Raw genomic sequence first — 144,179 nt, 5'->3', positions numbered from 1 at the left:
CACAATTCACAAACACAGAAAATAATTTTTTTTTAGGTTTGGACTGGAGTGTACTTTCGGGGGTTACAGCACCCTTAACGGTCAAGCCAGCCGGCCCTTTACTTATGACACAGGCGCACGCTTGGCACTACTTTGTTGATGCACGTGCGGCTACTGCGCACACAATTCACAAACACAGAAAATAATTTTTTTTTTGGTTTGGACTGGAGTGTACTTTCGGGGGTTACAGCACCCTTAACGGTCAAGCCAGCCGGCCCTTTACTTATGACACAGGCGCACGCTTGGCACTACTTTGTTGATGCACGTGCGGCTACTGCGCACACAATTCACAAACACAGAAAATAATTTTTTTTTTGGTTTGGACTGGAGTGTACTTTCGGGGGTTACAGCACCCTTAACGGTCAAGCCAGCCGGCCCTTTACTTATGACACAGGCGAACGCTTGACACTACTTTGTTGATGCACGTGCGGCTACTGCGCACACAATTCACAAACACAGAAAATAATTTTTTTTTGGTTTGGACTGGAGTGTACTTTCAGGGGTTACAGCACCCTTTAACGGTCAAGCCAGCCGGCCCTTTACTTATGACACAGGCGCACGCTTGGCACTACTTTGTTGATGCACGTGCGGCTACTGCGCACACAATTCACAAACACAGAAAATAATTTTTTTTTGGTTTGGACTGGAGTGTACTTTCGGGGGTTACAGCACCCTTTAACGGTCAAGCCAGCCGGCCCTTTACTTATGACACAGGGGCACTCTTGGCACTACTTTGTTGATGCACGTGCGGCTACTGCGCACACAATTCACAAACACAGAAAATAATTTTTTTTTAGGTTTGGACTGGAGTGTACTTTCGGGGGTTACAGCACCCTTAACGGTCAAGCCAGCCGGCCCTTTACTTATGACACAGGCGCACGCTTGGCACTACTTTGTTGATGCACGTGCGGCTACTGCGCACACAATTCACAAACACAGAAAATAATTTTTTTTTGGTTTGGACTGGAGTGTACTTTCGGGGGTTACAGCACCCTTTAACGGTCAAGCCAGCCGGCCCTTTACTTATGACACAGGCGCACGCTTGGCACTACTTTGTTGATGCACGTGCGGCTACTGCGCACACAATTCACAAACACAGAAAATAATTTTTTTTTAGGTTTGGACTGGAGTGTACTTTCGGGGGTTACAGCACCCTTAACGGTCAAGCCAGCCGGCCCTTTACTTATGACACAGGCGCACGCTTGGCACTACTTTGTTGATGCACGTGCGGCTACTGCGCACACAATTCACAAACACAGAAAATAATTTTTTTTTTGGTTTGGACTGGAGTGTACTTTCGGGGGTTACAGCACCCTTAACGGTCAAGCCAGCCGGCCCTTTACTTATGACACAGGCGCACGCTTGGCACTACTTTGTTGATGCACGTGCGGCTACTGCGCACACAATTCACAAACACAGAAAATATATTATTTTTTTAGCACTTGGGGGGAGCACCCCTGATGGACAGAGCACCCCCTGGACAACACTACAGCACCCCTTTAGGACTGGGACACTGCACAGGACTTTGGAACTGACTGCACAACACAGTCCAGCCAGCCCCTATGGACTTTGAAGTAGTGGACACAGCCCCTATTAACAACAGCAGCACAGCACAACACAGCCAGCCCCTATGGACTTTGAAGTAGTGGACAACAGCAGCACTACACTACACTACACTACACAGCACTAACTCCCACCCTCCCTCTTCACTGTCCACAGCCGAGTGAGAAAATGGCGCCGACGCGGGTACCTTATATAGGATCCAAAACCCGCGAGACTCGGAAGGCGGGATGATGACGTTTTGCCTCGATGTCAGATCCGAGTCAGGCGGGAAAAGTCGAGCCTGACTCGGATCGGACTCGGATCGGGGGGGCTCGGGGGGGTTCGGATTTCAGAAATCCGAACCCGCTCACCCCTAACATTTACTAGAACTTAAAAACCAAATCAAAAATTGTCCGTTAGTTAATGTGTGATTTAGCCCCAGAAACACAACATCGATGTTGATCGATTTTTATTTATTTAAAATCGATTAAAATAAACCTTTAGTAAATATACGCTTTAGAGTCATAGCTTGTTCAATGTGATTTAACAATGCCGCCTAATAGCAAATTCTCATGTGTACGAGGCCAGGGGCATTTCTAGAGAGGAGGGGGCCGGTGTGCAGGCTCCGACACGGGCCCCCTCCTGTCCGCCCGGCAGCGCACTGAGCTGTGTGCGGCCAGCGCTGGAGTTATAGACTCTGGGCACTAGAGTGTGCCCAGAGTCTATAGTGTCTGCACAGGTAACTGGGAAAATGGCCGTGGTGGCCCTTTTCCCTGTACTGCGCATGCGCAAATGACGGGAAAATGGCCGCCGCGGCCATTTTCCAGCTGTTTTACAGTGCCGGACGCCCGAGCCGACATGGGACTCCGGACAGGTAAGTCTTATTATGGGTGCAGGGTGTGCGGTGCGGGGCCCCCTGGACCCAGTGGCCCGTGTTCCCCGCACACCCTGCACCCATTATAGATACGCCCATGTACGAGGCCTTAGGGACCACACTATAACGATATCAGACATTTTCTTTTCATGCTAATGCTTCCCGATTGTGCTTGTACAGTGTCTCAGTGTCGATCATGGACGCATGCACACAGAAGATTATTGTGCCGGGCATTCCTGGGTAGTGACTGGGTAGTGGCTATTAAAATGCACGGAGATGGACCGCCTTATGGGCGTGACATGGGAGTGTCTCAGGAACGTCGCCGAAGTGGTTGCTCAATCGATCACAATGGAGGCCAATACCCAGACGGAAAATCTGCACCAAGCATATGGCTGGTGCAAGTCCTGGTGGTGCGACTGATGATGGCGTCTAAAGACACGCCAGGTGGTATTACAGCATCGAAAGCTGCTCAAAGTGGGCATCTCAGTCCTTGTATACTCATATGCATAGATGTACGTCGGGGGAAGGGCTGATACTAGCCTAAAGTAACAGACGTGACTATGGCCAAAGACGATAAAAGCAGTCCCGGGGTGCCACCTCCTGGGCTAAACGCCAACACCTTGCTGTACTTATGAACCAGCGGCGATTCCATTTAGGTTGGAGGTGTAAAGCACGCCAAGCTTTACACTGACTGCGGGTGCCATGTTCAATTTTCACCTCCAACCCGCCCCAGGTTTTTGTCACTATATATATATATATATATATATATATATATATATATATATATATACATAGTTACATACACGAGGGTAACAAGGCCTCTCACATGTGTAATGTTCTCTATTCCATTCTAATTCCCTGCCAGGCAAGATCAGATGGAATCTGATGGAACCCCCCCCTTCTCCGCTGCCTAAACCTAAGTCCCCCGGTGGGGTGCCTAACCCTAACCTCCCCCCTTCCCCTAGCCTAACCCTAACCTCCTAGGCTAGGGGGGTGCCTAACCTTAAATCCTCCCAGGAACCCTAAACCTAACCCCCCCCCCCCAGCAGCTATCCGCACTTGGCGCCCGGCGTCCCTTTCATCAGGATGCCGGGTGTCGGGCTCCCGGCGTATGTCTAATGTCAGGCGTCAGCATATCGACGCCTGTCATTAGACCCCTGCCGGGATATGACAGTCGGGAAGCCAGCTGTCGGGATTAGGTTCCCCTCACGGCCATTAGATTGCGCCTCATATCAGTCATATTGTCCCATCATCAGCTGTAAGATGGCGGGGCTGGCAGAATCATGGTCAAACACTGAGGTGCGTAGTGTGATGAGATTTATGCATCTAAAGGGCACATCAGCAGCTGAAATTCATCGCCAACTTGTCGAGCTGTACGGTGATGGCGTCATGTTACGGAAACAGGCCTGAGTTTGGTGCATTGCCTTTGATAGCGCAGTGTAATGACCATGAGGGGGAGCAGTGGTTTAACATGGGAATGACCTGCAGTGTAAACGTTGCGATCCGGGTCAGGATGACTTGGAGCGCGCCGCAAACAGTGACGCTTGGAGATGACATCATCTCCAAGCGTCCACTTCCACGCCGGAAAAGCCGGGTCACTGCAGACACGGCTCCATTGTGAACGGGGCCGACTCGGGAATATCCTGGGTCGACGCCTGTCGGAAGGTATGCTGAACTAATCCCTTTCAGACTGTGGCGCCTGACCCAGGATATTCCCAAGTCGGTGCCATTAACGCCGGAGCAGGGTCTGCACTGTCCCAGCTCTTCCGGCGTTGCATCGTCATGTCGTCTCCAAGCGCCACTGAAGCCGGCCAGTTGGGCAGCATGTGTCATCGTGACCCGGATCGCGCTGTTTACACTGTAGGGTGGCATGGGAACGACCCGTGGCCAACCCTGCAAACTACCCACGTTGGATCCATTTACACAGGCGAAAATTCCGGGTTGATGTGCATCAACCCAGAATTTTTAGGTCAGAGTAAAAGGTGTGTATTAGTGGATAGAGATAAAGTACCAACCAATCAGCTCCTAACTGTCACTTTACAGGCTGTGTTTGAAAAATGACAGTTAGGACCTAGCTGGTTGGTACTTTATCTCTCTCCAAGCTTTGCTAAAGCTCCCCTAAAGTACCAACCAATCAGATTCTAACTGCCATTTTATAGGCTGTGTTTGAAAAATGACAGTTAGGAGCTGATTGGTTGGTACTTTAACTCTCTCCACTTTATCTCTCTCCAAGCTTTGATCCCAGAAATAGTAGAAGTTGCCCAAAGCAACCAATCATCTCCTCACTGTCACTTTACAGGCTGCGTTTGAAAAATGACAGTTAGGAGCTGATTGGTTGGTACTTTATCTCCGTCCACTTAATTTCTCTCCAGGGTTTAGTCCATAGGTCCCAATATTAGTTACAGCGGATGCTAGGTGTATGATGAAGGAGCTGTTTGACGGAGCTGGGCAGCATTTGGGAAGAGCTGGGATAACAATAGAGCCCTGATTCTGTGGTGGGTGCAGAGGCGGCCGTGGCTGCGTCATTTGCTGCAGTCGTATCGGTGTCTATAAGCTAACGTGCATCCAATTTCCAAACAACTAAGCCGCCCACTTGCAGCACCTTAGGGCGAGTGGATTTTTGTCACTGTGTGTAGTCAGACCCACCATCGAAACGTGCACTGGCCCTATAGCAGGTGCAGACCCTCCGTCTCAGCATGGCGCCCTGTTTGAGCAGCTGCGTGCCTATGACCACAGCCGCTTTCACCCAAAACGCCCGCGCCGGCTTTGCCACCCCTAAATTCATAGACCTTGCGCCCGATTGTGCGCTGCGTCCCTGTGCGCAGGCAATTGGAACGCACGCGCGGTGCAACTCGGATGCAAACATCGTTCATTTGCGTGCGATATCGACACTGTTTCCACCTCTGAATCAGTCCCTAGGTGGGAAGGAAATGAAATGCTGTATACAGGAGACGCTGTGCGTACAGAAGGAACGGGACTAGGTGAGCGAAGGACGAGAGTCAGGACAGTAAACGAGGAGGTGAATCAGGGACAAGTTACGCATTGATGAAGGAAGGAAGAGAGATGAGATAAAACAGAGGTTGTAGAAGGACAGTCGGGTAAGCTAAGATCACTGACAGCAGATGCAGGTTTCTATAATGTATGCTGGGTATAAGATATAAGCACTGCAATGCTAACAGTCAGTTTCAATGATTTCTGTACATCCCGATTGATAGGAGACTATGGGGGTCATTCAGACCCGCTCGCGAGCAGCAGTACGCTCGCAAGCGGGTCGACGTTCCCCACTGCGCATGCGCACGACAGAGGGAGCTCCGTCGTGCGCATGCGCGAGACCTGGGGAGCGACGGGCTTTCCATTGCTCCGGGTCTCGCACCAAAGGGGGTGTGCTGTCGATGTTGATTGACTGCACGCCCCCTTTGGTGGATGTGCCGGGGACGTGCCTGCCAGACGGAGGCGCCTACCGTCTGAAGCCGGCCCCACTGACATCACTAGTGTGATGTCAGTGGGAGTGATTTTGGCTCTGATAGAGCCAAAATCACTCCAGGGCTTGTGGCAGGGAGACCCTACCGCAGGGTCTCCGTCACAAGTCCGATGGTCGCGATGGTCAAGACCATCGCGACCATCTTTTTTGCCGCTCGCATATGCTGTGGGTGGTCACCCACAGCTATACGAGCGGCCAGGAGGCCGCTCCGTTTTCATGGAGGAGGGCCCTGATTCAGAGCGAGCGCTCTGGTCAGAGCGTTCAGCTCTGAATCAGGCCCTATGGCAGCTCTCCCAAAACAGGGTAGAATTTGGGAGGTGTCACAGAACATCTTTTTTGAGTGCCCAGGGTTCAGGCATACTAGGAGACGGGTTGGGTACGGGATGACGGCGGTCAAAATCCCGACACTGGCATTCCGACAGGGTTAGGATACCGACACCTGTCGGTAGGTATCCTGACCCTTCCCCTACCCCTAACCTTCCCTCACCGCACCCTGAACTTAATCTCCCCCCACTATGGTGGTCAGGGGCGTTTATAGAGAGGAGGGGGCCCGTGTGCAGTCTCCGACATGGGCCCCCTCCTCTCCGCCTGGCGGCCGGCAGGGCACTAGAGTGTGCCCAGAGTCTATAGTGTATGCACAGGTCACCGGGAAAATGGCCGCGGTGGCCATTTTCCCTGTACTGCGCATGCGCAAACGACGGGAATATGGCCGCTGCGGCCATTTTTCAGTCGTTTTACGGTCCCGGACCCCCGCGCTGACGTGGGACTCCGGAGAGGTAAGTAATATTATTGGTGCAGGGTGTGCGGTGCGGGGCCCCCCTGGACCCAGGGGCCCGTGTTCCCCGCACACCCTTCACCCATTATAGATACGCCCCTGATGGTGGTAGTACACTGTACACAAAGAGTATTTATTAATATAAGTCACTGTCTTAAATAAGAAATTATATTGTACTGTACAATGTCCTATGAGCTGGTGAATCACTGATTTATTCATTGCACCTTAGAATGAAAAGGATTTTCATTGCACTATGGCCCTGATTCAGAGCCGGACGCTCTGACCAGAGCGCTCGCTCTGAATCAGGGCCCTCCTCCATTAATATTGAGCGTCCTCCTGGACGCTCGTATAGCTGTGGGTCACCACCCACAGCATATACGAGCGTGCAAAAAGATGGTCGCGATGGTCTTGACCATCGCGACCATCGGAATTGCGAGGGAAACCCTGCAGTTGGGTTTCCCAGCCGCAAGGCCAGGAGTGATTTTGGCTCTATCAGAGCCAAAATCACTCCCACTGACATCACTAGTGATGTCAGTGGGGCCGGCTTCAGACGGTAGGCGTTCCCATCGACATCAACATCAACATCGACAGCACGCCCCCTTTGGTGCGAGACCCGGAGCAATGGAAAGTCCTTCGCTCGCCGGGTCTCGCGCATGCGCACGACGGAGCTCCCTCCGTCGTGTGCATGCGCAGTGGGGACCATCGACCCACTTGCGAGCGTACTGCCGCTCGCGAGTGGGTCTGAATGACCCCCTATATGTGTTGAGCACAGGTGCCACATAAGTGTGTCAGAAATGAATCCTGCATCGTCCTGGATGAATTGCTATTTCTATTTTACTAAAATGATAATTAATTTGAGAGATGTAAAAGGCTCTGCAGGCTGTATAACAATAAACACTTTGGAACCTCTCCAGCCCATGATGTCATCCTCACCGATAAGGTGGATGTGAGATTACTGTCCGTGTTACGTCTACTGGAGCTGTGTGAGAAAATATAATAAGATGGGAAAAAATATATTTATATATTTTTTTTTAGTGTTATTTCTTGTTTGGAACTTATCCACACGGAGGATGACTTATAATTAAAGTGTACAGTGGCAGAACTACCGCAGTTCCTGGCAGCCCGTTATTATATATAAAGCACTAATCCACAGCACTCACCATACCTAGATTTGGGGTGCAACATGGTATGTGGCCACACTGTTAGAAATCACAGAATTATAACATGGAAATAGCTATAACATTAGTGTTAAACTCATGGTATCCTATCTGGTTTATAGCTCACAGCAACTTTGCTGTTATACGTGAGACAGTCACCTAGCACACAGGTTCTCAAACTCGGTCCTCAGGACCCCAGACAGTGCATGTTTTCCAGGTCTCCTTACAGAATCACAAGTGAAATAATTAGTTCCACCAGTGGAACTTTTAAAATGTGTCAGTGAGTAATGAATACACCTGTGTACCTGCTGGGTGACCTGGAAAATGTGACCTGTGTGGGGTCCTGAGGACCGAGTTTGAGAACCACTAACCTAGCACACCTGTTGCAAAGCACCTAGGTAAACAGCTGACACAAGTTAGATTAAACAAGTTAAAAGGGTGCATGAGAAAATGTGTTCACAAAATGTCGCGCGGGGAGGGGGTGGCGATTGCAGGGGGTAGCAGCGGCCGGTCAGCGCATGTGCGGGCACCTTGTCACTGTAAAAATACAGTGATACGACTGCAGAGAGAATTCGCAGGAACAGAGCTTTATCGTAAGCTCTGTCCCTGCAAGGGATTTTTAATAAATTCCTGCGATATCGCAATGCGAATTCAGTCGGTAATATCACACTACAATCTGTATTTTAATGGGGACTGTAGTAAATAGAGGGGTCGATTCAGACCCAGACGCTAAGCTGCGCTCTCTCGCAGCCAAAAGGGGCCGGGTATGCAAATTCCGCGATCGCACTGTCTGGTGTAAGGACGCCCTCAATGTCTTAGAGAGCGACGGCAGAGCGAAGGCACGCCAGTCTAAAGACGCCCACTTTTCTTTCTTAGTACACGTCATCTCCAGGAAGTGTCTGATTTATCAGAACCATCGAGAGCCATCGGAGCTGCTCGCAGCCCATGAGGTCGACCCTACCCCACCGCAAGCACTGCGATCACTGCAGGCTGAAATACAACCAAGTGACGTGTACAATGACGCCTCCACGCTAATTATGCACACCCATAAAATGCCGTTTAGACGCCAAGACACGCCCGCGTTCGTAGCACCACTCCCCCATTCACAAGCACCCGGCGCTATCTGTCACTCAAAGTAACGCTCAGACTTTGTGTTAAGAGCGCATGATTCCCGTTCGCAATGACTGGTTCGCACATGCACATATTGACGCATACGCATGCACAGACGGGCGACTATCGGCCATAGTGTGCGTTCGCGGCTTTGCGTCCGGGGCTGAATCGGACCCAGAGCCCTCGATGCTATAATATATATGTTTGTGACAATTCCTACACTGTTTTATTTATGTAAGTAATGGAAAGTGAAAGCAATGCATTGATCGTAGCCGTTTGTAAATGAGAATTCTTCTGTATTGTGCTCAGCACTGATAAGAACAGGTCACATCAGGAGTACAGGAATTATTAGGACTAGTGTCCCCAAATAAGAAAAGAGGGCCTAATTCAGACTCGCTCGCGAGCACTGAGCGCTCGCAAGCGGGTCGATGTTAGCCCAGTGCGCAGGCGCACGACGGAGGCGGCTCCGTCATGCGCATGCGCGAGACCCAGATAGCGACGGGCAAGCCGTCGCTATGGGTCTCGCTACAAAGGGGGCGTGCTGTCGATGGTGAGTGACAGCACGCCCCCCTTGGTGGGCGTGCCGGGGCGTAGCTGCCCAGACGGAGGCGCCACCTCCTTCGCCTATTTCGGAGGCGAAAACTTTTCGCCCTATTCAATTCCAAGCCACGCAAAAACGGCAAGCGGCGAATGCGGAACAGGCGGACAGTACTGTCAGAAGTGGGGAAGTCAGTCTGTACCCCAAAAGATGATGCACTAACATAGGGAACCAATGTAGATGTGTACTGATAGCCCTAATAAAAGTGTTTGGGGTACTTACGTTGTTTAAATAGCTTCTTATTAGCGTCTAGGTAAAAGTGGTGACGAATGGCATAAAGCCGTATTTTTTGGTGAAAATAAGTAGTCCAGACAAATTTGGGGTACTTGAAAATGGGTACAAGCATATTTAAATGTTTGTAAAGTGCCCTTTTAAAAAAAGTTAAAAACGCGCCTGCGGCATGCACCTGCAATCCTAAAAACCCCTGACCCATCCTTGCAGACCCCCAAGAAGTCTATTTCGTTAGTTTTTATGCTTGTCCCCCCACTTTTTACTTTTTCACCCCAACAATGAAAGTACTTTTTGGGGGTGTTCCTAGGTGGTTGTTTTTTTGCTAGTTTTGTCCTTTGGGGGACTGTGCCAAGGGTTCTGGGTCATTTCCCCACATTTGCACCCCAAAATAAAGATTTTGTACTTCTTTTCTCCTGCGAATCATAGGCGAATCTTTTTCTCCTATTACATTGCATTGAGTTTCCGCGTAGGTGAATTCTGGCTGGAATTGAATTTGGAGATAAGTTCCGACCAGGCGAAAAGCGGCAATAGGCGAAACTTTTTTGCCGATTACGGCTTTTCGCCTCTAATTGAATACGGCCCTAAGCTTCATCTTACACTGCACCTTACAAAGAATATTTCACTATTTACGTCCACCCCTGCCGCAGTGGCGCTTACAGCTTATGCACAATTATGGAAAGGCATATAGCATAACTTTTCAGAGCTTAGGGCCTGATTCAGACCCGCTCGTGAGTGCATGGTGCTCGCAAGCGGGTCGATGGTTGGCCAGTGCACACGCACTGCATGCGCAAAGCGCGTGCGTGAGCCCCGGAGCGAGTGAGAACTTCACTCGCTCCGGGGCTCGCTACAAAATGGGGCGGCTGTCGATGTTGATCGACAGCTCGGCCCGTTGTGTAGGCGGGGAGGGGGGGTGGCTGAACAAACTGAGGCGTTCCCGAAGGAACGCCTGCCGTGTGTGGGCGGCCTTACTGACATCATTCGTGATGTCAGTAGTGAACCTCCGGCTCTATTAGATATCAGTAATAGACACACAGGGTGGCGGCAGCACTACTCAAAAAAATACGTTCACACTGAGTCCCGGCCAAATCGGGAGGCTCCCGATTTGGCCGGGAGCCTCCCGATTTTCGGGTCCCGCTCCCGGCCCCCCGGAAAGGCAGGCAAGCCTCCCGGTTGTCTCACACCCTCCCCACCTCCCCCCTGAAAAAAAACAGAAATCCCCGCAGCGGGGGGCCTGGTGACGCGATTCGCGCAGAATCGCGTCATCGTGGCCCCGCCCCCTGCTTCATAATGCCGGAAAATCACGGCATTGTGAAGAGGGGGCGGAGTCACGATTACGCGATCGTGCCAGTGTGACCCAAAATGGCCGCTCCGCCCCCAATGGCCGGCCCCGCCCCCCGTTATTAGCCGACAATCAGCTCCCTCCCGGAAGGCTGGAGCTGATTGTTGGCAAGTATGCACTGAGTTAGATCACCACTATACTTTCACTTCAATGTTTCACTGCAGAGACTTTCGTCAGCAAGCATACAAATATCATAAAATAACTTACCTATATACTCTAAGCAACGCCACAAGTGCAGCGTCCACCGTCCATCTGAGTCGGCGTCTGACGACATTGCATTGCACGGCATAGCGGGCGTGAGGTTTGACGCGGCACTCACTATGGAAACAGGGTAAACATGACAATCTATTACAGTGAGAATAACCGTCACCAAAAAAAAATGAATACAATACAGCACGGACCTAGGCAGCGTGGATCAGCCCAAACAGGGACAATTGGGCACATAGCAAACAAATATGGAATGAAAAAAATGTTAACATAGGCAACATAGAAAATGAAACAGCCTATACTAATGAACACAGGCCTGAGATACAAAAGATTAAACAGACACAGAGGGAAGGGATCTAGACTATATACAGGGATACATAGGATATACTGTATTAGTCAAAACAGGATAGTGACAGGGTCTCATTTAGACCCTGCGGCTGTATGGTATTAAGGCTATGTATCCACCGCGCCTCAACTTAAAGTAATCTTTTACATCTATCGCCTCCCCTCAATTTACAGTATATTGTATCAGGGTTACCCAACCTCCCAATTCGGCCGGGAGCCTCCCGAAAATCGGTTGCCGTTCTCAGCCCCCCGGAAAGGCAGGCAAGCCTCCCGGCTGCCGCTAGCCCATCCTTCCCCATGAGACCATGGCCCTTTTTCAGGTGTGCTATACAGGGCCGTAGAGAGCCTGGCCGAGCCCGGGTAAAGGAGGGGGCGTGGCTAATTGTGGGAGGCGTGGCCACGCCCCCTTGGAAACCCCACCCCAAATTCCAACTTTTTCAGCGCCACTGCGTGCTGGGGAGGGGGGCGCTGTAAGCCCCCCAGTCCGGTGCTAAGCAGGGAGGGGGGCACGATCAGTGTGATCGCTCCCCCCCACAGCCATAGGGGACTGCTCCGGCTGCTGCAGTAGCCGAGAGCAGTCTCACACAGCAGCCCAGCACAAGCTGTGTGCTGAGCTGCTGTGAGGGAGGGGGGTGGGGCGACGCCGGGCCCCTCTAGCAAGCCCGGGGCCCAGGTAAACGGCACCCGCTCCCCCCCTCACGGCGCCTATGGCACTATCTAAAAAATGAAGGGAGGTGCCAATGCTCTCTCTGGCACAGGGCACAAAAAAGTCTAGTTACGGCTCTGCCTCTCCACAAACAGTGGCATCACAAGGGTGTCACCCGCCAAGGAGTGACACCAAGGTGCAGACTCCCCCTCACTGACAGGAGCCGGGTGTTGCACTGTGACACTAAGTGTAGCACTCTGCTCCTGTCACTGAGGGAGGCGGCCAGCACTGCACACAGGGACCTCCTGCACTTCCCCCCTCAAGAAAAACGCATGGGGGTTCGGGCCACGTGACCACACCCCCTTCGTGCATGACCACACCCCTTCAGCATGACTACACTCCTCCCCACACCGGGTGCCACCGCCAGTGTCAAAGTACCCCCCGGCAATACCACACCGGCCAGTTCAGATACACTCGCCACCTATTGGCAGAGATGAGCATTACACACCATCCAGCAGTCCCTGCGATTACTGTATGATGACTGTGGATTGAGGAAGTGAAGGTTAGTAAAATAATACAAATACTGAATTTATCTTCGCCAACTGCATCCATAATTAAATAGTTGTTTTGTGATACTTTAAGTTCACATATAAAATATTCCCATATATTGATATTTTTTATGAATTTACTAAGTAGCTATCCAGGACATGTTAGATAGGGGCCTATTCATCATCGGCGGGGCCCCTGTTTTGAAGTGTTCACCTCGCCACGGGGGATACATAACACTCTAGCTATTCATCATTGCTCCGTTGCGGGGACAGCTGCTGACGTTACACATGCACAAAACCGACAGGGAGTCAGTGAGGAGGTGGGATCTGCTGGGATCCCCCTTCGCATTCCCAGAACTACTTCCCATAGGAAGGAGCAGGGCTGCGAGAACAAGCGCCATCTGAACAAGCGCCATTTGTTCTTGCAGGCAAACTCCATCAAATTTAAGTTTTCAGAGTTTGCTGAATATCAGGTGGTCCTATCGGTCTCCTGATTATGAATGGCCCGGTACCTAAAATATGCAAAAACTAGCGTTCATGTGTAACGGGCATTTAGTGATGATGAATAGGCCCCATAATGAGAGGTGACTCACAAGATATTTTTATTCTTGGCATAAATGAGCAATCATTGTAATAACATGGTTGCCGACATGCTGGCTGTCCCTTTCCTGGAAGGAGCAGCCAGATCGTCAGGACAGGGGGGCGTGGCCGGCACAAGGGGGCATGGCCGTAGAGATGACCGCCATTTGTGGGAGGGGCCAAGCGATCACATAATTTTGGCTCCGCCCCCGCTACACAATGCCGATAGTACAGACATTGTTATGCAAGGGGCGGGGCCAAAATGAAACAGAGTGAATTGTGTCACCGCCTCCCTGGGACGGGGGGCTGTGGCCGCCAGGAGGCATGCCTGCCTTTCCAGGGGGCTGGGAGCGACACATGATTTTTTACCGATTCAGTGCAAGTCGCGTCATCGGCTGCCCACTTCAATCGGGAAGTGGGTGGCCGGGGTTGGGGTGGCATGCGGCCTCCGGGAGACTTACCCGGTCTTTTGGGTGTCCGGGAATGCCGCCTGATATTCAGGAGCCTCCCGCACGTTCCGGGTGTGTAGGCCGGACGGAACACGATTGGGGCATGCCCAGAGTCAATGTTCTACCCAGCAGACAAGGACATGACATCCCTGAGATGTGCTCATTACCCAGACAGAGAGAGAGAGAGAGAGAGAGAGAGAGAGAGAGAGAGAGAGAGAGAGAGAATATGACAGCATATCTAGAATATGCATCCTGCTGTAACTTTAGGAAGATGCCTTTGGGTGTCTCTGCTGTGCCTCCTAGCAATGCATTCTCCAAATTCTCAGTCCTATGGAAATATGTGCTCAGAGCTAAAAGATTTACAAGTCCTCCAGATGGTGGCCACAGGTAGGAACGCCCAATGAAAATCTTTAATTAACAAGAGAAAATATAATAATAAAAATGTCATCAATTTGGTCCCTATTTATCAAAACACTGAGCAGAGTGTGATTATGTTTATTGTGGCAAAAAACACTTAAACATGATAATGAGTGCAGTGGCCCTGATTCAGAGCCGGACGCTCTGACAGAGCGCTCGCTCTGAATGAGGGCCGGGCATAGCTGTGGGTGGTCAAGACCATCGCGACCATCGGGCTTGCAACGAGACCCTTGTGGTAGGGTCTCGTTGCCGCAAGCCCCAGAGAGATTTCGGCTCTAACAGAGCCGAAATCTCTCCCACTGACATCACTCGTGATGTCAGTGGGGCCGCCCCCAAATGGAGGCGTTCACATGGGAACGCCTCCGTTTGGACAGCCACTCCCCTGGCCCGCCCACCAAAGGGGGCGTGCTGTCACTCAACATCGACAACCCTCCCCCTTTGGTACGAGACCCGGAGCGCCGGATTGCCCGTCGCTATCTGGGCCTCGTGCATGCGCACGACGGAGCCGGCTCCATCATGAGCATGCGCTCTGGGCCACCATCGACCCGGTTGCGTGCGCTCAGCGCTTGCGACCGGGTCTGAATCAGGCCCAGTGCTCACGGGCTCCTGGCTGCAGAGGGGGCACAGTGCACGCCCTGCACCCGTAGCCTATACGCTTATCGCATTACTGTCGCTGCTCTATTCACTGGGAGAATTACATAGGTAACATTTCTCCGAAGATCTGTTAATGCACAGTAGAAATATGGTGTCAGCGCCATTTTCCCTGAGAACTGCACATGCTCAGTAGACTCACACGGCACGGGATCGGTATGATCCTAACCATAACCCTCCCTTAGGGGTGCCTAACCCTAACCTCTCCCCCCAGTGCTTAACCCTAATCCCCCCTCTAAGTGCCCAAACCTAACCTGGGGTGGTCTCCCGGGCGGGTGCCTAACCCTAACCTCCCCCCCGGGGTGCCTAACCCTAACCCCCCCTTCCCCTAGCCTAACCTTCCGGGGTGGTGCCTAACCCTAATGGTGGGTACACACAAGACGATATGCTCCCTGAGCGATATCGTGTAGTGTTGTCCCCGGCAGGCTGTGCTCAATGTCGTTCATGACATTGAGCACAGCCGCTGAACGATATCATTAATGATATCGTTCAGCGCCGGGCTCTCTCCCCCATTCCCTGACATGCAGCAACCTGACGACATCGTCAGGTTGGCCTGCATGTCAGCCCGATGAACGATGATGAAGAAACAACCCGCGGGAACGCACGTCGTCGTCATCGTTCATCTTTTTGGTGTTAAAAATGGACGATAAAGTGGACGACTGAACGATAACGATATCGTTCAGTCGTCCACTTTATCGCCCAGTGTGTACGCACCATTAGTCCCCCCCGGGAGCCCCTAACCTAACCTTCCCCCCCATGCGGCAGTCCGCGCCCGGCTTACCTTCACTCGTTAAGCCGGGTGTCGAGCTCCCGGTGTAGGTAAAATGACAGGCGTCGGAATTTTGACGTCTGTCATTTAACCCTTGCCAGGATTAGACAGTTGGGAAGCCAGCGGTCGGGATTCCGTCCGTCAGGCTCCCCGACTGCTTCCCCACAGCATTTATTGAGGCAATTCAGCTATAAAATGTGACTAGGACAGCTGAGCAATTCTCATGTAAGACGAGTTCTGTTTACTATATTTCTGGCATTGGATGAAATCTCTTTTATACTGGATTGTAAATTGTACAACATGAAGATCAATTACATACAAAACGTTGCAGAAGATGAATAAAAAAGAAAATATTATAACATTTAATGTGTGTGAGCAGGGTGTCAGTATATCTGTGTGTGAGCAGGGTGTCAGTATATATGTGTGTGGGAGCAGGGTATCAGTATATATGTGTGTGGGAGCAGGGTGTCAGTATATCTATGTGTGAGCAGGGTGTCAGTATATCTGTGTGTGAGAAGGGTGTCAGTATATCTGTGTGTGAGCAGGGTGTCAGTATATCTGTGAGTGTGAGCAGGGTGTCAGTATATATGTGTGTGGGAGCAGGGTGTCAGTATTTATGTGTGTGGGAGCAGGATGTCAGTATATCTGTGTGTGGGAGCAGGGTGTCAGTGTATCTGTGTGTGTGAGCAGAGTGTCAGTATATCTGTGTGTTTGGGAGCAGGTTGTCAGTATATATGTGTGGAAGCAGGGTGTCAGTATATATGTGTGGGAGCAGGGTGTCAGTATATATGTGTGTGGGAGAAGGGTGTCAGTATATATCTGTGTGTGAGCAGGGTGTCAGTGTATCTGTGTGTGAGCAGGGTGTCAGCATATCTGTGTGTGAGCAGGGTGTCAGTGTATCTGTGTGTGAGCAGGGTGTCAGTGTATCTGTGTGTGAGCAGAGTGTCAGTGTATATGTGTGTGGGAGCAGGGTGTCAGTATATATGTGTGGGAGCAGGGTGTCAGTATATATGTGTGTGTGGGAGCAGGGTGTCAGTATATCTGTGTGGGAGCAGGGTGTCAGTGTATATGTGTGTGAGCAGGGTGTCAGTATATCTGTGTGGGAGCAGTGTGTCAATATATATATGTGTGTGGCAGCAGGGTGTCAGTATATCTCTGTGTGGGAGCAGGGTGTCAGTATATCTGTGTGTGGGAGCAGGGCGTCAGTATTTATGTGTGTGGGAGCAGAGTGTCAGTATATCTGTGTGTGTGGGAGCAGGGTGTCAGTATATATGTGTGGGAGCAGGGTGTCAGTATATATGTGTGTGGGAGCAGGGTGTCAGTATATGTGTGTGGGAGCAGGGTGTCAGTATATATGTGTGTGGGAGCAGGGTGTCAGTATATCTGTGTGTGGGAGCAGGGTGTCAGTATATATGTGTGTGGGAGCAGGGTGTCAGTATATATGTGTGGGAGCAGGGTGTCAGTATATCTGTGTGTGGGAGCAGGGTGTTAGTATATATGTGTGGGAGCAGGGTGTCAGTATATCTGTGTGTGGGAGCAGGGTGTCAGTATATATATGTGTGTGAGCAGGGTGTCAGTATATCTGTGTGTGAGCAGGGTGTCAGTATATCTGTGAGTATGAGCAGGGTGTCAGTATATATGTGTGTGGGAGCAGGGTGTCAGTATTTATGTGTGTGGGAGCAGGATGTCAGTATATCTGTGTGTGAGCAGAGTGTCAGTGTATATGTGTGTGGGAGCAGGGTGTCAATATATATATGTGTGTGGCAGCAGGGTGTCAGTATATCTCTGTGTGGGAGCAGGGTGTCAGTATATCTGTGTGTGGGAGCAGGGCGTCAGTATTTATGTGTGTGGGAGCAGAGTGTCAGTATATCTGTGTGTGTGGGAGCAGGGTGTCAGTATATATGTGTGGGAGCAGGGTGTCAGTATATATGTGTGTGGGAGCAGGGTGTCAGTATATATGTGTGTGGGAGCAGGGTGTCAGTATATCTGTGTGTGGGAGCAGGGTGTCAGTATATCTGTGTGTGGGAGCAGGGTGTCAGTATATATGTGTGTGGGAGCAGGGTGTCAGTATATATGTGTGTGGGAGCAGGGTGTCAGTATATATGTGTGGGAGCAGGGTGTCTGTATATCTGTGTGTGGGAGCAGGGTGTTAGTATATATGTGTGGGAGCAGGGTGTCAGTATATCTGTGTGAGGGAGCAGGGTGTCAGTATATATATGTGTGGGAGCAGGGTGTCAGTATTTATGTGTGTGGGAGCAGGGTGTCAGTATATATGTGTGGGAGCAGGGTGTCAGTATATATGTGTGTGGGAGCAGGGTGTCAGTATATATGTGTGTGGGAGCAGGGTGTCAGTGTATAGGGAGGAGGGTGTCAGTATATATGTGTGGGGGAGCAGGGTGTCAGTATATATGTGTGTGGGAGCAGGGTGTCAGTATATCTGTGTGTGTGGGAGCAGGGTATCAGTATATATGTGTGGGAGCAGGGTGTCAGTATATATGTGTGTGTGGGAGCAGGGTGTCAGTATATCTGTGTGTGTGGGAGCAGGGTGTCAGTATATATGTGTGGGAGCAGGGTGTCAGTATATATGTGTGGGAGCAGGGTGTCAGTATATATGTGTGTGGGAGCAGGGTGTCAGTATATCTGTGTATGTGGGAGCAGGGTGTCAGTAAATATGTGTGTGGGAGCAGGGTGTCAGTATATATATGTGTGGGAGCAGGGTGTCAGTATATATGTGTGTGGGAGCAGGGTGTTAGTATATATGTCTGGGAGCAGGGTGTCAGTGTATATGTGTGTGAGCAGTGTGTCAGTATATGTGTGTGGGAGCAGGGTGTCAGTATATCTGTTTGTGGGAACAGGGTGTCAGTATTTATGTGTGTGGGAGCAGGGTGTCAGTATATATGTGTGTGAGAGCAGGGTGTCAGTATATATATATATGTGTGGGAGCAGGGTGTCAGTATATATGTGTGTGGGAGCAGGGTGTCAGTATATATGTGTGTGGGAGCAGGGTGTCAGTTTATATGTGTGTGGGAACAGGGTGTCAGTATTTATGTGTGTGGGAGCAGGGTGTCAGTTTATATGTGTGTGGGAACAGGGTGTCAGTATTTATGTGTGTGGGAGCAGGGTGTCAGTATATATGTGTGTGGGAGCAGGGTGTCAGTATATATGTGTGTGGGAGCAGGGTGTCAGTATTTATGTGTGTGGGAGCAGGTGTCAGTATATATGTGTGTGGGAGCAGGGTGTCAGTATTTATGTGTGTGGGAGCAGGGTGTCAGTATATCTGTGTGTGGGAGCAGGGTGTCAGTATTTATGTGTGTGGGAGCAGGGTGTCAGTATTTATGTGTGTGGGAGCAGGGTGTCAGTATATATGTGTGTGGGAGCAGGGTGTCAGTATATATGTGTGTGGGAGCAGGGTGTCAGTGCTCCTCTATGTGTGTGGAGCAGGGTGTCAGTATTTATGTGTGTGGGAGCAGGGTGTCAGTGCTCCTCTATGTATGTGGAGCAGGGTGTCAGTATTTATGTGTGTGGGAGCAGGGTGTCAGTATATATGTGTGAGGGAGCAGGGTGTCAGTATATATATGTGTGGGAGCAGGGTGTCAGTATTTATGTGTGTGGGAGCAGGGTGTCAGTATATATGTGTGGGAGCAGGGTGTCAGTATATATGTGTGTGGGAGCAGGGTGTCAGTATATATGTGTGTGGGAGCAGGGTGTCAGTGTATAGGGAGGAGGGTGTCAGTATATATGTGTGGGGGAGCAGGGTGTCAGTATATATGTGTGTGGGAGCAGGGTGTCAGTATATCTGTGTGTGTGGGAGCAGGGTATCAGTATATATGTGTGGGAGCAGTGTGTCAGTATATCTGTGTGTGGGAGCAGGGTGTCAGTATATGTGTGTGGGAGCAGGGTGTCAGTATATCTGTTTGTGGGAACAGGGTGTCAGTATTTATGTGTGTGGGAGCAGGGTGTCAGTATATATGTGTGTGAGAGCAGGGTGTCAGTATATATATATATGTGTGGGAGCAGGGTGTCAGTATATATGTGTGTGGGAGCAGGGTGTCAGTATATATGTGTGTGGGAGCAGGGTGTCAGTTTATATGTGTGTGGGAACAGGGTGTCAGTATTTATGTGTGTGGGAGCAGGGTGTCAGTTTATATGTGTGTGGGAACAGGGTGTCAGTATTTATGTGTGTGGGAGCAGGGTGTCAGTATATATGTGTGTGGGAGCAGGGTGTCAGTATATATGTGTGTGGGAGCAGGGTGTCAGTATTTATGTGTGTGGGAGCAGGTGTCAGTATATATGTGTGTGGGAGCAGGGTGTCAGTATTTATGTGTGTGGGAGCAGGGTGTCAGTATATCTGTGTGTGGGAGCAGGGTGTCAGTATTTATGTGTGTGGGAGCAGGGTGTCAGTATATATGTGTGTGGGAGCAGGGTGTCAGTATATATGTGTGTGGGAGCAGGGTGTCAGTGCTCCTCTATGTGTGTGGAGCAGGGTGTCAGTATTTATGTGTGTGGGAGCAGGGTGTCAGTGCTCCTCTATGTATGTGGAGCAGGGTGTCAGTATTTATGTGTGTGGGAGCAGGGTGTCAGTATATATGTGTGAGGGAGCAGGGTGTCAGTATATATATGTGTGGGAGCAGGGTGTCAGTATTTATGTGTGTGGGAGCAGGGTGTCAGTATATATGTGTGGGAGCAGGGTGTCAGTATATATGTGTGTGGGAGCAGGGTGTCAGTATATATGTGTGTGGGAGCAGGGTGTCAGTGTATAGGGAGGAGGGTGTCAGTATATATGTGTGGGGGAGCAGGGTGTCAGTATATATGTGTGTGGGAGCAGGGTGTCAGTATATCTGTGTGTGTGGGAGCAGGGTATCAGTATATATGTGTGGGAGCAGGGTGTCAGTATATCTGTGTGTGTGGGAGCAGGGTGTCAGTATATATGTGTGTGGGAGCAGGGTGTCAGTATATCTGTGTATGTGGGAGCAGGGTGTCAGTAAATATGTGTGTGGGAGCAGGGTGTCAGTATATATATGTGTGGGAGCAGGGTGTCAGTATATATGTGTGTGGGAGCAGGGTGTTAGTATATATGTCTGGGAGCAGGGTGTCAGTGTATATGTGTGTGAGCAGTGTGTCAGTATATCTGTGTGTGGGAGCAGGGTGTCAGTATATGTGTGTGGGAGCAGGGTGTCAGTATATCTGTTTGTGGGAACAGGGTGTCAGTATTTATGTGTGTGGGAGCAGGGTGTCAGTATATATGTGTGTGAGAGCAGGGTGTCAGTATATATATATATATGTGTGGGAGCAGGGTGTCAGTATATATGTGTGTGGGAGCAGGGTGTCAGTATATATGTGTGTGGGAGCAGGGTGTCAGTATATGTGTGTGGGAGCAGGGTGTCAGTATATCTGTGTGTGGGAGCAGGGTGTCAGTATTTATGTGTGTGGGAGCAGGGTGTCAGTATATATGTGTGTGGGAGCAGGGTGTCAGTTTATATGTGTGTGGGAACAGGGTGTCAGTATTTATGTGTGTGGGAGCAGGGTGTCAGTATATCTGTGTGTGGGAGCAGGGTGTCAGTATATCTGTGTGTGGGAGCAGGGTGTCAGTATATATATGTGTGGGAGCAGGGTGTCAGTATATATATATGTGTGTAGGAGCAGGGTGTCAGTGTATCTGTGTGGGAGCAGGGTGTCAGTGTATATGTGTGTGGGAGCTGGGTGTCAGTATATATGTGTGTGGGAGCAGGGTGTCAGTATATATATATGTGTGTAGGAGCAGGGTGTCAGTATATATATATGTGTGTAGGAGCAGGGTGTCAGTATATATGTGTGGGAGCAGGGTGTCAGTATATATGTGTGTGGGAGCAGGGTGTCAGTATATATGTGTGTGGGAGTAGGGTGTCAGTATATATGTGTGTGGGAGCAGGGTGTCAGTATTTATGTGTGTGGGAGCAGGGTGTCAGTATATCTGTGTGTGGGAGCAGGGTGTCAGTATATATGTGTGTGGGAGCAGGGTGTCAGTATATATGTGTGTGGGAGCAGGGTGTCAGTATTTATGTGTGTGGGAGCAGGGTGTCAGTATATATGTGTGTGGGAGCAGGGTGTCAGTATATATGTGTGTGGGAGCAGGGTGTCAGTATATATGTGTGTGGGAGCAGGGTGTCAGTGCTCCTCTATGTGTGTGGAGCAGGGTGTCAGTATTTATGTGTGTGGGAGCAGGGTCTCAGTGCTCCTCTATGTGTGTGGGAGCAGGGTGTCAGTATATATGTGTGTGGGAGCAGGGTGTCAGTATATATGTGTGTGGGAGCAGGGTGTCAGTGCTCCTCTATGTGTGTGGGAGCAGGGTGTCAGTATATATATGTGTGTGGGAGCAGGGTGTCAGTATATATGTGTTAGGGAGCAGGGTGTCAGTATATATGTGTGTGTGGGAGCAGGGTGTCAGTATATATGTGTGTGGGAGCAGGGTTTCAGTATATATTTGTGTGGGTGCAGGGTGTCAGTGCTCCTCTATGTGTGTGGGAGCAGGGTGTCAGTATATATATATGTGTGTGGGAGCAGGGTGTCAGTATATATGTGTGTGTGGGAGCAGGGTGTCAGTATTTATGTGTGTGGGAGCAGGGTGTCAGTGCTCCTCTATGTGTGTGGAGCAGGGTGTCAGTATTTATGTGTGTGGGAGCAGGGTGTCAGTGCTCCTCTATGTGTGTGGAGCAGGGTGTCAGTATTTATGTGTGTGGGAGCAGGGTGTCAGTGCTCCTCTATGTGTGTGGAGCAGGGTGTCAGTATTTATGTGTGTGGGAGCAGGGTGTCAGTGCTCCTCTATGTGTGTGGGAGCAGGGTGTCAGTATATATATGTGTGTGGGAGCAGGGTGTCAGTATATATGTGTGTGTGGGAGCAGAGTGTCAGTATATCTGTGTGTGTAGGAGCAGGGTGTCAGTATTTATGTGTGTGGGAGCAGGGTGTCAGTATATATGTATGTGGGAGCAGGGTGTCAGTATATATGTGTGTGGGAGCAGGGTGTCAGTGCTCCTCTATGTGTGTGGGAGCAGGGTGTCAGCGTTCCTCTATGTGTGTGGGAGCAGGGTGTCAGTATATATATGTGTGTGGGAGCAGGGTGTCAGTATATATGTGTGTGTGGGAGCAGGGTGTCAGTATATATGTGTGTGTGGGAGCAGGGTGTTAGTGTATATGTGTGTGGGAACAGGGTGTCAGTATATATGTGTGTAGGAGCAGGGTGTCAGTATATATATGTGTGTGGGAGCAGGGTGTCAGTATATATATATGTGTGGGAGCAGGGTGTCAGTATTTATGTGTGTGGGAGCAGGGTGTCAGTATATATGTGTGTGGGAGCAGGGTGTCAGTATATATGTGTGTGGGAGCAGGGTGTCAGTATATATGTGTGTGGGAGCAGGGTGTCAGTGCTCCTCTATGTGTGTGGAGCAGGGTGTCAGTATTTATGTGTGTGGCAGCAGGGTCTCAGTGCTCCTCTATGTGTGTGGGAGCAGGGTGTCAGTATATATGTGTGTGGGAGCAGGGTGTCAGTATATATGTGTGTGGGAGCAGGGTGTCAGTGCTCCTCTATGTGTGTGGGAGCAGTGTGTCAGTATATATATGTGTGTGGGAGCAGGGTGTCAGTATATATGTGTTAGGGAGCAGGGTGTCAGTATATATGTGTGTGTGGGAGCAGGGTGTCAGTATATATGTGTGTGGGAGCAGGGTTTCAGTATATATTTGTGTGGGTGCAGGGTGTCAGTGCTCCTCTATGTGTGTGGGAGCAGGGTGTCAGTATATATATATGTGTGTGGGAGCAGGGTGTCAGTATATATGTGTGTGTGGGAGCAGGGTGTCAGTATTTATGTGTGTGGGAGCAGGGTGTCAGTGCTCCTCTATGTGTGTGGAGCAGGGTGTCAGTATTTATGTGTGTGGGAGCAGGGTGTCAGTGCTCCTCTATGTGTGTGGAGCAGGGTGTCAGTATTTATGTGTGTGGGAGCAGGGTGTCAGTGCTCCTCTATGTGTGTGGAGCAGGGTGTCAGTATTTATGTGTGTGGGAGCAGGGTGTCAGTGCTCCTCTATGTGTGTGGGAGCAGGGTGTCAGTATATATATGTGTGTGGGAGCAGGGTGTCAGTATATATGTGTGTGTGGGAGCAGAGTGTCAGTATATCTGTGTGTGTAGGAGCAGGGTGTCAGTATTTATGTGTGTGGGAGCAGGGTGTCAGTATATATGTATGTGGGAGCAGGGTGTCAGTATATATGTGTGCGGGAGCAGGGTGTCAGTGCTCCTCTATGTGTGTGGGAGCAGGGTGTCAGCGCTCCTCTATGTGTGTGGGAGCAGGGTGTCAGTATATATATGTGTGTGGGAGCAGGGTGTCAGTATATATGTGTGTGTGGGAGCAGGGTGTTAGTGTATATGTGTGTGGGAACAGGGTGTCAGTATATATGTGTGTAGGAGCAGGGTGTCAGTATATATATGTGTGTGGGAGCAGGGTGTCAGTATATATATATGTGTGGGAGCAGGGTGTCAGTATATATACAGTCAGGTCCATAAATATTGGGACATTGACCGAATTTTCAGATTTTGGCCTCTATTCACCACCACAATGGTTTTGAAATGAAATAAACAAGATGTGCTTTAACTGCAGACTTTCCGATTTAATTTGAGGCTAATTACATCCAAATCGGGTGAACGGTGTAGGAATTACAACTGTTTCAATATGTGCCTCCCACTTTTTAAGGGGCCAAAAGTAATGGGACTATCAACTCAAAAGCTATTTCATGGACAGGTGTGGGCTATTCCCTCGTTATTTCATTATCAATTAAGCAGGTAAATGGTCTGGAGTTGATTCTAGGTGTGACATTTGCATTTGGAATCAGTTGATGTCAACTCTCAATATGAGATCCAAAGAGCTGTCACTGTCAGTAAAGCAAGCCATCATTAGGCTGAAAAATCAAAACAAACCCATCAGAGAGATCGCAAAAACATTAGGTGTGGCCAAATCAACTGTTTGGAACATTCTTAAAAAGAAAGAATGCACCAGAGAGCTCAGCAACACCAAAAGACCCGGAAGACCACGGAAAACAACTGTGGTGGATGACAAAAGAATTATTTCCCTGGTGAAGAAAAACCCCTTCACAACAGTTGGCCAAATCAAGAACACTCTCCAGGAGGTAGATGTATATGTGTCAAAGTCAACAATCAAGAGAAGACTTCACAAGAGTGAATATAGAGGGTTCACCACAAGATGCAAACCATTGGTGAGCCACAAAAACAGGAAGACCAGATTAGAGTTTGCCAAACAACATCTAAAAAAGCCATTACAGTTCTGGAACAACATCCTATTGACAGATGAGACAAAGATCAACTTGTACCAGAGTGATGGGAAGAGAAGAGAAGGAAAGGAACTGCTCATGATCCAAAACATACCACCTCATCAGTGAAGCATGGTGGTGGTAGTGTCATGGCGTGGGCATGTATGGCTGCCAATTGAACTGGTTCCCTTGTATTTATTGTTGATGTGACTGCTGACAAAAGCAGCAGAATTAATTCTGAAGTGTTTCGGGCAATATTATATGCTCATATTCAGTCAAATGCTTCAGAACTCATTGGACAGCGCTTCACTGTGCAGATGGACAATGACCCGAAGCATACTACAAAAGCAACCAAAGAGTTTTTTAAGGCTGAAAAGTGGAATGTTATGCAATGGCCAAGTCAATCCCCTGACCTGAATCCGAATGAGCATGCATTTCACTTGATGAAGACAAAACTGAAGGGAAAATGCCCCAAGAACAAGCAGGAACTGAAGACATTTGCAGTAGAGGCCTGGCAGAGCATCACCAGGGATGAAACCCAGCACCTGGTGATGTCTATGCGTTCCAGACTTCAGGCTGTAATTGCCTGCAAAGGATTTGCAAAAAAGTATTAAAAAGTGAAAGTTAGATTTAGGATTGTTTAGTTTGTCCCATTACTTTTGGCCCCTTAAAAAGTGGGAGGCACATATAGAAACTGTTGTAATTCCTACACCGTTCTCCTGATTTGGATGTAATTACCCTCAAATTAAATCTGAAAGTCTGCAGTTAAATCACATCTTTTTTGTTTCATTTCAAAGCCATTGTGGTGGTGAATAGAGGACAAAATATGAAAATTCTGTCAATGTCCCAATATTTATGGACCTGACTGTATATGTGTGGGAGCAGGGTGTCAGTATATATGTGTGTGGGAGCAGGGTGTAAGTATATATATGTGTGGGAGCAGGGTGTAAGTGTATATATGTGTGGGAGCAGGGTGTCAGTATATATGTGTGGGAGCAGGGTGTCAGTATATATGTGTGTAGGAGCAGGGTGTCAGTATTTATGTGTGTGGGAGCAGGGTGTCAGTATATATGTGTGGGAGCAGGGTGTCAGTATATATATATGTGGGAGCAGGGTGTCAGTATATATGTGTGGTAGCAGGGTGTCAGTATTTATGTGTGTGGGAGCAGGGTGTCAGTATTTATGTGTGTGGGAGCAGGGTGTCAGTATATATGTGTGTGTGAGCAGGGTGTCAGTATTTATGTGTGTGGGAGCAGGGTGTCAGTATTTATGTGTGTGGGAGCAGGGTGTCAGTATTTATGTGTGTGGGAGCAGGGTGTCAGTATATATGTGTGTGGGAGCAGGGTGTCAGTAAATATGTGTGTGGGAGCAGGGTGTCAGTTTATATGTGTGTGGGAACAGGGTGTCAGTATATATATGTGTGTGGGAGCAGGGTGTCAGTATATATGTGTGTGGGAGCAGGGTGTCAGTATATATGTGTGTAGGAGCAGGGTGTCAGTATTTATATGTGTGCGAGCAGGGTGTCAGTATATATATATGTGGGAGCAGGGTGTCAGTATATATGTGTGGTAGCAAGGTGTCAGTATATATATGTGTGTGGGAGCAGGGTGTCAGTATATATGTGTGTGGGAGCAGGGTGTCAGTATATATGTGTGAGGGAGCAGGGTGTCAGTATTTATATGTGTGGGAGCAGGGTGTCAGTATTTATATGTGTGGGAGCAGGGTGTCAGTATATATATATGTGGGAGCAGGGTGTCAGTATATATGTGTGGTAGCAGGGTGTCAGTATATATATATGTGTGTGGGAGCAGGGTGTCAGTATATATGTGTGGGAGCAGGGTGTCAGTATATATGTGTGGGAGCAGGGTGTCAGTATATATATGTGTGTGGGAGCAGGGTGTCAGTATATATATGTGTGTGGGAGCAGGGTGTCAGTATATATGTGTGTGGGAGCAGGGTGTCAGTAATTATATGTGTGGGAGCAGGGTATCAGTGCTCCTCTATGTGTGTGGGAGTAGGGTGTCAGTATATATGTGTTAGGGAGGAGGGTGTCAGTATATATGTGTGTGGGAGCAGGGTGTCAGTATATATGTGTGTGGGAGCAGGGTGTCAGTATATATGTGTGGGAGCAGGGTGTCAGTATTTATATGTGTGGGAGCAGGGTGTCAGTATATATATATGTGGGAGCAGGGTGTCAGTATATATGTGTGGTAGCAGGGTGTCAGTATATATATGTGTGTGGGAGCAGGGTGTCAGTATATATGTGTGTGGGAGCAGGGTGTCAGTATATATGTGTGTAGGAGCAGGGTGTCAGTATTTATATGTGTGGGAGCAGGGTGTCAGTATTTATATGTGTAGGAGCAGGGTGTCAGTGTATATATATGTGGGAGCAGGGTGTCAGTATATATATATATATGTGGGAGCAGGGTGTCAGTATATATGTGTGGTAGCAGGGTGTCAGTATATATGTGTGTGGGAGGAGGGTGTCAGTATATATGTGTGTGGGAGCAGGGTGTCAGTATATATGTGTGGGAGCAGGGTGTCAGTATTTATATGTGTGGGAGCAGGGTGTCAGTATATATATATGTGGGAGCAGGGTGTCAGTATATATGTGTGGTAGCAGGGTGTCAGTATATATATGTGTGTGGGAGCAGGGTGTCAGTATATATGTGTGGGAGCAGGGTGTCAGTATATATGTGTGGGAGCAGGGTGTCAGTATATATATGTGTGTGGGAGCAGGGTGTCAGTATATATGTGTGTGGGAGCAGGATGTCAGTATATATATGTGTGTGGGAGCAGGGTGTCAGTATATATGTGTGTGGGAGCAGGGTGTCAGTATATATATGTGTGTGGGAGCAGGGTGTCAGTATATATATGTGTGTGGTAGCAGGGTGTCAGTATATCTGTGTGTGGGAGCAGGGTGTCAGTATATATGTATGTGGGAGCAGGGTGTCAGTATATATGTGTGTGGGAGCAGGGTGTCAGTATATATGTGTGTGGGAGCAGGGTGTCAGTATATATATGTGGGAGCAGGGTGTCAGTATTTATGTGTGTGGGAGCAGGGTGTCAGTATATATGTGTGTGGGAGCAGGGTGTCAGTATATATGTGTGTGTGGGAGCAGGGTGTCAGTATTTATGTGTGTGGGAGCAGGGTGTCAGTAATTATATGTGTGGGAGCAGGGTGTCAGTATTTATGTGTGTGGGAGCAGGGTGTCAGTATTTATGTGTGTGGGAGCAGGGTGTCAGTAATTATATGTGTGGGAGCAGGGTGTCAGTATTTATGTGTGTGGGAGCAGGGTGTCAGTATATATGTGTGTGGGAGCAGGGTGTCAGTATTTATGTGTGTGGGAGCAGGGTGTCAGTATATATGTGTGTGGGAGCAGGGTGTCAGTATATATATGTGTGTGGGAGCAGGGTGTCAGTATATATGTGTGTAGGAGCAGGGTGTCAGTATTTAGGTGTGTGGGAGCAGGGTATCAGTGCTCCTCTATGTGTGTGGGAGTAGGGTGTCAGTATATATGTGTGTAGGAGCAGGGTGTCAGTAATTATATGTGTGGGAGCAGGGTATCAGTGCTCCTCTATGTGTGTGGGAGCAGGGTGTCAGTATATATGTATGGGAGCAGGATGTCAGTAATTATATGTGTGGGAGCAGGGTGTCAGTATATATATGTGTGGGAGCAGGGTGTCAGTATATATGCGTGTGGGAGCAGGGTGTCAGCATATATGTGTGTGGGAGCAGGGTGTCAGTATTTATATGTGTGGGAGCAGGGTGTCAGTATATCTGTGTGGGAGCAGGATGTCAGTAATTATATGTGTGGGAGCAGGGTGTCAGTATATATATGTGTGGGAGCAGGGTGTCAGTATATATGTGTGTGGGAGCAGGGTGTCAGCATATATGTGTGTGGGAGCAGGATGTCAGTAATTATATGTGTGGGAGCAGGGTGTCAGTATATATATGTGTGGGAGCAGGGTGTCAGTATATATGTGTGTGGGAGCAGGGTGTCAGTATTTATATGTGTGGGAGCAGGGTGTCAGTATTTATATGTGTAGGAGCAGGGTGTCAGTGTATATATATGTGGGAGCAGGGTGTCAGTATATATATATATATGTGGGAGCAGGGTGTCAGTATATATGTGTGGTAGCAGGGTGTCAGTATATATGTGTGTGGGAGGAGGGTGTCAGTATATATGTGTGTGGGAGCAGGGGATCAGTATATATGTGTGGGAGCAGGGTGTCAGTATTTATATGTGTGGGAGCAGGGTGTCAGTATATATATATGTGGGAGCAGGGTGTCAGTATATATGTGTGGTAGCAGGGTGTCAGTATATATATGTGTGTGGGAGCAGGGTGTCAGTATATATGTGTGGGAGCAGGGTGTCAGTATATATGTGTGGGAGCAGGGTGTCAGTATATATATATGTGTGTGGGAGCAGGGTGTCAGTATATCTGTGTGTGGGAGCAGGGTGTCAGTATATATGTATGTGGGAGCAGGGTGTCAGTATATATGTGTGTGGGAGCAGGGTGTCAGTATATATGTGTGTGGGAGCAGGGTGTCAGTATATATATGTGGGAGCAGGGTGTCAGTATTTATGTGTGTGGGAGCAGGGTGTCAGTATATATGTGTGTGGGAGCAGGGTGTCAGTATATATGTGTGTGTGGGAGCAGGGTGTCAGTATTTATGTGTGTGGGAGCAGGGTGTCAGTAATTATATGTGTGGGAGCAGGGTGTCAGTATTTATGTGTGTGGGAGCAGGGTGTCAGTATTTATGTGTGTGGGAGCAGGGTGTCAGTAATTATATGTGTGGGAGCAGGGTATCAGTGCTCCTCTATGTGTGTGGGAGTAGGGTGTCAGTATATATGTGTGTAGGAGCAGGGTGTCAGTAATTATATGTGTGGGAGCAGGGTATCAGTGCTCCTCTATGTGTGTGGGAGCAGGGTGTCAGTAATTATATGTGTGGGAGCAGGGTGTCAGTATATATATGTGTGGGAGCAGGGTGTCAGTATATATGTGTGTGGGAGCAGGGTGTCAGCATATATGTGTGTGGGAGCAGGGTGTCAGTATTTATATGTGTGGGAGCAGGGTGTCAGTATATCTGTGTGGGAGCAGGATGTCAGTAATTATATGTGTGGGAGCAGGGTGTCAGTATATATATGTGTGGGAGCAGGGTGTCAGTATATATGTGTGTGGGAGCAGGGTGTCAGCATATATGTGTGTGGGAGCAGGATGTCAGTAATTATATGTGTGGGAGCAGGGTGTCAGTATATATATGTGTGGGAGCAGGGTGTCAGTATATATGTGTGTGGGAGCAGGGTGTCAGTATTTATGTGTGTGGGAGCAGGGTGTCAGTGCTCCTCTATGTGTGTAGGAGCAGATATTACCTATACCTCCCGCCTTACAAGGCCAGCTCTGACAATGCTGGATTCCGCCAGCAGCAGGACAAGGTTTTCTAGCTGTGTAATGTACTACAATAATTTCCTATTTTCTCCATCACTGAGCACAGTATGAAGAATTCGGCTTATAGATAGATCTTGCTGCCGGGGCTGCAGAAAAACAAAACCATTTTCTCTCCTCCCGCACAAGTTAGGATGCAGACACCACCCGCCATCCTCACAGCCCCCCCTATAGTTCTACATCAGCCAACGCCATAACCCTTCATCTATATTTTCCCTCATTATTTGCAGCAGGGTCAAGTCCAGACTACTGGGCCTTAGACATAGAGGAGTCAGCACACTGATTGGACTGTTTATTACTCCCAGTGTTTATTGTCTTTCATAAAATATTAGATCCAACAATGTACATAAATGAGTCTCCCAGGTTTATTTCTGAATATTCTTATCTGTGATTATATGTCACATACATACCTACTGCTGCCATCCGCATTCTGGCACAGGAGAACCTAATTTTTGCCCTCTCAAATAAATTATTATGTGTTGAGTTAAATTGTTTTATGTTTAAATATTATAAATTAAATATTACAAATTCCACAATAAATGGAAAAATAAAAACTCTGGAAATGTAAATCTAGTTTAGTTGTGTTGCAGGTGCCGGAGAGTCCGAGATAGATAGATAGATATGAGATAGATAGATATTAGATAGATAGATATGAGATAGATAGATAGATAGATAGATATGAGATAGATAGATAGATAGATAGATAGATAGATAGATAGATAGATAGATAGATAGATAGATATGAAATAGATAGATATGAGATAGCTAGATAGATATGAGATAAATAGATAGATATGAGATAGATAGAAAGATATATAGATAGATATGAAATAGATAGATAGGTATATAGATAGATATGAGATAAATAGATATATATGAAATAGATAGATAGATATGAGACAGATATGAAATAGATAGATATTAGATAGATAGATAGATAGATAGATAGATATGAGAGAGAGAGAGAGATAGAGAGATAGATAGATAGATAGATAGATAGATAGATATGAGATAGATAGACAGATAGATATGAGATAAATAGATAGATATGAGATAGATAGAAAGATATATAGATAGATATGAAATAGATAAATAGATAGATAGATATGAGATAGATAGATAGATAGATAGATATGAAATAGATAGATAGATAGATATGCGATAGATAGATAGATAGATAGATAGATAGATAGATAGATATATGATATAGATAGATAGATAGATATGAGATAGATAGATAGATAGATAGATATGAGATAGACAGCTAGATAGATATGAGATAAATAGATATATATGAGATAGATAGTAGAAAGATATATAGATAGATATGAAATAGATAGATAAATAGATAGATAGATATGAGAGAGATAGATATTAGATAGATATGAGATAGATAGATAGTGTGACACAGTTAGGTTAGGGGTTCCCTCTCCTGGGTAGAGGACTCCTTTCTTACACACACCAACAGCAGCAGGGAAGCAGCACACCAGTCTGGATGCGAGTACAAGCTGGTCGGCGCCAGTGTTTATTGTACAATGTCAGAAATAACATAAAGAAAACATAAACATAAATCCTAGCCCTGTCGGGGCACTAACTTCACAGGTGGTTCCCTCACTACCAGAACCTGGCAGGGCCTAATGCCCTCACCAGCAACAAAGGCACAGCACAACACTCACAGTTAGGTTTTCAAGTGTCTCTGAGCAAACTCCCTGCCTGCTCTCCCAGGTGAGACACTCAGCCCTAAACACACTAGGCTTATATTGGCCACTCTCAGGTGGAAACCCTAACAAGCCTGTTACCAGGCTGCAAGGCCCAAAACCTGGAGTGGCCGTGGGTGGAGCCCTCCCTCTCCTCTCACCCACAACCCCCAGGTCCCAAACCGGCTTTTCAAAAAGCCGAGACTCAAGCCTGCTACACTGCAGACTTTCTCCTGGGGGTTTAAAACACATAAGGCAGGAATCTGGGACAAATGTACCTGCCACAGACCACTTTACCTGTGATCCTATCACATATCCCCCCCCTTTGTTTCGACCTGTGGGCCGGAACAACTGAAGCCCCCAAACAATGAACGCGTGACAACGCCTCTGCATTGGCCAGCTGGCTTCCTGGCCTGTGTTCCACTGAAAATGTAAAGATTGTAACGCCAAGAACCATCTCGTAATTCTCGCACTACTGTCCTTATTTTCGGACATCCACTTGAAAGGGGCATGGTCAGTGATCAATTTGAACTTTCTTCCAACCAAGTAGTACCTGAGAGCCTGTAACGCCCACTTTATGGGCAACGCCTCCTTCTCCACTGTGGCATCGGGTAGGCATCGAATTTTGAAACACTGTTCAACTTTTGGAAGTCATTGCAGAAATGCACACTCCCGTCGGGCTTTGGAATCAACACAATGGGACTTGACCATTCACTATGTGATTCTTCAATAACCCCTAACTCTAGCATATTTTTAATTTCTTTCGACACCGATTCTCTTTGTGCTACTGGTAACCTATAGGGCTTTAGATTAACTTTAACCCCTGGGTCAGTGATGATGTCATGTTTAACGACCGAGGTTTTCCCAGGTACGTCAGAGAACAGCACCCTATTTCTGATCAGAAACTCCTTGACCTCTTGTTGTTGAATTGCCGACAGGGTTTTTGCCACTGTCACTTCGGGAACTAAGGGCCCTGGATTTACTGGAGGGGCTCGGACGGCCGACAGTACCGTTCTATCTTTCCAGGGCTTTAACAGATTTATATGGTATATCTGTTCCGGCTTTCTTTTCCCCGGCTGGTAAACTTTGTAATTGACCTGTCCCACTCTTTCTAAGATTTCAAAGGGCCCTTGCCATTTAGCCAAAAGTTTATTTTCCACAGTGGGAACCAACACTAACACTCTGTCCCCAGGAGCAAAGCTGCGTAACCGAGCATTGCGGTTGTATACCCTCTGCTGTGCCTGTTGAGCCTGTTCCAGGTGCTCTCTCACTATCGGCACCTCTATAATAGGCAATGGAACTAGTGGACCCTTAAAATGTGGTCTGGGAGCATGATACTGACACTCAGGGCAGGATGCGCAAAAGTCAGATACCTCTTTATGAAGCCCGGGCCAGAAAAACCTCTGCATTATTCGCTCAGTGGTTTTCTCTACCCCTAGATGGCCTGCCGTTATATGACCATGGGCCAGATCCAACACTGTTCTTCTGTAGGCTTTGGGAACTATTAGTTGTTCCACAACATCTTCCCCCTTCTTAGTCACCTGATATAACAAATCCTGACACATTGCCATGTGGGGATAGGACAAAGGACTATCAGGGTCTATGGGTTTACCATCAACTACTTTTACATTCTCCCTGGCTTTTACCAAAGTAGGGTCATTCAACTGCTCCACGGCAAAGACCTCTCTTCTGACCTCTAAATCAGGCAGACGATCCACTGGCCCAACAACACTTCCCACCTCAGTGGGAGGCACATCAGTTGGCGGGCCACCGTCACGCTCCGCATTCTCTAGTTCGCCAATCATAGTAGAAAAAGGGAATAACTCTGACTCAGAAAAACTCCCTCCTCCACTACATCAACAACCTTCTCAAATGGATCGGGGTTGTTCACTTCTGGAACAAAACGGCTTTCCCACAACTTCCAGAAGTGAGCAAAGTCTCTCCCCAATATTGCATCGCACATCAGTCCATGCACCAAACCCACAGAAACTATAGCCGAACCACATGGTGTCTCGATGTTCACCTCAGCAGTAACATAATATCGAGTATCCCCATGTATGCAGGTCACACCAACAGTTTTCCCCTTATGCCTCAAGGGGTTCACCAGCTCAGCTTTCATAAGTGTCACCAAGCTACCAGAGTCTAACAGTGCCTCTACTCGGTTGCCATCTACAGTGAGTACACACATGTGCTTATCAGTCTCAGCCTGCCGGACAGTCGTACAGGCTATCTGTGCAAAGAAAGACGCCCTGCGGTAGACATGAGCAGTATCACATTGCATAGGTTCAGTTGTAAGTGAACAATTAGCGGCAATATGGCCGAAGTCACCACACCGGAAACACTGAGTCATATTAATGTCTAGTCGTTTACGGGGCAAGAACCTTCCTGGCCTGGCAGGCCTGTCTCCAGGTTCTACACCCTCAGTCTTAGGTACATTCCACCGCCCAGCACCCTTCTCCCCTGGAACAGTCTTACCAGTGTCTGTGGGAGTTCGCCGGTGCGCCATCGGGGCTCGGTGGGGCATACTCATCAGCTCCTCAGCCGCCACGTACCTCTCCACCAGCTCGACCAACTGGTCCGCGGACTTAGGGTCTGCATGACTCACCCACTTGCGCAGAGTCACAGGTAATGATTGCAGGTACCGGTCCATCATGACCCTTTCCACGATCTGTGGTCCCGTCAGCGTCTCGGGCTGTAGCCATTTTGAGGACAGATGGACGAGGTCATGCATCTGTGAACGTGGAGGCTTGTCCATATGGAACTCCCAGTGGTGGACCCGTTGGGCACGTACAAAGGTGGTGACTCCCAAGCGAGTTAGGATCTCCTGTTTTAGTTTTTTATAGTCCTTGGCATCAGCCAGGCATAAGTCGAAATATGCTTTTTGTGGCTCCCCAGACAAAAAAGGTGCCACCAGACTTGCCCACTGCTCCTTGGGCCAACTCTCCCTTTCGGCCATTCTTTCAAATGCGGCGAGATAGGCCTCCACATCATCGCCCGAAGTCATCTTTTGGAGGAAGTGACTGGCTCGTACGGAGTGAGTGGTGGTGGGAGGACCAGTATTAACATCTCTGGGCCGGGCGACCAGGTGCTGTACCACCTCTTTTATGGCCTGGCTGTTTTCCGCTAAGGCCTGGCGGGTTTCCTCGATGGTGACCTGTTGTTGCCTCTGGGCTGTCTCCAAGGCCAACAGTTGCACCCTGGTGGATTCCTGCTGAGCCCTGGTAGATTCCTGCTGAGCCCTGGTAGATTCCTGCTGAAGTTTGTTCGTCTCCTGCTGAGCTCCTGTAGCTTCCTGCTGAGCTGCTGAAGCTTGGAGCAAGGCCTTAATAATTTGCTCCATTTTGTCCTGGGGGGTAGGTTGGAAGCTGAACCTTTCCTCTCTGAGCATTGGCTGACGCCTCCTCTATGGGACTCCAAGGACACAGTGTTATTTCCACACTCACAAATTGGGTGTCTGTCCCTTTAATTTTTAAAGGGAAAGTATTCCTCTCGCTGCAACTTCAGTGTGTGTGGGTGCCTGCATTCTCCACCATATTGTGACACAGTCAGATTAGGGGTTCCCTCACCTGGGTAGAAAGACTCCTTTCTTACACACACCAACAGCAGTAGGGAAGCAGCACACCAGTCTGGATGCGAGTACAAGCTGGTCTGCGCCAGTCTTTATTGTACAATGTCAGAAATAACATAAAGAAAACATAAACATAAATCCTAGCCCTGTCAGGGCACTAACTTCACAGGTGGTTCCCTCACTACCAGAACCTGGCAGGGCCTAATGCCCTCACCAGCAACAAAGGCACAGCACAACACTCACAGTTAGGTTTTCAAGTGTCTCTGAGCAAACTCCCTGCCTGCTCTCCCAGGTGAGACACTCAGCCCTAAACACACTAGGCTTATATTGGCCACTCTCAGGTAGAAACCCTAACAAGCCTGTTACCAGGCTGCAAGGCCCAAAACCTGGAGCGGCCGTGGGTGGAGCCCTCCCTCTCCTCTCACCCACAACCCCCAGGTCCCAAACCGGCTTTTCAAAAAGCCGAGACTCAAGCCTGCTACACTGCAGACTTTCTCCTGGGGGTTTAAAACACATAAGACAGGAATCTGGGACAAATGTACCTGCCACAGACCACTTTACCAGTGATCCTATCACAATAGCTAGATAGATATGAGATAAATAGATAGATATGAGATAGATAGTAATTAGGTAGAACTCCATGCGAGTTCTAAACCTAATTATCTCCATCAAATTTTTAGGTTTAATGAATAGGCTCCATATAGATAGATATGAAATAGATAAATAGATAGATATATATGAGATAGATAGATAGATAGATAGATAGATAGATAGATAGATAGATATGAGATAGATCGATAGATAGATATCACCTGATTTGGATGTAATTACCCTCAAATTAAATCTGAAAGTCTGCAGTTAAAGCACATCTTGTTTGTTTCATTTCAAAGCCATTGTGGTGGTGAATAGAGGCCAAAATATGAAAATTCTGTCAATGTCCCAATATTTATGCACCTGACTGTATATATATATATACACCAATCTTTCAATCTCTGTCTGTGTGCGTATGCATGCTGTGCAGAATGTGCAGTCTGCATGGTACGGTGCATGTGCAGTTTACAGATATCCGCTATATCGTCTGCATTTGGACTTGCGTCCGACGCGGGATCAGGCACTATATAATTTGCAGTTACGATTTCAAGTTGTGAATCGTTAAAGCAAACATACAGCGCGTAATCATTAAAAACAAGATGCATTGGAATCACCAAGGGAAAAAGGACCAGGACTGTGGGGCCTATTCATTAAACCTAAAAATTCTCTAGAGATAATTAGGTTTAGAACACGCATGGAGTTCTACCTAATTATGTGGGGCCTATTCATCATAACTAAACTTTCCCTGGAGGTAATTAGGTTTAGAACTCGCATGGAGTTTTACCTAATTACCGGAGGATTCATCATTCCTCCTCCCTATAACTATCTATTCCGAAAAGCTGTCATTTTTGCGATGACAGCTTTTTCAGGAAATAGATAGTTTTCCCTGTCTACACTAACTTACCGCAGCTGGAATCCGTGTTGCGCATGCGCTGTTACATCTGTAAAACACCAGCGCATGCACAGCACTGCCTACACCTGCGGTAAGTTTGTGTCCCCCCTCCGCTCACCTGCCCCCCGTTCATCACTTACCTGCCCGCGCAGCAGCCTCCGGCTCTGTCCTGCTGGTCTGTCATGTGTTCTCCCAGCAGCACACAGTACTGTTTAGAAAAAAAAAATACTTATTTTTTCTAAACTTTATTGTGTTCTTCTGGTAGAACACAATGTCAGCATAGCAGACGGAGCCGGAGGACGCACCAGAGCGCCGGAGGGAGACGTCGGGGGACCTGCACAGCTGTAAGCAGGTAAGTGTTACCTGCTATTCGCCACCTCACAGTGGTGGATAGTAACTACATCAAATTTGATGAATACCACAATTTCCATATCCCCATCCTAATGTACTAATGTATGGGGAGTGTGGAAATTAACGCAGGGGGACTTAGCAAGGAGATATCAGTGTTATCTCCTGTGCTAAGTATCTTCACGAATACTAAAATAACGTTAATTAAGGAAAATGTCGTTAAAAACGTTATTTTAGTGTTGATGAATAGGCCCCACAGTGACCAATTCTAGCACAATTATAGCACGTAGTTTATAAAAATATCTCCTGTGCACAGGAGGGGATAGGCTCGCACAGGTGCAACCCACGGGGATAGTGGCAAAAAGCCAAGGGACATCAGGTAATTGCTGCAGGAGAAGGCTAATGATTAGGGGAGGGGAAGCACGGCTTATTATTGGGACACGATCGGGAAGACAGAAATTGTAACGTGACAAATAGAAAAGCCAGAATGCAGACACATGTGCACACTTATGAGCATATTTTATTTATCAATATAATTTTTACTAAAATATTGTGAAAACTGGAGTTTTCAATTTTCACACCCTTTTCACATTATTTTAGTTCCACCCTGAGGGGCCTATTCATTAAACCTAAAAATTCTCTGGAGATAATTAGCTTTAGAACTCGCATGGAGTTTTACCTAATTATAGGTGGAATTCATCATTCCACCTCTCCATAAGTATCTATTCCGAAAAGCTGTCATTTTTGCGATGACAGCTTTTCGGGAAATAGATACTTTTCCTGCCTACACTACATTATCGCATCTGGAAACAGTGCTGCGCATGCGCTGTTACATCTGTAAAACCAGCGCATTCGCAGCACTGCCTACAGATGCGTTAAGTTTGTGTACCCCCCCGACCCCCCTCCGCTCACCTCCCCCCCCCGACTTACCTGTCCGCGCAGCAGCCTCCGGCTCCGTCCTGCTGGTCTGTCATGTGGTTTCCCAGCAGACCACATGACAGATTAGAAAAAAAAAAAAACTTTTTTTTTTTTTGTCTAAACTTTCTTGTGCTCTGCTGGGGAGCACACATGGATACAGGTAAGTTTCACCTGCTATTCGCCACCTCACAGTGGCGAATAGTAACTGCATCAAATTCTGAAAATTGATAATTTTCCGAATTTGATGAATACCATAATTTCCACATCCCCATACTAATATACATCTCTGATCTCATCTCCCTTCACGCTCCTCTCCGCCCTCTTCGCTCAACTAATGCACGCCGCCTTTCATGCCAGCTGATTACTTCCTCCCACTCCCGCCTCCAAGATTTTGCCCGCACTGCTCCCCACCTCTGGAACTCTCTCCCACTCCGCATCAGACTCTCCACCTGTTTGCAATCCTTCAAACGGGCTCTCAAGACCCACTACTTCATCAAAGCCTTCCAGCTATCATTCTAACTCCTTGCTACATGCTCATTCGTCCCCATCTACCCCATCTGTGTCAACCCAGTTTGTCTTCCCCCACCTTTTTAGAATGTAAGCTCTCACGAGCAGGGCCATCTACCCTCTTGTGCTTCTCCTTACTATAGTGTCATTTACTTCTTACTCACCACTAGGGCACCTAACACTTGGTTGCTTATGCTCTGTTGCTTATCTGGGTGATATGGTCACTAATGTAGCAATATATATTATCCATGTCCTGTATTGTATTGTTCTGTAAGTCACTTGTATACAATTTGTTTTTGTACTTTGTAAGGCGCTGCGGAACACTTTTGGCGCCATATAAATAAATGCTAATAATAATAATAATAATAATAATAATAATGTACTAATGTATGGGGAGTGTGGAAATTAACGCAGGGGAACTTAGCAAGGAGAATACCAAAATAACGTTATTTAAGGAAAATGTCCTTAAAAACGTTATTTTAGTGTTGATGAATAGGCCCCTCAATGTACTAAATAGCAATTGTAAGAGAATTCGTAAAATTCTCCTCCAAGCCCTAATTGTCACATTTTTGCAGTAAGCAGATAGCATTTCCTATAATTGTAATGGAAAATGTGATCTGCTCAGACTTACTAAAGTTGAATAAAAAAATAAATAAATAACAAAGAGGTAGAGCCTTGTGATAATAACATCACCTGGAGGTGGCGTTATTAGGGCTTTCCCCCTTTTCACCAACTCCTTTTACAGGAGCCGGCGCCTGTAATCAGCCTTGCGTGTCTAACTAGATCACAGGCTGATCACAGTGCAAAAAAAAAAAAAATACTATTCAAAATGAAAAAAATAAAAACCGAACTAAGCACCTACCTGCACCCAGGAACCAGCGATCGGGTGAGCTCCATTGTGATTCCTGCTCTGTGACCCCGGCATATCAGTTTACAGCACACATCAGATGACCAGAATCACAGAGCAGGAGCCTGGAGATCAGATGACTGGATTACCGATCACCAAGGTAAGTGTAAGCAGGGGGGAGAGGGTACTGGTCGGAGAGGATTCAGACCCGGTCGCTAGGAGGCGATCGCTCGTAGCTGGCCGATTTCCGCATTCCGCGCATGCGTATGCATCGCAGTGCTCATGCGCGAACCAGTGCGAGAGATCGGGATGCGTTCGCAGAGTGAGTGACAGAAGTCATTTGCGGGTGGTGACAGGGGCTGGCCCATTATAAACGGGGGAGTGGAGGTGCGAACGCAGGCGTGCCTGAGCGTCTCAACGCCGTTTCAGAGGCGTGCATAATTAAGAGACAGTGCCATTGAACTAGTCACCTGGCTGATTTTTACACTAAAGTGCTCTCAGTGCTTGTGGTAGGGTATGGTCTGCGATCGCATCCGATGGTACCCGATGTAACGATGGTTGCATACACTTCCTGGAGATGACGTGCGCAAGTGGGCGTCTTAAGAGAGGCTAGTGGGCGTCTGCATACACAAAGCGATCGCATGCCAAGACATAGTGGGCGTGCTAATGCCTTGCAGTGCGATCGCCTGCCTTGCTGTGGGTTGGCCGGATTTGCATACGCTGGGTGCAAGCGTACGCATCTAGCGAGCAGGTCTGAATCGAGCCCGGTGAGCCCAGCTTCCTGCCTCAGTGCTCTGCCCTCTGACAACAATTCTGAACCAAATAAGTGGTCAGGAGGAATTCTCCATAGCAACAGCAAAGAGGTGCTGCAGCAACTGCACACATCATGACTCCTTGCGAATCTTTCATCATCTCTTCCAAAAAATATCTGTCAACCCTGGTGCTGCAAACCCCTTGTCCTGCTCCCACTAATCTCACCACCATGACCCTTCCTTTGATCTGCCACCTGCAACTCACTGCCTCTGGTCACCTCTGTCACCAAACAGACATAACTCCTTGTGACTCCTTCATCATCTCTTCTGAAAAAATATCTGTGTCAGCCCTGGTGTTGGCACCATACTCAAATGCCACGATGCGTTGTGCTCCTGCAATGATCACCAGTGTAAATCCCATCACCTTACCTTAACCCCAGCTAACGGCTATTTCAACATGAGGATTTGATTGATGCAGAAAACCTTCCTATGGCTGTCAGATCTCCTATACGGCCTCTGAGGTACACGTGGAGGACTTAAGGGGCCCATACCTTGCCAGTTAATTGGGGCACATGCAAAAAGCCCCCATTTGTTACCTGTGTAATAGATATTGGTTTGTTTCTATGTGGTGACGTGTTATGTGAATAAACTGAAACTATTTGAAAGTTCTACACAATTTGAAAATGGTTCATCTTGCATTTGGACTGCAGATTATTCACAAAGATAAAGAACAACACGTTGTCACGACCTGGCCCTTGAGGTTTCCAGTCAGGGGACTGGGAGTCGGGGTGACTAGGTGGGGAGGCAGCAGGAGACAAGGAGGAAGTACGACTTCCTCATCGGCTAATTCTGGGTGTTGATGAGACCTGACCAGAGACGCGGTGTCAAACTCATTGGTGGTTTTCACCAGTGACCACTCCAATTGGGATATGGGTTTGGTTGCGCCCAATGAGCAGGTCGCGGCCCCCTGATCAGGGACCCAGGAATTAGCAACTGACAGGGAGATAAGAAAGACCACTGAGTGGCTGGAGATGATCAATGGTGAATATCGGTAATCACCGATGTAGAAAAATACCGAACATCGCAGGAGAATATTGGTAATGACTGATGTTGAAAATCACAGGATAGTATTGGTAGTGACTGATGTTGAATATCACAGGAGAGTATTGGTAGTGACTGATGTTGAATATCACAGGAGAGTATTGATAGTGACTGATGTTGAATATCACATTAGAGTATTGGTAGTGACTGATGTTGAATATCACAGGAGAGTATTGGTAGTGACTGATGTTGAATATCACAGAAGAATATTGGTAGTGACTGATGTTGAACATCACAGAAGAATATTGGTAGTGACTGATGTTGAACATCACAGGAAAATATTGGCAGTGACTGATGTTGAACATCACAGTAGAGTATTGGTAGTGACTGATGTTGAATATCACAGTAGAGTATTGGTAGTGACTGATGTTGAATATCACAGGAGAGTATTGGTAGTGACTGATGTTGAACATCACAGGAGAGTATTGGTAGTGACTGATATTGAATATCACAGTAGAGTATTGGTAGTGACTGATGTTGAACATCACAGGAGAGTATTGGTAGTGACTGATGTTGAACATCACAGTAGAGTATTGGTAGTGACTGATGTTGAACATCACAGGAGAGTATTGGTAGTGACTGATGTTGAATATCACAGTAGAGTATTGGTAGTGACTGATGTTGAATATCACAGGAGAGTATTGGTAGTGACTGATGTTGAACATGACAGGAGAGTATTGGTAGTGACTGATGTTGAACATCACAGTAGAGTATTGGTAGTGACTGATGTTGAATATCACAGGAGAGTATTGGTAGTGACTGATGTTGAACATCACAGGAAAATATTGGCAGTGACTGATGTTGAACATCACAGTAGAGTATTGGTAGTGACTGATGTTGAATATCACAGTAGAGTATTGGTAGTGACTGATGTTGAATATCACAGGAGAGTATTGGTAGTGACTGATGTTGAACATCACAGGAGAGTATTGGTAGTGACTGATGTTGAATATCACAGGAGAGTATTGGTAGTGACTGATGTTGAACATCACAGGAGAGTATTGGTAGTGACTGATGTTGAACATCACAGTAGAGTATTGGTAGTGACGGATGTTGAACATCACAGGAGAGTATTGGTAGTGACTGATGTTGAATATCACAGTAGAGTATTGGTAGTGACTGATGTTGAACATCACAGGAGAGTATTGGTAGTGACTGATGTTGAACATCACAGGAAAATATTGGCAGTGACTGATGTTGAACATCACAGTAGAGTATTGGTAGTGACTGATGTTGAATATCACAGTAGAGTATTGGTAGTGACTGATGTTGAATATCACAGGAGAGTATTGGTAGTGACTGATGTTGAACATCACAAGAGAGTATTGGTAGTGACTGATGTTGAATATCACAGTAGAGTATTGGTAGTGACTGATGTTGAACATCACAGGAGAGTATTGGTAGTGACTGATGTTGAACATCACAGTAGAGTATTGGTAGTGACTGATGTTGAACATCACAGGAGAGTATTGGTAGTGACTGATGTTGAATATCACAGGAGAGTATTGGTAGTGACTGATGTTGATCATCACAGTAGAGTATTGGTAGTGACTGATGTTGAATATCACAGGAGAGTATTGGTAGTGACTGATGTTGAATATCACAGGAGAGTATTGGTAGTGACTGATGTTGAACATCACAGGAGAGTATTGGTAGTGACTGATGTTGAACATCACAGAAGAATATTGGTAGTGACTGATGTTGAACATCACAGAAGAATATTGGTAGTGACTGATGTTGAATATCACTGAAGAGTATCACAGAGGGCCTGATTCAGCAAGGAACGCAAAGGAGAGAACGCACGCACTCGGCCAATGTTTTTGCACTTCGTGTGCGCGAACTAGCCAGTGCGATCGGGTTATGGTACGCAGACTACACGCAGCGTGTACGCAGACCCCTCCGATATTGATTGACAGGAAGTGCCGTTTGTGGGTGGGGACGGGGTGTGGTCAGGCGAACGCAAGCGTTATAACGCTGTTATAGGGGCGTGCATAATTAAGGCAGTGTGGCGGCAAACGCAGCCATACCATAAGCTGTACACAGGAAGCGGGCAAAATCCTGCGGTAGGTCAGGTCAACCACTATTATGCTAATTCGTCCGATGGTTTTCGATGTTACCGATGTTTACGCTATATTGCGTACTGATCAGGCGGTGAGTAGAGGGATATGGGAGGCTTAATATGGGGCTGGGCGTCTGCATCTTGTGCTGCGGTCTCCGTGGGTGTGAATTGATTAGCATATTGTCGCAGCGGACGGGTGCGTGTGTCTGCTAGCGTGCGTTCCTTGCTGAATCAAGCCCAGAGATTGGTGAAGCGCACTGAGGATACAACAGTGTGGAGCCTGGAATGGCGATTCAAAGCTAGCAGCTACTGGAGAAGAGAAGTTGTTCAGGTGACTTTCTGTTTATACCCTGCTTTATACCCTTAGGTAGCTGTTCATTGGAGGAGAGTGTCAGCTGACAGCTGGCAACACTACCATTGGTGGAGGATCTGGTCAGGTGAGAAGACAACATGGCTGTGCCCATGACCGCCGCCGCGGGAACTCTGATATGGAGGATTACGTGGAAGTCAATAGGGCCCTGGTGATAATACTCAGCATGTCACCCTCCGCCGCACCTGGCGTCTGAAGGCACGGCTAGTCAGGGGAAGCCGACGTCGCGGTGAGTAACGGCCTATCCCAGGCTGAATCCTGACACAAGTTATTAATTGAGGCTTGAAGTGCATGTATTTCTTAGCTGCGTGGAAAGATCACACATCGGATCTTAAGGGAAGTGATTTAAGCAATTTTATTTTTCTCTGCGCCCGCCATAGGGTTGGTGCGATTTTCAAAGGTGTGACCAATGGTTGCGTATAAAGATGCACCAATCGGCATTACATCGTGCACGGGCGCTAAAAATGGACATCTCGGTCCTTGCACATTTGGTCGCACGGATGTACACAAGAGGAGGAGTTTATTATATGCCATTTGCATAAACTCGCAGAAGGGCGCCCGCCAATACACGCTGAGCGTGTGGGACAGAATCAGGCCAGACACACTCTTTTTTGGCTGTTTAGTTACTGGAGATGGTCACTGGGAATCAGTGGCGTAACTAGGGCAGGGCGAGCGGGGTGCGTGCCCTGGGCGCCGTTGGACCGGCGGCGCGGGGGGGCGCCGCCGGCCACGGTCCGGCCCGTCCTAGTTAGCCAGTGTAGCGCCGACCACAATGAGTGCGGTCAGCGCTACACATTTACACAGGACCGGCGCTAGGCTTCCAGCGCCGGTCCTGTGCTGCACGCCTGAGCCCGTTCCCTCCCCCTGAGCGCTTGCCCAATAGCGCCAGGAGGCGCCACAGCTCAGGCTGTGCATAACACACGCATCGCTGCCAGTGCTGGCGGCGATGCGTGTGCTAAACAGCAGCCAATGAGAGTCAGATAGACTCTCATTGACTGCTGCAGCACCCACTGCAAGAGCCCGACTTCCGTCCGGCTCCTGCAGTGGGTAATGGGACTGACGTCATGACGTCTGTCCCATAATGCTGAGCGCGCCAGCCCGGGCGGGAGCGGCGTCGCGAGCAGGACCAGGATCAGAGATTCAGGTAAGTATATTTATATATATATATATATATATATATATATAATTTTTTTTTAACATATCTGCACCACGGGGGAGGGGGGTGGCTACTACTGGGGGGACCTCTACTGGGGGAGGGGTGGCTACTTCTGGGGGGACCTCTACTGGGGGAGGGGTGGCTACTACTGGGGGGACCTCTACTGGGGGAGGGGTGGCTACTACTGGGGGCGCCATTGGGAGGACCTACTCTACTGGGGACTACTACTTGGGGGGGAACTACCACTGGGGGCATTATAAAAGGGGCCTACTACTAGAGGCACTGCACTCGGGGGACCACTACTGGGGGCAATAATAGGAAGGGCCACTACAGGGGGCACTGGATAGGGGGGATCACTACAGGGTGCCTGCATAAGGGGGCCACTACTGGGGAAACTGCATGAGAGGGGGGGGGGACTACTGCTGGGGGCACTATATAAAGGGCACTGCATAGGGGGGGGGGCTACTACTGGGGGCACCATATAAAGGGCACTGCATAAGGGGATACCGCTACTGGGCGCACTGCATTGTGGGGACTGCTACTGGGGGCACTGCATAAGGGGGAACACTACGTGGGGCACTGCATTTGGGGGGCCACTACTGGGGGTACTGAGTAAGGGGAACTAATTGGGGGCAGTATAAGGGGGACCACTACTGGGGATACTGTATAAGGGGCACTACTATGGGCCTGCATAAGAGGGACCACAACTGCATACTGGGGGTACTGTATAAGGGGTACTACTGGGGTTAAGGTGCATATGGATAGGAATGTTCAGCGTGAAAATAAAGGGGTGTGTCATGTTGATACGCCCCATTTTTAAGTGACCACGCCCATTTTTTCCCGCACGCGGGAGGGGAGGGGCGGCGGCTCCCTTTTCAAATTTGCCCTGGCTCCAAATACCCTAGTTACGCCACTGCTGGGAATCTAGCACTGCAGCCATAACCAAGACAGGTGCAGTCATCTGGTTTCCCTGTCTTAGTCATATTCTCCAACATCAGGCTTCCATCAGAAACTATACCAAGGTTTTCCTTCACTAACAAACATATGATGGACATAGCAGTGTCTATAGTGTATACTATATACAGCTATGGGCCTGATTCATTACGGAACGCTCTTGTGATTGCAATTGCGATTACGCACGCAGGTCTGCTGTGAAAATATGCTAATGACTGCAATCACAAAGCCAGTACAGAGATGCCCAAAGCCAGCAGAGAGACGCCGACTACCGCTTTCGCACATCCGTAATACCGTGCAGTCCTGCGTATACATCAGGAACATCGTGTAACATCGGCCCTTCGCGCACAATGACAACAGGTCTGACCTTTCTCAGAAACGGCTGACCTCGTCGCACATGACATTCAAGCTGCGTATGGCTAATTTATGCACGCCCCTGCAACGGCGTTCAAACGGAAAGGCGTTTCTCCAACCACTCCCCTACCACCACACCCAAACACTGATGTCCCGTCGCTCCATCTGCGGTGGCTTTGTGTCTGCGTGAGCGATCGCAATGCTAACTTGAGCACGCGCACTGCGGTGCACATGCATGCACAGAACGCAACAATCAGCCGTCTGCCTACGCTATCGCACTAGCGATCCATGCTGAATCAGGCCCTGTATTACACATGGCCAGCTGCTCAGACCCAGCTATCCTTTCGGAAAATTGACAATTGACTGGCAATAAATTCCAGCATAATAAGAATTCCGAATCTACTATATGCTCAAATTAATAATATATACAGAATTAAATCGCCAAATAAGAAATAGTAAAGCGCTGAGCATGGATAATAGTAATGATGGCTGGCCAGTGCCTAACTTCATCTCAAAATATAATGAAGGCCACATGGGCATTAGTGGAGGGAGATCAAGTACCAACCAATCAGCTCCTAACTGTCATTTTTGAAACACAGCCTGTAAAGTGACAGTTAGGAGCTAATTGGTTATCTCTCTCTCTTTCTCCACTTTATCTCTCTCTCAGGGGCCTATTCATCATAACTAAAAATTCTCTGGAGGTAATTAGGTTTAGAACTTGCATGGAGTTCTACCTAATTACCGAAGGAATTCATCATTCCTCCTCTCCATAATTATCTGTTCCGATGAGCTTCATTTTTGCGATGACAGCTTTTTGGGAAATAGATAGTTTTCCCTGTCTACTCTAACTTACCGCAACTGTAATCAGTGCTTCAACAATCGCCGTTCCATTCACAAAAGCAGCGAATGCGCAGTACAGATTACACCTGCGATAATTCTGTGTCCACCCCATCCCCCTCTCCCCCCTTCTCTTACCTGGCTGGCTGTAGCCTCGGATCCCGACCTCCCGCCCGGCCCTGGTCTGCAGCAGACAGCACGGACAGGCAGAGGGGACTGAAGATTTAAATTTTTTTTTAAACTTTAATTTGTTCTCACAGCCACAATGCTGGGAGAACACAGAGCAGCAGCCGGAGCCTAGGAAGGGACCAGAGCGATGGAGGGAGCGGAGGAGGACCTGCCCAGCTGACAGCAGGTAAGTGTAACCCACTATACGCCAAATGAGAGTGGCGGATAGTAACACCATCAAATTCCGAAAACACATAATTGTCAGAATTTGATGAATAGCCTAATTTCCATATCCCTGTACTAATGTACTAATGTATGGGGAGTGTGGAAATTAACGCAGGTGGACTTAGCAAGGAGATATCAGTGATATCTCCTGTGTTAAGTGTCTTCATGAATACTAAAATAATGGTAATTAAGGAAAATGTCCTTAAAACCGTTAGTTTAGTGTTGACGAATAGGCCCCCAAGGCTTGATACACCTCTCCCATGTGTGAATATTGTTCTTACCCGAAGAATCCAATATTATTATTTTTTTTTTCATAAAACACAGAAAGGGAGATGTAACAAGACTTGGAGAAAGAAAAGAAGTTGCCCCAAGCAACCAATCCGCTTGTAACTCTCATTTCAGAGATTATGGGGTCTATTTACTAAGCAGTGATAGAAGAAAAGTGATAAGAAAGTGATAAGGTGCCAGCTAATCAGCTCCCAATTGTCATTTTTCAAACACAGCCTGTGAGATGACAGTTGGGAGCTGATTGGCTGGCACCTTATCACTTTTCACTCTGGGGGTCATTCAGACCCGCTCGCGAGCGTAGGACGCTCGCAAGCGGGTCGATGGTGCCCTACTGCGCATGACGGAGGGAGCTCCGTCGTGCGCATGCGCGAGACCCGGCAAGCACCAAAGGGGGCGTGCTGTCGATGTTGATTGACAGCACGCCCCCTTTGGTGGGCGTGCCGGGGGCGTGGCTGCCAGACGGAGGCGTTCCTATGGGAACGCCTACCGTCTGAAGCCGGCCCCACTGACATCAGTAGTGATGTCAGTGGGAGTAATTTTGGCTCTGATAGAGCCAAAATCACTCCAGGGCTTGCGGCAGTGAGACCCTACCGCAGGGTCTCCGTCGCAAGCCCGATGGTCGCGATGGTCTTGACCAGCGCGACCATCATCATGGACGCTCGCTATAGCTGTGGGTGGTCACCCACAGCTATGCGAGTGTCCAAGAGGCCGCTCCATTTTCATGTAGGAGGGCCCTGATTCAGAGCGAGCGTTCTCGTCAGAGCGTCCGGCTCTGAATCAGGCCCACTGTCTCCTAACACTGCTTAGTAAATAGACCCCTGAGCCAGATAAATGATGGTTAGGATCTGATTGGCTGTGTTGGGAAACTTCACCATTTTATCTATCTCCTAGGCTTGATAAATCTCCCCCTATGGCTGTGGTACCTTTTGATTAATTGAGCTGGCACTGAAACTGCAGCTGAGCGGAGTCCTCAGCGGTAGGAGAACAATGAGATTTACATTCTTCCTGAGATTTAATCAGAGAGTTTGTCCCTGACAAGGTGTTCTTGTTGCATTTACCATACAGTATACTTTATTAGGCTTGGCGTATTGCATCTCATTGTTTGACCATGGTATTTCCCTGGGACTCTTGTAAACCGATAAAAGGAATTACAACAGTATAATTAACATACAGTGATTTATTCTTCTATTCTCCTATTACTTCGACAAGAGCCACTTGCTCAACACGTGTTGTGAGGATTGTGTGCGAGCCCGGATTTCACAATGAGAACATGTAGACTAATGCTGGCCATACACGGGACAATCAATCACACGATTTGGGCAGTTTTTACAGGTTGGACAGACCAATCTTATGAAAATAGTTGTATTTTGAGTCTTCTGCGACCCCGATGCGCGTCCCCACCATCGTCTAGTTGGATCGCAGATCAGATGCTTTTGCAGAGAGACCTCAACCTATCATGTATGATTTGCAATCTTATGTGAAGTCTTATGTGAAATAGTTGCATTTTCAAAACAAATCGTCCAGGATCTTAAGGGAATAATTTCAAGGGAAATCGAACAACTCATCTTACCAACTTTTGAATCTCACCATGTATGGCCACCAATAGACCCAGCACTTGTCCCAATTTTGGCAGGACAGTCCCAAATCACAGCCTAGAAAAGATAAGGGGTAGAGCTTCACCCCAAAGTGGGTGTTTCTGGGCAAATTGAGGGAAGGGTTTGGGCGGTCTGGGGGCAATGCTTGATAAGCGATCAGAACTGATCTTGATAGATGTTTTACCTAGAGCAGCCCCCATTCACTGCTACTTGGACTTAATCCTAAGTAATGATAATATAACAGGTGATGGCTGGCACAACTGGATACTAGTAAAATGACAAACTGAACCTTAAGAACCAAATCTTGGTAACATAACAGCAGGGACAGAGGATGCGCCAACAGGACACTGTTACTGCAGGATGCAGTCGAGCCGTAGAGATTCAAAGCAATGGCCGCAAAGTGGCGGAGAAATGTCCGGGGATCCCCATCACTTCGTGGCCACCAACATAGCATATTTGCCCTCACACCCTTTATGTGCACCTGACAGGAAAATGTACAATATTGGCCTAACATAATTCTTGGAGATATGTGCAGCCGAAGATCGCAATCGCACATCCCTCATGGTGCGTACACATGTAGCGATTTAAAAGAACAATTTAAACAATAATGATATCGTTATCATTACCGTTATCGTTCAAATCGCTCATGTAAATGGTCCCTATCAACTTACCATCGACCAGCGATGCGTGGCCACGTATGGACTATAGCGATATCATCCGTGCATGCCGGTCAACTTGCTCGATATCGAGCAGGTTACTATAGGGACCCTATAGTCGTCGGCAAGTAGGTGGTGTGCTGGATGATTATTATTATTTATCCTTTATTTATATGGCGCCACAAGTGTTCCGCAGCGCCTTACAAAGTACATAAACAAATAATTTGACAACTGACTTACAGTACAAAATAGGACAAGGACATGGATAATATACATTGATACATAAGTGACTATAACACCTAGATATGCAACAGAGCGTAAGCAACCAAGTGTTAGGTGCCCTGGTGGGGGGTAAGAAGTAGGTGAAAGTAAAGTAAGGAGAAGCACAAGAGGGTAGAGGCCCTGCTCGTAAGAGCTTACATTCTAAAGGGGAGGGGCAGACAAACAGGTGTGACACAGATGGGGTAAACGGAGGAAGGAGCATGTTTCAGCAAGTTAGGATGGGAGCTGGATTCATATCGATTATCCAGCACACCCGGAGGATGCATAACGATCAGCCAGCTATATCTTATCGTTGGCTGATCGCTACGTGTGTACGCACCATTAGAGCTCCCCCCAAAGAGTCTTGATTAAGCTGGATGCAATAACCAAGTTCAACCACTACTCCTTTTGGCAGTATAGAGTAATGTCGCTAGACCCAGGGCAAATGCACCAAGTCAATAATATGCAGGTTGTAGTACCTTCATTTGGCCAGCTAGACTGTGGCAGTACGTGTGAAGGATGACTATGCAAGCACAGCTGTTAGTAGATGGCAGTGTGTTGTAGAGGTATGCAGTATGAGGAAAAGCACAACTGGGTGAATATCAGTGCAGCAGAGTTAGGGGCAGGTTACAGGCATAAGTCAGCCTGGGCATAAAGCAGAATTGTCGGGTCATAGAGTCAAACACCAGGCAGGATAAATTCTCGCAGTAATTCTGGTATATCAGCCTTCTGTTTTATTGTCAGGATGGCAAACACAATGCCTTTTGGGGGCGGCCCCACTGACATCACGAGTGATGTCAGTGGTGAGCCTCCGGCTTTAATAGAGCCGAAAGCTCACTGGGGCTTGCCCCTGACGAGACCCTACCACAAGGGTCTCGTCACAAGTCTTGACCAAGGCGCCCATCTACCTCGCTAAAGCTGTTGGTGGTCACCCACCGCTGAATAATAGATGCGGCCGCCCTCATTCAGAGCGAGCGCTCGCATTTGAATGAGGTCCTGAGACCATTTATGAGTTCAGCCAGCGCCAAACCAGCAGCCCACGGAGGAGATCCACTAAGACCACCATGGAGGAAGGAGGAAGTGTATTAGGGGGTAAATTTACTAAAGCGAGAGTTTTTAGAAGTGGAGATGTTGCCGATAGCAACCAATCAGATTCTACTTAACATTTATCTAGCACCTTCTAGAAGATAATAGCTAGAATCTGATTGGTTGCTATAGGCAACATCTCCACTACTAAAAACTCTCACTTTAGTTAATTTACCCCTAATTGTCTACATTTAAACTAGATATACTTTGTCCCCAGTGCTTGACTGCGATATATATTTTTAATAGATTATTTTAAATGTATACACAGTATATATATATATATATATATATCTCTTTATGTGTTATACAATGTACTCAGCACTCGGTTACCTCAGCCCGGCAGCCAGTCTCCACATTTACACTCCCCTGGTGCACGGCATCGGGGGTTAACGGCAAACTTCCGCAGCCGCCTCACATGATATCTGTTCTATTCTAAAGGGTGGTTTTTCAGCGCTTTCCAAAATGGATTGGGCTTTAGTAAATCCATGGATGGCAAAACCGCCGGAAAACCACCAGGAAACCAAAACCGACGCTTACACCCCGTGATACTTATTATTTTGTCAGCTTCATAATCTGCTTCAATTTACAGTGGTCGCATCAAGAAGGCGTAAATCTGCGTCCAAAAGAGCGCGATCTCCTGAGCCAGATGGGGAGACAGCCGGTAAGTGTTTTTTTTTGGGGGGGGGGGGGGGACGACAAAAATTAGCATAAAAATAATGGTTAAAAGCATTATTCACGGAAACATAATGTATACTGTACGTCTATAACATGATAATAAGCAGCCTGACGCAGATGGTGGACGCATTGCCTATGTCGCACGCAGTTGGCCAATGCTGCAAGTCTGTGCCTGCGTCCTGATGGTTATCGCAGAGAGATGCAGAACAAATTTGCACGCAACAGCTGTGGATTTCGGTGGGCGACCCTGGGAGATAAGAATGGGGTGGCTAGCCAGAAGCGGGCGTGTCGCTGTCAGCAGCTGCACCTAAAGACACAGTAATGCTGCCGCAGGGCGCCGTGGTCAGATAGAGGAAATGTGCCTGCCATAGGGTTGACCCGATGGTGCATCAAAAGATGTCCCGAGCCGAATTTGTGCCGCTGCATATGGGTGTCTCACTACGGATATAATCGGGTGCGGTATTAGCACAAAGACGCGGCCACGGAAAAAGATTCTGAGAGACGAATTTGTTGAGCTGCATGTGAGCGTTGCCACGGTATTAGCGTAAAGACGCAGACGTGGTAAAAGACGAAGCCACTTCTGCGTCCATCTCTGAATCAGCCCCTAATTGTCTAATTAACAAATGATGCGCCCTTTAATGTTGTTTTGCGGGCTAATCATCACTACTTGTCCATGTCACAACGTAACACAACATTGGTTTTCGTAGCCGTCTTTCCGTGGTCCTGACGATAATGTAATGAAAGCCTGAGTGTAATAATGAGCTCAATAACAATAAAGCTGAGAACAAAAAATACTGAAGACAAGCTACAGCTGACCTTCAACACGCAGAACATAATTCATTTACTCATTTGCTTCTTTTTAGGTCAGAACAATTGTCACAAACATATTCAAAAGTCAATTCATGTGGTTTTTTTACTGCAGGTCCTTCACATCAGTACTAGCCACCACCACAGCCACAGCTGGGGAACATTATGTGCTGACCGTAATTCCAGGAGGTGGTCCTGTGCAAGAAACATTATTGGGTGAGAGTGTGCAACTTATACTGAGCAACAAACCCAACCACACACAGACCCCCAGGCCCACCCACAAGCAGCAGTCCCCAGGCCCACCCACAAGTAGCCCCCAGGGCTATCCACAAGTAGACCACAGTCCGATCTGCAAGCAGCGCCCAGGCCCATCCACAAGCAGAACCCCCAGGTCCATCCACAAGCTGCCCCACCAAGCCCATCCACAAGTAGACCACAGTCCCATCTATAAGTAGCCCCACAGGCCTATCCAGAAGCAGCCCCAAAGGCCCATCCACAAGCAGCTCCACAGGCCAATCCACAAGCAGCCCCACAGGCACCAACCAGGGCCATCCACGAGCAGCCACTCAGGCCCATCCATAAGCAATCCCCCAGGTTTACCCACAAGCATCCCTCCAGGCCCACCCACAAGCAACTCCCCAGGCCCACCCACAAGCAATGCCCAGGCCCGTTCACAAGCAGCCCCAGGACCATCCACGAGCAGCTCCCCAGGCCCATCCACAAGCAGCTCCCCAGGCCCATCCATGAGCAGCCCCCCCTGGCCCATCCACGAGCAGCTCCCCAGGCCAATCCACGAGCAGCTCCCCAGGCCCATCCACAAGCAGCTCCCCAGGCCCATCCACAAGCAGCTCCCCAGGCCAATCCACGAGCAGCTCCCCAGGCCCATCCACAAGCAGCTCCCCAGGCCCATCCACAAGCAGCCCCCTCAGGCCCACGCACAAGCAGTCCTCCAGGCCCATCCACATAAAAAATCACAAACTGATTAAGAATCAGCCGCAGTGTGGCACCTTGCAAGACTTTTGAAATTTCCAATTTAAGTTTATGTTGGACCAAAAAACATTTCCCCAACATTAATTTACTACAATCCATTGGATTACGAGGGCATCATATGGTTCATGTAACTGCACTGACAATGCACTGCCGAAAGTGGACTTAGGGATGAAGGAATACAACCAGTCTATTGAGGAGATGTCCTAAGCCTTGGAGAGAGATAAAGTACCAACCAATCAGCTCCTGTCACTTTACAGGCTGTGTTTGAAAAATGACAGTTAGGAGCTGATTGGTTGATACGACTTTATCTCTTTCCACTTTATCTCTTTCTCTAGAACATCTCCCCCTATAAGAGATCAGATCAGATACAATCCCAACAGCAGATGACTAATGAAATCTCCTCACCCTGCTGCAACTACAAGTTCTGCTTCCCCAAGCCAATCTGGAACAACGGTAGTATCCACGAGCCGCACCCACACACAGTGGGCCTGATTCAGACCCGCACGCGAGCGCACAGCGCTCGCAAGCGGGTCGATGGTTCCCCACTGCGCATGCGCACGCCGGAGCCAGCTCCAGCGTACACATGCGCGAGACCCGGCCAGCGATGGGCGCACCGTCGCTACGGGTCTCGCACCAAAACAGGGCAGCTGTCGATTGTGATTGACAGCTCGCCCCGTTTTGGAGGCGGGCAGGGAGGGTGGCTGGCCAAACAGAGGCGTTCCTAAAGGAACACCTGCCGTTTGGGGGCGGCCTCAGTAATAGAGCCGGAAGCTCACTGGGGCTTGCGATGGACGAGACCCTACCACAAGGGTTTCGTCGCAAGCCCGATGGTCGCGACCATGACCTGGCCGATCGCAAAAGCTGTGGGTGGTCACCCACAGCTTAGCGAGCGGCCAGGAGGCCGGTTCAAAAAAAAAAAATGCCGCCCTGATTCAGAGCGAGCGCTCTGAAAGAGCGTCCAGCTCTGAATCAGGGCCAGATACAGACCCGCTCGCGAGTGCACAGCGCTCGCAAGCGGGTCGATGGCCCCTAACTACTCATGCCAGTGACCCGGCCAGCGACGGCGCTCCGTCGCTACGGATCTCGCACCATTGACAGCTCACCCCGTTTTGGAGGCGGGCAGGGGGGGTGGGTGGCCAAACGGAGGCGTTCCTTCCGTTTGGGGGCAGCCTCAGTAGTGAGCTTCCGGCTCTATTAGAGCCAGAAGCCCACTGGGGCTTTCGATGGATGAGACCCTACCACAAGGGTCTCGTGGCAAGCCCGATGGTCGCGACCATCACCTGGCCGCTCGCAAAAGCTGTGGGTGGTCACTGTGGGTGGCTGGGCTGCACATCCTAATATTAAACATGATAATAGGTGCTACCATGCTGAGACCAATAGTTCTACAGCAAAAAGGAGAGGGGGGGGGGGAGGAGCAGGTGCAAACTATAAGCACTAAGAATACAAATGATCAAAATATCTATAATAGACTGCAATAATTAACATGGTTTTAAATGTAAGGTTTCTTAGTACGTTTGGCCACCTAACACGTCACGGTGAACCTTATACAAGTGGGTCCCTAACATCTCTAATACTGACACACTAATTAATTTATCTAGGACTTACCTATCATAGAGCCCATTAGATGTGTGTACTGCAATGCAAGGACCCATACCAGTTAAAATCACCTGGGGCAGGCAGGAAGAGTGCTAACCCAAAGAAGGTTCACCGTGACGTGGTAGGTGGGCAAAGAGGTGGGCAAACATCTTTGGCCAAACATGTACTAAGAAACCTTACATTTAAAACCATGTTAATTATTGCAGTCTATTATAGATATTTTGATCATTTGTATTCCTAGTGCTTATAGTGTGCACCTGCTACTCCCCCCCCTCTCCTTTTTACCCTTGATAGAGGGGAAAACCACCTGATGTTACAGCCCTAAGTGGAGTGAATATATTGTGGGCAATGGAGAAGGTGCTGGAGCCCCGGCAGCAGGCGCCTCCATTGTCTCTCATAGTTCTGCCCCTGCTCCCTGCCATAGGTTCTAAATCATCTCTCACCTGCTCATAGAGATTCAGGAGGTTGTTACGATTCAAATTAAACATTTGTACAACCTCCTGATCTGAGGGGAAGACCACGGTCACCCAGGATCTGAAGACACGCCTAGCATGGGCTCTGCGCTGCCCCTGCTTCCTACTTCTGGTGTAATTGAGCCTCCAGGCTCCTGTGCCTCTCAAGAGTCCGTGCCAACCATCCTGACAACATCATCTCCACCTCTTTGCCAAACACTAAGAAATCGGGTCAGGAAGGGAAGAGCACATTTTCTGGCCAAATAGTAATTATGTTCCAGGTGTGCAAATAGTTAACATGTCTCTGCCTTTTAGTAATAGAAGTATGGTTGCCTATGTATCTGGCTGAGGAGGCGCCTCTTTTATGGTGCGTACACACGGTCAGATTTGTCGTCAGATACGAACGATAAGGATTTTAAAAATCGTTCATATCTGAAAGAAAATCTGCCATGTGGGCTTGCGACGATGAACGATGCGCGTTCCCGCATGTCAGATAACGATATCTGACATCGTCTGTGTTTGCAGTCAGATTTTGACGATTTCATTCATTTTAATAAAGTCTGAAATCGTTCAAATCGTTGGTAAAATCGTTCATCTGACAGACCTGACCGTGTGCATGCACCATTATTCTGCGCATTTTCTTGGCAATTTTTCGACAACTTGTCAAGTTGCAGGCTATTGCATCCAACGACTTGTATGTTTCATAAGGCATAATTAAAGATGGCGTCTTGTTGCCAGTAAAAAGTAATTGTGGCGGGTTTCTGGCAATATCACCTCAACTCGTAGGCATGCGTTCTCATCAACTACTGGAACATGGCGAGTTTACAAAGTTATTACATTCCACCCATAGCTGCAGCAGCAGCTCAGGACCGTGAGCCTTGAATACTTTTCTGGGTGACTGGGAGCACCACCTGAGATTCGGGAGCCTCCTGGCCAATCCGGGAGAGTAGGTAAGTATGATGTGGAGGTAAGGAGTAGAGCGTAAAGAGAATGGGACAGGGATATGTGGTGGGAGGGATCTGTGTCCTCACAGCAACTATGGGTTATTGAGAAGAGAGGACATCGGGACATTAGAATTTAAAGGGGTATGGTAGTAACTAATGGAGGAAATTGGGAGGGGGGAAAATAGTCACAGCAGGCTGGAAAGTGAAAAAGGACAAAAACACGAAACTGCTCGTATAGAACATGGGTGTCAGGACAACTTCCTGGTAAAAAAAAAAATACATACGGTGCCTTGCAAAGGTATTCACCCCTTTGCATTTTTCATGTTTTGTTGCCTCACAACCTGGAATTACAATGGATTGTTTGAAGGTGTGCATCATTTCATTCACAGAACATGCCTACAACTGTGAAGTTGTGTTTTTTTTATATTGTGAATTAAACAACATTTAGGACAACATAACAGAAAATTTCAGCGTGCAAAACTATTCACCCCCCTAAAGTCAGTACTTTGTCGAGCCACCTTTTGCGGCAATTACAGCTGCAAGTCGCTTTGGATGAGTCTCTATGAGCTTGCCACATCTTGCCCCTGGGATTTTTTTCCCATTCCTCAAGGCAAAACTGCTCCAGCTCCTTCATGTTTTATGGTTTCCGCTTGTGAACAGCAATTTTTAAGTCTGACCACAGATTCTCAATTGGATTGACATCTGGGCTTTGACTAGGCCATTCCAACACATTTATAGATGTTTCCCCTTAAACCACTCGAGTGTTGCTTTAGCAGTATGCTTGGGGTCATTGTCCTGCTGGAAGTTGAACCTCCATCCCAGTCTCAAATCACAGGCAGACTGAAACAGGTTTTGCTCAAAAATATCCCTGTATTTAGCACCATCCATCTTTCCCTCGACTCTAGTCAGTTTCCCAATCCCTGCTGCTGAAAAAGATCCCCACAGCATGATGCTGCCACCACCATGTATCACTGTGGGGATGGTGTTCTTGGGGTGATGGGATATGTTGGGTTTGCGCCAGACATTACGTTTTCCTTGGTGGCCAAAAAGTTAAATTTTAGTCTCATCTAACCAGAGCACCTTCCTCCATACATTTGGGGAGTCGTCCACATGCCTTTTGGCAAACTCAAATCGTGTCATCTTATTTTTATCACAAAGTAATGGCTTTTTTCTGGCCACTCGTCCATAAAGCCCAGCTCTATGGAGTGTACGGCTTATTGTGGTCACGTGCACAGATACACCAGTCTCTGCTGTGGAACTCTGCAGCTCCTTTAGGGTTACCTTTGGTTTCTGTGCTGCCTCTCTGATTAATGCCCACCTTGCCTGGTCTGTGAGTTTTGGTGGGTGGCCCTCTCTTGGCAGGTTTGTTGTGGTACCATGTTCTTTCCATTTGTTGACGATGATGGATTTGATGGTGCTCTAGGTGATCATCAAAGATTTGGATTTTTTTTTATAACCCAACTCAGAATTGTACTTCTCAACAACTTTGTCCCTGACTTGTTTGGAGAGCTCCTTGGTCTTCATGGTGTGTTGCCTCTTGCTTAGTAGTGTTGCAGCCTCTGGGGCCTTTCTGAAAAGGTGTGTTTATACTGACAGATCATGTGACACTTAGATTTCACACAGGTGGACTTGATTTCACTAATTATGTGACTTCTGAAGGTAATTGCTTGCACCAGAACTTTTGAGGGGCTTCATAGCAAAGGGGGTGATTACATATGCACATGCCAATTTTCAGAATTTTATTTATAAAGATTCTTTTTTAGATATATTTTTCTCATTTCACTTCACCAAATTAGACTATTTTGTGCAGAACCATCACATAAAATTCAGATGAAAAAAATAAATTACAGGTTGTAGTGTAACAAAAAAAGGTAAAAAGCCAAGGGGGTGAATACCTTTGCAAGGCACTGTATGCGGGATAGGGGGAATGACAACAGCAAAGGCTGTCAAATATTAAGGTACATGAAGTAGATTAAGTAAAGAGAGAGGGATGACCATAGGGTGGGGACAGAAAGGAGCCACAAAAACAGGGAAAAGGAGAAAACGGAGAAAAAAAAGAAACATTCTACAGAGGAGCTAACAACCGGGTGATGTCCATATCTAAGTGGCGTTGTCCTCTCCTCAGGGGCTGTGCATCCACCTCTGCCTGCCCCAACTGTCTGAAAAGCAGAAGAATGCTGGCTTGTATGAAAGTCAAGCCATCAGGGAAAAGGAATCAGCGGGTCAAATGCCTCTTGGAAAGAGTCGAGATCATCTGGTCCTTAGATGGTATGCAAGGTCCCAGTCTTTAGCGCCTGGAGACTGAAAGGATGGTGTCACTGGTACTTGACACTCATCTCACGTCATGCATCAGTCAGAGGCTCCAACATTCTGTGGAGTTGTAAGTTTTGCCATGAGGTCTTGGTAGATGTGGATCTCATGACTGTCATAATCTACATGCTCCAGACACCTCATGCTGTTGAGTATTTCCTCCTTTTGAGCAAAATAATGCAACCGACAGATGACGTCATGTGGGCAGCCAGCTGAAGCCCCACTTGGGCGTTAAGCCCCAAGTGAGGCTTCATGCCCAATTGGGGCTTCACTTTATTTATGTCTCTGGTTTTTGAAGAAACAAGGGTGGGGGGAACAAAAATTTGTGTAAAAAGCATAATTCACAGAAACGTAATAGCACTGAGTGTAGTGATATTACAGGCAGTATAGTAATAATACAGCATAGTAATATTATTACAGGCAGTATAGTAATAATACAGCATAGTAATATTATTACAGGCAGTATAGTAATAATACAACATAGTATAATATTACAGGCAGTATAGTAATAATACAGCATAGTAATATTACAGGCAGTATAGTAATAATACAGCATAGTATAATGATATTACAGGCAGTATAGTAATAATACAGCATAGTTAGCAAAAATTTGCGTCAAAAGCATTTTTCACAGAAACGTAATAGCACTGAGTGTAGTGATATTACAGTCAGTATAGTAATAATACAGCATAGTATAATATTATTACAGGTAGTATAGTAATAATACAGCATAGTATAATATTACAGGCAGTATAGTAATAATACAACATAGTATAATATTATTACAGGCAGTATAGTAATAATACAACATAGTATAATATTACAGGCAGTATAGCAATAATACAGCATAGTATAATGATATTACAGGCAGTATAGTAATAATACAGCTAGGGGTGTGCACCGGCCACTTTTCGTGTTTTGTGTTTTGGTTTTGGATCTGGATCTTTCTTCGTGTTTTGGATCTGGATTGGTTTTGCCAAAACCACCCTTCCGTGTTTTGGGTTCTGGGTTTTGTGTTTTGGATCTGTATTTTTTTGAAAAAAAGCATAAAAACAGCTAAAATCACAGAATTTGTTGGTTTTTCTGCTCCTATGCTATTATTAACCTCAATAACCTTAATTTCCACTCATTTCCAGTCTATTCTGAATACCTCACACCTCACAATAGTGTTTTTATGTCCAAAAGGTTGCACCGAGGTAGCTGGATGACTATGCTAAGCGACACGAGTGGGCGGCACAAACACGTGACCCATCTAGGCGTGACACTGCAGTGGCAGACAGGATGGCATTGAAAAACTAGGCCCCAAACTGTACATAATGCAAAGAAAAAAAAGAGGTGCAAGATGGAATTGTCCTTGGGCCCTCCCACCCACCCTTATGTTGTATAAACAGGACATGCACACTTTAACAAACCAATCATTTCAGCGCCAGGGTCTGCCACACAACTGTGGCTGAAATGATTGGTTCGTTTGGGCCCCCACAAAACAAGCTGGCAATTTATCTGTCCCTGCACAAACTGGCTCTACGGAGGCAAGATGTCATCCTCATCCTCCTCATCCACCGATTCCTCACCCTCTTCAGTGTGTACATCCTCATCCTCACAGAGTATTAATTCGTCCCTGCTGGAACCACAGGTCCCTCTGTACGTTCTGGAGGCTGGTCTCCCTGGAAGAGTTGATAATTCATTTTATGAACATCATCTTCTCCACATTTTGTGGAAGCAACCTCCTACGCCTTTCGCTGACAAGGTTCCCGGCTGCACTAAACACTCTTTCGGAGTACACACTGGAGGGGGGGCAACTCAGGTAAAATAGAGCCAGTTTGTACAGGGACCTCCAAATTGCTTCTTTTTCCTGCCAGTACAGGTACGGACTGTCTGACATGCCTACTTGGATGCTGTCACCGATGTAATCCTTTAACAGACAGACGCACACGCTTGTCGCTGCTGCTTTGAGGATTCAAGTGCGGCTACAGCCCACACAATTCACAAAGACAGAAAAAAAAAAAGAATATTTTTATTGTTTGTGGAGCACACTTTGAGGGTTACACCACCCTTTAACAGACAGACGCACGCTTGTCGCTGCTGCTTTGAGGATGCAAGTGCGGCTACAGCCCACACATTTCACAAAGACCAAAAAAAAAAGAACAATATTTTAATTGTTTGTGTAGCACACTTTGAGGGTGTCACCACCCTTTAACAGACAGACGCACACGCTTGTCGCTGCTGCTTTAAGGATGCAGGTGCGGCTACAGCCCACACAATTCACAAAGACAGAAAAAGAAGAAGAATTTTTTTATTGTTTGTGTAGCACACTTTGAGGGTGTCACCACCCTTTAACAGACAGACGCACGCTTGTCGCTGCTGCTTTGAGGATGCAAGTGCGGCTACATCGCACACAAGTCACAAACACATTAAAAAAATAGTTTTTTATTTTTTGGAGCACTTTGAGAGTTACACCACCCTTTAACAGACAGACGCACGCTTGTCGCTGCTGCTTTAAGGATGCAGGTGCGGCTACAGCCCACACAATTCACATAGACAGAAAAAAGAAGAAGAATATTTTTATTGTTTGTGTAGCACACTTTGAGGGTGTCACCACCCTTTAACAGACAGACGCACGCTTGTCGCTGCTGCTTTAAGGATGCAGGTGCGGCTACAGCCCACACATTTCACAAAGACCAAAAAAAAAAGAACAATATTTTAATTGTTTGTGTAGCACACTTTGAGGGTGTCACCACCCTTTAACAGACAGACGCACGCTAGTCGCTGCTGCTTTAAGGATGCAGGTGCGGCTACAGCCCACACAATTCACAAAGACAGAAAAAAGAACAATATTTTAATTGTTTGTGTAGCACACTTTGAGGGTGTCACCACCCTTTAACAGACAGACGCACACGCTTGTCGCTGCTGCTTTAAGGATGCTGGTGCGGCTACAGCCCACACAATTCACAAAGACAGAAAAAAGAAGAAGAATATTTTAATTGTTTGTGTAGCACACTTTGAGGGTGTCACCACCCTTTAACAGACAGACGCACGCTTGTCGCTGCTGCTTTGAGGATGCAAGTGCGGCTACATCGCACACAAGTCACAAACACATTAAAAAAATAGTTTTTTATTTTTTGGAGCACTTTGAGAGTTACACCACCCTTTAACAGACAGACGCACGCTTGTCGCTGCTGCTTTAAGGATGCAGGTGCGGCTACAGCCCACACAATTCACAAAGACAGAAAAAAAAAGAACAATATTTTAATTGTTTGTGTAGCACACTTTGAGGGTGTCACCACCCTTTAACAGACAGACGCACGCTTGTCGCTGCTGCTTTGAGGATGCAGGTGGAATCTAGACGGGATTTGGAACCGAGGACACACTACCTCCATCAATTGTCTAAATCCCACTGCACTAATGTCGGATACCGGATGCACGTCTAACACCAACATAGCAGTCAAGGCCTCAGTTATACGTTTTGCTTCAGGATGACTGCTGTCGTACTTCATCCTCATCGCTAGGGACTGTTGGAGGGTCAATTGTTTAGTAAAAGTAGTGATGTTCCTACTTCCTCTCTGGGATGATGAACAACTCCCAGCAGCAGCAACAGCACTAGGAGGAAGTGGTTCTTGATCTTTCCCTATTTTATTTTTATCGGAGAAAGTTTGGTCCTCCATTTATGTTATATTGATATATATACGTGCGGCTAAGGCGCACACAAACACAGAAAATATTTTTTTATTTTTGCTGGAGAGTAGTGCACTTTGTGGGTTACACCACCCTTTAAGAAATGAGCCAGCCGGCTCTTTACTTAAGGGACACAGGCGCACGCTTGGCGCTGCTCCTTTGTTGATGCACGTGCAGCCACAGTGCACACAAGTCACAAACACAGAAAATATATATTTTTTGGGTTTGGAGTGTACTTTGGGGGTTACAGAACCCTTTAACGGTCAAGCCAGCCGGCCCTTTACTTATGACACAGGCGCACGCTTGGCACTACTTTGTTGATGCACGTGCGGCTACTGCGCACACAATTCACAAACACAGAAAATAATTTTTTTTTTGGTTTGGACTGGAGTGTACTTTGGGGGTTACAGCACCCTTTAACGGTCAAGCCAGCCGGCCCTTTACTTATGACACAGGCGCACGCTTGGCACTACTTTGTTGATGCACGTGCGGCTACTGCGCACACAATTCACAAACACAGAAAATAATTTTTTTTTTGGTTTGGACTGGAGTGTACTTTCGGGGGTTACAGCACCCTTTAACGGTCAAGCCAGCCGGCCCTTTACTTATGACACAGGCGCACGCTTGGCACTACTTTGTTGATGCACGTGCGGCTACTGCGCACACAATTCACAAACACAGAAAATAATTTTTTTTTGGGTTTGGACTGGAGTGTACTTTCGGGGGTTACAGCACCCTTAACGGTCAAGCCAGCTGGCCCTTTACTTATGACACAGGCGCACGCTTGGCACTACTTTGTTGATGCACGTGCGGCTACTGCGCACACAATTCACAAACACAGAAAATATATTATTTTTTTAGCACTTGGGGGGAGCACCCCTGATGGACAGAGCACCCCCTGGACAACACTACAGCACCCCTTTAGGACTGGGACACTGCACAGGACTTTGGAGTGGACACAGCCCCTATGGAGAACTGACTGCACAACACAGTCCAGCCAGCCCCTATGGACTTTGAAGTAGTGGACACAGCCCCTATTAACAACAGCAGCACAGCACAACACAGCCAGCCCCTAAGGACTTTGAAGTAGTGGACAACAGCAGCACTACACTACACTACACAGCCCTAACTCCCACCCTCCCTCTTCACTGTCCACAGCCGAGTGAGAAAATGGCGCCGACGCGGGTACCTTATATAGGATCCAAAACCCGCGAGACTCGGATGGCGGGATGATGACGTTTTGCCTCGATTTCAGATCCGAGTCAGGCGGGAAAAGTCGAGCCTGATTCGGATCGGACTCGGATCGGGGGTGCTCGGGGGGGTTCGGATTTCAGAAATCCGAACCCGCTCACCCCTAAATACAGCATAGTATAATGAAATTACAGGCAGTATAGTAATAATACAGCATAGTATAATGTTATTTTAGGCAGTATAGTAATAATACAGCATAGTATAATGATATTACAGGCAGTATAGTAATAATACAGCATAGTATAATGATATTACAGGCAGTATAGTATATTTGCCTACTTTTGAAAAAGCATTTCAGGGAGAATGTAAAAGCAACACCTATGAGCGCGGCGGTAAAGTGGACGTGTACTGCTACATCTGAGGGGCATGCCATAAAATTGATGTACAGTAAAATGTAAATGAGCCCCAAAGCAGTTAGTAAGATCTACTTGTTGATGAAAACACACTGATACTTTTCATAAAATGCATGTAGCCATAGGGATCATTGGGCATGATTCAGCAAGGAGCGCAGTTGTTTATACGCACGCACGCAATCGATCGATTGTTGCATACCGCGCATGTGTATGCATTGCTTCAACGCCATTGCATGGGCATGCATAAATTAGCCACTGCGAAACCAGATGTTGCCTGAGGACTCATAGCGTGCTCTGAAGTAAGCAATTCCTGAGTGAGGTCTGGGCTTCATTAACTGTGCGTATGGGTCCGATGTTACCGATTGTTTCTCTATGTTGGCCAAATATACGGATGTGAGCAATGGGAAGTGGGCGTCCTTATGTCAGGCTGTGATCGCAATGCAAATATTTACATGAAAACAAAATAGTAGTAAGAACCCGCGCTTCACTGGTGGCAGCTATAGGTGTCAAAGGGTAATCCCTATATATACCCCAAAGAAAACGTGTAAACAGCAAATACAATAGTCACCTAAGCGCACAGTATACAGATAATCAGATAGTAGAATATAATAAACGTGGCAAACACATAAAATTCTGTCCAAAACCGTCCAATTCACCAAAAGGTTAAAAATTAAAATATAAAAAATTCCACTGTATAGGAGAGGTAGAGAGCAGTTGAGTTCTCCTATCCAAAGTGGCTCATTCACAGAAATCTTCAAACTCACGTATCACCTCCGTTCATATAAAAGAGAGAGAGGGACCACCATAGTGCATTATCATTTAATAAATGGATAAAAAGTAAACATCAGTTTAAAAACAAATCCACCATGACATCAGTAAAAATAAAGGCGTACCAGAAGGTGTGGGTGTAAACAGATTACACCTAAAACGCTTGAAAAAACACTCCCTGGGAACAGGAATCTGCTGAATCTTCGGCAACCTTAAGTGTCTCTGAACAAATCCCCACTTGCTGGATCCAAGCCTTCAAATATAACACCAACGCGTTTCAACCTTCAATTGAGTCTTTTTCAAGGTGTACAAATATGTGGACTCCTATCCTTTTTATACCCTCCCTAGGTGTCCCATTGGTGGATCCTTAATGGAATAACAATCTCTCTCTAAAACCCATATAGGTACATTTAGCATAAAAACAGTGCTTCTATAGTTTAAAATAATCAACTTTATACATTCTTAAAAAATTAGAACGCTAAAAGTAAGAATATTACAACGCTGAAATGGAACGCGGAAGTGCCCAACTTCCGGTCCGGTGGTGACACGCAAGTGTCACATCCGGCTGTGCTTTCCGGAGGGGAAAGACTATCTTAAAACAGTGTTCACCTCCGTAGTGAAGCGCAAGCCTATGTAATGTCCGGCCCGGCAGGTGACCCGCATACGTCACCTCCGGTTGCCATATTCTCGTTTCCTCATTGATGAGACACACTGCCCTATTATATCTGGTCTATCAATGACCCGCCTCCGTCACTTCTGGTATTGGATGGGCAATATTTAAAAAATAATTACTATAATAAGACACATTGCTATTCTTATGGCAAATACTTCATTTCATCTGTTCCCATAAGTAGAGGGGTAAAAAATGGCTTTTGTATACCATAAATAGCCAGATTATGCATAAAACAATTGGACATCATAAACATACATTTCTGACGCCATCTTTAAAGAGGGAACCCAGAATAAATGCCAGTAGGAGGAGAACAATATAAATACATGGAAATACATGTAAAAATACATAATAAATAAAAACATAGTTATTAAAAAATAGATACACCAGAATAAATTCATAAAAACCACTTAAGCTCGAAATCACTATTTAAGCCATTGGGTTTAAGTGTTTTAAAATAAAAAATTTATTTAATTTCTGTTTGTGCTAAACGAGTTTCTTGATCATTTTTTCTCCAATGACTGGCAACTTGCTTAATCCCAATAATATTTTTTATACCGTTAATGGAATGATTATGTATTTCTTTAAAATGAGCAGATAAAGAGTGGTTATCAAAACCATTTCGTATATTTCTTAGATGCTCTGACCATCTATCTTTCAAGCACCTACCCGTTCGTCCAATATATTGTAACCCGAAAGTACATTCTATCAAGTAAACACAGTTCTTACTTGTACATGTAATAAAATCTGATATTTTATATAACTGACCGGTTTTGTATGATTTAACATACTCAATTTTCATAGTTTGTTTCGTAAAGGTTCTACATACTAAACAGGTCCCAAAGCGATGAAAACCCTTGGTCTTTATTCGACCAGTTCTCTTGGGTGGGACTGCACTTTTTACAATTTTATTTTTAATATTAGGAGCCTTCCTATATATAAACCTGGGTCTGGAAGGAATGATCGACTTAAGAACAGGATCTCTTGTAAGAAGGTTCCAATGCTCCCTAATTATTTTTTCAACATCCTTATGTTGTGTATTAAAGGAAGTTATAAACGGTAGTGTACCAGAGTCAGGGGTATTCTCTTGTCGAGAGGTAGATTTTAATAAAGTCTCTCTATCCGATGTGACCATCTTTTATATTTGGTCATCAATCTCATGATTTGAGTACCCTTTAGAGATAAACCTGTTCTTATAAGTTTTAATTTGATCTTCAAAGACTTTCACATCTGAACAAATGCAAATAATTCTCCTAACTTGACCTTTTGGGATGTTTTTTAACCATGTGGGGTGGTGATGACTGCTGTAATCTATATGGGTATTACAGTCAGTGGGTTTGCAATAATTACAAGTTTTCAACATATTATCTTCTACATAGAAGGTGAGATCTAAGAAATTGACTTCTACTCTACTGTGATATGTCAACTCAATATTAAATTGGTTATTTTCCAGACTTTTTAAATTCTTCTAGTAGACTTTCTTCACCCTTCCATATGAACCAAATATCGTCGATATATCTATACCAATAGGCAATATTCTCCAAAAATGGGTTATTATTCCAGATAGATGTCATATCCCAAAAACCCATAAACAGGTTGGCATACGAGGGTGCGAAACGGGTACCCATAGCTGTTCCTCTTGTTTGTATTTAGTATTTACCCGAAAACCAGAAAAAATTATGATTTAAAATGAAATCAATACCTTCCTTGAGGAGTCGAATTTTACCCTCCTGTGTTTCCCCTTTATTTAGATATTCTACTGCCTCTAAACCTTTGGTATGTTCAATGATAGTATACAGACTCTTCACATCTGCAGTTACTAAAATTAAATCCTCTTCCCATACAAGGCCATTGGTTTTATTAAGTATATCGGAGGTATCCTTGATGTATGATTTTAATTTAACAGCTTCCGGTTGTAAATGGTAATCTACAAAGTGGGAAAGATTGGCAGTGATTGAATTGGTCCCGGCTACAATCGGACGTCCAGGTGGATTTATTTGGTCTTTATGTACCTTGGGGAGAATATAGAAAACCGGTATAGTTGGTGTTGGGTTAACAATTTATTTCATCTCATTTTCTGTAAGGGTACCCAAATTTTTGTATTTTAGTAATAGGTTGTCCAAGAGTTTCTCAGTTTTTTCACTCAGATTAACTTTTAAAACTTTATAGGTTTCTGTATCATTTAATTGCCTCATTATCAATGTGTTGTAATTATCAGTATCCATGATTACGATACTACCGCCTTTATCTGCGGGTTTTATTGTGATTTCTTGATTGTTACCTAGATCTTTGAGTGCCTTTTATCTTTAAATGTGAGATTATCCTTTTTGAAAGCATTATTTTTATTTTCCATACTTTCTAAATCCATACTAACTGCTTTGGTAAAACTGTCTATAAAGTATCCGCGATTGAAAGTCGGATTAAAAGTAGATCTTGGTCTAAATAATTCTGTTATTCATTCCCTCTGGTTTATTACTTAAAAAATATTTTTTAATTGATACTTTCCGTACAAACTTTTGTAGATCGAAATATGTGCTAAATTTGTCTAGTTTATTATTAGGGACGAATTTTAGTCCTTTAGCTAGAACTGAATTCTCTTCTTTAGACAGTACATGCTTACTTAGATTAAAGATTTTTGTGTCCTGTTCTTTCTCTATGTCATTAGGAACTACAATTGGGGGATTGTTGGTACTTTTTATTTTTCCCACCCGGCAACCCCTAGTGGGTTTGATTTTCCGTTTAGTTTTACCCCTAATCAATTCCACTTGTTCCTCCTCCTGTTCCTGTCTAAAAAAGTCCTATTATTCATTGGTTGAAATCTATTATTGGTAGGTAGGGGGCTCCTAGTTCTTCTATCATCGTCAATGTGCCACTCATCTTTTACGTAGGATTCTCTAGAGGGACTCCTAAAACGTCTTCTATTATAGTTTTGAAATCTATATTACAGGCAGTATAGTAATACAGCATAGTATAATGATATTACAGGCAGTACAGCAATAATACAGTATGGTATAATGATATTACAGGCAGTACAGTAATAATACAGCATAGTACAATATTACAGGCAGTATAGTAATAATACAGCATAGTATATTGATATTACAGGTAGTATAGTAATACTACCTGCATAGTGTAATGATATTACAGGCAGTATAGTAATAATACAGCATGGTATAATGATATTACAGGTAGTATAGTAATAATACAGCATAGTATAATGATATTACAGGCAGTATATTAATAATACAGCATAGTATAATATTAGCATAGTATAATGATATTACTGGTAGTATAGTAATAATACAGCATAGTATAATGATATTACAGGTAGTATAGTAATAATACAGCATAGTACAATGATATTACAGGCAGTATATTAATAATACAGCATAGTATAATATTAGCATAGTATAATGATATTACTGGTAGTATAGTAATAATACAGCATAGTATAAGGATATTACAGGTAGTATAGTAATAATACAGCATAGTACAATGATATTACAGGCAGTATAGTAATAATACAGCATAGTATAAGGATATTAGGCAGTATATTGATATTATAGGCAGTATAGTAATACTACAGCATAGTATAATGAAATTATAGGCAGTATAGTAATAATACAGCATAGTATAATTATATTACAGACAGTATAGTAATAATACAGCATGGTATAAGGATATTACAGGCAGTATAGTAATAATACAGCAAAGTATAAGGATATTACAAGCAGTATAGTAATATTACAGCCCAGTATGACTTTACAGCCAGTATAGTGATATTATAGGCAGTATAGTAATAATACAGCATAGTATATTACAGGCAGTATAGTAATAATACAGCATAGTATATTACAGGCAGTATAGTAATACAGCATAGTATAGTGATGTTATAGGCAGTATAGTAATAATACAGCATAGTATAATGATATTACAGACAGTACAGTAATAATACAGCATAGTATAGTGATATTACAGGCAGTACAATGATATTACAGACAGTACAGTAATAATACAGCATAGTATTGTGATATTACAGGCAGTACAATGATATTACAGACAGTACAGTAATAATACAGCATAGTATTGTGATATTACAGGCAGTACAATGATATTACAGACAGTACAGTAATAATACAGCATAGTATAGTGATGTTATAGGCAGTACAATGATATTACAGACAGTACAGTAATAATACAGCATAGTATAATGATATTACAGGCAGTACAATGATATTACAGACAGTACAGTAATAATACAGCATAGTATAATGATATTACAGGCAGTACAATGATATTACAGACAGTACAGTAATAATACAGCATAGTATTGTGATATTACAGGCAGTACAATGATATTACAGACAGTACAGTAATAATACAGCATAGTATAGTGATGTTATAGGCAGTATAGTAATACTACAGCAAAGTGTAATGATATTACAGACAGTACAGTAATAATACAGCATAGTATAATTATATTACACGCACTATAGTGATATTGCAGACAGTAATAATACAGCATAGTATAATGATACAGTATAGTGATATTACAGGCAGTGCTGTATATAGTGATATATTACAGGTATACAGTTCCCACTCTCCCCACACACCGCTGCGTGTGGATTGGAATCAGCATCTTCGTTCTGCAGTGCCTTTAATGTGGGCGTGGTCTCCTTTCGGAAGGGCGTGGCCTCACCCTGGCACAGTCAGGTCTCGCTGTGAGAGCCGCAGCTGAAGGGGCGCGGAATCTTACGAGCACCGCCCACACCTCGCTAGCACTTGTTGTGGGCGGTGCATCTGCTGCTCAACCGCCGTGGTTGGAGAAGCTGCGAGGGCGGGAAGGCGCGGCCGGGTGACGTCAGTTCCGGATGGGCGGGCCACCAGGCTGCAGGAGCTGTGTACCCTCAGTCTAGCGCTGGCAGCTGAGAAGAGAGGAGCTGTGATCATGGGCAGCCTCCCTGCTGTGTGCGCCTTCGTGGCCGTGGTGATCGTACCCAGCCTGGCCGGTTACATTGAGGTATGGGAGAGAGAGAGCTACAGGTTGTAGCGGTCTGTTTTACTCGCTGGGCTCTATAGGGTATTAGTGCTGCATGGAGCTGGGCTCTATAGGGTATTAGTGCTGTATGGAGCTGGACTTCATAGGGTATTAGTGCTGTATGGAGCTGGGCTCTATAGGGTATTAGTGCTGCATGGAGCTGGGCTCTATAGGGTATTAGTGCTGTATGGAGCTGGACTCTATAAGGTATTAATGCTGTATGGAGCTGGGCTCTATAGGGTATTAGTGCTGTATGGAGCTGGGCTCTATAGGGTATTAGTGCTGTATGGAGCTGGACTTCATAGGGTATTAGTGCTGTATGGAGCTGGACTCTATAAGGTATTAATGCTGGATTTTATAGGGTATTAGTGCTGTATGGATAATATGGTATTAGTGCTGTATGGTGCTGGACTATAGGGTATTAGTGCTGTATGGTGCTGGACTATACGGTGTTAGTGCTGTATGGTGCTGGACTCTATAGGGTATTAGTGGTGTATGATGGTAGACTATAGGGTATGGTGCTGGACTCTATGGGGCATTAGTGCTGTATGGTGCTGGACTCTAGGATATTAGTGATGTATGGAACTGGACTCTATAGGGTATTAGTGCTGTATGGAGCTGGACTCTATAGGGTATTAGTGCTGTATGGAGCTGGACTCTAGGGTATTAGTGCTGTATGTTTCTGCACTATAGGCTGTTACTGCTGTATGGAGAATAGGGTATTAGTGCTGTATGGTGCTGGACTATAGGGTGTTAGTGCTGTATGGTGCTGGACTCTATAGGGTGTTAGTGCTGTATGGTGCTGGACTCTATAGGGTATGGTGCTGGACTCTATGGGGCATTAGTGCTGCGTGGCGCTGTGCTGTATGGGGCGTTAGTGCTGTGTGGCGCTGTGCTCTACAGTATAGCTGCTATAGAGCGCAATGCCATACAGCACTAATGCCCTATAGAGCACAATGCCATACAGCAGTACCCACATGGCATTAGTGCTATATGGAGCTGTGCTCTATAGGGTAGTAAGGATACTGTATAGGGTAGTAAGAATATGGTATAATGTACTTCTATAGGGTAGTGAGAATATGGCATAGACTACTGTGTAGTAAGCATATGGGATAAGGGTATAGTAGAGTACTATATAGGGTAGTGAGAATATGGTATAGAGTACTGTGTAGTAAGCATACGGGATAAGGGTATAGTAGAGTACTGTATAGGGCAGTGAGGATATGGTATAGGGTACTGTATAGGGTGTTAATATTGATCAGTGTGTGTTGTGCTTTTGCAGGTGATTTGGGTTTCATTGCTCTAGTCTGCCCTCTGCTGGGAACACATACTGATGCTATATGGCCTCTAGACCTGCTCTCAGGCATTCCTGGGCTGGTGTTAGTCATCCACTCTAACCTAATGACTGTGCTACCCTCCCCCTCTTATATTGTGTCTGTGTAATGAATGTGGCATAGAAAGGGTTAAGCAGATGCCTCCCACCTCAGGATGTCCTCAGGCTATGATGCTGCTTGGGTGGCATTCCCCCCCCCCCCTCCTGTCGGACCGTACTGCAGTTTCCTGAATACCAGGGTGCTCTCTGTTGTACGACATGAGCTTAATAAGGCATTAGCATTGGGCAGGTGAAGGGTTACATGCTCATTGTATGAGGTCTCCACAATGGAGGTGATACAATCACAGGTGTATGGTTACCTGCTATCCTCTTTCTATACCTGTGACAATGCAAATAGAGCTGTGTTTACAGTTTAGCTGCTGCTTTGTGATGCAGGCCTACTTCAGATTATATATAGCTCGGTGTGTAACCCTTCCCGCGCCGGTTGATATCGTCAGACAGGTGAATAGAATTGCATTGACGCTGCGTTTCCTTATAGTCGGCCAATGTTTACACTCCATTTCGTAAGTGGGCCTCCTGTGGCTCTCCAGCAATTGCGTAACTAGAAGTCCCAGCATGACCCATCAGTCTAGAACAGATGGAAAGGCCCCGGTAGTCCATTATTATTTTTTTTTGGTTTAACCATTGTGCTGACAGACTAGATGACTTGCTTGTGTGTTGAGCAGGGAGCCCTATAAAAATACTGTAATGTAGTAAACCCCTTTTACACAGTACATTCTGACTGCCTGTTTCAGCTTTTCGTCACACGCAGTATCTTCCGTTTACGTGTTGGGGCTCGTTCACACAGGTGCTAGGAAAATGGGTAAAAACATGACATGTAAAACGTGTGGTAAGTTATGCTTTGTGCTTTTACAAATACAACCGGTTGTGATGTTGGTGTACTTTAACCCTTCAGCGACCGGGCGCGCCGCTTTCTGTAGCTATAGAACAGAACGGTAGGACGACTTATCGGTCATTTCACTTTTATGCGGGTTTCAAGCGTGACAGCCCCCAAAAAGGTGTTTAGGTGTCACTGTGCCCTATGTGCGACTGCTTTAACTGGGCTGGATAAATAACTGACATCGCCTCATTGTATTCCACCAATATGTCCTCTGTGGAGACGGTGTCCCCTCCCATGATCCTATTGGAAACAGATTTTAATAATTAATATGCTCTGGATTTGCCCAAGGTCGTACATTTCATCAGCCGGCTCTTACGTCCCTCCGCTGCAAAGCCTTCCCCACGCAGTGACTGGTACGGCCTAGTTCCCTCTGTCATCTTCCCTGTAATCTGCGCGGCCTCAGTGCTCAGGTGGCTGGGATGGGGGAATGGGGTCCTGCTCTGCCCTAGCTGCGTTTGATCGAGCATCCGGGGAAGTCTCTGCCATTCCAGAGAAACTACCTCTGCGTTTGTGGCGTGCCATCAGGTTGCTCTCCGATATGTCAGATTGGAATGATCGGTGGCACGGAGGTGGCAGAGTGCTCCTTACGTCTGGTAATGCCATGTGGCTGTGTGTGACCCGCAGGAGTTCTTAGCAAGGTGCCAGGGTTGATGGTGGGCCTGGGGTAATGGAAATTCTCGCCGCGCTGTCAGTCATTGTGGTGGTGATTTATCTGCTGCCTTCAGATGTTAACATTTAAACGGGGACCATGACAGTGTTCCCCTTTGATCTCGGATGGGGGACGCGGCCCCTTGCTGTGCGATACTGGACGTTATATTTGATGTGATTCTCTGTGTAATGCAGACCCCAGGTCATGTAGCCGATGCACCTAAAATATAGGACATGCTATTTCTTTTTCGAAAAGGTATATTTACTAAAGTGCAGGTGTTTAGAGGTGGAGATGTTGCCCATAGCAACCAATCATATTCTGCTTAACACTTATCTAGCACCTACTAGAAGATAATAGCTAAAATCTGGTTGCTATGGGCAACATCTCTCCTTCTAAAAACTCTCACTTTAGTTAATATACCCCTAATGGTGCGTATACACGGTTCGATTTTAATGAACGATAACTATATCGATCAACGATAAATCGTTCATAGTCATTTTTATGCAGCGAATGATCAACGAACAACCAACGATGCGCGTTCCCGCATGGACGATAATGATATCTATGGTCGTCTGTACATGCAGGCCAACGTGGACGATTTCATCACGATTTGCCTGTTCAGGGTTGTGGCAGGATGACTTCACTGACAGATATCTATCATAGGGGGGAATTCAATTCAACGTGATGTTGAATAGCTGCGGGAGGGTACTGTATGGGCGCGCTAAGGATTTCTTCTCGCACTATCCCCCCCCGCCCCCCCCTGGGGATGCGAGGAGAAATCTGACCAAAGTGCCGGTCGCGCAGCTGTTTTTCTCCTTAGCGTGGCGCTAAGAGCCGTGCGCCCGGCACTTTGGTCAGAGAATGCCGTTTAACGTGCAATTCTCCGACCACACAGCGCACTGAATTAAATAGCTACGGGAGCTCGCTCCAGGCGCTATTCAATTCGCGTTGAATTGAATCGCCCCCATAGATATCAGTGTGTACACCCAATATCGTTTGTCCTGCACTACAGAAAGCTCAAAGGAAATTGTTCAGCGATATCGTAGTTTGTGCTGATCGTACTGTGTATGCAGCTTATCTGTGTAATTCTGTGTAGTGGAACAAGTCAGCTTAATTCTCCATTTGCTATACATATGAGGCATAGCCATGGTTTTCCTTGTGTACGTATTGCCCGTACACAGTAGAGGCACCAAACAGAATCATTTGCGTGGCATCACTTAAGCTGGACCCTAGAGCCGGGTGCCTCTGTATCGCTCTTCGGTGAATGGCATCAGTTGGAGTGACCTAGTACTGATGGACAGCGAGTTCTGTTATTGGCCAGGCGTCTCTTCCTGGCGCTCTGCTGTGCTCCAGGATCAGATTCCTCATAATGCATTAATGCTACTCACATAGGATAAGGCTCATCCTCTGTACCTGTTAAATGTACCGGAAGCATTGTCTGTATCCGTATAATGGCCTTTTATCTGCCTGCTTGGCCTTTCTTAGGCAGCTAATGATTACTTCTGCTTCCTCTGAGAGCAGCATCGGAGGATTGCTTTGCGCAACTCTGAAATGGTTTCTCCACCTTGCATGCAAAGCTTCATACATACCCCGTGCTGGATCCTTGATATACAAAGCGGATTACTATTTACCTGCTGGGTTTCCTTTGCTAGTGGATTCCGTGCGCAGTCGGCAGACGATGGTGCCGCACGCTGATGGCTTTAGATGCAGATGTTTGGGGTTTTCATGTAGGTTTATTTGAGGACACGTTTTGACCTCACTTATGGATGAAACTTGATTGTTGGACCAGTTCGGCACGGTTCCCACCGAACCATGCCGTGAACAGACTGATTTTGAAGTGTTTGTATCCCAACTAGACATTTATTCATGTAGGTGTAGTGTTCATTCTAACGCCCTGCACCTGTCACAACTCGTGCAGTTCCTCAATTCCTGCCTGGGCTGTCGTGTTCTGCTCAGGTGCTTCTAGCACACTCAGCTGATGCAACAAACTGCTGAGATACCAGAATGTGCTCGAAGCACCAGAGCACAGTGACACCTCAGGCAGGAAAGATGAACTGCGTAGGTTTCTGATAGGTGCAGGGTGCCAGATGGAACACTAATAACTGTTTTATATAATATGCTGATTATTTGGGATGAATACTTTTTGAGCAATCATTTGGTGGCCATCGATGAGCACATTGTAAATGACGAAGATCTTAGCTCCACCCCTAATTTATGCATAGATTACAAACATTTCACTGCATAATTGTACCATAAAATTTGGACAAACTTAGGGCCTGATTCAGAGCCGCTCGCACGATGTGTATGCAAATTGCGTAGGCAGTGCTACCGCACAGCAATGCATTAGCACGCCCAGTATTTCTTAGAGAGTGGTCACATAGTGTATGCAGACACCCACCAGCCTGTTTTAAGACGCCCACTTGTGCACCTCATGGCCAGGAAGTGTAGGCAACCATCGGTACATCGGACGTGATCGCAGCGCTTGAGGTTGACCATACCCTGCTGCAAGAACTGCGAGTACTTCAGTGTAAAAACAAGCCAGGTGACGTGTACTATGACGCTGTCCTATAATTATGCACACCTCTAAAATGCCGTTGAGATGCTCAGGCACGCCTGCGTTTGCACCTCCACTCCCCTGTTTTTAGTGGTAAGCCCCTGTTACCACCTACAAATGGCTTCTCCTGTCACACTCTCTGCAGAGCTGTCTATGCGCAGCGAGCGAACGCATTGTGAACTTTCGCTAAGGTATGCGCACTACATACCATCGACAGCAGCCAGAGTATGCATCTTAGCGAGCTGGTCTGAATCAGGCCCTTAATCCGGGACTGGTGTAGGTCCGGAGTCTCATTTGGCAGGACCTGCCCCTTTTGGGGATAGCTTAGTTTTGGGGGCTAACCATTAGACTCATTTTGTCACCTTTATTTCTGTAATGGTAGAAGTGTCTGTCCAGCGAGTGGGTTGTCCGCCTTCAAATTCCATACATTGGAATGCGCCGATATAAAGGAGAACCCGATGACTAATTTGATGGAGCCATACATGGGAGTGATGAGCAAGAACACGGCATGTTATGTAACATAATTATATTATATATGTGCACAATGTCCCCGTGCTCTTCTCATTACATTATGACTTGTGCGGTATTAATGTTGCAGATTTATCATCAAGTCTCCTGTGTTGGGAAAACCCACAGGAACTTCTGTATACATTAGTGACTGTAATAATACATTGTTTTAAAATTAGCCCTTTACCACTTCCTTTTAGGAATGTCCTAAAAAGGAAACAGGAATCCAGTGTGTTATGGCTCCAGGCGGAGCGGAAACTTCACCTCTCGTAGGCACGCGGTCCGGTGGTGATATTAACCCAGTGTGTATCTGCGTCACGTGGATCCGGGGAATTGTTTGAAGTCTAACCTGGCTAAAAGTGTCATTAATATTATTGAAATGGTTGGTTTACCTCGATAATTGGTATTTATGGTGTAGGAAGGCATTTCTTTGTGGAAATGGTGACCTCCGGTTTCAGTAGTGTTCTAGTTTTGTGCCTTCTGGGTATGTTGCGCTTGTTTTAACTATTTTTATTTTATTTTTATTTACTGTTTAAGTGATTAATTTTCTAAGTTTTTGTGGTCGAACTTTTGCTGAATCCATTAGTTTGATTCTGGGAACTCTTATTTTTAGCCGTTTTCATGCTTTGGGTTGTCTTTATACTGCTGCCGTTGTGAGATTTTAATGGCTATAAAATAGATTAAAAATGTAAAAAAAAGTTTGTTTCCAGTTAACCCACAAGCTCATAGCTTTCTTTAACAGTGTTCTTGGAGTGCACATTACAGCTACATCTAGGGGTAAATTTACTAAAGTGAGAGTTCTAAGAAGTCAGTTTAATGGTGGGTACACACAAGACGATATGCTCCCTGAGCGATATCGTGTAGTGTTGTCCCCGGCAGGCCGTGCTCAATGTCGTTCATGACATTGAGCACAGCCGCTGAACGATATCATTAACGATATCGTTCAGCGCCGGGCTCTTTACCCATTCCCCAACATTCAGCAACCTGACGAGATCGTCAGGTTGGCCTGCATGTCAGCCCGATGAACGATGATGACGAACGACCCACGGGAACGTGAGTCGTCGTTATCGTTCATCGTTTTGGAGTTAAAAATGGACGATAAAGTGGATGACTTAGCGATATCGTTATCGTTCAGTCGTCCACTTTATCGCCCAGTGTGTACGCACCATTAGAAGAGAGATTGCACATAGCAACCAATCAGATTCTAGCTATTATCTTCTAGAAGGTGCTAGTTAAATGTTAAGTAGAATCTGATTGGTTGCTATGGGAAACATCTCTTCTAAAACCTCTCACTTTAGTAAATTTACCCCCTAGAGTCGGCCATGTTGTGGGCATGGTGCAGCCCACCTGCTAACTAGGAGCCCGCTCCTTCCATGTATGTGTTGTAAATGCTATTACTCAGCGTGGCTTCTGCCTACAAAATGGCTGTCTGTGTGTGTGGGCGACACGCCTCAAAGTGAAACAGAGGGTGTCTGTGGGGATTCGCTACGTAATACCGCCGGACCTAAGCCCGGCGGATTAAATTCCAACTGGGGTAAGTCCCCCAACCCTCCCTTAGTGGTGCCTAACCCTCCTGGGGGTGCTCCCTAACCTCCCCCTGGTGGTCCCTAACCATCTCAGGGGGCTTATCCCAAGTCCCCCCGGGAGTCCCTAAACCTAACCCTCCCCCTGCGGCTAAGAGCTCCCGATGTAGGCAAGTCGGGATTTCGGTGTGGGGCTAATGATGGGCATCGGTATTTAGACATCTGTCTTTAGTCCCATGCCGGGCTTTCACTGTTGGTATTTTGGCGGTCGGCATTTCGACTGCCGGCATCCTGACTACATCCCGTCTGTGGACTGAAAATATGGCGGACAAGCCACTTCTCACACGTTGAGTGTAGGGAACGTGACTTTTAAAACATTGCTGATATATCCTCTTTGGATGGCTCTACATATCCATTTCACATCCTTTGTGCAGTTATACAGTTTAATTCATATGAGACGCATAATTGGATCCCATAATCCTTGTATTTCACTCAAATCAGCCCTGTTTTGCATACAAGATGTTGTGTGGGTGTTTGCTCTTGTTTTACATTATATGTATGAACTCTCTCCTCAGCATATTGCAGACGTTGCGGTTACGTTACTGCAGGTCGGAAGGAATCGGATCCAGGTTACTGCAGGCTGGCTCAGTCAGTCCCGTTTTTATTCTGTGACCTCTGTATGGGTGTGACAGTCCTATAATATGGGTGTGTCCTCTTATTGTAGGAGACGGTACAGCAGATCTATGCTAACTGCTGTGATTTCCTGTTGTCCTTTGTGCTGCTGTTGGGAAACGTCTGTGACTTCTTGATGACCGAGGGGCCCATTCTTCCTATTAATGTCACAGTGCTAGAGGGACATGATGGAAATGAGCCTTGCGTTTGGGTGGGAGGTGAAGCCCCCTGCTCATGGCCCAGTCATTTCTTTATAACTAGGTTCCAACATCACGCCATTCAAACCTTTACCCGTTTCTGTAAGAGACTTGCCCAGACTTCCCTGCGGCAGTCACCCACACACAGCTGCGGTAGACTGCAGCCTGCCAGGTGCCAGTGCTTTCGCTCTGTGGCTTTTCCCCTAAAGCAACTGGGGATGTGGGGCTGGGAGCTTAGAAATATATATTCCTGGTAAAAAAATAAATTAAAAACACCTTATTTAGCTTAGACCGTCTCTGGAAGGATACGCCAGCTCGGCGTGACCGGGTCCCCCGTTGCATGGTAACTCCCTTGGGGGAGGGGGGGGGGGGTGGGAGATTTTGGTTACTATGGGCACCACCTGGTTACTAGAATCTGGTTACTATGGGCAGCACTTGTGGCGCCATATAAATAAATGATGATAATAATAATTTAAAAGGTTCTGTAAATTTCCACCTTTGGGGTTTTGTTTAAATTCTGTGACCCTCCCATTACATACCACTAATACTGGAGCGGCAAAGCCACCAGACACTTGCTGACTAAGTGCCAGCTCTGCAGTACCATTTTGCATACCCCACGTGTAGTACACAGTGTCTGCCACCCCCGAGCTCTCACTGGCACCACTTGCTTCTGGATGGTGTAACTTCTGCAGCGCCTCTTTGATGCTTTCTCCACTTCTCAGCTGCCACGAGCTTGATGGACAGGCCAAACACCAAACGTCCCCCCTCCGCATAACCTCACTTCCTACAATTTCATTGTCAATTGACGGAACTACTATCTCCTCTAGCCCCAAAGTGCGCTGTCTTGGAGTTATCCTGGACTCTTTCCTCTCCTTCAAGCCACACATTCAGCACCTCACAGTCCTGCCGTTTCCATCTCTAAAAAAGAGAGGCACTTTGAGTCCTTTAGGAGAAAAGCGCTATATAAATAAAATTATTTAAAAAAAAAACATTTTTTTTTTTTTCAAGATTAGACTCTCACCCAGAATGCTACGAAGGCCCTCATCCACTTATTGATCATGTTCAGATTGTACTTCTGTGTAACCTCCTCCTGTCATCTGGCCTCCCTGTCTCCGCTACAATCTGTCCTCAATGCTGCTGCTCGGCTCCCCTTCCTCCCCAAACGCTCTACATCTGCCTCCCCTCTCCTACAAGCCCTATACTGGCTCCCCTTCCCCTTCAGAACCCAGTTCAAGGTACTTGCAAAGCCCTAACCCATTCCTCTCCCATTTACATCTGACCTCCTCTCCCTTCACTCTCCCATCCGCACTCTTTGCTCAACAAATGCACGCCACCTCTCCTGCCAACTGAATACTTCCTCCCACTCTCTCCTCCAAGATTTTGCCCGTGCTGCTCCCTACCTCTGGAACTCTCTCCCTCTTTCTATCAGACTCTCCACTTCTCTACAATCTTTAAACGGGCTCTCAAGACCTACTACTTCATTAATGCCCTCCAGTTCTCATCCTAACCCGCTGCTACTTGCTCCTTCCTCTACCCCATCTGTGTCACACCTGTTTTGTCTGTCTGACCCTCTCCTTTAGATTGTAAGCTCTCACGAGCAGGGCCCTCTACTCTCTTGTGCTTCTCCGTATTTATACTGTCATCTACTCCTCACTCGGGCGCCTAACGCCTGGCTGCTTACGCCCTGTTGCTTATTTGAGTGTTATGACCACTAATGCAGTGTATATAAACTTTGTCTTTGTCTTGCATTGTATTGTACTGTAAGTCACTTGTTTTTCTATGTACTTTGTAAGGCGCTGCGGAACACTTGTGGCACCATAAAAATAAAGGATGATGATTACCTAAAGCCCAGTCGGTGACAGGACTTTCCATTTTGTGCCTATCATGTTACGCGTGGTTTGTGGTTTAGTCATGCCAACCTTCTGTCTGGTCTTTTATCGTGGGGAAGCTGTGAAGAGGAAGTCTGTACATGTGGTAATAGTGTGGTAGAGCACGTGATGCGCAGCCTGGCATGCCGCTTCACAGAACATGGATTGCAGAGCTGCATGTCGGATTCTGCCATGAATGTCTGGGGCCAATGACCGTTGTTCTGGAAATGTATTCTTCTTTGTCTGGGACGGCCGTGGGGCCCTCGATCGCAAAAAAGTAATTAGGGGACAGTGGGGGCGATTCAAATCAACGCAAATTGAATAGCGCCGGGAGCGAGCTCCCGGAGCTATTCAATTCAGTGCGCTATGTGGTCGGAGAATGCCGGTTATCGTGCCTATCGCATCTTAACATGGGTGTTAAAGCGCGTTAACCGGCTTTCTATAATAAAGTGCCGGGCGCGCGGCTGTTAGCGCCGCGCTAAGCAGAAAATGGGCTGCACGACCGACACTTTGGTCGGATTTCTCCTCGCATCCCCACGGGAGGTGCGAGAAGAAATCCTTAGCGCGCCCAAACAGCGCGGTGTATTGAATAGCTGCGGCAGCTCCCTCCTGCGGCTATTCAACATCGCGTTGAATTGCACCTATGATTGGTATGGTTTATTTGCCCCGATGGTAGAGATTTGAGCAAAGGGCAGTGTTGTGTCTTAGAGGTTAAATAGGTTTAAATTGACTTGTAGCATAGTATTTTTTTTGGCGGAAATGATCTCTGCTAGACCCTGATGCCCAAAATACAGACTTTCTGGGTTTTACTTTTGTTGATTATTCTACAAACCAGGCTGGGTGTTGCTTCCTCGCTGTGACCCTTTTGATCTTTGTCTTGTGATTTAGTCAGGGTAGGGGGTCCCTCTCCTGGGGTAGATGGACACCTCCTTACACACAGCAGCCAGGAAACAGCACACCAGTCCAGGGTTTTCGTGCAAGCTGGTCGGAACCAGTTTTATTGTGCAATATAAACAACAAAATAAACAAAACATAAAAATAAATCCTAGTCCGTCTGGGCACTGACTAGACAGGTTATTCCCTCTCTACAAGTGGCAGGGCCTACTGCCTTACCACAAACACAGCACTTTCAAATATCATGTCTCTGAACAAACCTCAGTGTCTGTTCTCCCCAGGGTATGTGAGACACTGAACCAAAACCTAACACAACTTATCTGAGCCACTTTCAGGTGCAACTACTAATCAGCCTGCTCTCAGACTGAAAGGCCCAACACCTGGAATGGCCTGTGGATGGAGCACTCCCTTCTCTGCTCACATCCACACCCCGAGGTCCCATTATCCAGCTTTTACCAAAAGCCGACACTTCTGGTCTGTTTGGCATAACAGGCTTTTCTTGGGGTTTTTAAAACACATATGATAGTGATCTGGGACACACATATATGCCATCCCAGACTTCTCCAGTGCTTCTACCACAGTCTCCTAACCTTTGTCTCTTCTGGTGACCTGGCATTCTACCAGACTGCATGGAGTAATTTGCTGGGAGATGGTCTCGCCTGCCCTCCTGAGTTAGTCTAATGGATAAGCTGCTGACTGTCCAATTTGTGCCAACAGGAATAGCCTAAAACATGGCTTCTCGGGGCACTGGCTGGTAAAGAGACTGAGGTGGTACGTTTTTCTTGGCATCAGTACTGATTTTAATGACACTTTTAGCAGTTTCCTGGCTCTCCCTGCGGCCGCTTGGGTATGCTGGGAGTTGTAGGTCTGGACTGTTTCTCAGCAGACAGTACAGCTTGTAAAATCTACTTTTGCCGGCAGGATGATATTTGCTCCATGTTCAGTACAGGTCAAGACCCCCTTTCTGACGTCTGTTTAATTAACAGATCCTCGCTGTTTTCCTACAGAGAGCCAGCTAAGCATTTTCTTTTCATAGGAGCTGGGCGCCGAGCTGACATAACCCCGTCCAGCCAGGCCCTGAGGCTACATCAGCTCTGTGCCCCTATTAAATGCCTCTGATGTTTCCGTGCCCTGGCAGGCTGGGCGTTTGATGGGGTCAGGTTTGTTTGTGTCTATGCTGCTGCTATTTAACAAAATGAAATGGGGGAAAAAACCCCCCATTATTTTATTTTTTCCTTAGTGCAAACGCACTGGTTCCTTTTACAGTAAATGTAAAATAATGGCAATGGTGAGGCCTGTAAAAATACTGTACAGCGGTGTGGATGCATCGGCGTGGCAGTATGGTCACCCTCCCTTACGGGTCCTCGAAGCCTCTCGTATGATTTGGTAGCGCTCAGTGTGACACCTGCCTAACAGGCTGCTTATTGGAGAACTAGAATTCACTCCTGTATCTCCTCATTACTATCAGCGGCCGGAGCGCTGATTTTTCATTTACTGCTCTTGTACCAGACTGCGGGAACCGATTTGCATGTGATGTACATACTGAGCTCCAGTCTTGGTGCGTTTTTTAGTGGCTATTTTCACTTTTCCCAATTTCCAATAAGCAAGCGGTAGCTAAAAGTCCTGCCTGTGTATTTATATCAAAACCCAGCAGTCTGCTTTCAGCCAGGGAAGCGACTGTCTGCTATTTATACGTAAAATGTACATTTGCTTACGTCTGGTAAGCTATATGCCACTTCGTGATTAAAGGAAGGGCCTGTCCTGTTAAGTGACTGCCGGTATTGGGTTACATGTTCCTGTCTGCTTTAAAGTGAGGGCAAACTGAGCCAGAAGTCTCGGAAAGCTGGCACTGTCAACATTGACCATGTCAACACTGATGAAATGTTGACATGATTAGAATGTCGACAAAACTGAATCGGTATGATTTACCGCCGGACCCATGCCTGGCGGTTGGAATCCCGACAGCGGCATCCCGGCAGAGGAGGAAATCCAGATCGTCCCAAGGTAAGTATTGACTAACCTATTTCTACCCCTAACCTTCCCCCCCCCCCAGTGCCTAACCCAAATCCCCCCCCCTTCCCCGCCGCCTGAACCTAAGTCCCCCGGGGGGGTGCCTAACGCTAACCCCCTCCCCCCCTTCCCCCCTCGGTGGTGGTGTGGTGACTTACCAGGTATCGTGGGACACACACACACACACACTCACTCCCTGCTGCCGGTTCATGCAGAATGGCCGCACATGTCGACCTTGTGCCGATGTGAATATGTTCAGTCGACATTTGAATAATGTCGACATCACGACTGTCAACTGGTGCCCACATACACATCCCAAGGACCACCACTCCATGCCATCAGGAACATTGCATTTATACATGTCAGGTGCACCTATTATAAGGTGAGACACTTCCAGCGTGCACGCCTATAAATGTATACAATTATATACACAAGATGACGCTGTGGCAGGAGCCGTCCTGGTTTCATGTTGTGATATTGGCTATGCTGATCTATATCTGGTGTCTGTGCATTTGCATTGCTACCGTGTGCTCTCTCCCCCGGAGACGGGTGTGATCGCACGGGGCGAGGAGTCACCTTGGAGACTTGGTGTAAGCGGACGCATGCACCTGCACACGCCATAATTAGTGATCGTAAGCAGATTATTCTTCCTGCCATCTCCACAGTACAACAGGGCTGCTACTAAAACGAAAACTTTCCTCTCATTAGGGCCTCTGCCTGCTCAGCCGCCATGCTGCCACCCCTCGGCGCGTCTCCACGGTCACAGATGTCATTGCTTAATGCGGTTAGGCAGGGAGACGGGCGGCGTGTGACTTTAGTGCCGCGGGGTGTCGGCATTGTGTGACAAGGCTTTTGGCATACGCTATTTGGCTAAGGTCTGAGTGGAGTATGGGGATGGTCAGGGCGACATGGGCGTAATGTCCAATGCATTGTTCTGTCAGTATAATCTGCGGACTATGATAAATAACTGCAGAACAAGCAGACTCTGCCTAATGTAATAGTCTTCTAGCCTTTGCTCTAGTCCTCCTAACATCATACATTCTCATAGGCTTGGTCATGGAGTTATTGTACAACCAGATTGCATACGGGTTGTCTCTGTTCCTGATTTCCTGCTCCACCCAGAGCCATATAGTTCCTGGATTATTGGAGTTTGACCCATACAGGAATGACTGCATGAGATTGGGAGTATTCATGTGTTTGGTATGAGAAGGTCTATGTAATGCAGTGTATACAGACACAGCGTAACCTGCATTAAACCGCTGTTTGCAAAAAGAAAAGTCTGACACTTACAGCTAGATCTCTATAAAAGTATATTTATTATTAGAGAATGGCATGTCCTGAGTGGGGGTCTCAGCAGAGCACCAGACACTAGTGTTCTGCGGCCCAGCGTCCTGGCAGAGACCCTGTTGCCGTATACACAATATATACACCCTCACTCATCTCCACCCACAGTATAGCTGTGTATCCTGGGCCCAGGTTCTCACACACAGGCCTCAGTCTGGGCCTACTCGTCTCCTGGCAACCATCTGACTCACCCTGGAGACGTCATGTGTGCAGCAGCTAATCGGAGTGAAGACCCCCGAAACCACCGCACAACGCCGGCGAATGTGAAAATCGCCACACACATGCTGGCGGTGTTTTTTCACATTCGCTGGCGGTGTGCAGCGGCTTTCAAATTCGTTATAAAAAAAAAACCCCTCCAAACCTCAGTTTCGTACGGTGATATAATGCTAATTTTCAGGACTTTGCGAACTCCCAGCTAGTAGTGATGATTGTATTCATTAATGTAATGAAGGGGGACAACCTGAAACATTCGCAGACAAACGGATTTTCACTTCCCCCTCCTCTGCCACGTGTCCTCATGGACAATCCACTAATTGCATTGTTGTTCTGGGTGGGATTGTCCAAAGCAGCGCTGCTTGTATGGCTATTTATCATCTCTCCAGTCGTTCCACCGTTTTATCCCCGCTATAATCCGCACATGCTGCACTCTCCTCCCGTCACATTTATTAAGGATTCACGGAGTGTGCTCATCGCCCACCTTTTGCCTTAGCCTGCCATTGTTTATTTTCTCTGAAACCCATATAGCAGTGCGGTACAGCCTTCCAGCAGCATGGACGCCAATCCGTAATTCCCTGCTTATAGAGCACTGTACAGAACCCCTGAGCTAGCCTGCGTGAGCCTCGTGGTCGCAATGCAGTTGGCACCTAGCTTTTGGCCGGATCAGTCAGTGACTGCAGATTTCAGGGGGGTAACTGGGTTATGTACAGGAAAGCGAGGAAGTGTCTGTTCCCTGATCTCTTCCTGGCTCCTCTTCTCCTGCCTGACCTCATATAACTACTGAGACCAGAGGCAACCGAGAGTCTCTTCCTGTGCTAATCGGCTGCCCAGGAACTGTGTACAATGCATGCAGCCTGCCCCATACCATCCAGCGGCCACAAATTCCCTACAGACTGCTGCCTGGAGAAACAGACGATGAGACACTCTTTTGGGTCATTCCAGCCCCCCCCCTAGACGAAAGCTTTTGTTTTTAAAGGGGCGCTGGACAGAATGGTTACCTGCTATTTATTAAAGTGACCACACTCCTACGTCTTGGAGCGCTGGCATACTGCCCCGTGATTGGATTAGGCGGATGATACCGGCTACATGGGTGGATTTGGCTCACAACAACCAGTGGCCGCCGCTGGTCCGGTTAATAAAACTGAAACGCGCTGCGTTGTTTCGCTGTCCTCAGCTGGTTACTTCTGCACGCAGATTACGTTGCACGGTGCTTGGGTACCCTCCCCTGTTTAGTAATGTGTTTTATGTTGTGAGGAGTGATTAGGATACAAGGCAAGTGGGTTATATATAGAATACTGCTCAGCATAATATCTTCTATTACACACGGGGGGGGGGGTGGATGGATCTGCTGCTAATGAAGTCTCAGGGGTAGTGCAGTCACGTTCAAACCAGATCCTTGACTGTGGAAAACATCTTTTATGACCTCCACCTATCATAGGATGGACTGCATGCTGCTTGTATCCTGTATACCAGGAGTATTCAACATACAGCCCCTCCAGCTGCTATGGAACTACACATCCCAGCATGCCCTATTACAGTTTTGCTAATAGGACTTGCTGAAACTGCGGCAGGGCTTGCTGGAGTGAGTAGTTTCACAGCAGCCTGAGGACGGCATGCTGATTGATACCCCGGCTGCATACAGTAGCTCTGGACATAGCTCCTGTAGGTCGCTGAGTCCTAATTGCTACCCGCAGCTTTGCCTGCCGGGCCTCTGTTCCGCTTGTTGTACAGGTCGTTGTCCTGAAGAACTAGCTGAATGTTTCTGGTGTTATTGTCTATAACCCCCCCCCCCCCTCTCTCGGGTTGATAAGTCAAATGCTCTGCAGGGAATTACAATGTCCAGTCACATCCATTATGCAAATGGTGGGCAGATAACAAGGGGTTTTTACAGCTTTCGCTATGGGAACCACAGATTCCACGTCGGGAAAGCACTTGGTGATGTATAGGAGAAGGTGGCGGGGAGCGTATTACAACTAAAATTATAATTGCAGCAACTGCAATCCCATTTTGCTTTGGACCCCTGACTTGGTGGTGTCCCCTGGGTCCTACAGTACGCTGCCAGGACATAAAATGAAACTGTACAGTGATTGGTGCTCCATTTACTAACAAGGGTATGTGTAGTATTGTAATTGTATGTATTGGCGTACGACTAACATGTCGCCAGTCAGTTAGCAGTAACATAACGTGGCCTCACACAAGCAGTGTACTGGGGGCCGCACCAGTATTCTTATATAGCAGGGGTAGGCAACGTGCGGCACTTCAGCTGCTGTGGAACTACACATCCCAGCGTTGGCCTGCCACAGATTTGCTGTCGGGGCTTGCCGCACAACAGCCGGAGTGCCACAACTCTGCCTAGCCTACCCCTGCTATAGCGCTTGTATTCCTAGGGCTAATGAAACGCAGCCGGCGGAGGAACGCGTATGTACAGTGCACTGATCGCCATTTCCTTGCCTTTTGTTGACGCTGTAAAAGTGTATGAAACGCTGTAAGCGCGTGGCTTGTGTCCGTCGGGCGCCTTCAGTGATGCTGCTAGGAAGAGTTGAGTACTGACAGGTAGTGAATGGGGCGTGGGCCTTTAAAGGGAAAAAATGCAGTTTGAATATGTAGACATGCCGGTCTGTATAACCCAATCTCTGCATTGTTCAGATACGTGCTCGGAGTTGGATTTCACGACTGTAAAGAACGTTTACGTGCATTAGCCTTTAGGAGGGAACGTTTGAGCATATGGAGGGATCTAGAACATCGGTCTTCTAACTTGCAGAGTGTTGCACAGTGTCAGAATTTTCCCAGAAGTCCTTTGTGGCCTTCGTGGTGCTGGGAGACCCTATGGGAAACGCCGCATTCCCAAGATTCTGCACTTCCAGGACCCCCTTTGCTTATAGTATAGCAATCACCATGTGACTTGTCCTCCCATAATAGTAGATAGTCACATAAGGTGGGAGCGCTCGTAACGCTGCAGGCAACCTGTGTGTACTGGTCCATCCGCTTCCACTGAAGCCGAGAGCCAGAAATATGTGTGTTATTAGGCTGTAAGAACCCGCCTTTTAGGCTTGAATTAAAGGCACGTGTATATGTGTGTGTGTGTATATATGTGTATGTATATATATATATATATATATATATTATAAATAAATAGGACCCCTGCACCTTCCATTTCCCATGGTGTAGGCCTGGTCCTGTACGTGACCAAGTCTCTCCCTGTAACTGCGGCAGCATGAAAGCCTCTGTAATCCCCCATTGGATGACCTAAATTCCAGCCGACAACACTGAACACTTTGCTTTGATTCTTAAAAGCGCACACAAGATAAAAGACTTGTCCTCTGTTTTATATATCCCAGTGCCTCAGTTACGCTCCTCCGCTCCTCCCATGTTCCTTTTTTTCGTTTTGGAATATAAAGCCATTAAATAATGAACATCAATCTATCTGGATTTATCAAACTTTCTGTTACTATACATATTATTATTGATAATATCTTTTTTTTTTTTATTTATTTATTTTTTTTTTACCTGTATGAAAATGCAAACATCACTATATAAAGTATTGCCATCTCCCAAGGCTCATTGCTCAGCACTTGAAGCTAGTGTAACGTGTGGAAGTGTTTGTATCCAAAGTAGACATTTATACATGTAGGTGTAGTGTTCATTCTAACACCCTGCACCTGTCACGGCTCGTGCAATTCCTCTCTCCTGCCAGGGGTGTCGCTCTCCGCTCTGTTGCATTAGCTGAGTGTGCTAGAAGCTCCAAACTGCTGAGATACAGACCAGTGTGTGCTAGAAGCACCAGAGCAGAGAGCGACACCAAAGCAGGAAAGAGGAACTGGGTTGTGACAGGTGCAGGGTGCTAGAATGAACACTATAGGTGTGTCTCAAGGTCCTGTATATCCATTCTTCATCAGTTTTTGCTGGTTGGGAGCATTACAGTGTGAGGTGGAATCTCAGAACTATGGCAGTGCTCCATAGGCAACCAGCAAAGTAGTTTTGATACCTATGGGAAACTAAGCCAAGTGTATTCCGTCCCTGACGTGGTAACCATGTGCAGTCATGCACTTTGAGTAGGATTGTTATCAAGATTCACATGGCTTCTATCACATGTTTCTTATAGTGGGGGGGAGATGCACTAAGCCTTGGAGAGGGATAAAGTACCAACCAATCGGCTCCTAACTGTCATGTCAAAGGCTGTGTTTGAAAAATGTCAAGATCTGATTGGTTGGTACTTTATGACTCTCCAAGGCTTAGAACATCTGCCCCAGTGTCTCTTACACACAGAGAGGGCAATTATTTTCGTGCCATGCTGTCCTGGCGTTCGTTTTTCAACACAAGCGACAAAAAGCTGTTCTTTTCTAGTATTCATTCTAGCACCCTGCCCCTGTCACAGCCCGTGCAGTTCTTCTTTCCTGTCTGGGGTGTAGCTCACTGCTCTGCTGCTTCTAGCACACTCAGCTGATGCAACAAACCTCTACTCTGGTGTTTCTAGCACACCCTGGTCTGTAGATCAGAGGTTTGTTGCATCAGCTGAGTTTGCTAGAAGCACCAGAGCAGAGAGCGACACCCCAGGCAGGAAAGAGGAACTGCACGGGCTGTGACCGGTGTAGGGTGCAAGAAGGAACACTACTTTACTTTTCTTAAACTGACTGCCTCTGTTGTCACTATAGTGGGCAATGGGATCAGGTACCGCTGGAGAATTGGTGATTTCTCCATGGTCTGCTGTCTGGTAATTGGTGAGATTATATATTAGTGAAGGCTGCTGCACCGCTGTGTTGCAGGGGACAGGTCCACTTCCGGTTATATAAAGGGACACTACATATAAACCATAATCTGGCACATTTGGCCCTTTCCTGGGCAGTCTGGTTGCATTCTGTGTGTGTGTCTCTTTAAATGGGTCGCCTACAGCGCTGAGACCCACGACAAGTGGTATACACACAACATTCTGCCCCCTGGGTGTTATCTGCCTCATTAGTGGTGGATGGAGTGGAGGTAATTAGTATGATGTATTCTTGGGGAGGGGGTCTTTTAGCACAATGAGACTCCAAGACTGTGACATGTAATATATCCCCCTGCAGGGTGATGCGCTCGTTCTCGTCAGCCGAGCTGACAGGCCGCCTCTGATCCCCTCTATGGCTGGGAAGATACTGGGCGTTGTGTGGAATACATTGCAGAGTCTCTGGCTGCTGTATGCTGGGGATGAGATGGATGGGAATGGCTTCTGCTGCTGTGCAGGGAATCGCCGGGGGCCTGATCACTACAATGTCTTACAATTGTCTGTCTTATTATTCATTAGTCTGCTCCCTCTCTTGCTTGTAAAAACGTGATGTGGGGGCTTGGGTGTTTTTTTTTTTTGCCTTTCTTCCACCACCACCACCTCCTTCTTTTTAAAATACATTTTATAGATTTATGCCAAACACTAAAACCTGTTACAGCGCATGTAGACGCCGTATACTTCTCTTTCGGAGCCCTGTGCCAGCCACTAAACGCCCGGCTGCTGTTCCATTGGAGTGCGGCCCTTTCCCTTCAGCATAGCAACCTGTGGCCAGTTCCAATTTTTTTCGGCGACTCATATGCGTGGGGATATTCTTGTACCGCTTCCAAATTAGTGATTCCACAGCCAGGTGCTTTCATTTCTTAGGTGTCACATAACCCTCCCCCCCCCCCCCCCCATATCCCCTCCTGTCTCGTGAAAGGGGCCTCTGTACCCCACCGTTAGAGATGCGGCCTACAGAGGCCTTGTGCGATGGACGGTGATGCCAACGCGGTCTGGCTTGGGAGTCTTCCTGCCCGCAATGCTTGTGGAATAGTCGCGTTATCTGGCTAATGGATCCAGGCCACTTCATGTTTCCCTTTTAGGGTGAGGCAGGGTCATTGAAAACGAGGTGTGTCCTTTATTATGGTTACGACGGCCTTCACATTGAGGATACAGCTGTATCAGCGCCGCGTTGGTGAAACCCTGCCGTTTGCAGCCTCCTGCTGTGTTATACAGATAAAATGGGGATTATGAAGTACTCTGTGATACCCTGTACATAGGTGATGTCACCCAGGAGCCACTCTAGGCCTGATGCTGGGTGCCAGGCTCAGCCTCCCAGTCTGGGTGTTCGGGGCGTTCCTGCATTGCTCACATAACTGGTTTCCATGGCTGCAGAGAATTTCTAGGACGAGTGTTTTTCTGGCCAAATACTTCAACCTGTTCATTTGTTTGCACTGGTTTTATGGACTTCAGATTAATCATTGTCTGCGTGTTATTTTTTTTTCTCTCCCTCCAGTCCTCACTTATGCTGCTGCCAAAACTCCTAATTATCCAGATGTTCAGTTTTTTCGTCTTTTAAACCTTTTTATTTTTATTTTTCCTGATCGTGTATGAAACCTGATCAGTTCTTCTACAAATGCAGCACACGGTGGCTGGTATCCGTGTCCCCCCTACCAGGTAGATGTATCCTAAATAGTGAAACCTGAAGGCAGGTGTCTGGTGATGCTGGTCGGGCCGCGCAAAAGCCTGTTTGCTGCCCAGCAATCTACGATCACACACTGCTTTGCAGCACGGTGGTCCTGTGACCCCCGTAGCTACTTCTCAGCCCAGTGCGATATAAGCCACCAGCCCTAGCTGATTACAGATCATTAATCCTCTCTTGCTGTGTACTCGCCATATGGGGTCACATTACTACCAAACCGGTATTGGAGCAGCCAGTGTAAAGACATTAGACTAACTCTCTATCTTTTTTTTTTTTTTTTTAACTGCTTATTGCGCTGGGTCCCATTAGAGGTGGCTCTGTGTTATGCGCGCCCCCCACTCGCTTTACCATGTAAGGTCTCAGTTTTATCTTCAGGCTTACCAATGGCTGTTTGTATTACATAAGCTGTACGCGCTATTGCATGACGTTGCCTATTTTATCACTTTCGGAGGCCTATAACATTTTAAGCTCTGACATTTTATGAATGACCACCTCTCCAATAAAGTAATTAAAATGTCATTTAAAATCTCTTCCCTGTGGCATTTGCTTTTATGCTGTGTGTGTGTGTGTGTGTGTGTGTGTGTGTGTGTGTGTGCGCGCGCATATAGATAGATAGATATTATATAGATATATAGCTTTATTTCAGGTTTTAACATCTGGTGTGAGGCATTGGTGATGTTGCGAAAGGGTTTAAAATGGTCAGTCGCTCGCAGAATATTGCACCTCTGCGATCCGATGTGCAGCCGCCGAGCGGGACCCTTCAGCCGTATAGGTTTATATCCGCCTTCAGAGGATCCAGAAGTAGCATTTGGATATCTACAATCAGGCCGAAGGCAATTTAAATGCACCGTTCTCAAGTAATGCAAAATAAAGATTAATAGCACAGGCTTCCAAACCACTTCCATGCTACTGGCGCCCTTGTTCACCTTCCGTGTAGTATCTTACATGTGTTTTTATGGCCTGTGCATGGTTTGCAAAATATCCTTTTATCATATAGACCTATGTTGGAGGTGGGGGAGGAAGAGTGTGGTTCTGCTGAGGTTATGGATGAACCAGCTCCTTGTATTCCAGCTGTTCCTTTTGGTGCTAACTTCACCTGCTATTATACTGTAACACAAATGTATTAACGTAACACTCATATAAACTAAGCACCTTTTATGTGCCAGATTTCACTGCTTACTTGCGAGTTCTTGTGACGCTACCGGATTGGAATCGCTGCTGTATCCTTTAATATGCCAATGGTATGGCCTTTTATTATACCCCTTTTACACCAAAATCCCGGGTCCGACCCTGGAATTTGAACACTGGTCAATCCCGGATCGAACTCGGCTTCAGACCCCGTTTACACTGCAACTTGACCCGGGTTATTCCCGTGTTTGCCCCGTTCACACTGAACCCGGGTAATCCCTGCTTTTCTCTATAGAAGTCATTAAAAATGGTCTGTTTTAAGGTCTGACAAAGATGGTCACAAAAGGCAACAAAAGAGAGGGGTAGGGACTGCTTACAGCATTGCTACAGGTTGTTGTTCTGGCTGTGGCAGGCTGTGTATCAGCCTGTGTTTGTGGCTGCTGGTCAGGCTGCCATTGTGCAGGAGGTTAGGCAGGCAAGCGATGGCTCCATGTGCATCTCTCTGCAGGGCACTGACAAATTACATCATCTGCCAGTGCCCCAGAAGCTCCAATCAGCATCTTTCAGAGCTAGCCGGGTCAAATAAGCAGGGTAGCACCCGTTCACACTGCCGCATGACACGGGAACAAACTGTGTTCAACCCTGCTCTCAACCCGAGTAAGATTCCCGGGTAAATCAACCCGGGAAATTTTTCTGGGAGCCGTTCACACAGAGCATCGACCCGGCAATAACCCGGGTTATTCGGTTGGTGTAAAAGGGGTATGAATACGGTTATCCTGTCCGCAGAATTATTATTTTATTTTTTTTCAAGAGCTTTCAATTTAAATCTGCTCTTAACTAAAACAATGGATTTTTATTCTCTCCCTCTGTATGGAGTTTATAATGGTCTGCATGTCTATTTAATATTCTATCATCATGGTTCATGCTGCAAATGTCTGTCTATACAAAACCAATTACTGGTATTAGGCTGCTGTGTCACGATGACACACTGTATAATAGCCCTCATGTCCTTCGTCCCCGGTAACACCTTCCTTGATCTGCTTAGTAAGCCTGTATCATTGGAGTGAAGTATTACTTGTATGTACAGGATAACCCTATCTCTGCTGCATGCATGTACAATAGCCTACTCAAGGCCTGGCCAACCTGTGGCTCTGCATGTGTTGTGAAACTACAAGTCCCAGCACGCCCTGTCACCGTTTTAGCATTCCCTAACAGCAAAACTGTGGCAGGGCATGCTGGGACTTGTAGTTTCACAACAGCTGGAGAGCCACAGGTTGGCCAGGCCTGTCCTACACCATATGAAAATGGTCCTGCATGTGGATAAATTGTTGCTAAACTTCATTTATGTATTAGACACACCTGATGCCTGTGAACGCTGGTGGCATAGTAAAAGGTGGAGTCACCCTTGGGGACAGCTAAGGTGGATATTCCCTTATTGCTAGTTTTTATATAAAGCATTTGGTTCCCCTAGTCCAGTGGTGGCGAACCTTGGCACTCCAGCTGCTGTGGGACTACGTATCCCAGCATGCGCTGCCAGAGTTTTGCTATTAGGGAATGCTAAAACTGTGGCAGGGCATGCTGGGATATGTAGTCCCACTGCAGCTGGAGGGCCGAGGTTCGCCACCACTGCCCTGGTCTATCGCCATCTGCGAGGATCATCTCCTCTCGCCTTAAGCTTCACAAGAAGCCAAAAAGCGTAAACCTGTCGGTAGTACTGGGAACATGGCAACAAACCAATATACTTGCGCTGCAAAATCGCCCTGCCGGAAACTCGCAGCAGCCTGTGGCCAATTACTTATCAGTGGCTGCATAATGCAGATTACTAGAGATTTAAAAGTCCCGGTGCGCTTAACTAGTTTTTATTGAAGCCCAATTACTGAACTAATTACATTTTATCACATAGACCGGCCACACTTAATTAAAAAAAAAAAAAAAAAAAAGGCTACGTCAAGCTTTTAATGGCTGTGAGACCCCTGCCAAGCTTGGGTTACCCATAAAGTGGTGCCCTCTGTGAGCTGGGCCGTATCCAGGACTAGGGGTGCCCTGTGTTGGTGTAACTTGGTTACTGTAGGACTGGGTGATGGAAGTTAATCGTTACTCCCCGGTAACAGTACTGTTTCTTGTACAGCAACATGGAAAGTTCTGCTCTGTTACACAATGACTAAAAAGTGGATAGTTTTCTGGATGTTCCGGGTGTTTGTTGCCGTGGTGACAGGAAGTGCAGCCTATTCGGGGAAAGTTCTGTAAATTCAGGGCGAGTAACCACAGTTGTGTGTGGTATAGGGAAGTTGGCCAGCTGGTTTTCCATCCGTGGTTTGATGTGCAAGGAATGACTTTCTCTAGTTATCTGATTTAAAAGAAGCCTATCAATGTCTGCTTTCCCTTTCTCTCTTAGGGGTGGTATTCAATTAGGTGCGAAAAGTCAGACTTTTCGCATCCTGGAGTTTCCTCCGTCATCACTGGTTTTGCGTGCGGAAAAGTGTCGCGCTTATCCCCGTATTCAATTCCAATCGGCAAATACGGAACCCGGCGAGTTTGAAACCAGCGAAAAGTCCTGTCCGATTTGGGGAAATCAGCCTGACATCCCCCAAAAAGAAGAATGTTGTCTGACATTGGGGATCACTATAGATCATCAGGCATATTCGGGGGGGTATTTGGGGTACTTAAATGCTCTCTATAGCTGCTAATTAGCGTATTTGCAGAAGTGGTGGAGAATAGCATTTAGCAGGGTTTTTTTTGGGGGGGGGGGAGAAAATAAGTAGTCCCAGCAAATTTGGGGTACACGAAAATGGGTGCAAGCATATTTTAAAGTTGCTAAAGTGAAGTTTAAAAAAAAAAAAAGTAAAAAAATCCTACTACCGCAAGCACCTGTAATCTTAACACCTGGGGCATACTTGGTTTGCACCCCTAATCCCCAATTCTGCACTCTTTTTTTTTTTTTTTTTTTTTTTTTTTTTTTCCTACAGGTTTCATAGGCGAATCTTTTTTGCCTATTCCAATGCACTCACTTTACGCACCGGCGAAAAGTCTTTGGAATTGAATACAAAGAAGTTGTTTCGCCTGGCGAAATGACGTCACCGGCGATACTTGTCCGCAGAAACTGACTTTTCGCACCTAATTGAATACCCCCCCATAGCCATACTGTAGAGCCAGAGGTACTATCACACTGGCTTAGAAGCCCTAGCGTTGTGAGCATCATTCCTTGTCCTTCCTTCTTCATTCTCCCCGTTTTACTGTGGTTCCCCATGCCACGCCCCCTCGTGCTACGGTGACACTGCCGGGGGTCCCCCCCCTTTTCCTGTGGATCCCCCTGATCGTACTGTAGTTCCCCTACCGGGAGTCCCCCTTGTCATACAGTGGTTCCCCGTTTTACAGTGGTTTCCCTGAAGTACTGTGGTCAACTGTAGTGGTGATATTCCCCTCTGTGAATTACCTTGTACATGAATAAACGATCATAAGGGCCGCCAGGGCCCATCTGCTATTTTCTGTGCACTATAAATAAAGTGCAATAATCTTCATCCAAATTGCTGAGCTTCCTGGCGAAGCCATCTGGTCCTTAGCACTCGCCACGCCGAGCCATATGGTGCAGACGGTACAGGCTCTTTACTCTCCGCAGGAGGTTGGCGGCTATGCAGACCTTTTATCAATGATACGTCGGACGCTGTCTGATGCCTCATGATTTATCACTTTGTCAGTTCTCCTTACTACCCGTGTGTGCCCTCTCTGCCCGGCTAATGACCTACACCCCCCTGCACGGCCTCTTATTTTATTGATCGGCCACTTTATTGAACGATGATGAAAACGGTACATTTCACCAAGCTGCATTTTTATACAGTTCAACTAGGAGGGTTATTGGCACCCTATAATCAGCCTGCTCTATCACGTGGCGTTGTCTGGGAGCAGCTGGGAAATTTGCAGAATGCAAATATATAAAGCAATTCTTTTAAACTGCAAGCTTCTGTAATCAATACCATCATTACTAGCGGTTATAGTCCCTAGCAGCCCCCTCCCCATGAACTGAGCACCGAGTTATTGGGGCTGACGTTCTGCAAGATCCACAGTAATTTATACCAATCAATTCCAGGGAGACAGAAGGAGCAATGAGATCATAATCTACTCTTATAATGAGAAACCGCAGCGCGTCCCAAGATTTAATAAAGCGGAGTGTAAGGTATGGACGACATCAGTACGGTGGGTAAGTGTCACCCACCCTGTGCTGTTATCCTAAGTGGCCCGGATAACGTGTGATGGATTCCGCGGCCCCTGTCATACACAGCCAAGCACGGAGTAATTAAAATAAAAGGTTTAATGAGGCAGGAGATTACTCCGCTGAGTTACTGTCCGCAGGTTTGCTCTGTGCTGGGTGGGGGGAGATCTCAGGGGTGTGTTTGGGGAACTGGATTCTTTGTGAGCCTGATTAAACACATACGTCATTCACAGGCTGCTCAGTGCCGCAAAATAATGGAGGCAGACACAGCAATCGTCCTGAGAATCGTGCTACGGATGTACTTGTAGGTGTGTGTGTGTGTGTGTGTGTAGAGGGGGGGTCTCCCAAATGCAACTATATCTTACACTGGGGATAAAGGTTTCAGACCTGCCAGCTGCAATGTTTAATCATACTAAGTGACACTTGAGAGAGGGTCTATTGTAAATTGGTTTTGGGACTCCCAATCTGTCTAAAAGGGGTTTAGGTGCAGGATTTAAATATCCAAATTAGCTAAATGAGATGAAACCTATAAAGGGAATTATTTTTATTCCATATACATTTGCTTGGTATGTGTGTCTTGCATCTTTCCCTGGCTAGGATTATAGTTGGCGCATCTGGCGCCTGGCTCGGAGCTGTCGGCCTTTTGGAGCCGTAAATAGAAAATGCAGGTGCGCAACCCGAGAAATGTTCTTTCGAGTGTGCACCTGCATTTTTTTTTTTTTCCCTGCATTGCACTACAAGTTTCAGCATGGTAGCACCTCTTATTATGTTTAAAATTAGGGTGTGCAGGCCAAGCACCCTCCCCCCTGTGTTTCTGTATGTGGTGACTGGGCAGCTGTGTTCTAGGCTCCCTGTGGGTAGGTAGATCTCTTCTGGAGGTCCTATCGGACAAGACTGACCTGGCCATCGGGGCCCAGCAGTCAATCGCTGGGCGCTGTTACAGTAGCACTGCCGTTTCTTTTTACTGCAGCACTGCAGAGCTTTGATGTGTTCTGCAGCTGTCTTGTTAGGTGCAGGATGCTGCCATCTATGATATATATGCATAATTAGGAGATGGAGTCAGTCCCTGCAGCCCATGTGGGAAGGAAGGCTTTAACTATGCTGTAGCCGGTCTGTGCCATCAGTTTCCCCTGGGTCTGCCGCCTTTATTGTACTTGCATTACGGCTGGGTCTTTATGGGAATGTTGTTGCCGATGGCGTCCTATTGAGACGCCCACCGGCTGCCGATCAGTTCCGGTAACTGTCTGACCATCGGACTTTGCACCTGTCTATAGCAGGAGTAGAATGATCGACTCAACCATGGCCACAAGGTTCAGCAGTCGCTAACGCCAATAAATCTGCAATTTTTAGCCCAAAATTAACGCCCCAAGACACCTATTGAAATTGCATGGGTCTCCATATCTGAGTCCTCGGTGGTACATATCGGGACGCATGTACAGAGGTGACACATCAACCCCATAGTCTCTGTAGGACATGTTACAGCGCAGGTAGATTGGACCACCCTAGCAGTGCATGTTTTCCAGATCATCTAGCTGAAACACAGGTGTGTTCATTGACTAACCCAATAGATTTACAGGTGGTACCAATTATTCCTGAGGATGCTTTTCTTTAAAAACATGCAATGTTAGGATTCCATGAGGATGGAGTTTGAGAAACACTGGTCTAGAACAAGGTGAATATCTGGGATTGGTTCATAACTAAACGTTGAGGGTTTTCATGTCTTGAGTCTCTTTACATCCTTTTATGAGTTTAAAGGCCACCCAGACAGCAGGTGAACTGAGTGATCGTCTGTGTGCGCGCACTGACTCCTTGTACAGGGAGTGACCCTGGCTATAGCGCTGCTTCATAGCCAGGTGTTAGAACACCTGATTCCTGATAAACCTATGGAAATTGATAGGATCAGTATCGGGCATGGATGTAAATGACATTGGCATTTTAGTCACAGCTGTCGTCTACTCCCCGGTTATCTTCTAACGCACTAACAGGTCCTGGAAAGTGACTCCAGAAATGATCCCTCCAATATAAATGTCCTAAATGAGCTTTAATCCGGTCTCCCATTGGTTATGCATGATTGGTCAGTAATTGACAGGGAGAGGGTGTAAGTCTGTCGACTGCCCGTACACATGCAGCAGCGCCGAGGGGGGAGGACACTCCGTGCCCCGCCCACTGGCCAGTGGGACCCGCCCCTACACACTGAACACAGATGATAGTTGTTCAGGGGAAGCGGTCAGGTAGCCCCTGGACGGAATCCCAACCGCCGTCTTTCCGACTGTCTAATCCCGGCAATGGTTAAATGACCGGCGTCGAGATCCAGACGCCTGTCACTTTAGGGGGGGGGGGGGGGGGTTTGGGTTAGTTTATACTTGCCTTTTAGCGCAGTCGGGATCTTCATCTCTGCCGGGATTTCATACCGATCCCTTGTTCAGTGTATCCGAACAACCATCTTCTGCGGATATATCTGTTTAGTGTGTACCCAGCATAAGTGTCTTGGTTTTAAGGATATCAATGTTTAAGCACATGTGACTTAATACCGCATCCAGTATGATAATCGCGGGGATGGATATCGGGAGCTGATGGTTAGCAAACATCGATGTTCCTGATTAGATGGGAATACTTTTCCCTTCAAATTGCTGGTATTCGATGGTTGCCGTCCATCGGAAGCAGCTATCTGATGCGCAGTCGATGGCTGACCGCTTCTACGCAACTGCGGACACCCGAAAGGGATGTCCACAGCTCGGCTACTGTGCGAATGCTTGAGTCTCTGCGTGCTTCTGTACATGTGCACAGAGTAACCATCGATGGTTATACAATCCAGATGGTTTTGTTGCGATGACTAGTAGCATTAACAGGCCCTGATGTCTGAAGTCGGCAACTATTCTAACTTCTATCTACACGACTCCGATCTGGAAGTTGAGATTTTCTCTCTCCCAAACCCCCCCCCCCCCCCCCCCTTTAATCTTTCCAGACCACTCCTGAAGAGTCTCTTTCTGGGTTATACTTACTGCCTAGCTTGCAAAATTGTTTCACCTGGTCTCCAAAGTGTATGTTGCCACATTGGCTCTGTGATGTCATCCCATCATGTAAACCGGGGACGTTGTTTCGTCGTACGAACATAAATCTCTATGGTCTTCTGAATTACCTTTCATTAATATATCTCCATCATACTCTGCAGCACTCTCTACTTCACTGCAGTTCTTATTAATAATAAAAATATGCTGAAATGAAAAGCAGAGCTGAGTATTCAGCTGTCCTCTCTCCGTGCTGTGTCTGTTTGCAGATTGCTGAGTAGGCTTTTGTCTCCAGTGATCATTTACACACTAAATCAACACAGGAGCTTTACACAAGCATTTTACTCTCTGTATAGTGCAGCCTTAGGGTACATGGGTGCACCTGGCGTCCTTTGTGTGTGCTGGCTTTTGTAGTCCGTACCTATAGGCCTGAGTTGTGGGTTGAGGCCATGTATACATATTTTAGATATTTTGTGCAGGACGTCACTCCTCGCGAGCTTACACCGTGCAATGTGACTTACACATTAATGTGTGAATAGAGGGGGGGGTTTATCCATCCTACCTACAGTGCCAGCTCCCTGGCTTACTTGTATTTGCAGTTGCATTGATTAATGTGGCCTTTACACACATCCTCGGCTACGTGTAGCTTTGCATTACATTGAAGCGTGTGCAAATTGACCTTTTGTAGATCTGTCTGTCTAGGGACAGTTTGGTGACTTGTCACTGACATCTATGGGGGGGCGGGGTGGACATTGGTTCAGCATGCCTTCATGAGTTCCTAAAAGGCTTGTGACCTCACTGAGGCATGAGGCACTGTACCTCCATTGAATAGCCCGCTACCTGGCTGCCTTCACTCTGTGTAGGCGGCAGGACGGCTTTCACGCCGGACCCGCGAGGGCTTTTAGAATTTTTTTTCTTTCCCGTTCAGCGCGGTGTATGCTGCAGCATGTTGCATGGCTGGAGAGCCAGTGGCTTGCATTTAAATTTAACCCTGTAGTATCTGGATCCTGCTTAGTGACCTACAATTCATTGTTAAGGGCACACCGCTGTCTAAATGCGTATTGGAGGCATACGCTGGGCGCCTGCGGACATCGAGCGGTGTCACCATGATGGATGAGGCTCCGGCAGCAGCTCTGTGCCATCAGGCAGCAACGCAGAGAACGTGGTCTCGGTTTCTGGGACAGGAAATGTCACTTTCAGCAGAGGGTGGGTTCTACAGCATCGCATTCCCTTCTTAGGGGTAGAAGATGCTGGGAAGCTCCATTGTGACCGCTGGAAGCTGCAGCTTTTCCGTCCGTGGCCGGTGGCTATTTTTGGTACACTGCATTTACAAAGAATCTCCTTCCTAAAAATAAAAATGCTGCAGGAAGGGGTTAAACCTGCTGCCTTCATAGAGGTCTGTTCCTTTTGATCAGGAGAAACCCCCCGGGGGTTTTTTATTTTCCTTGTCAGAGTTTGGCTACTACCCTTCAAATGCTAAAGAACAAATCTAGCTCTAAATCTCTTCTCTCTCAGGCCCAGCGTAGTCCTTGCGGCTGCCCTTGGTGAAGATGTGCAGGGAGCATGATCTGAATGCTTATTAGCTCCTGGGCCAAGTGCATCATTCCGGCCACGCTCTCAGATGCTCCCTCGGCCTGTGTGGTCCTCAGGGAAGCTGGCGACCGTCCTGAATGTGGGCTGCTCAAAGTCCCTCCCCGCCCAGGGATATACCTGGGCACACTGCTGGCCGATCCCTGTCTTTTATGCAGTACTAGGTCATGATAAATGACATGTCTGACACGCTGACCTGACGGGTTACACTCGGTAGTTCTATAGAACTTTGCCACTCCAATGTATAAGACCTATCCACCGTAACAGCACTGCGGCACCGATTGGCAGAGAGCAGCCGCCACTTGTCAGAAGTGCAGGTGATGTGGCGCTGTCGGCTTCTTACAAGTGACCCCGCTGGACGCCGTGTGTGAGATAGCGAAACTTCCTCGCTCACTGACTGCAATTGGTTTTGTGATTACTGTCTTCTGTTAGATGTTCCTGGCAAATGTATTTTATCTAAATCAGGGCTGGGTGAGTTTGTGTATAAATTGGCAGCGAGATTGTATAGGGGCAAGTGCTGGCTTTTAACCGAAATTCAGGTCACGGGCAGGATTGTGTGGGTGCACCCCCTGGGAATTATGAGGTAGTGCATGTGTTCATGGGGGTTACCACCTGGGAGCTATAGGAGGTAGTACAGAGTTATTATTATTATATCATTATTATCATTTATTTATATGGCGCCACAAGTGTTCCGCAGCGCCTTACGAAATACATAAATTGTAGACAAGCGACTTACAGAACAATACAATACAATACAGGACCAGGACATGGATAATATATATTGTTACATTAGCGACCAGAACTCCCAGATAAGCAACAGAGCATAAGCCACCAAGTGTTAAGTGCCCTAGTTGTGAGTAAGAAGTAGATGAAACTAAAGTAGGGAGAAGCACAAGAGGGTAGATGGCCCTGCTCGTAAGAGCTTACATTCTAAAAGGGAGGGGCAGACAAACAGGGGTAACACAGATGGGGTAGATGGGAAGGAAGAAGTATGTTGTAGGGAGTTAGAATGATAGCTGGAAGGCTTTGATGAAGTAGAAGGTCTTGAGAGCCCGTTTGATGGATTGCAAAGAGGTGGAGAGTCTGATGGGGTGGGAGAGAGTTCCAGAGGTGGGGAGTCTGATGGGGAGTGGGAGAGAGTTCCAGAGGTGGGGAGCAGTGCGGCCAAAATCTTGGAGGTGGGAGGAAGTAATCAGCTGGCATGAAAGGTGGCGTGCATTAATTGAACGAAGAAGGCGGAGAGAGTGAAGGGAGATGAGATCAGAGATGTATATGGGAGAAGATTGGATGAGGGCTTTGTAAGCGAGCGTTAGAACCTTAAATTGGATTCTAAAAGGGAAGGGGAGCCAGTGGAGGGCTTGTAGGAGAGGGGAGGCAGATGTAGAGCGTTTGGAGAGGAAGATGAGTCGAGCAGCAGCATTAAGGATTAACTGGAGAGGAGAGAGATGGGAGTCAGGGAGGCCAGATAGGAGGAGGTTACAGTAATCCAATATGGAGATGACCAGTGAGGGTTTTAGTAGCATCCTGGGTGGATTATGGAGTGCACCACCTGGAGATCTATATGAGGCAATCGGGGTGCTCCACCTGGGTGCTTATTAGTACAGAAGATTATGGGGTGCACCACATAGAGATCTATATTAGGCAGTAAAAGTGCAACACCTGGGATCTCTACAAGGAAATAAAGGTGCAACACCTGGAAGCTATATGAGGTAGTACAGATGATTATGGGGTGCACTACCTGGGTGCTAATATGAGAGATTAACGGGTGCACCATCTGGAACCTATACGAGATAGTAGGTGATTATGGTGGGGATTTATACAAGGTAGTACAGAGGATTATGGGGTGCACCACCTTGGATCTATTAGTACAGAGGATTATGGAGTGCACCACCTGGGATCTATTAGTACAGAGGATTATGGGGTGCACCACCTGGGATCTATTAGTACAGAGGATTATGGGGTGCACTACCTGGGGATCTCTGAGGTAATAGAGTATTATAGGGTGCACCATCTTGGCACTATATGAGGTGCAGGTGATTATGGGGTGCACCATCTCAGGTATACAAGGTTGTGCAGATGATTATGGGCTGCTGTACAAGGTTGTGCATGGGATGATGTGCACCACCTGGGAGCTTTATGTGGTAGAACCGATTTTATTTGGGCATTTATAGAACTTTGTGGCTAGGGTAGCAGTAATCCTTGTGTACTATGGGCCTGATTCAGAGCCGGACGATATTTGCGGACGGTCGTTCAGGAAAAGGGGGTGGCTATTCAAATGAACAGTTTGCTCTTTGCGGTCTGTTGACGCCTCCATGTCTGAACGAGCGAACAAAACTTGCGGTAGTTTTTTGGATAACTACGCCCCCTGGCCGCTCGCATCCTACGTCATGTCCGCTATTTATTAGATTACTCGAGTACATCGACCAGCGTATGAACTGCTCGCTATTCTTGTGGTTGGTTTTTCCTACCACAATCTTGCGAGCAGTTCTGACTATAAAATAACCCAGTGACGTGGTCAATGACGCTGGTGTATTAATTATGCACACCCATAAAACGCCCGTTTTGACCTTTAAGCACGCCTGTGTTCGGATCTCCACTCCCCGTTTTCAAGCACCTTCCCCTGTTACCACCCACATACGCCTCCTCCTGTCACTCAAAATAGCAGGCATTCGCTATTTAGCGAACAAACTATTTTCGGCCGCGCTGACTGGTTCGTGCATGCATATTAAAATCCGTACACATGCGCAGTTGGGCAAACATAGCTCGGAACGAACCAGCGGCCGCTTACGAGCGGCTCTGAATCAGGCCCTATGCTCCTTTTGATTACCTGCAGAAGTGGTTTGGTATGCCATCACAGAGTTAAAACCATTATAAAATGTGCTCCCATGGGCTGTTGAAGGAAACTCATACCAGGGGAATGTGGAAAGGGTTAACCCTTGACTTGCTCCTATTGCTTTTGGCTCTAAGTGCAGTCCTTTTTTATTTTAAATAAATTGGACACAGTGTCTCTATTGAAACCTTTGTTTCTTTCATCACCCTATAGTCTCCATGCAATATTTTGTTCTTGTGTGGCAATGTAGGGGTCTCTCCCGGTAGGCTTGGGAAAACGTGCTCCTGCTCTTACAAATATAAATATTACAGTGCAGGCGTGACCAGCCTGGTTATGGGTATCATCGGCAGGCAAAGGCTGTAGGTTACCATCTGAACTACAACTCCCAGCATTTTCATGGAAGTGGCTGCACTCAAGCAGGAGGTGGACTTGTGTAATGCGGGTGTCTGGGTAAGCTTTGCAGCCCAGCGGCAAGGGACCCCTTTTTTCTGCTGGTCCCTACACTAGCATATATGCCCAGCACACCATTACATTGCAGTTAAAATGTACTCGCCTCCTAGATACAGAGGGACACATCTATACAGGGGCTGGCTTGTGAGCCACACCCAAATAGGTCTTTTGTAGCCTTAATTGAAAGCTGCCATGATAGCACAAGGCAACATTTTGAAACAGAAAAGAAATATGCCCACGCTCTGTTTTACCCATACATGGAATTAGCAGTGTGCAATATTAATGTCATAAATGTATACAAAAACAGAAAAACGTTTGCAATCAGCGCTAACAATAATATACTGCAAATTTGTGTGTGCGAGCGGATTTTGTGTCCCCCTCTCTGGATCCAAGTTCCCAGCTGTTGGAGAAGCTCGTATTAAAGACAGACAAGTGCAGCATTGTGTTTCGGGTTTGGGGCAGTGTGGTGTTTTTAAGTGATTAGGAGTTTGTGCTTTGAGCATGGCAGGATCTGATTGGGGAAATTTAGATGCTTGTTTTCCTAATGAAATCTTCAGACGAGCCATGAAATGTGTGTCCCACTCACTGCAGCCTTAACAAATCAATTAAAGGCCCAGCTCCAGACAGCCCCTCCCCCTGCGTCTTCTCCACCTGTCAGGATTTTAATATCCCTCATTACCGCAGAGGGCAATGGAGTAATGAAGATCGGAGGGGTAATAATTAGGAGCTATTCTGTGATCAATGACCTTATATCACTTATACCATTAATGGCGACAACATGGCCCTCACTGAGTAACGGAGGGGATTGTGTGCGTATGTATGTACTGTATGTATTTATATAGTGCAGCCGAGAAATGTCCTCTGCGCTGTGGGTGTGACATGTATCTGGAAGCAGCGAGGTCTGGCTTTTATATCGTCCTCCATTTCAAGTAGTGACCGTACGCGCTAAAGAGTTAGAACAATGTTCTGTTTACACCTTTTCTGCTGAATTCACTTTTTTATTTTAATCGACAGCTAAAATAAAGATGCTTATTGGGCACCCGGGAGACGTAGCTGGACTCTTATATTCTTTATAGCTCCTCAGAATGTATACACTTTTTTTTTTTTTAGATATATATTTTTTTTTAAGGTGCCCACACAATGATCTACTCTCAAACGATTCAATGTCGTTAACCATTTCCCTTGAACTCCCCGGCAGTCCTGGACTGACTGGACTGACTATATCGTGCATAAAGTGTTAATTTTGACAAACTGTCTACTAACGACCTATCGTGCGTCCTTAACTATTTCCAGTGCATCGTTAACGAGATTGTCAGATCTTGCCAGCAGGAGGGAGGATCTGAAGATGCGATGTACGTCCCCCGGGGGATGCGCATCGTGATCGTGAGTGGACACTCACGATTTGCACATATTTTACATGAGTTGAAATTGTGATGCATCAAAATCGGCAAATTGTGCAAAATATCTGACAGTGTGTACGCACCTATTTAGGTCTGTGACTTTTCTTTAGGGGGTAAAACACCCTTTCATTTGTTTTGGGTTCCGCTGTGTTTTAGATGGTGCGTGCAGTATGTTTTTGATGATTTGTACATGTCGAAGTGGGATTTCAAAAGAACTAAAATAACTAATTGTTTTCTTTCTACTTTTAAGATCTGTTTTATATACAGTTTGAACTGATTTTGTTACATTTTATATGTTGCAGTGCATCTTTTTATGTTCTTGAAATCTGTCCAAGCCCAGATAATTACTACCCTTCACAGCTGGAATCAATTTTCCATGATTTCCTAAACCCAGCTAAAAGGAGCTGGCACCGTAAACTGGGGATTACTGTGGTCCCTGGTGGGGAGGGGTTGGGTGTCCCGTGGTTACTCTCAGTACTTCAAGCTCGGGCTGTATCTTGGAATTTGGCAGGTAGCTGGTTATTATGGAGAGTGGAGACAGGCAGTGCAGTCTACAACGCGTGCACGGCTAATCTAATAGCCAGAAGTATTATCTCCTCCAATCACCTGTCCTTGGACACTTTTTCAGGACTAAAAAGTAGTGGTTTCCTATAGCAACCAATCATCTCGCTAGCATCTATCAAGGACATTCTATATAATGATATAGAAGCTGATTGTATTATACACTCTTTAGAAGACTTGATATATCTCACCCTATGCCCCTTCCAGTGGTGTTGCTGTCATTTGTTAAGCGCTAATGGCTGTTGGATTCCATTGTGTGATTGTGGAAAACACGAGGTCTACTGGGATGGAGAAACAAGAACCGGCTCCTCTCGAGATTCCTGCTGGAGGTTTGAGACTTGGTCCTCCGGTTTGGTCACTGCGCAGCGTCCATCTTCTCTCAGGCATAAACGCCGGGTCTCTTTAGTGATGTTAACATGACTTGATGCTCCTGTCCTCGGGAGGGGGCTCCTTGGCTTGTGGCTCTGTCGTGTTCATCCTAGTACAAAGCGACCTGTATAATTAATTAATACCAAAGCATTTCCTGCTCATTATGAAGGTGATAACGAATTCTCATTGTCTGGGAGTCTTTCCTTGTATCTTTCAAAGACGATACATCAGAAAATTAAATAACCAAAATAAATTATTATACAGCTTTGTGTAGATAATTTGCTGTAAACGCGCGCTGGTCAGGGACTGGGGACTAAACAGTTTCTGTAAATGGCTGCGTAATATATTGGCGCTGTTATAAAAGGGAATACATAACCTCTATAGAATAGATACCAAGGTCCTCATTCAGAGGCGGTCACAAGAAGCGAGCGCTCGTTCTGAATGAGGGCGGCCACACACTGCTTTAGCAACCGACCAGGTTGATGGTCGCGATGGTCAAGACCATCGCGACCATCGAGGCTTGCGACGAGACCCTAAGGTCGCCCCTTTTGTAGTGAGCTCCCGAGCGAGAGACTTTCTCTCTCTCGTTCCGGGGCTTGCGCACGCACAGTGCGGCCGCTACGCGTGCGCAGGGCCTTAACATTGACCCAGGTTGCGAGCGCTCAGCGCTTGCGACTGGGTCTGATTGAGACCCTAAGTTTTTATTTTTTATTTTGTTTTTGTGGGTTTTTTTTTTTTTTTTTGTGTAGCAGAACTTACAATCTAAAAGCTGAAGGAGACCTTAGGGTTCTATTTACTACAATCCGCATTGGTAATGCAGATTGTAGTGTGATATTACCGAGTGAATACGCATTGCGAATTCAGTTAATATCACAGGGATTTGCTACAAAACCCTTGCAGGGACAGAGCTTGCGATTAAGCTCTGTCCCTGTGAATCCCCTCCGCACACTAGTCATGGTATTTTCGCAAAATAATATGCCCCACGCATGTGCCGGCCGCCGCTGCTACCCCCCTCTGTTGCCAGGCCTTGCCCCCCCAGCCCCCGCCCCCCCCCCCCCCGGCGATCGCGGACCCCACCCCCCATCTCCCTTAATTACACTTACCTGCATGCTCCGGCGATGTCCTCCGGTCAGCTGACATCCCATACTGCACTGGGACCCGGTCAGGTGACGACCGGGCAACAGTGCAGCATGGGAGACCAGCTGACCGGAGAAAGGACATCACCGGAGCCCCGATCACCGGTCCCTGGACTCGGGTAAGTGTGTTTTTTTTTTTTTTTTTTTCTTTTTGTGTATCAGCGTTTGGTCTGTTTAGACCACACAGCTGATCACTGGGGCCGGCTCCGGGCTCTGCTCTCCCCGTTAGAGCAGAGCAGGAGTTTGGCGTTATTATCACAGGACTTTCCCTAGTATTTTTTTTACAATTTACACTTAGTAACTTTGGTCCGATCACATTTCCCATTACAATTATGGGAAATGCAATCTGATTACTAAAAATAAGTGATACTTAGGGGTTGGAGTAGAATTTTACGAATTCTACTCCAATTGCCCTTTAGTAACTGTAGGTGGTACTAAAATAATGTGAAATGGGTGTGAAAACACCCTTTTTCACTTTATTTTAGTAAAAATAATGTTAATAAATAGAGCCCTATATGCGAGGTAGAGAATCGACTATAATCGTGTGTCTGTCTGTTGGTTGAAATAGCGTTTTTCTAGGCATTCTGGAATACAGGTGCGTAAACTGTTGTGTAGGCTTTATGTAATGTAATGTAAACCTGAATACTGGTCTCCTGAGATGGTATCCGCCATGTAAACCTTTTATGTTGGTCCATATTTCTGTTTCTGCAAGCCAGATAGCCATAACCAACAATCTCTCCTCCCTGGCCTGGGACCCGGTACACCGTAAGATGCCCCATAGGGCGGTACATCCTGCTGGACTGACGGACAGCGCAGGGTTACGTTGATGACTTGCACTAGTGTTTTTCCGAAACCCGTTGCTGTACAGACCTGACCTACAGTAGGCTCTGCTCAGAACCAGTTTAATCACCTTCTTTTTTTTTTTTTTCTTTTTCTTTTGGAATGTTCAGAGGTTCAGTCACCAGACTTTATTACAGAGTTCTGCTTCAGCCAGAAGCTGAGACTACAAAGGGAGCATTGATAAGTCAGGAGGATTCCTGGTCTCGGACGGATTCTCTTCTTCCCCTTAGTCTGATCCCCTGGTTAAATTTTTTTATTTTTGTCTTCAACCCCATGAAAAGCTGACATTCCAGCTGAGTTTCTACCTGTGCGGTGATAGCACGGCGCTGGAATGGTTAATGGATCCACAATTCAAGATGATGACCTCTTTGACCTTGTTCGGCTCCCAAATATTACTTTTTTTTTTTTCCTGGTTCGCATTGTGTAGTACAGAATCCATTGCGCAATGGATAATACCTCACTAGTGTCCCAAGTGGCACTTAACACCTCCCACCCCCCCCCCCCCCCCACACTCCAAAGTATAATTATTTATCGCTATGCACTCAGAATACTGTTACTTATAATCACCGTCTGATAGGGACTGGTGTAAAATACAGTTCGGCGATGGGCATATCCGCTAGATTTGGATGGAAACTGACATGGGCACAGTGTCTGGATCTGAGTGGAAAGCATAGGATTATGGTTGAGACCAAACAGAGGGGTTTGTACAAGTCAATGGGCACGATTCTATTCAACGCGAAATGACTAGCGCCGGGAATGAGCTCCCTGAGTTATTCAATCCATCGCGCTGCTAAGACCGACTTATGGTGCGTACACACTACACGATATGCTCCCTGAGCGATATCGTGTAGTGTATCCCCGGCAGGCTGTGCTCAATATCGTTCATGACATTGAGCACAGCCGCTGAACGATATCGTTATCGTTCAGTCGTCCACTTTATCGCCCAGTGTGTACGCACCTTAAGGATTTGATCTCGCATCCGACAAAAGACCAGGCGCGATGCTGTTTTCTGCCCTTAGCGCCGGGAAAACAGCATCGCGCCGGGAAGTTTAGTCGGAGAATGCCCGTTATCGCGCCTAAACACCCTGTTTAAGGGCCGAGAACGAGCCTTCCCCCAACCTAACATCGCGATGGATTGAATAGCTCTGGGAGCTCATTCCTGGCGTTATTCACTTCGCGTTGAATAGAATCGCACCCAATGAAAGACTTCTCCCAAGACACCACCATTTTCTACTAATGGGAACATCAAAATTGCATTATTTAACACTTTACTATTTGTATTAATGAATTGTCATGACTCTAGGTCAGGGGTTCCCAACTACGGTACTCAAGGCACACTAACAATCCAGGTTTTAGGGATAGCCATACTTGAGCACAAGAGACTTAATTAGTACCTCAGTTATTTTGATTTAACCATCTGTGCACAATCATGTTCAATCACTAAAATCAGTTAGTGTGCCCTGAGGACCGAGGTTGGGAATCACTGTCTGGCTGCAGTACATATCCCTGCTGGGTCTAGTCCCTGTTATTAGACCATAGATGAGCAGAGTTCACAGAATATGATGGATGTCTCATCAAAAGTGACATCACTGCTAATGACATCACTGTTCAAAACCAGTCTTTAGTTTATATTGAACAGGCTGCGCTGATATTTCGGAGAGGGTCCCGGCCCACGTTTTCCTCCTGTAGCCTTTTGCCTGTACTATAGGTAACCAGGGTCTATCGGGAATAAATACCTAATTTAGGCTTTTTGCTGTAACTGTGTTCGGTCACGGGGGCTGGGCATATTTATTGTGTCTATTTGGGAGAGTTGTGTATACCATATTGTCACGATCTGGCAGCCTAACTGCTGATCCTCCGCCTTGGCACCACCATCCGGCTTTTCTTTTGTGACCATTACAAATTATCTTCAGTTTGTGCCATGCGTGGTGTCCCTGGGAGCACTCTGTGCGTTTTGATTCATTTCTCTCCTTCTCTTCGAGTGAGTGCTAGATTGTATTATTATGTCCTATATCGCCTCCGGTACTGCCTGCTGTCGCTGGGGTCAGGCCTCCATTATCGGCGCCCTCGCCAGTTTCTCGTGGGTTCGGGCATTTATTATAAGGTCACTCCTGCAAAAGCTGGAGCCTACAACACGTGTGATGAACGCAAAGCTTGTGAGAGGTACTTTACTTCTCTGCGTGCTGAATGTTTGTTTTGGAGCAGCTCAATCCCTGGAGGCTTGGGTGAAAGCCAGGCAGAAACTAAAACAAATATCCCGGCCCATCCTGCCCTTACCAGCCTTTGTTTGCACCAAGTCTGTCCATGAAGGGGGGTGGTATTGATGCAGCTTTCTGCCCGCGTATAAAATGACTCCTCAGTCATTCAACTTTGAGGCTTGCTCCTATGTACCGTCCTATGGCAGAATTTGTCTTATGGAAAAATTAAGCTATTTTGGGGCGTTGCCTCTCCTGGCGATAACAAAACGCAGCGTCGGGTGTCTCTTTCTGGCTGTAGAGAGGAGACGTCACCTGCTCCTTTCTGAAGGGATCGCTGATCCATAGGGAAAAGGGGACCAGCGACGAGCACTGGCAGGTGTGAAATGGTGCACTGCTCTCACAGGACAGTGGGCAGACTGGTGTCACCGATCATCACACCCTTCTGAGCAAAGGCATTACATAGGTGTCTTAGATAATGTAAAGGCATAGACTCCTACATACAATGAGGTGCAGTCATAAGGGGAACATTATTTGTTGTACTGTACCAAGTGGCTTATGTCCTAACAAAGGACCGTTGTGTTGCACACAGCACATTAAAGCCCGTATTCAATGAGAGGCGAAAAGCTGCCATCACGGTTTTTGTCAGTTTCCGAAGTATCGCCCTATTCAATTCCAGGACGTTTTTTCGCCTGGGCGAAAACTCTTTAGACAAAAACAGACGGGGGGGGAAAAAAATCAAAAATTATCTAAATACCCCCTTTAAAAAAAGGATTGTAATTTTTGGGGTGAAAATGTAAAAAGTGTTTGAAAATGGGTTTTAAGTATTGGATTGGGCTATTTTGGGGGAGCTGTATGGAAGGGGCAGGTGTTGTTTAGGATTGTAGGGGACTGCAGCCGCTGTGTGCCTTTTTTATTTTTTATTTTTATATATATATCTACATATCTATCTCTCTTTATATATATATATATATATATATATATATATATATATATATATATATATATATAATATATAATCTCTCTCTCTCTCTCTCTCTCTCATTAGTTTTTTTTTTTTTTTTCATTTCACTTTATTAACTACAAGATATACAAGTACCCATTTAAATGTACCCCCAATTTAACTACAGCAATTATTTTTCACAAAAATTGCTTTTTATAATTTTTTTCACACTAATGCAAAAGTGCATATAACAGTCATTTCACTCAATTTAGGAACCCAAAATACTTTTTTTTTTTTTTTTTTTTACAGCTTTTAATACACTTCTATATTGATTACCAAAGTCACTGGCACTTTTTTGGGGGGTACAGACTGATTTCTCCCCCCAAAAATAAGTCCTTTTCACTAGTTTCGCCATTGGCATGTGTGCGGTTTCGCCTGTTTTTTGCAATTGAATACGGGCTAAGTTTAGCTAGAACATGTAAATCTGCAGAATGTAATTTAGACCTACTTCTAGGCAGTTCCATTGCGCCATTACGGAAGGGCGTCCTGCTGTTATAACCATGGTGATGTATGATACAAATGGCAAGACCTTCACCGGGCTTCTTTGCGTTAACGTGAGGTCTGACATCGCCTAGAAATCTTACCTGAATAATGAACTTTGTGTCTGCCGAGGTTCCTGGTTATCTGTCTGCTGGTTCCGTGCAATAAGAGAGCTGGTCAGAACGATTATTATCCTTTATTTATATGATGAGGAACAACATTTATACACTGGGCAGAGAATTTATTTTAGAAGTGTCCTCCAAATCCCCCCCTTACATCTGTCCTACTACCTGGCCTAATACAAGTGGCAGTTGTGCGTTTTATAAAATTGACATTTGCAACAAATAGCTGTTCTGGATTAATATTATTACTAATAATATCATCATTATTAAACAGTGAGTCCCGAAGTCATTGCTTCAATCTGGGGCAACTCTATTTCCAAAAACTCTCCTAACTGCCCATGACGTCGCCTGTGATTTGGTCTGTTAGCACCAGCACGGGATGTATGGCTGTATGTAAACCGGACAAGCGGCGACTTCTGCGTTTGGCTATATCGAATGTTGCATTCTCAGCTGCGGATGACCAGATAGCCCTCTGTAACACTCACATCTATCCCTGTGAGCTGGGGATTAGTGTTACGCTGTTCCTGACACGTGAGTCGGCTTACGAAGCATGTGCTTTGCATGCCAACATGCAGAGGGGGAAAGTCTACAATTTAGGTCATGAGCTGTAAAAAACAAAACAAAAAAAAAAACGAAAAAAATTCCATTCTTGGAATTAATATAGAAACACCTATATTATTGCTAAAAGAGTGAAACCCCCCCCCCCCCCCCATTGTTTTGTCTGTTGTACTCGACTGGCCGAGGTCTGTTCCTGTAGTTACCCTCATGCTTTTTGACACTTTTTTTAAATTTTATATCTGTAGCCCATTATGTGGATTTGTTTTGGGTGAGTCTTTATTATATATCTGAGACCTGTTGTATCAATGTACCTGATGGCTTATACACCTGGCAGATTCATACCTGATTGCCTCATTCATCTAACCGAGCACCTGGTTTACCGAGATGACACCGTTTCCTTAGCCGATTGTAATATTGCCACAGTCTGCTTTCATGGCACAGAAAACGGTATGCAGTCGGGAAGCCGGGGGACCTAATCCCGACAGCCGGCTTCCCGACTGCTTTATCCCGGCGAGGGTTAAATGACAGGCGTCTACATCTAGACTCCTGTCATTTTACCGACACCGGGAGACCGGCATCCCGATCGAAGGGATGCCGGGCGCGGATAGCTGCAGGGGGTGTGGGAGGGTTAGGTTTAGGTGCCTAACCCTAAGTCCCCCCCCGAGAGGTTAGAGTTAGGCTAGGGGGAGGGAGGGTTACGGTTTGGCACCCCCGGGAGGGACTTGGGGTTAGGCACCCCCCCCTGGGGGACTTGGGTTTAGGCAGCGGGGAAGGGTACGTTAGGTTTAGGCACTTAGAGGGGGGATTAGGGTTAGGTACTGGGGTGGGGGGGGGGGTTAGGGGAGGGAATTGGCTTAGTACTTACCTTTTTAGACTATCAGGATTTCCACTGCTGCCGGCCTGCTGGTGTCGGGATCCAACTGCCGGACATGCGTTCCGCGGTAAATCATACCAATTCCCAGAAAACACATCTTGTGATCTCACACTGATAACACCACAGTCCTTTCAATAAAAAGCTAATCCGTTAATATACAAGGGTAGATTACCACCAGGTATAACCTGTGATGGACTAGGGTAATACATGAGGGTGGCGGTATACAGAAGGATCCCCGTATTACCTTTCTGCTTTTCTATTGACTTGTATGTGGAAACCTGAGGCTACCAATGTGCAGTCACACAGTGAAGCAGGAATGGTCGTTCTAGAATACTTTATTTTTTTATTTTTTTTTTTAGTAAATATCATTGTCTTCCTACAGGCTCTGGCGGCTAATGCTGCCATAGGATTCGCGGTGTCCGAGCCACAAGTGGCGATGTTCTGCGGAAAGTTGAACATGCACGTAAACGTTCAGACTGGCAAATGGGAGCCGGATCCTTCAGGGAGCAAGAGCTGTTTCCAGACCAAGGAGGAGGTTCTTCAGTACTGCCAGGAGGTGAGTGACGTCAAGACTTCAGGGTGGGGTTATCGCTGTATAATTGTATATTGAAAGTATTCACCCATATCGAATACAAATCACTGGTGGTTATCATAGCTTTATTCTCTGCTTGACCTGTAATGTTGATGCTACGCCTGGTCCTTCTGTCTCCAGTGACACGAGCGTTGGCGTTTAGGAGACCAGGGTACCCGTTGAATGTTGCTGTGTAGAAAACGTCTTCCCCACATGAAACTCATCATGTGAATGTTTCGGCTCTGCAGATGGGGGGGGGGGGCAGATAAATGCACCGGTCTCCTTTTTTAGTTATTTCTCGCTCATCTCCCTTGTAATATAGGTCTACGCAGACTTTCAGATCACCAACGTAGTGGAGGCCAACCAGCCGGTCAGCATTGATAACTGGTGCAAGAAGGGCAAGAAGAACTGCAAAGGGCACAGTCACATCGTCCTGCCCTACAAGTGCCTGGGTAAATATCCGCCATACCAGCTGCTGATTTGATGGAATGTTGCCTATGATACACTTACAAAATACTGGGACATAATCAGATTATTATATGGCTAGTAGCATCACAGACAAGGTGGGAGATTTCGATCCTTCCCACCACCTTAAGAAATAGCGGCACCTACAAATCTTCCGGTTGACCTCTCCAAATCCGGGTCTGGTCAGTGTTCCCCTGCACTGAGCTGATATTGATAATTGTGCTATAGGCCGGCTTCAGGCGTCCATGGAATTTATATACCTTGTTGTTATAAATCGAGCTGGCGGAACAGACGCGTTTGAGATTTGTGGCTGCATCCTAAACATGGCTTATTGAACCATCAAGGTCACAGCTATTGCATCCCAGAAGCCATCCCTGTGCATGATTTATTGACTAGCGTCGCTCATGGTTTTCCGTTTATCCCGTGGTGTAATTTACGTTCCGCAGAAAGCAACATTACTGTATTCCCATGGGATTTATTTGTGGAGTACAAGCATCCTTTTATCAGTGTGGACAAAGGAACAACCTATATTCTTGCCTGTAGATCTAGATGTGGCCTTTTCCAAACGGATAATTTTCAGTCTAGCTCAGTGATTTTCAACCTTTTTTTAAATCAAGGCACAACACAAGATTTTAAAATTGCCAAGGCACACCATCCATCGAATTGGCGTGCACGTCCTATGAAAAAACACACTACATTGGCCCCCGCGGGAATAAAACACACTACATTGGCCTCCGCAGAGGAGAAAAATACATTGCTCCCCAACTAGAAGAAAAAGGAAGATTGGTCCCCCCCCCCCATCCCGGGCTGGAAACACTGGCTTGATCACAAACACAGGGTGGGCTGGAAGCACTGGCACGGGGCAGGCAGGAAGTGCTGGCTCTCACTGGTGCGGGGCTGGCAGGAAGCATCGGCTGGTCTCACTGGTGCGGGCAGCAAGCCATGGCTCTGTCACTGGCGCGGGCAGGAAGCGCCGGCTCGATCACTAGTGCAGGCGGGCGGGCTTGCAGGAGGCAACGTGGCGTGCGTGACCTGTGATGTCACGCCTCCGTGTCTAGGCAGGTGACGGACCGGGCGCGCCTGAGCCTCCCAGAGGAGCTCAGTGGCAGCCCGGATCACAAATTACTGTATTATGTGCCTGGCGGCTCTGACCGCCGCCATGGTACATTTCACAACTGCGACCGGCACACCGGTTGAAAACCGCTGGTCTAGCTTGTGCGTGGTCGGGGTGCTTAAAATATTTAGGTCTGTTACACTTTTCCTGAATTGTTATATGTCCATCTGTTAAGGGAGCCTCCAAACACTTGGGCTGTCCTTTTCATTTTCTGAGCACATACTGCGATTTTATTGCCCGTGTTGGTTATCTTCAGTGAAATTTGGCAGACGCTGCACCACATTAGATCCTCCAAAGAATCGCTCTGATTGATGATAATGATTCCTAGGGTTTAGTCTTCCAATCTGGAGCAAGTCTAAATAAAAATAATAAATAAAAATCAATTGAAAAAAATAAATATGATGAAATAATCGTGTATTGTTTTGTCTTTAACCTTTTCTGGTGACCACTTTATGCTGTTGTAGTGGGTGACTTCGTCAGTGATGTACTTCTCGTGCCGGAGAAATGCAAGTTCTTCCACAAGGAACGGATGGACGTGTGCGAGAGCCACCAGCACTGGCAGAACGTCGCTCGAGAGGTAATATTAAAGGTTTATCGTTGTAACGCTGTGTGGGGTGTGTTGGGCTTTGACCACTTCAGGTCTTCACCTGCCCACTGCTTACCTGAAAGTTAAAAAATAAAAAGTCTCTCTGTACTGGAAGGTATTTTTTTAAGCACAAAAACAGACAAATCTCAGGTGCACAACTCCAAATTATTAATAATATATAAATGCAATACAATTTTGCAATCAATAGAGGTTTTTAGCATAATCTTGGCCAAGGTTATGGGCCTACCTACCATATCCAGGTAACCTCTATAGCAGTGTTGGCTAACCTTGAAACTCCAGCTGTTGTGGAACTATATATCCCAGCATGCCCTAATAGCAAAACTGTAGCAGTGCATGCTGGGTTATGTAGTTCCATAACAGCTGGAGTGTCAAGGTTACCCAACACTGCTCTATAGTATGTTTTATATACTGTAGTGCAACTTTGGTTCATTTTTAGGGCGTGGGTCCCCCTGGATTGCCTTTGTTGATCTATTTCAGGGCACCGCATTATAACACATTTTTCTTTTATAACACATTTTAACCCTTCACTGTTTGTTTATTATATATGTACCTCTCTTTTTATTTTCATTCTTTATATGCAGCAGTAGCTGCTCCTAACTATCTCTTTCACACTGCACTTTTCTTACTATGGCGGTGCCCTGGGGTGGCTTAGCTGGGCTAGTTTGGGGGTGTCCTGCGCTCTGGATTTGAATCGTAGTATGTTAGGGACCTACCCTACAGAGGTTACCTGGATATGGTGGGTAGGCCCATAACCTTGGCCAAGATTATGCTAAAAACCTCTATTGATTGCAAAATTGTATTGCATTTATATATTATTAATAATTTGGAGTTGTGCACCTGAGATTTGTCTGTTTTTGTGCCTGCAATTTGTCTCATCAGGTAGCACCTCCCAATATATATATATATATATTTATTTATTTATTTAGGGTGTGCAGTCCAGAAATCTTTCCCATATAAGGTATTTTTTTTAAGACAGGGTTGGTCCGAAAACCGATCCCCCTCATCAATGCCTTCCCGAAAATGTAATTTGTGAAAGATATTGCACGTTTCATTATATCTGGCTAGAGGGTAAGGTCCACTATTTGGACATAAGACTGCGGGCAGAGAGGACACATGGTGTCTCACTGCAACAAATCGAAAACTGCTGCCTAACTCTAAGCTCTTACGGGTCTATGTACTAAGCCTTAAGGGGCATATCCACTACATGATTTATGAACGATAACTACATCGTTATCGTTCTCTCGTTCATTATACTGTGCAGTGGACATTGAGGCCACACTGAACGGTTTTGGAAGATATATATTTATCTTTGTCTGACTGTTCACTCACTCTTTCCACTATTGTACTATTAGTCCTAACGGGATGCGGTCAAAATCCTGACAGTCGGGATGCCGGCGGTTAGAATGCCAGTGCCGGAATCCCGACGCCTGTCAGAATCCCGTCGGTAAGTATTGGGGTTAGAGGGAGGGTTAGGCACTAAGGGCCGGATTCAATTAGCCGCGAAAAGCCGAGTTCGGAGAAAAGCGTGATGCTTTCGCCTGTTTGGACACAATGTTTTCGCCTTGCGCTTCCCCGCTTTTCGCCCTATTAAATTCCAAAACAGGAGAATGTAGCGAAAAGGACAGCATATTATGGGGGTAATCGGGCTGTACCACATAAAAAGCCTCAGTGACCCTGGAAATAACTATAAAAGAGTATTAATGGCCCCAATAAAAGTATTTAGTGATCTTATTTTGAGGCAAAGGACTGTTATGTTTATTTACATGTGTGGAATAATGATATAAAGCAATGTTTTTAGAGGAAAAATAAGTACCGCAGTTAAATTTGGGGTACATGTAATTGGGTACTAGTATATTTTGGAGTCTCTAAAGTGAAGATTTAAAAAAAAAAAAAAAAAAACAAAAAAACCTGCAGCCCTAAAAACACCTGTCTCAGCCTTATAGTGCCCCAAAACACCCCATTTTCAAGACTTTTTAAATTTTTGCCCCAAAAATGTTTTTTTGGGGTGAATTAAGATCATTATTTTTTTTCTTGCCTGTTTAGCCGTTAGGGGGGTGTCCAAAGGGTTCTGAACCAAACCCCCCTCTCTTTTCTATCCCCAGAGTATGGATTTTGCCCTTATTTTCTCCTGCCTTTTGTTGAAGCTACTTTTTTGCCTATGGCTTTGTTGCCTAGACAAAAACGTCCCGGAATTGAATATGGAGATTCTTTGAAAACAGGCCGATTGCGGCTTTTTTCCTCAAATTGAATTTGGTCCTAAGGGAGGAGGGGGGAGGGCTGGCTTTAGGCACTAGGGGGTGAGGTTAGGTTTAGGCATCTGTGAGGGGGAGGGTTAGAATACTGACCTCCCAAGGTTTCCCTTCTTTTCTTACATTTCATTATATAAAATGATCGCTAGCTTATAGTAGAATAAAGCTGGAGGCAATTACTGGTTTAGGGTCTCCAGCTAAATTGTGCTGTTAGTCCTGGTATTTGTTCCCAGACAGAGTGGACATCACTCCAGTGTTGGGCTGCTGGTCCTCTAAGGACTTTGCCCCTCCAGCATGAATTTATGATTGAATGACAGTTGGACGTTTGGGTGTAGAGCACATTTTACGGGTGGGAGGTAGTTGGTGGTTATGTTAGATTGAGTAATCTGTTTAGTGTCCCCCTAGGTGAGGGTCATCACTGCTTTGACTTGACAATCATGTTAATGATTCTGAAGCTTGGTTCGTTGTGGTGTTTATATAAACGCACCCCAGTCATCTAATTTGGTTTGACCCCCCTCCAGGCCTGTATGACGGAGGTCATGGTCCTGCACAGCTACGGCATGCTGCTTCCCTGCGCCGTCGATCAATTCCGCGGTACGGAATACGTCTGCTGCCCCCAAGCCAAGAAGGTCGAGGAGCCGCTCTCCAAGGAGGTAGATCAGGAGGAGGACGATGAGGATGAGGAGGAGGCCGAGCAGGAGGAAGAGGAAGATGATTACGATTCATACAAAAGGTTGGTCTCTTCTCAAAAAGTCCTTGGAGGTTCCCCACGCCTTTAACTGGAACTGGGAGCTATGTCTAGGTGTATGTAACTGGGCTCTTTCCGTAGGAGAGAATGGATTAAGCCTTATTGTCATTATTAATAATCTTATTATTATCATCCTAGTTATTCCCATTACTCCTTTTTTCAAATGGTTCTGCCGGCAGCATTATAATTGTTGACCCCCACATCCATTTCTCCCCTTGGCAGCGAGTTCCCAACAGAGGCCGATGTGGAGGACTTCACAGCGGCCGCAGAGGATGAGGAGGAAGAGGTGGAGGATGAAGATGACGTGGTGGAAGACCGGGATTACTACTATGACAACTACAAGGATGAGGACGACTACAACGAAGAGCCCACCACAGAGGTCGCCAATGGAAGAACACCATCTGGAAAGGACATAATGACAGACGTAAAAGGTGACAGTGACTGCTAATGTGCGTGTTTTATTAATTTACTTTTCTTTTTACGTAATTCTCACGATATGGTCTATTTACCCCAGCGGGTTTTATTACAGTTCGCTCTTCCTTCGTATCTGACTCTCTAAACCTTTTTATATGTAATCGGGGCGAGCGAGTAGCCTTTAACCCAACTAATGCCCCATTTTTGTCCAGTGTGAACTGTCGTCTATTTATCAGCACTGACTATCTATTCCCATATCTGAAAGCCTAGTCCCCTTCCAGTGATCAATTCTTATATTTGCTGTTGACGTCTTCTAAATACGTGATGGCGACCAGCGCTCTCCGCGCGTTTGGTGGTCTGTTTCCCACCGCTGGATAGTCAGCCGCGTCAAATCGGTATGAGTGCGCTTTTCCAGACAGGATTCTTTAGACAGAAGATTTCACACTGACTAAATCGTTGAGCGTTGGTTTGGGATCACGCAGGTGCTTGGAAAGGATGGAACTAATGTAAAATATTCGATACAAGTTGATGATCCTGTGACTGCCCGATAAGTAATCATGTTGACCTCATTGGTGTTTTAGGAACATTAAGATACAGGGGTAGATGTTCTAAGCCTTGGGGCCAAATGTAATGGGATGAGTGTTTAGAATATGTGAGTGTTTATCAGTAACCTCTCACACCGTTACATCTGGTTGAGTTTAAGCCGTAACAGTTTTTGAGTCTGAAAAATATGCCAGTTTCCATGTTCCCGGACTCTATTCCATTGGCCGAGTTTAAATAGTGTGAGAGGTTACTGCTAAACTGTCACATTTTCTAATCTCTCCCCCTATTACATGTGGTCCATGGAGAGAGGGAAAGTACCATCAAATCCGTTCCGAACTGTCTCGATTTACAAGCTGTGTATTAAAAATTACATATAGGAGCTGACTGGTTGGTACTTTATCTGCCTTACTGTCTTTTATTATAGAGCTCCATGCTGTCTGCAAACCAATCCAGAGCAGGTTTTCCCCTAACTGGGTTATGTCACACCACTGTGATATGTGGGCATCTTGCATCTCTAACAGTAAAACCTTTGATTTGTATATATAAATATGAACATCAAGCCATACAGTAATGCTCATAGTGACCTATTGCTTATTCTGAGAACGAAGACAAGAAATAGGAATGTCGGCTTGTAGATGGTCCACATCTGCCCTGTGATGGCATCATACAAATGCAAGGACACTCTCCAGGTTACAATGTACATTGAGAATAGAACATAAATGTTAATGTAACTGGGGGGCAGAGACCGGACAAATAGTCCTCCCCCCTCATTGGTTCCTCACTTCATGCTGTTTGTAACCCGTCTCCTCACAGCTGTCTGCTCCCAAGAGGCCGTTACCGGGCCCTGCCGCGCCATGTTTATGCGCTGGTACTTCGATGCCCGCCAGAAAAAGTGTGTCCGGTTTATATATGGCGGCTGCGGTGGTAACAGGAACAATTTTCAGTCCGAGGACTATTGCATGGCGGTTTGTAAAGTGACCAGTAAGTCTGCGGCTCCCAGTCTCGGCGAGGCGGCTCTCACCGTGCTGATTATGGTGCAGCAGCCTCTGTTTTAACCCTTTTCATCTCTGATGTCTTATCTTAACCATTCCAATGGGCCTCGAGCACTAAAACTGCTGCATTAAGACTGTCATTTAGCTGGCATGGCATATAACCCAACTCCTGAAGTGCTTCCCTTTTTTATGTGAGTGGATGTAAAGGGTTAAAGTCCTCTAACCTCATGTCTGCAGCGTCTTTTTGATGTTGCTGCGTCTGTTCCTCCTCTGTCTCTTGCTTCCCAGCGTCTGTCTGCGGCCTAATCTTTGCACAATCCAGCAATTGCTTTCCTCTGATCTACAAGTGTGCGTGCCTGTGCTGCTCTAAACCACGGCTTTCGTACTGATCTCTGAACATGCATATATATGCCGCTTAATGTCTCCTGGCTGGGGCAGGACAGTCGACGTAGACTGTAAGATTGTTCTGCAACATAGAGACTCTCCCTGCTTACAGAAACACTGGTGGAAACTTTGACCGGGCTGTACACCCTCCCTTTAGCAAACCTACAAATCCCTTTGTATTTCAGCGCTGTTGAGACATGGTGTCCTGGCAGGGAACACACCCTTCATTTTCCAAAACTCTGCTGTTGATCCCGTCAGAAGTAGTGAATGGTTGATGAAGGTGTACAAACCCCCTCTATGGAGAATATATACTGTGGTGGTGGTTGCAGCTGACCATTAAAGTCTACAGTGGATGCAGCCACAGAGCGATCTGAAGATCTTGGAGGAGGCACAGAGTTCCTCGTGCCTCAGTGATGTAATTACTAATGGTGCAACCAGCACTGCAGATAGTTGGACGATTTATTAAGTAAACGCGTTGTATATGATTACGCTGGGCAGAGATGTTATAAATCCCATGATGGGTGTTTTCAAGCTTTGCCAGAAATCAATAGACATGGGGCAGTGTTCAATTGTTTTAGCGCGCCCGATCTCGCGTCTAAAGTGACAGGAGATGGCGGGGCGCTATTCGATTGATGCCGATCACGCCCAAAGAGGTCAGGTTTAGCCGCATAAAACTGCTACACCCGACCAAAGTGCTGGGTGCGATCGCGAAAAGTGCTGTATGGGCGCCCAAACAGGTTACTATTCGTGCATTTCAGCTCGCACCCAACCCCCCCCCACCCCCGGGGTTATAGATATTTTGTAGCTCCGTGTCACAGCGTGATAAGTCAGGCCTAGAATCTCCTGGTGCTTATTAAGTTACCTTCTCTGGCCCTAGCAGGAGCTCCCTCTTATGGCACCTTACTGCAGCCTCTGATATGTACAGACTTAATATTAATGCAGCACTTCATAATGAATAGAGGAGTGGCTGTGATAGTACATGCCATTCATAGTACGTGAATAGATGTACAGCACCACCAGGTATCTCCTGAGCTTTCCACAGACCCCGATAGTGCCTGCACAGCTTTGTACTGTAGGTGTGCAGCCTTTTATGGGTGGAATAGAACAATCAGGCTTGACCCGCATGCAAGGGTGCATTCAGCCCCTGTCCAATAAATACTGAATATTTAATGGACTTGGGCCCTCATTCAGAGCCGTACGCTCTGAACAGAGCGCACGCTCTGAATGAGGGCCGCCCTCCATAAAAATGGAGCGTCCTCCTGGACGCTTGTATAGCTGTGGGTCACCACCCACAGCCTATACGAGCGTGCAGTTTGATGGCCGCGATGGTCGTGACCATCGCGACCTTCGAAACTGCGAGCCGGAGCCTGCGGTTGAGGTTTTCAACCGCAAGCCCCGGAGTGATTTTGGCTCTATCAGAGCCAAAATCAGTCCCACTGACATCACTAGTGATGTCAGTGGGCCTGCTTCTGACGGTAGGTGTTCCCTTGGGAACGCCCCCATCTGGGAGGCACGCCCCCGGCACGCCCACCAAAGGGGGCGTGCTGTCAATCAACATCGACAGCACGCCCCCTTTGATCAGACACAACGAGCGAAGGAAAGCCCTTCGCTCGTCGCGTCTGGCGCATGCGCACGACGGAGCTCCCTCCGTCGTGCGCATGCTCAGTGCAGAACATCGACCCACTTGCGAGTGGACAGCCGCTCGCGAGTGGGTCTGAATCAGGGCCCTGGTTGTGCACCTCGGGTAGCTCTACAGAGGCCAAGACTCATTGCTGCAGCTACCTGTATGGAGTCACATCCGTGGTGGCATCGATGTCAGCTGGGGGGGGGAGGGGTCAGAGAGGTCTTCACATCTGCTTGCTGTGTTCCTTAGCTGCCCGTTGGTACATGGCTGCACCGAGGGATCATGGAGAGATTTCTCAGTGTGACATCAGTGTTGCACTGCGTGATTGCAGAGACAGAACCATACTAATGTATTCCGTGTTCTATTACATCCGCTGCTCCGACACGATCTATGTTTAGCCAGTCTGTCCAGCTTTCCTGCTGCTTTATTCTTCTCTGGCTTTTTACCTCTTGTAAATGAGGTTATCAGCACCCTAATGTTTTCCCTTCTCTGCTACTTACTGCACTCGCCGCCTGTCCGCCCTCGATCGGGTGCTCTGAGAAAGGTGGGAGATGACCAGGGGGCGTACCTTTTATGAATTCAGAGATCAGAGGGACAATGGGCTTCACACAGCAGAGTTATCCCAGTCTTTAAACTTTGTAGCAAGTTTGCAGTCGCTGTTTCCATTCCGCTAGACCTTCCTTTAGAAAACTCTCCCTGGTCTAAGGGTCACACCTACACGGCCGATTTTCAGGGCGATTTGCCTTCACCCTGGACATCGCACGATTGCAGGTACACACTGCACGATTTAATGAACGACGGAACGATCACATGTTCCCTCCTTCATTAAGATGTATGGCTCCGCATGCAATATTGTGATTGGCCGTGCAGCACGCCAGTCACACGATATCGTATGCGACCGCAGGAGCGTGCAAATTGGGCGTACACACTACCGTATGCCTGATTTTTGTCGTTCGAATTTGGCTAAATCGGCCAAATTGGGGGCTTATATCGTGCAGGTGTGTGTACCCAAAGGTGAATGTCTGATATCTGTAAAGGATTAATGTTCTTTTATCTCACAATGTCCATAGGGGCACTAAACTATAACCTGTGAGATGCGCGGACCATAACGTACAAAGACTGTCATTTACTAAGTAGGTCAGCCCACTGCGCACAGCTGGGGGGGGGCGGCTGCTTTCTTGGGGCTGAGCCAATATTCCATCTTTCCATCAATCATGGTGGTTTAATGACCTCAAGCCTGAGCTCCGGGTGAGTGTTACAAGCTGTGATGTGCTCCACTGTGATTTACCAGTTAAAAAGCCTTTTGCCATGACCGAATGTTTCACAGCCCTTTTAAAAGGGATGGTACACTAAAAACAGGTGTTAGACTTGGGTCCTATTCATGTGAGGAGGTGACAAGAGCCTGAGGTCTGGCCTTGGGGTATTTTCTGCAGCTGATCATGTAGTGATCATGAGCTTTGTAGCTGGAGAAAAGTTCTGCTCTTCCCCCTGGATTAGACCTTTAATGTATCGAGATTTATCGCTGGGCGGCCAGCATGTGACATTAATGTATCTGTGCTGTAGACTCGCTCTCTGCTGCTTATCTGCATCTATTGTTGCAATCCTTCTCCAATGTCCAGGTGGGGTGGATCGGGTTGGGGTGGGGGGCAGTAATAGTGGTGCAGGGTACTGAACTGTTGGTCTCTTTCTAGTCCCCTCCACTGCTGCTCCAGCTGATGACGTGGACATCTATCTAGAGACTCCCGCTGATGACAATGAGCACGCCCGCTTCCAGAAAGCTAAAGAGCAGCTGGAAGTCCGACACCGGAACCGTATGGACCGGGTGAGTCCAGGGACCTTTAAACAAGTATTTGTCTAGGGGGGGGTAATGGGACTGTCATTGGAATCATCCACATTATTGTTATCTCTGTTAATTTAGGCCAGACAAGAATGGGAAGAGGCCGGGCATCAGGCTAAGAACCTGCCAAAGGCTGAGAAGCAGACCCTGATACAGGTAAAGGTTTTTGCGCTGCCGCAGTCTAGGGCATCGCGGGTGTTTGGAGCACATCCGTTAGCTCGGTCTGAAATAAGAATAACAAAGTGGTTATAGGGCTGGCTGGGGTTGGGGCAGGATCCCGGCGGTCAGAATCCCGATACCGACGCTTGACTGTCAGTATCCTAACCCTCTCCCTCCCCTAACCTGCCCTCTAGTACCTAACCCTAGTACTCACCGTCCGGATGCCGACACCGGTGTCCCGTCTATCTGTATTTGGGATGGATCCCACTTGCAGACGTAGATACCTGGGTTATTATTCAGCTGGGAAGGGATGTATTCAGGATGCCAGGCGTCGCGAGGTGTTAGCCGTGGGGGGAGGGTTAGGTTTAGGCACCCCCCCCCCCCATCCCCCGGGAGACTTAGGGTTAGGCCCCCCTCGGGAGGGTTAGGTTTAGGCTAGGGGTGGTTAGGCTTAGGCACCACCGGGGGGGAGTTTAGGGCTAGACACACCCCCGGAAGATTTAGGGTGTGGGGAGGCGGGGGTTAGGGTTGGGCACCACAAGGGGGGGGCTTAAGATTAGGCTCCACCTCCCGAGTCTTGGGATTAGGCACCCCCAAGGGGAGGGTTAGGGGAAGGGGAGAGGGCAGGGTTAAAGATCCTTACTAGCCGGCTTCAGGATTATGATGTCTCGTGATTTGAACCGATGGCTTTTAAGCCGTCGGTATTTCACCCAACAATGATATAATATATGTTCTACCCCAACAAATATTGTGAGCTTAGTGTAATATCCAGTTAATCACTTACTGCAAGGAATCCTGATTCGTGTACGCACACCGTGGCTGATACTATATCTCGTTTATTCCCTGCGCTTTACGTTTTGTTTGTTTGGGCCTCTGGAGAAAACATTTGGTTTAAAGCAAATGGGAAAGTCCGAGGGCCCTGTTCTTGCACTGGAGAAAAGCAAATAACTGGCGTGTACAGAAAGCGCTCCCAGGCGTCGCCACGTTGGCCCTAGAATCTTATCTGCACATTTTCCCGTCCGCTGTTGCCTTCTGAAACCTTTAGAAACAGGAGAAGGGGAAATTGGCTGTTTTGGCTCTGGGTGACTTTGTAATCATCTACAGTCATGGTTAATGAGTATCCGCTATAATGAGAAGTGTGGAGCAGTCACAAGCAGATGACTTTAATGATACGCACCTGAGTTCTGGCTAATGGATTTTTTTTTTTTTTTTAACCCTGAGCTGGGATCGAGGTTCCGGTCCCAGTGTAGCGCGGTCATGTGTCTCCCAGCTGTACGTGACCTGTGTCCTAGATAGAAGAATGCCTTTTACCCCCTTCCCATCCTGTCTTTCCCTGCAGCACTACCAGGCCACCGTGAAGGCTCTGGAGAAGGAGGCCGCCCATGAGAAGCAGCAGCTCGTGGAGACTCACCTGGAGCGCGTGGAGGCCATGCTGAACGACAAACGCCGCATTGCCCTGGAGAACTATCTCTCTGCCCTGCAAGCTGACTCCCCCCGTGTGAGTTATAAAGGCCCCTTCCTAAAGGGTTAAAGACCCTCCCGTCCATTCCAATGCCCACTGAGACGCCCAGGCTTCACTTACTGGGTGTATATGTAGCAGGAAATAGTCTGTGTGGCCAGAATCCGTAGACTCGAAGACCTAGAAGTGGGTGACGCTCTTACTTGCAGCCATTTATTATAGGAATAATAGATCACCTCTGCATAGAGAATTATAAAAAGTCGCCCTATCCCCTCCTGGTTAGAGTAACCGCTGCAAGGGATACACTTTGTCAGGTCCGTCCGCTGATTGTCACTGCGACTTTTTTAAGCATTGTCCAACCTATAAAATAGGTGAAGTAACGCGTTTCACCGGCATAATAATGGTCTAACGTGCATCTCGTTGTTTCTCAGCCTCACCGTATCCTCCAGGCCCTGAAGCGTTACGTGCGGGCTGAGAACAAGGACCGACTACACACCATCCGCCACTACGAGCACGTCGTCACCGTGGATCCAGAGAAAGCCGCACAGATGAAATCCCAGGTAAAGGGTCCGTTTTAGTTCGTGGCTCCCCGTCTAACCTGCAGCCGCAGGGGCCGGTTTCTGTTGATCCGATGATGTAACCATCCTCGCGGAAGTGGTGGGTCCGTCATTTCCAGCAGGGGCTTTGCAAGGATCCTGGTTGAGGGTTTTAAACACCAGTCTTTCAGAGAAAAGCTTGTTTTTAGGGAGCATGATTATGCCAGGCCTGTCAATACTTTGTTTTGTCCAGATTATAGTGCCCCCTATGGTAACAAGGACCAATAAGGATTTATATAATATTAACATGTGGAAGTAGCATAGTGCGATACATACAAAATGTAGAACAGGGTTTTTCACATATCGCCTAACTCTGGCAGATTACTGGGTGTGCAGAATTCTTTACAACACTAGCATATTGGACCTCTTCTCTCTGACCGCCGTAGGACCTGTTAGTGGGGGGGAGGGAAGGGAGCAAGTCTGTCCCGGGTCAGACTGTTCTTCCACTGTTCTTCCACTGTTCTTCCACTGTTCTTCCACTGTTCTTCCACTGTTCTTCCACTGTTCTTCCACTGTTCTTCCACTGTTCTTCCACTGTTCTTCCACTGTTCTTCCACTGTTCTTCCACTGTTCTTCCACTGTTCTTCCACTGTTCTTCCACTGTTCATGCCTGTCTTGGGACAGACCTTGCAGGGTTATTATATAGACACGAGTAGAATCCTCATACAGCTATGATATAATACAGGGCTAGGCATCCTGTGGTCCTCCCGCTGTTGTGGAACTACACAGCCCAGCATACCCTGCCCTCGCAGCAAAACTGGCAGAGTATGCTGGGAGGTGTAGTTCCACAGCAGCTGGGGTGCCCCAGGTTGCCTACCCCCGGTGTAGTATAAAATAGAACCTGGAGGCTTATTGACTGCTGTAGGAGTGGCCAGTATAACACCAGATCTCAGTAATCCGCCATCAGCCTGTGCTATTAGTCCCATGTTTGTGCACAGCGACTCTCTAATCCAGCCCTTCGCAGGTTTCTGGGGCTCGGAGCATAGTGCGCCCTACTCTGATCCTCCGCGTCAGCTACTGTCCATTCATTGTCCTCTAGCTGAAGGGTTGGTGGTTCAGTGTCCGTGATAAGGTGCCAGCCAATCAGCTCCCAACTGTCATTTTTCAAACACTGCCTGCGAGATGGCAGTTAGGAGCTGATTGGCTGGCACCTTATCACTTTTCAGTCTGTCTCCTAACACTGCTTAGTAAATAGACCCCTCAGCCTGTGTTTAGTGGTTCAATGGTTTCCAGTACAGGTGGTCAGATCATGTATCGCAGTCTCCCCCTGGTGGTGAAACTATTCAATAGCCTTCCCAATATAAAATGGTCTATAAAATGATCAACAAGGCAAGAAAAAGAAAAAAAAACACTGCGGTTCTCAGTGTAATTATACTGTTCTGGGATTACAATAGCGAATGTATAAAATAAAATTTACTGTTGGTAGAAGGGTCTCATTTATTGAGTAGCTTAGTACATATAGTCACAAGTTATAGTGTATGGCTGTCAGTCATGTGTCGGGGCTTCACTATACCTTGCTTGGCCAAGGCAGAATAAAATATTATACAAAACTATCCTGCCTGCTTCCTGGTGGCCTGTCTGAGGAAGCCAATGTTTGGGCCAAAGCGTAGCTCTTCCCCAGACACTGGAGTACTCCTGTATAAATTCAGTAGGGACTTTCTTGTAAGTGTTCCGGTGTCCGTTGTGCTCCTGTTAGGCGTACTGTCCTCTCTCTGCTATGCACCAACATAACTGACGGTGGCTGTCTTGTGTTGTCAGGTGGTGACCCATCTCCGGGTGATTGAGGAAAGGATGAACCAGAGCTTGTCCCTCCTCTATAAAGTTCCGTATGTCGCTGATGAAATTCAGGATGAAATAGGTGAATATCTTTAACGCCGTAAAAACTCTGCTCTCCTGGCTGGAGGTTTGGAGGGTCCTCACTCCTGTCCTCTCCCCTCCGCCCACCCCCTCTTTCAGATGATCTGTTCCAGGAGCAGCGAGCGGACATGGACCAGTTCACTTCCTCTTTCTCCGAGTCACAGGGAGACGTCCAGGTGAGCTCAGAAGAGAGCGAGGAGACCCCAGCAAGGGAGGGCGCCCCCTTCCGCCCCTTCCAGGTGAAAACCTTCCCGGCAATCACAGAATCAGAAGGTATTTACTCCTCGCCTGTATTGTGTCAGTCTGGCAACAGGACACTTGTGGTGGTCGTTGTTTTGTAGCTTTAAACATTAATGATTTTCTAGCTTATATTTATGCAGAAATTACCGGTCCTTAGCAGACATTAAGGGGTCTATTCAGTTATAGGTTATGTGCTGTCAAGCATTGTCATGATGCTCAACTGCGCACTTACAGATGTGTCCAAATACATCTATCCTCCGTGCGCTACAAGTCGTGCCACACAACGCGGGAGCTCAGTGTGACTCTGTAGCGCTGAGAATCTTTTCCTGTGTCTTTTTACCTTCAATTGCGTCTTAGTTGCACAAATATGTGAATAGATGGAACAAGCAGCTTCTGCTGATTAAAATGATATGCAGCATGCCTGTGTTCTGTGTGTGAGACTGCTAGTGTATCTGCATGCGGAATGCTACGTTACAGTGTCAGCGGCTGTAACACTGTAACGTAGTGCTTAGCATGCAGATACATCGGCAGTCCCACACACAGAACATAGACATGCCGCATATCATTTTAATCAGCAGAAGCTGCTTGTGCTATCGATTTTTAAATCGTTGTGCCAATAAGACGCATTTGAAGGTAGAAAGATGCACAAAATCGCTCGGTGCTATGGAGTCATGGAATGGCGTGACTAGAAGGGCTGTTTAACACGCCAGGAGGCTAGATATATGTGGACCTGTATACAGTACCTGTATCGCAAGTTGCACTTCTATGGGGCTAGAGGGAAAACTTACAATACGCCCGTTCCAAAATAGCACATTGTGTGCATGGCCTGTAACTGAATCGCCCCTATGCCTGAGCTTGCATGTACCTGTAACACCAAGCTCTCTGTGCCAGCCACTGTGTATTTGGCTATTAAAGGCTGTAACTCCCTACATTAACATTCTACACGGTTATGCCAAGTGCACCATTATACGTGGTTACATCAGTGTGGACAGGAATTGTGCCAGCTCCCGAGTTGCTAAAGACCTCTTCAGTGTTGGCAAGGTCCTGGAAATAAATCTTACAGGTACCTTTCATATAGGCTACTTGGCCCTGGAATCTCCATACATAGAATGAGCTTTTGCAGCGGGTGAAGGGGGCTTTTATTAAAGGGTTTATTACCTCCCGCTGCTGTGTACAGGGGGGCATCCTGTGGTGTCTTCAGGCTCACCGCGCAGGCCAAGTGCTTCAGCGGTCAGAGTCTGCAGCCAGGACAGGAAGCATTCGAACACTAGCCCTGCTCCCTGCATCAGGTCAGCAGGCAGGAGTTGGGACGTTATGCTGGAGGCCACTAGCTTAGCAGTGGGGCTGTGAGTAATGCTCCTTTCCCCCACACATTATAGGAATATTACTGTATGTCTAACGGGGCCAGTCTTTATAAATCTCGTTCTTGTAGTTAAAAATACACGTGATAAGATGAAAAATGTTTGTATGTGTATGGGCTAGACATAGGCGGTTGGAATTGCATGTTTGTTATTTAGCGCTATGTAACTTTTTTTTTTTTCTTTTTCTGACCTGTGAATGTAAAAGTTTTGTTTTTAACTTTTTTTTTTTTTTTTTTCATTTTTTTTTTTTTTTTTTCATTTAGAAGGAAAAAAAAAAAAATTCCCCGTATGTCAGTAACGGCCTATAATACCTAGATTCAATACCCAGTATAAAATTGCAATTTTGTTACGAGACGTAACTTTGTGTGACTGCACGGCAAGCTGTCGCCGCTTTGCGAGCACGGCATGGTTAGTTCTGCACCCGCATGCTATATAGACCGGAAGGCCCTGTATTGTCCCTGCCTGGCCGCACACATATTAATGTACACTTGTGGTGATCTATATGTGGCCGCGATGTGGAATCTCTCACTCAGCGCACAGCCCTTTATCGCAGGGGACAAGTATCTCTCTCTGCTCACACGTGCAGCCTGATGATCACCCAAACCTTTTAGTTATTTTTAACCTCTTCTGCTTTTTCTATTTTTTTTTTTTTTCCTTTATTAATTCTTCCCCCTCTCACCTCCCCCCTCTCCCCCCAATCTCCTGCTTAGAATCGCCACGGGACGCCTACCTACCAGTGAGAAAAGGTTGGTTACGCTCACACTGCTCCCCCATCCCATCTCCCTCTGTCACTGTCACATTCATTTCCACGCGTGACCCCTTTACCTCTTGCTGAAGGCAGCAAATCCCCACAATCGTGGAAGTCTCTAAAATGATCAGTGTCTGGTGACCTTTAAATGTCTGGTTCTCTTTCCTTCTTGGTGAGTTGCTGGCTTCTTCCTGGTGAATGGGGATTGCTACTGCTCCAGTGTCCTTGGTTTTCATCCCAATCTCTAGTATAATGTGTGAGGTGTAGGACTGATAGACCAGGGTGTCTTTGTGTCTCGCTTGTTATCGGAGCTTACAACCACATGATGGAACGAGAGGAGCGTTTTGGTCCAGGACGGCCATCCTGTTTCTCTCCGGCATACCCACCCACCGATCAGCTGGTAAAGCATGCTGGGACTTGTTGTATCACAACCACTGGAGAGCCACAGGCTGGCCAGGCCTGCTCTAGTCGGATACATTCTGCTGGCGGTGTACCTGCACCTTTTTAAAGTTACTCTTTACATTCTTAAGTAAGGGCTCTGGCAGGGGGCATCAATGTAACTTTTATTGTTAGTTCGTCAAATGCTACAGTAGCTTACACCCGTGCTGATTCCCGTCCTAAAAACTTTGATCTGTTCAATTGTTTTTATTTACCCTGTATAATATATATTTTTTGATTAAACCCGTTTCGAGAGTCAACTTTTATATTTTGGTTATAAATTAAAACCTAATCAAAAATAAATAATAAAAGGACTCCCGAAAAGCTGAGCCTTGATAGGATTGTGTAGAGCAACTCTCTCTGTGCAGAAGATTTGGGAAACTGGGTTTATTTAGCATAATTCGGTTGCCGCGCTCGTCGGCCTTCATGTGGTAGCAGCTCCAGGTACAAGCCCTCCTTTCTCTCTACCTCTCTGTGGTTTCTGAGCGTCCCACCCTACTGACGTACCCTGTTCTCCCTCCAGGCTCCGGTATGGCGGATAGACCCCTCATAGGTGCTGAAGAGAAGATTCTCAACAGCAAGAGCAAAGCCGAGAAAGTGGTGAGATGTTCCAGCTTGTCCTGTGTCCTCCTGCTGTCCAGACAGACCTATAGCCATAGAGACTGTTCAATCAGGAAAGTGTACTGAGGTGGGGGGGGGGGTTCTATGTCTGCAATGCAGATTAGCAGTGTGCGTACGAGTCAGTTACAGATTTTAATACCGTAGTTCTACATCATAATTCACACTGATCCCAAGGTGGATTTACCAGACCAACGCCATCTCCTATCCCCAGCTTTGTACCTGTTCTGTTGCTTTCCATATTTTGTGGTGGACTTTTCTTTTTTGTTTTTATATATTTATTTATTTTTGTTAACCTCCATGACTGTTTCCAGGTGATTGATGAGACGCTTGATGTGAAGGAAATGCTTATCAATGCAGAAAGAGTCAGTGGACTAGTGGATGAGCTGGTATGTATGAGACATCACTAAGACTTCTCCTGCAATGGGTGCACAGACAGCTTTATGTGTGTATAGGGGAAACTGCTGTGATAACGTTCTAACTTATGACGTCGTTCTATAGACCATCCCCACGCGTGGGAACTCTTATGAAAGCTGGGCAATGTTTTGTGTTCTTCATCCTCATGTGTGTAACCTCTGTGTAGTGTCCTCATACGGAAGATCCTTTGGTACTTCATCATTCTGCCGACTTGTGATTAGAACCATTTTTATAAATGGCATACGGCAAAACAGATGGGTAATGTAAGAGTGAGGTATTTATTTTTGGTTATATCTGTTGGGGAACCCCGGGGTGTATAGGGCGTTCTTGGAGCTTGGGCATTCCTAAAATTATCTGCTTCTCCTCCCCCTCTGTATTCCGGAAAGCCTGGCAGGAAATTTATGTTTGGTCAGATGGAGCCGGGTGCCAGTTTTCAAAGTTTTAAATTTTTTTTATTTTTTAGACCGCTTTTATGGGCATGCCATGGCCAGAGATGCCAGGACTGGGCTGAGAAGGTACATTGGTCGCTAAGGGGAGCATGTACAGGAAATAGACTGAAGGGACGGTCGCAAACAGTTGACTATGTTCCAGCCTTTTCTCTCCATGTGTGGCTGAGGACCAGCGGCCGAGTTGGTCTTTTCGAAGCTAAGCAATGGGGCAGGTTTTTTCCTCTCCTGAGCCTGTGGACCAGTCGGTGCCCATCAAGTTCCTCCTCTACTGCACTTGATGGTGTTGCAATGTTGGTGCAGTGGCCTTTTCAGGTGTCACATTGAAGACATCACCACCATGTCTGAACCAAAGAAGCACCAGCTTCTGGCAGCTCTTTCGAAGAATCTGTCTCTTGAGTTCACCTTCCCAGAAGAATATAAGTTGTCAGAAGACTCAGACCCTGAGACTCAATTATGTCCCACGGAACTCCAACAGGAAGCGCTGACTAATGGATTAATGGCATGACGTTCTGGCAAACACTAAATATAGGGGATGGGAAACTCTGGAAACTGATTCCTGGTTGATCAAGAGGACTTTCCTCATCCTCCTTTTGAAGGACATGTTAGGTGAAGCATGAACTAAGCCTAATGTAGGAGTCTGGTCCGTAGGTAGCAGTACCATTATCCTCTACCTAAGCAAGATTACATGCAATGGGAATCTCCGCCTAAGATGGATGCTGCCATAGCTTGCCTATCTAAGACTATCATTACATTTCCTAAAGTTGCTACCTTTAAAGGGATAATACGGAGAGGCACAAAATGTCATATCTTCCTGTTAATGCCCTTAAACCAAAGGTCTCCAGGTTTTATGCCTTTCATCCCACGGGGAAGATGAGGTGCAAGACCACTGGGGGACAGTTTTCTGATTCTGAGTTCAGCAGATGGAAAAACCAACTTGGACAGGTCTCATGCAGTAGGAGTGCGATTTCCTGATGGCTTCTCTTTTGGGACTTGTGGTTTCATTTGACCATAGATGCTTGCTTGAGAGGATATATATCCTAGATGTCCCCAACCATATCACTATCTGTCTTCTTGGAGACAAGGCCGAACATTCTGCCATTCAGTCCTAGATGTCCACAAGTGGTAGTTCCTCCAGTTTTGTCTTTATCAAAATCTTAGTCCAAAAATCCAACAGATTCTTTCAACCCATCGAACTTCTGAACCTGAACTCCCTAAGTATTCAGCTGCGGAGTAGACCAGTTCCTTAGGTTACATCTTCAACCACAGGGAACAGGTGGAGTTTATGGTGTCCATGGACATGAAGGGTGATTGAGTATGTTCTGATCTGGGAGGGAAACAAATACCTCCTCAGATTTTCCTCTCCATCCCATCACTGTCTGATTTAGGTTTGCCTTTTGGCCTGGCTACTGCACCGAGGGTGTTCACAAAGATCATGGCAGTGATGGCTAACCTTCTCACAAAGACTTAGGCCTGAACCCTCCATTCTGTGACAGGTGGTCTCCCAAGTTTCACCTTTATCAGGATACATGATTCTTTCCTTAGACCAGGGATGTCTTCAGAGGAAGAGGGCTCGCTTTGTTCTCTGGACGTTGTAAGGGCATTGACAACCTATATTTCTATAGGGAACAGAATGGATGACCTGTTTGTCTTTTATGATGCCCCCAAGAGAGGTTGGCCATTTCAATGAGTGGGACGCTAAGGCATGGTATCTTGGCTGATCAGCTGTCTTGGGCATTCACTATGTTTTTGCTACACTCATTTCCAAAAGCCTGCAGATTCAACCACTGTGCAAACGTCTCAGTTGCGATACTACATGTAGCTGACTGGGTGTGAATGGGTGGCGGTGGGACGTTCGCAAGTGATTCGGGGGTTTGTAGGCGGATTTGCAGATTACGCTGAGTTGTGCGTACAGAGATCCATCCGATTTCAGATGGATCCCTTGCACCAAGCATCAGGATGGCGCAGATGCCCACTGATGGTGACTACTGCTACTTTAAGTGGATGGATGGGGGTGGTGCTGTTGCATAGATGCGGCCAAATCTGCGCATAGGCAAAGATGTATTTCAGCGCTCGCAATGTGTCCGACTTGCTTGTTACGCCGAATCGGCCCCATTGTTGTCACGTGCTGCTGAAATTGTGCAATCTTGAGGCTGTTGCTGTCGCTTATCTTACAGTTGGGGCGGTCATAATGATAGTTGTATAAATGAGTTCTGCCATTGTATCCTCCATGATCAGACTGGTTGTCTCTGCCTTGCTGACCGCACCGTCCCTGTTCCAGTTTATACTATTCTCTTCTAAAGCAAATTGGTCCATTTTGTCCTTGAAATCACCAGTTGGCGGCATACTCTGGCCTTTAATGGGTGGAGGTCTTGAGAGAGCTTCCTGAAGCGGACAAATTTGCACCCTTTAAATTTAGATGTATTTTTGTCTTTGTCTTAATAATTGTGCTTCTGGTGTTTGCGTGTTGTAGTTCCATGAATATTGGTGGAAGGAGATGCCATATGCCCCATTCCACACGCTAGTCTCTACTACATGTCAAACGTACATCTTACAGACCTTGAAAGCTGTTTGATAGTACGGGTTATATAAGTATATCACTGTTTGTTTGTTTTTGTTGTTTCCTTTTTGGCTTTTGTTAAGGACCTCCATGTCCGTTTTTGCTGATGCGTCTGACCTTGCGTTCATGACCAGCGGACTCCTCAACTTGAAATGTGGTGTTCTGAAAAACTTCTCTTGAAAGACATTAAAGCAAATCTGTTTTTCTCACGTTGGACAGCCCTGACTGTTTGGGCTTGTTCTACTAACACAATATATTGGTTTAGCTGCGTATTTGGCCCGCAGCAGCTGCCCAGACTGGCATTCCTTTATGAATGTTCCCCCGTAACCATTCATCTCATAACCACTGACCTTGTCTCAGGAGTGGAGTGAAGAATAAATGTATTTGACACCGTTGTTAATGAATCCCTGTAATTACTGCAAGAAAACTGGGGGGGGGGGGCAGTTGGGTATAATTAGAAGATGTTTATTGTGTGTGAGACAGACCTAATGTACAGGGACGAAAAAATTATTAGTGATCGTTTTAACATTCTGCAAAGCTGAAGACTAACATTCAGGAGTTTTATCTTTACTCTACTTTTGAGACTCTTCATCCAGAGCACATTACTGTCATTACCTGCTGTATACGCTATATGGATGCCATTCACCGGGGTCAACCTTGTCTAGGAAAGGGCTGAAAAGCCACCAGTTTAAAGATTTTAGTTTGAATACTTTTTTATTATAGCTTTTTTTCTCTTAGACTGTGTATTTATGTGCCCTCCCATTCCTAGCCCAGCGGTGTATTGCTACATACAAATGTAGGGTATATGGCCCTATCCAGGGGCCCAAGTTTCCAGGTTTAGTTTTTACGTGGTCATAGTGGGCAGGAGAAGGTGCTGCGGACACTATAATGGGGATAACACTTGAATGTTAATAGTTTTCAGGTCTGCGTTCCTCCTTTACGCTAAATTTACCTTTTTGTATTCTTGCAGGACACAGACGGCCCCCTGCGCAGTGAGTTCAGCTTCAGCAGCGGCACGCTAATTGGCCTACTGGTCATCGCCGTGGCCGTGGCTACGATCATAGTCATCAGTCTGGTCCTGCTGCGGAAGAGACAGTATGGTACTATAAGCCACGGGATTGTGGAGGTGAGTGCCTATAGTGAACGAGGGCAATAAGAGAACACTTCGCTGCTGGCGTGGGCAGATGCTCGTACCTCGACTGTTAATATAAAATGGCTCACGCTAGCTCTTTAAGTCATGTGATTAAAATTGGGCAGGGGGGGGATATGTACGAAGTACGCCAGGATGGAACCAGCCATCTGTTATCCTGAGAGCTTCCTTCACCCTCTGTGGGTTAGATGGTATGAGCAGGGCAGTGGTGGAGTGATTGTTCGGTCCAATCATTGCAGTAACTCAGTTCTGGTGATTTGTGGTCCATTGAGGCGCTTGACTGTCTTCATGCCAACTACTGCTCCAGATGCTTGACCATCAAGCCAAATATTCCCTTAATGAATGTGGGGAATTTCACCATCCAAAATTGTTTTACTTCCAGTGTTTTTTGTTTTACTTTTAGGCTTTTATTGTGTTTTGTGTTCTTACTCTTTTTTTTCCAGGTGGATCCCATGTTGACTCCTGAAGAACGTCACCTGAACAAGATGCAAAACCACGGTTACGAGAACCCCACCTACAAATACTTGGAACAGATGCAAATCTGAGACACCAGATGGGGTTTGGGACCGGGGGAGGGTAGGGTAGGGTGGGTGGGTACATAAGCCTGGGTAAGGGGGAGTATGTAGTAGAAATTGGGGCCAAAGATAATGAGCGGGCGTTGATTTGGGTTTCACTGCTTGACCAATCGTGTTGGAGAGAGGTTGCCCGTTTCCCCGGGCTCTCGTGGACTCTAAGTATCACTTTCGAGATTTAATTTTTCCATTCTTTTAAACGGGTGACGAGTAGTTAATGCGGAGTCTTCACTGAATATTTTATCGCTGATCTTTTAAGATGTAGGTTTTTTTTGTTAAACAGAAAGATGCCATTCAGATCACTGTGTGTGTGTGTATGTATGTCTCTTGCATACTGTATAAATATATATAAATATATATATAGATAAATGGAAAAAAAAATGTTCATTTCTGTCTTCAGTAGAATCTGTGTTTATGCCGCCTCTTTCTATTCTGCTGGCTTATTTAAAAAAAAAACACAAAAAAAAGCAAAAAAAATAAATAAAAATTGTATGAACATAAATGAATCAAATAATGAGAATTTTGGAGACTTAAAAAATGTTAAAATATCGAGAATGATTACCTTTGTAAGTTGCTATGATTGTGTTATTTTTCCTTTTTAACAATGGACGGCTAGTAATTGTGGTGTTCTGAGGCCGATAAAATCAGAGGGGTCCCCGTGTCTCCAGTTGGCTGACTCCTGTAAGCCGCTGTCGCACTAACCTGTTAGACTGGATGTTTTTGAAATCCTGGTCGTGGGCAGCAAATGTGTACTACTGATGAATCCTCTGTGTGTCTGATCTTGGGAAGCCAGGATTACCAGGGAACAATGCTCTCTTGTTCTTGAGACCAATACATTTGAAGTATCCATTCCATACAAAAAGTTTTGAATTCTAGCCATTGGGTTTTTGTGTGGGATTGCCAAATTGGTACAGTTGCACTTTACTCACCCCCCCCCCCCTAAATTATAATATTGGTAGCAAGAAGACGACCATATGGGGACTGATGCAAGACACCGAGGGAGACTGAATTCCAGCTTATGGTTTCGGGTCCAGAGTAAATGAATCACTGTGTGCTAGACTGGGTGACGCACAGCCTCCTGTCCTGGTTATCAAATGGGGGGCACTGCAGGTTTCTCGAGATTAGATCCCCCACCCTGTGTCTGTACTGCTTGTAAATTTAATGTCCGCAATCACTGCCTCATCTCAGATTTTATTACTTTGATTAAGGTTCCGGTAACCTGTGGTTGTTTCGTCTTTTTACTCCTTTTTTTTTTTTTTTTTTTTAATGTTTTTTTTGTTTTTGTTCTTTTTGTTTTGTTTTTTTTCTCTGTCCTATTAAATTTTGATCGCACTATGCACAGATCCAACTTTAACCTGCAAGATCCTTTTGTGTGTTCTGTGGGGAATGTAAAAATTGGAAAACACGTCAATAAACACTAACTTCCATAAAATGAACGTCTTCGGTGTCTTTTATCCGGTTATGTGCTCCCTTTTGCTGTTACGGCATATTGCTACCACTTGTGTAACGTATGATTAGAATATGTGCAGTTGGGTCTTGTTCGGTCCAGGATAAACATCCAATAACCTAATTTTTAAATGCTGTATTTGAGTGCATAGGTACTGTTCTCTGGTCAGATTAGATGCTATGTACTATATATGATGGATATAAAGGGACTTCTAGAAATCCCTAGAATATCATGTTCAATCTTATTACAAGTTATTTATATAGCGCACACATTCCGCAGCGCTTTACAGAGAATATTTATCCATCTACATCAGTCCCTGCCCCAGTGGAGCTTACAATCTATGTTCCCTATCACATACCATACTAGGGTTAATTTGTGTTGGGAGCCAATTAACCTACCAGAATATTTTTCAAGTGTGGGAGGAAACCGGAGCACCCAGAGGAAACCCACGCAAGCACAGGGAGAATATACAAACTCCGCCGTGGTGGGAATCGAACCCACGACCTCAGTTCTGTGAAGCAGTAATGCTAACCATTACACCACTGTGCTGCTCATGTATTTGTAGTGATTCTCTCTATTGTGAAGAATAAGTAGCTGTGTTTTATGTAATTAGCTGCAGTTATAGCTCAGGATGTTTGTAGCTGAATTAAGTGCCAGGAAAGTCTCACATCGCCCACTGCAATCTGATGCATTGTTGGAGACTGTTCTGTACCACTGGCCAAACATTCGGCAGAACCTGAGATATCCGACATTGTGTTTGCACGCTCTGTTCAGCTGATCCCTGCAAACTGTTGCGTTATCCCTTATTTTTCACGCTCTTCTGCACTTTGCTGTGGCTGCCAGATTGCAGGCAGGAAGTCTGAGGTGCATAGAAGAGAATGCTTCCCCCACTCTAGTGATTTTCTCAGACCTCTATCTAGAAGCACGCCTCCTTTGTGAATACTACTGGCAACTATGGTGCAGTAAAACGCCAGATAGCAGAACAATCGCCTGCATTTTTTTTACAGGCGGCTGTTCCTTGTATTAAGTGCGAGCTTTCCAGTGCTGGCGACTTCAGTTCAGGTTTTTGGGAAGAAGCTATCATTACGGCTGAGATTGGGACACACTGATCCGGTCTAGTTGGGTAGCTGTCAGTTTGGGGTGATTGCAAAAACCAGGGTCTGGCCGTCCTTTATGCAGCTCCAGAGCCACAAATGTATGAATGAAGCACATCATATTATCATGTGTAAGCACGCAGTGAGTTTATATGTAGTGCTGACTCTAGTATCAGACCTCTTGGGAGTACCCCCGTTCACCATCATGTGCTGCTGAATCTCATTATCTCTGTAACTGAACCTGATACTGTTCTGTAAAACTCCGGAATAGGATACTAAGGGGCATATTCAATTAGGTGCAAAAAGTATCGCCAGTGATGTCATTTCGCCAGGCGAAAACTTATCCCCGTATTCAATTCCAAAGACTTTTCGCCGTAGGCAAAAAAAATTTGCCTCTGAAAGCTGTCAAGAAAAGTGCAGGATTGGGGTTTTGGGGTGCAAATTTGCGGGAACCACCCTGCACCCTTGGGAAAGCCCCCCCAAAGGTAAAATGTCAAAAAAAAGTTGAAAAAATACTTAACACCCCAAAAAAAGTATTTGAAAAAGTACAAAGTTGGGGACAAACTTAAAAACTAGTGACATAGACTCGAGAGGGGGTCCCCAAGTATGCCCCAGGTGTTTTTAAGCTTGCATTTGCTTGCGGCAGGTGGATTTGTTTTTTGTAATATATATATATATATTTTTTTTTTAACTTCACTTTAGCAACTTTAAAATATGCTAGCACCCATTTTCATGTTCCCCAAATATGCTAGCACCCATTTTCATGTTCCCCAAATTTGCTGGGACTCATTTTCTGCAAAAAACACTGCTAAATGCTATTCTTCACCACTTTTGCAAAGACGCTAATTAGCAGCTAACGAGAGCATTTAAGTACCCCAAATACCTTCAGCAGGCCTATTTGGGGGTATCTATAGTGTGATCCCCAATGTCAGTGGTGTCAGGCTGATTTCCCCAAATCTGACAGTACTTTTCGCCTAGTCCGAATTCGCTGGGTCCTGTTTGACGATTTCTAATTGAATACGGGGATAAGCGGGGACGAGCGCGATACATTTCCGCATGGAAAACCAGTTGTGTTGGCGAAGTCCAGCATGCGCAAAGTATGGGACTTTTCGCACCTAATTGAATGCAGCCCAAAGTCTCATTACTTCACCTAGTGTGGTCTGATGGCCAGGACTAATGACTATTTCTTCTTCCTCCACTAGGGGGCACAGTGATCACTCTGGGTATAGCCTGGAGAGCAGAGCGTTTGGGCACCAAATTGTTATTTTCTTCCCAGCAGCTCCCTCTCCACTATACCCCGCCACCGGCCAGCCAGTTTGTTTGGTGCCAGAGCACCATTTTGTGAGTGCTGCTTTTGAGTGGCCCCCTGTTACTTTTACTTTGTATTTTATTTATATTGCTACAGGAGTGGGCAGTGCAGGGCATCCTGTAGGACAGAGTCACTGCTGCTCCAACAACCCCAGCGCCGGCGACTGGGTCAGTGACTTCCGCCATGGGTCTCAGAGAAGGCAAGCACCCCCCACCCCTCCTGCAGCCAGACGCCAACGTCCCCATTCCACACACTATACCACCAAGGCACCGGCTAACAGGACAGTGGTGAGAGCCATGTCCCTGGGGTCCATACCAGAGGGGGAGAGTTGGGCTCTTCCTGTTAGCCCCTCCCCCGCACCTGGGCGTGCTCGCTCATAGCAGACAGCCTGTGTGTTTACTCTCTCTCATCTCACTCTCCCCTCCTATAGAGAAATGCTGGACGGCCATTTTATAAAATGCACGCCTCAGGAGAGTAGTGGGCTCCTGTCTCCTGTATACCTCACTATAGCTAGCCTGGTATGCATTTAACTCCTTTCTGCTCTTTTTAGGGCTGGTTTGTTGACCACTATTTTTGCTCTTTGGTTCTGTGCCTGGGATGTTGTGTGTGCAGCTTTACTGATGTACTTTATATGTATGACCTAATAATATGTGGATGTATGTACATTTGTCCTAATTTGGGTGTATATATAGAGAAAAAAAAATTAATTAATCGCCGGTCGGAGATGCCAAGCGGCGGCTATCGATGTTCCGCGATCCGTCGCAGGATCGGTGAAATTCTACATGTTAAATTTCACCAATGTGCCAATCGCGATAATTTTTTGATTGTGATGGGCATATCAGTCACCGATCCTGCGGTGCCGGCTTGCAGGATCGCAACATCGCGGCAATCCATCACTGATGTATGGGGGCCTTAAATCAGTCACTAGCACTTCCTTGGGTATGCTGTACAGGAGAATCTCTTCCAGTTTCTGGCTGTTAGGGAAGAAGGTCCCCAGCCCCTTGTGTTTTT

General features: G+C 46.6%; 1 protein-coding gene across 7 annotated transcripts; it reads left to right on the top strand.

The window, feature by feature from the left end:
• Nucleotides 1-71,079: 71,079 nt before the first annotated feature.
• Nucleotides 71,080-139,320, top strand: APLP2 (amyloid beta precursor like protein 2). 7 transcript variants are annotated; one of them, XM_088476243.1, is made up of 18 exons: nt 71,080-71,233; nt 115,532-115,705; nt 116,043-116,172; nt 117,764-117,876; nt 120,677-120,888; nt 121,126-121,334; nt 122,674-122,841; nt 126,552-126,682; nt 126,779-126,853; nt 128,196-128,354; nt 128,747-128,875; nt 130,670-130,769; nt 130,868-131,041; nt 133,080-133,115; nt 134,079-134,155; nt 134,488-134,562; nt 138,567-138,722; nt 139,190-139,320. In XM_088476243.1, exons 1-18 carry the CDS (start codon nt 71,162-71,164, stop codon nt 139,289-139,291), a joined length of 2,292 nt encoding a protein of 763 aa, XP_088332369.1. In that variant the 5' UTR covers nt 71,080-71,161; the 3' UTR covers nt 139,292-139,320. The 7 variants fall into 7 exon arrangements, with proteins under 7 accessions (XP_088332369.1, XP_088332362.1, XP_088332363.1 ...); XM_088476236.1 differs by lacking the exon at nt 134,488-134,562 and having other exon boundaries at nt 71,093-71,233; XM_088476235.1 differs by lacking the exon at nt 133,080-133,115 and having other exon boundaries at nt 71,094-71,233.
• The last annotated feature ends 4,859 nt before the right edge of the window (nt 139,321-144,179 follow it).

Source organism: Taudactylus pleione, unplaced genomic scaffold, assembly GCF_031769625.1.
Source record: "Taudactylus pleione unplaced genomic scaffold, aTauple2 ptg000185l, whole genome shotgun sequence".
Taxonomy (NCBI): Eukaryota; Metazoa; Chordata; class Amphibia; order Anura; family Myobatrachidae; genus Taudactylus; species Taudactylus pleione.
The sequence above is the reverse complement of the archived record's forward strand: the minus strand, read 5'-3'. Positions and strand labels throughout refer to the sequence as shown.

What these genes read in the sequence shown, in the direction of transcription:
- APLP2 (XM_088476243.1), top strand. Translation starts at nt 71,162, where the DNA reads ATGGGCAGCCTCCCTGCTGTGTGCGCCTTCGTGGCCGTGGTGATCGTA. An exon ending in TTCTTCAGTACTGCCAGGAG is followed by an intron (nt 115,706 to 116,042) that starts GTGAGTGACGTC and finishes CTTGTAATATAG; the next exon opens with GTCTACGCAGACTTTCAGAT. An exon ending in CATAATGACAGACGTAAAAG is followed by an intron (nt 121,335 to 122,673) that starts GTGACAGTGACT and finishes GTCTCCTCACAG; the next exon opens with CTGTCTGCTCCCAAGAGGCC.